At 40.1% G+C, this 124,012-nt stretch overlaps 5 protein-coding genes and 1 pseudogene across 8 annotated transcripts; 5 read left to right on the top strand and 1 right to left on the bottom strand.

Annotated features, from left to right (window-relative positions):
* Positions 1-22,109: 22,109 nt before the first annotated feature.
* LOC119503515 (chitin synthase chs-2-like) lies at positions 22,110-34,749 on the top strand. Its single transcript, XM_037795344.1, has 17 exons — positions 22,110-22,162; positions 23,139-23,294; positions 23,403-23,577; positions 23,733-23,834; positions 23,949-24,090; positions 24,718-24,918; positions 25,050-25,165; positions 28,023-28,191; positions 28,386-28,565; positions 28,653-28,931; positions 30,164-30,341; positions 30,701-30,735; positions 30,851-30,915; positions 31,605-31,715; positions 31,841-32,055; positions 32,175-32,274; positions 33,764-34,749. The coding sequence occupies exons 1-17, from the start codon at positions 22,110-22,112 to the stop codon at positions 33,884-33,886; spliced, it is 2,400 nt and encodes a 799-aa protein (XP_037651272.1). The 3' UTR covers positions 33,887-34,749.
* Positions 34,750-38,898: 4,149 nt separating this feature from the next.
* Positions 38,899-55,739, bottom strand: LOC119502667 (formyl peptide receptor 2-like). Its single transcript, XM_037793736.1, has 3 exons — positions 55,515-55,739; positions 41,903-42,084; positions 38,899-40,962 (listed from the first exon to the last, which is right to left on the bottom strand). The coding sequence occupies exons 2-3, from the start codon at positions 42,074-42,076 to the stop codon at positions 40,084-40,086; spliced, it is 1,053 nt and encodes a 350-aa protein (XP_037649664.1). The 5' UTR covers positions 42,077-42,084; positions 55,515-55,739; the 3' UTR covers positions 38,899-40,083.
* A 3,065-nt stretch (positions 55,740-58,804) lies between these two features.
* Positions 58,805-76,599, top strand: si:ch211-171h4.5 (myelin-associated glycoprotein). 3 transcript variants are annotated; one of them, XM_037793729.1, is made up of 13 exons: positions 58,805-58,870; positions 59,355-59,442; positions 59,657-59,865; positions 60,786-60,939; positions 61,748-61,905; positions 62,112-62,268; positions 65,724-65,860; positions 66,652-66,790; positions 68,672-68,771; positions 69,077-69,095; positions 74,291-74,368; positions 75,154-75,357; positions 75,389-76,599. In XM_037793729.1, the coding sequence occupies exons 2-12, from the start codon at positions 59,394-59,396 to the stop codon at positions 75,247-75,249; spliced, it is 1,296 nt and encodes a 431-aa protein (XP_037649657.1). In that variant the 5' UTR covers positions 58,805-58,870; positions 59,355-59,393; the 3' UTR covers positions 75,250-75,357; positions 75,389-76,599. The 3 variants fall into 3 exon arrangements, with proteins under 3 accessions (XP_037649657.1, XP_037649658.1, XP_037649655.1); XM_037793730.1 differs by having other exon boundaries at positions 58,807-58,870; positions 59,352-59,442; positions 62,115-62,268; XM_037793727.1 differs by having other exon boundaries at positions 58,807-58,870; positions 59,352-59,442.
* A 9,054-nt stretch (positions 76,600-85,653) lies between these two features.
* Positions 85,654-99,778, top strand: LOC119502663. Its single transcript, XM_037793731.1, has 5 exons — positions 85,654-86,072; positions 95,466-95,632; positions 96,636-96,731; positions 96,853-97,020; positions 99,574-99,778. The coding sequence occupies exons 1-5, from the start codon at positions 86,066-86,068 to the stop codon at positions 99,739-99,741; spliced, it is 606 nt and encodes a 201-aa protein (XP_037649659.1). The 5' UTR covers positions 85,654-86,065; the 3' UTR covers positions 99,742-99,778.
* A 4,140-nt stretch (positions 99,779-103,918) lies between these two features.
* Positions 103,919-112,280, top strand: si:ch211-171h4.3 (serine/threonine-protein kinase SBK2). 2 transcript variants are annotated; one of them, XM_037795235.1, is made up of 6 exons: positions 103,919-104,208; positions 106,965-107,077; positions 108,161-108,305; positions 108,392-108,594; positions 108,718-108,879; positions 110,526-112,280. In XM_037795235.1, exons 3-6 carry the CDS (start codon positions 108,185-108,187, stop codon positions 111,162-111,164), a joined length of 1,125 nt encoding a protein of 374 aa, XP_037651163.1. In that variant the 5' UTR covers positions 103,919-104,208; positions 106,965-107,077; positions 108,161-108,184; the 3' UTR covers positions 111,165-112,280. The 2 variants fall into 2 exon arrangements, with proteins under 2 accessions (XP_037651163.1, XP_037651162.1); XM_037795234.1 differs by lacking the exon at positions 106,965-107,077.
* A 1,994-nt stretch (positions 112,281-114,274) lies between these two features.
* On the top strand, positions 114,275-117,860 carry LOC119503513 (annotated as a pseudogene).
* The last annotated feature ends 6,152 nt before the right edge of the window (positions 117,861-124,012 follow it).

The raw sequence follows: 124,012 nt of genomic DNA, 5'->3' as shown, positions 1-124,012 counted from the left end.
GGAGGCACCGCTGGGATGATTAACGCCGTGCTCAGTGTGACAAGATGGACGGGGATTGCCTTTCACTGACGACGTCGGGAGCGCGCATCGTCGGGGGCGTGGCTACATCACACACAATGGAGCTGGCAGAGACCGTGTCTCAGAGACTATGGCTTTTGCAGCTGGATCAGCTCAAAGAGGTGTGTGATGCAGCTAAAATCCCAAGAGGAAATGTCACAACAAGGCGAGCATTAATCAGACAAATAACAGAATCCATGGACGATGTGATTAATGATGAAGAGGAGGATGTTGCAAGGCATCATCTGAGAAAATTACTGAAATTAATTGAGCAAATTGTGGCGGTACTGAGTCAGAAGACTGAAAAACAGTTCCCATCCACATAATAATATAAAATAAAATGCCTTCTTAATAATAATAATGAACAAATGCCTCTTCAATAATGAACAAATGCCTCTATATTAACAAACAATTAAGGAAACTGAAATATTGGTTTGTGTTTTTCCTTTTACCCTCCTTTAAAGTTTTCCCAAATAAAATACACTAAAAGAAATGGGTATAAAGGGTTTCATTGAAAATCAACAAATGAATAGAATACAAAAATACAGCCTGCAGGCGTTAGGCTATTGTAAGGCAAACCAGATCGTTGCACAAATAGTACCTAAACGTCCCAGTGCAGGTAACCCAATTGGTTGGCACTTAACTTGTTTCCCCAACTAGGAGAGTCAACACTCTCAACAAACAAAACACAAAGATCACAGGATCCCAAAAGGGCCCAAAACAGACCAGAGTTTCTGGTAAAGCTGATAACACATGTTGCATTGAGTGAAGGAGAGATCAGAATGACCCTGGGTGTGCAGTTTCCCTCCTCTTTTAAGCCCTACAGAAAGGGCGTCGTTACACCCTGATTGGCCAAGAGGGGAATGCACCAAGCTGCTCTCAACTATCATTTAAGAGCCAGTCCCCACACCCTGCGCAACAGGTGAACTGAATAACCCTCTAATCACTCAGCAACTCAACCAAAAAAACACCAGGGAAAAGGGAAACAACAGCAAGCACCAGAGAATTGGCAGCTGCCACACTCCCTCCCCCATATAATAAACACCGCCTCCAAGGTGTTTTACACACATCCTTTAGACAGTTATTTACCTTTAATACAATGTCACAAAAAACCCATAAATTCATCCTCATCATTAGTGTCACTGTCCAGAAAAATGCGCATGACCGCCTCTCTCCTGAGCCTCCACTTCAACAGAGGTTGGGCGACACTCCTTCAAATCACACACATTAACCACCCTTAGATCCTTTCCGGTGTCCTCACGCACAATCCTGTAATTCACAGGGCCTACCTGCTCAACAATGCGGTACGGACCAATCCATCGTGGGGCCAGTTTAGCTGTGTAATTTTTGGAAGCCTTGGAGACAGGATGGGCTTTCATCCAGACCCTATCCTTCATTTCATATGTGACATGTCGCCTGTTTTTGTTGTAGGTATGAGCCTGTTTCCTTTTTTGCCTGTGCCAGATTGGACTCTACCAGAGCTTGGACATTTTTCAGCGCACGTGGGACCTGAGAAGAGGGCTCAAAAGCTCTGGCAAAAGGTCCCTTCAAAGATCCTCTAAGCAGCAACTCAGCTGGGGAAAAGCCGGTGGCTTCATTGACTGCGGAGTTCAGGGCAAAACGCAACTCCGGTATGAAACAATCCCAACTCTTATGCTTCTCTCCAACATACGAAGCTATCATGCTTTTTAGTGAGCGGTTAATACGTTCAGTCATGTTAGTCTGTGGATGATAGGCAGTTGTGAGTTTATGGACAACCCCCCAGCTATCACACAACTCTTTGAAAACCTCTGATGTGAACTGAGGTCCCCGATCTGATAAGACATGTTTTGGGACACCCCAACGTGTAAAGATGTCCTTCCGAAGACATTTGCTGATTGTGGAAGCAGTAGCATTACGTAAAGGAAACAACTCAACCCAACGACTATAATAATCTACCACAACAAGTAATTGGGTGTTTCCCAGGGAACTACGAGGCAGAGGGCCTATGAGGTCCAAACCAAGCATTTCCCATGGCTCCGTTACCTTTGTCTGCTGGAGCAAGCCAGCAGGCTTCCTGGACTCAGGTTTATATTTCTGACAAATAGTACAAGATCTTACATATTCTGCGACATCTGTCCATATTTTCGGCCAGTATGCAACTTCACGAATCCTTTGCTGGGTCTTATATCGTCCAAAATGACCACTCAAAGGGTTATCGTGGTATGCATGCAAGACGACTGGACGAAGTGACTGTGGAACATATACCTGGTATAGGTCACCACGGTCAAGATGTTTGGTTTTCCTGTAAACCGTATCCTCCAAAATGACAAAACCGGAGTCTGCTTCACCGCCAGGTTTGTCATCAGTGAGCAGTGCCTGAAATATTTTCTGGATGTCTGGATCACTCCTCTGGGCTTTCCAGACATCCTCATCAGTCAGAGGAAAAGGTACAAACTTTTCATCCCGTGTCAGGGAACGAGTGTACAATGCAAGGGAGGCCGGACCAGTGGCCCGCGACAGAGCATCCGGTGCGTTGTTCAACTTACCCTTACGATATTCAATCGTAAAAGAAAATTCCTGCAGACGCAGTGCCCAGCGTATAAGCCTGGAGCTAGCTTTATTGGTGTTAAAGAAACACAACAACGAAGAGTGGTCAGTGACAACAACGAAAGGTTTCCCTTCCAGATAGTGTCTCCATTTCTCCAGACTCCACACCACAGCCAGACATTCCCGTTCTGTCGTGGAGTAATTTTGCTCTGACCTTGTTAGAGAGCGGCTGCCATAAGCGATAACCTCTTCTCTAGAGGAAGTGTTCGATCTCTGAGCCAAAACTGCCCCTAGACCCGTAGAACTTGCATCGGTGTAGACGACAAATGTGTTACACATATCAGGGTGACCAAGGACAGGAGGAGAGGTCAGATGGTCTTTAAGACATTGAAATGCCTTCTGACACTCCTCTGACCACTTAAACACGATTCCTTTCTTTTTCAGTGCATTCAGGGGCTCCGCAGTCATTGAAAAGTTAGGGACATAACGGTGGTACCATCCAGCCAGACCCAAAAACCTTTGAACTTCCTTGAGGTTTCTAGGCACAGGGTAGTCACAAAGTGCTTCTGTCTTTGCTGGATCTGCCTGCACTCCCTCCTTGCTCACTACATGACCCAGGAATTTAAGCTCGGGACAACAGAAGTGGCATTTCTTAATATTGAGTGTAAGGCCAGCCTGCTGGAGGCAATCAAACACTCGCTGGACGTCATGAAAGTGATTCTGGACGTCTTTGGAATAGATTATGATGTCATCCAAGTACACCATACAGCACTCTCCTAGGCAGCTCCTCAGCACTTGAGTCATTAGCCTTTGGAAGGTAGCTGGAGCTCCCTTCAAGCCGAAAGGCATAACCCGAAAATGGAATAATCCAAAACATGTGACGAATGCCGTGAGGTGCTGGCTTTCCGGGTCCATTTCTACCTGCCAATAACCACTGTTGAGATCTAAGGTGGTGAACACAGCTGAACTTGCCAGAGATTCAAGTATCTCAGAAATCGTTGGTAGAGGATAGGCATCTCCCTCGCTACGTTCATTAACACGGCGGAGATCAACACAAAATCGGGGTGTTCCACCATCTTTTCTAGGCACCACTACAATCGGGGATGCCCATGGTGAATGGGAAGGTACAATGATACCCTGTTGAAGCATCTCTTCGATCTGCTCCTTAACCATCTTCCGCTTTTGTAGGGGTAATCGATAGGGGCGCTGGGTAACCACAACATCACTGTTTAATTTGATTTTATGTTTCAGCACAGAGGTATGGCCTAAAGTGGTGGTGCAGACCCGCGGGTTGTTTAGCAAGAGTTGGTACAATTTCTCAGCCTCCCTCCCTGTTAAACCACTGTCTGCAACAGCAGTATGGAGCAGACTGGGTAAGTCATCACCTTTAGGAATACAAGCTAGGTTACACCAGTCATCACTAACGGCAGGCAAGAGCGGTAATGTAGGTGGTAAGGTAGTATACAAAGCAACACTGCTCACACTCAGAACACCACAACCATCGCTAGGGCACAGGGCAGGCTGGAAAGGGAAAACCCTGGTGGTGTCATCACCAGCAAAAGAGTATACCTTGTCCCGGACGTTGATCTGGAGCCCACTCATGCTCATAAAATCTAAACCAAGAACTAATGGATACACCAACACATCTGCATCCAGTACTGCGGTAGGTACGAACCAACTGTTACCATGCATGCTGAACTCCAGCACTTTACATCCAATAGGATTTGCTTGCTGGCCATTCGCAAGATACATTGGTCCACCCTGCCATGATACAAGGGACTCATTGGGGCCTTTGATCTTATTCCACAGACTCACATGCAATAAAGTGTAAGTAGCACCTGTGTCCACAAGCGCTTTCCCATGACGCTGACGTACCGTGATGGGCACAACCAACTGTTTTAGACTAGTGGGCGGGTGAGATGGAGATCCCACCACACTAGTAGACTTTTGCTTCTGGCAGTTCTTGGCTGCAGGCTGACTAGCAACAGTAGCCATGGAACCTTTTTTACTGGACGCTGAAGTCTGTTTTGACTCTGACTTTTGCTGTCTACTGTATTTTGAGCTACCTGGGAAGACATGAAACTGAGGGCAGAACCCTGGTGCATGCTCACCATGGCAACGCCAACACAAAACCATTTCAGGTCTCTTTATAACCTTCTTTTCAGTTGTACCATTAGCTTTGTGAGATTCGTTCAGAGTTCTCCTGTACCTTTTCTGGTTTTCATAATCTACTTCTATTTGACTCCCAATGCGGATCATCTCATCTATGGAGGTAACCCGACCACGGAGCTGACATGCCAGAAAGGGATTCATAGCCTTCAATATTCTTTTTAAAATCTCATCATCTGTGGCCGAAGAGTGCCAACGTTTGATAAGTGCTTGAAAGGAGAAAACAAAGTCTCGTAGTGACTCATTTCTTCCTTGCACCCTGGTTCGAATCTGTTCTTCCAGAACATCAACATAGTCCTCGGGAAGAAAAGATGATAGGAAAGCTCTCTGAAATTCCTCCCATGAATGGATTTTCTCCCTAACAGTCTCCCACCAATCACGTGCAGAACCATGCAATACACTTCTCATGGTCGCTAGGATCTCACCATGGGTAAGTGGTTTCAGAGACAGGAAGTCACTGCATCTTTGCAAATACACCAAAGGATCTTTCTCATCCTGAGGCCCGCCATAGCAAGGGAAAAACATCTTAATTGGAAGTTTGCCATCAGTCACTCTACAACCATCATCCTGGAAAATTTCACCCTTAGGAGCAGCAGCTCCTGAGCAATCTGAAGGAACTCCCACAGGTGCGGAGGTAGGCAACAAAACCACATTTTTAACAACTGGAGAAACAGGATATGTGTGTGCTTGAGACGAAACTGCAACAGGTGTGACTGCTTCTTTAAGGACCCATTCCTCTCGCTTATGTATTGAATTGACCTGAGAATTGAGTGCACACTGTTGACGCACAAGAGACTCAAGGGTAGTCTGCACTGAACCCATCTGCTGTTGCAATGTATGCACCTCGGTCACCAGAAGTTGTACATCTTTGTTTTCAGTGACCGCGGATGTAATGGAGGTCATCAAGTTTTGACGGTCAGTAATCAGGGACTCTTGGAACTCAGACTGTGTTTGTTGTGCATTCCACTGAATGGCATTTATGCACTTTGAACCAAAATCCCTTACTTCTGCGAGCAAATGGTTACTTGCTTTCTCCACCACATTTGTTATGAGAGTAGTACACATTTTTAGAGCTTTATCGATGGGTATGCCCTTTGAAATGTTTGACAGCCACTCACGCTGCCAATCCACTGTATTTTTAAACACAAGTTTCATCGACTCTACAGCATTAGCAAAAATGACTAAATCCGAATCTGAGTGTTCCTGGGTGGGAGGAGCTACAAGAACTGGGGATGAAGGCGGAAGTAATAAGCCCTCTAAAGCCAAAAGAGGATGAGTGTCCACAGACAATTGTGGTTCTACTGGGGCATCTACCCATCCCTCTTCATCATCATCATCATCATCATCATCCCGTAAGTGCACCTCCTGCCCAACTACAGGCATATCCAAGCTAACATTTAGAGAAAGCTCGGATTCCAATTCCGCAAGCGACGGTTCAAATGCGGTCATTGTAATGTCTGGATCTTCCCAAGACATGATGGATAGTCACTAGTAATTATTTGGACTAATAGTCAAGCTACACTCCAAATACACATTTCAGAAATATACACTCAAATACACTTGCTAAATAGATATCAGAAGATGGGACACAAAACTAAATCTCTTTATTGAAAGATTATGCTTTGTGTTACGTCCCTTCGTGGTTGCCAATTATGTGGCGGTACTGAGTCAGAAGACTGAAAAACAGTTCCCATCCACATAATAATATAAAATAAAATGCCTTCTTAATAATAATAATGAACAAATGCCTCTTCAATAATGAACAAATGCCTCTATATTAACAAACAATTAAGGAAACTGAAATATTGGTTTGTGTTTTTCCTTTTACCCTCCTTTAAAGTTTTCCCAAATAAAATACACTAAAAGAAATGGGTATAAAGGGTTTCATTGAAAATCAACAAATGAATAGAATACAAAAATACAGCCTGCAGGCGTTAGGCTATTGTAAGGCAAGCCAGATCGTTGCACAAATAGTACCTAAATGTCCCAGTGCAGGTAACCCAATTGGTTGGCACTTAACTTGTTTCCCCAACTAGGAGAGTCAACACTCTCAACAAACAAAACACAAAGATCACAGAATCCCAAAAGGGCCCAAAACAGACCAGAGTTTCTGGTAAAGCTGATAACACATGTTGCATTGAGTGAAGGAGAGATCAGAATGACCCTGGGTGTGCAGTTTCCCTCCTCTTTTAAGCCCTACAGAAAGGGCGTCGTTACACCCTGATTGGCCAAGAGGGGAATGCACCAAGCTGCTCTCAACTATCATTTAAGAGCCAGTCCCCACACCCTGCGCAACAGGTGAACTGAATAACCCTCTAATCACTCAGCAACTCAACCAAAAAAACACCAGGGAAAAGGGAAACAACAGCAAGCACCAGAGAATTGGCAGCTGCCACAAAATAATAGAAAAGACTGGAAAAGCTCATAGTGAAGAAAACACAGAGAGCACAGCACAAGATAGCCAGAAAACGGCTGAAGAAATGAGTTTAGAGGAGAAATACTCACAGCTCCAGCTAAACAGTCAAGCTCTGCAGGATGAAGTTAGGAGGCTGAGTGAAAGAATGAACAGTGCATCTCCAAGCCAAGTTTCAGTTCCACAAAGTGTGATGCCTACAGCTGTGAACAGGCTTTCGGAAGTGACAATAAGGAGAAAATTCAAGATCTGTGGTCAGATAGGGGAAAAGGGACAGAAGGACAGACTGTCATACACGAACCTGATGCATCAGATGGACAAAGGACTGAGTAAAGGACACGGTGAAGCTGAAGTCATGGAAGCTGTGGTCAAGTCAATCAGTCCAGGTTTGAGTCTTCGTGATATGCTTGAGATAAAAAGTGACCTTACCCTCACCCAGTTAAAGGCCATATTAAAGGGGCACTTCAAAGAAGACAGTTCTACAGATCTATATCACAGACTAGTAAATATAACACAAGACACTCGTGAGTCTCCTCAAAACTTCCTCTTTAGAGCAATTGAGTTAAAGGAAAGGCTGTTACTTGCTTCAAGAGAAGTAGAGCCAGATGAACAGTACAGCTCCGAGCTCATCCAGAAGAAATTCTTGAGATCAGTTAGTACTGGGCTGTTAAGTGACCATATCAAGTTTCAACTTAAACCTTATCTCAATGATCAGAGGGTGACAGATGAAATACTCATCGACAGGATGAATGAAGCTGCTAGTGTTGAATCAGAAAGACAATCCAAGCAAAGGAAGAACACGAGCAGCAAAGTCACTAAGGTAAATGAACTACAGACAGAAAGGCAGATCAGTCAGCAGAGTCAGTGTGCAGCTGAAGCCAGAGCGGGGGTTCAAGAGCAGGAAGCTGAAGTTGTGAAGTCCAAGAGCCGAAAAACACCTGTTAGTCCCAGTTCAAGAGATTCAGAGCTTTATGAAACAGTCAGGCTGCTGAGAGAAGAAATGACCGAAATAAGGAAAAGCCTAGCTAACCCCCAAGTGCCCACACGCCAAATAAAAATGGGTGTTAGGAGAGGATGTAAAGCATGTCAGGGGCAGGGAACAGGTGACCAGTGTGAACACTTACATACAACACATTAGGTCAACCATCAGTCACACACGGACATAAGTGATGTTTACAGCTAAAAGTAGACATAAGTTCATAGTCACATGTTGAGTTCATTGTTGTGACAGTTAAACAAGAAAGAGTTCATAATTACACATTAGTCTTAAGTAAAAATTGAAAATTCATGCAGTATTGTACATCGATTCATATTAAGTAGAGTACCAGAATCCAGACCACTGACACATTGTAGAAAACTGGACATATGTGAGGCATACAGTAGTACATGTGAGTCTGTGTAATGGGTTATGGGGTAGAAATTGGGTCAAAACCTTTCAGTATGAGATACATAGCCCGCAAGAGTAGCGGAGTAGCACTTCAGATATCACCTGGCCAGTGGTGTCTGTGGCTGTCACGTGACATAAAGAGGGAGATAGATGTCATGTCAAAGACTGTTGTGTACAGAGAGTATCCCAAAGACTGACTTCCGTTTTACCTACCGCTATAACTCACCAGTTGAAGACACAAGTTTTCTGGGAAATCTTTAATGTCGAGACGACATTCATTTTGGAGGGGAGAGTGTGGGACCCACAGTAATGTTAGACATAGTGATGGACACTGGACACCCCCCATTCTCATTCTCATGTATATATTATGTATTGTTTTATTCTCATTCTCATGAATATGTTATGTATTGTTTTATTTGTAATCTGATATGTGTATGTGCACTAGCAACTAATATTCTGGTAGGATTATCTGTGGTTATAAAGAGTAAAAGTCATACAGGCACTTCGGGCAGCTAAGGGGTCCTTGGGTGAGATGCAGGAGCGCGAAAGCGTCATTCAGCAGACGTATCAGCAGAATGTAGCCGCGCAATGCTAATGTGCTGTGTTTCTGTGTTTCCAGGTGAGCTAAAGTAGTTAAAAGATGTATAAAAGTAGTGACACAGATGTATAAAGAATGTGTATGAATAAGGGACCAGCGGTAATGCAAACATGAGGTTTATAACGGAGTGTTGCAAGCTGTGAGAAGTATGTTGTGTGTAATAGTGTTAGCCGTTTGCTAATGAGGACATTTATAGTGTAACCAACAGGGGCCTGCTAGGATATGGGTTGTGAGTGTACAGAACATGGTCAGTGTGAATGTGTTTTGAAGATTATACAGGAAGCAGACATGTTATGTTTATTGTGTGTTCATAGCTAATGTGAATGTTTATGGTATGCGTCATTCAGCAGACGTATCGGCAGAATGTAGCCGCGCAATGCTAATGTGCTGTGTTTCTGTTTCCAGAGAAGAAGTAAAGATTTATTTTAAACTCATGCACGCTTGGAAGTCACTTTGTGTCCATGTGTGCAACATGAGCATGAGCTATACTCTCCCTCAAAGCCATGAACCAGAGAAGTAAGTCTCAAACTTGTGATGTCAGACATGTAGTTGTGAAACAGAAAATGTTCCCATATACTCAGAACATTCCCGTGGGTGCTCTCAGTGTCATCTAGAACATGTTTCCCCAGTCATTGTCTATGGAGCAGCTCCACATTTTATACCCTATGACATCACAAGTTTGAGTTTTAGCACTCTCGTTTTTTTGATTTGGAAGAGAGTTATTCATGTTTATTAATATTTTTGTCTTCGACCACAACAGGAATAACATGCATGAATTGTGTCTAATGGGCGTAGTTCCTCCCTCTTAACGTGCACAATGCTACAAAACAAGTTTGGTTACAAAATGCTTTGGCCACATGCTGAATGCCAATTTCTTTGGTAAGTCTTTTCTTCCAACAACCACATTAACTGCACGTTAATTTGATTTACAGACGTAGGCAAAATTGTTGGTACTCTTCCGTTAAAGAAAGAAAAACCCACAAAGGTCACTGAAATAACTTAAAACTGAGAAAAGTAATAATAAATAAAAATGTATTGAAAATTAACTAATGAAAATGAGACATTGCTTTTGAATTTTGGTTCAACAGAATCATTTTAAAAAACAAACTAATGAAACTGGCCTAGACAAAAATGATGGTACTCTTAACTTAATATTTAGTTGCACAACCTTTTGAGGCAATCACTGCAAACAAGCGATTTCTGTAACTCTCAATGAGACTTCTGCACCTGTCGACAGGTATTTTGGCCCACTCCTTGTGAGCAAACTGCTCCAGCTGTCTCAGGTTTGAAGGGTGCCTTCTCCAGACTGCATGTTTCAGCTCCTTCCACAGATGTTCAATAGGATTTAGATCAGGGTTCATAGAAGGCCACTTCAGAATAGTCCAATGTTTTGTTCTTAGTCATTCTTGGGTGTTTTTAGCTGTGTTTTGGGTCATTATCCTGTTTGAGGACCCATGACCTGCAACTGAGACCAAGCTTTCTGACACTGGGCAGCACATTTCGCTCCAGAATGCCTTGATAGTCTTGAGATTTCATTGCACCCTGCACAGATTCAAGACACCCTGTGCCAGATGCAACAAAGCAGCCCCATAACATAACCGAGCCTCCTCCATGTTTCACATTAGGTACAGTGTTCTTTTCTTTGGATGCTTCATTTTTGCGTCTGTGAACATAGAGCTGATGTGACTTGCCAAAAAGCTCCAGTTTTGTCTCATCTGTCCAAAGGACATTCTCCCAGAAGCTTTGTGGCTTGTCAATATGCATTTTGGAAAATTCCAGTCTCGCTTTTTTATGATTTGGTGTCCTCCTCAGTTGTCTTCCATTAAGTCCACTTTGGCTTAAACAGTGACGGATGGTGCGATCTGACACTGATGTACCTTGACCTTGGAGTTCACCTCTAATCTCTTTGGAAGTTGTTCTGGGCTCTTTGGTTACCATTCGTATTATCCGTCTCTTCAATTTGTCATCAATTTTCCTCTTGCAGCCACGTCCAGGGAGGTTGGCTACAGTCCCGTGGACCTTAAACTTCTGAATAATATGTGCAGCTGTAGTCACAGGAACATCAAGCTGCTTGGAGATGGTCCTATAGCCTTTACCTTTAACATGAAGGTCTATAATGTTCTTTCTGATCTCCTGAGACAACTCTCTCCTTAGCTTTCTGTGGTCCATGTTCAGTGTGGTACACACCATGATGCCAAACAGTACAGTGACTACTTTTCACCCTTTAAATAGGCAGACTGACTGATTACAAGTTTGAAGACACCTGTGATGCTAATTACAGGACACACCTTAGTTTAATATGTCCCTATGGTCAAATTATTTTCAATCTTTTCTAGGGCTACCATCATTTTTGTCTAGGCCAGTTTCATCAGTTCGTTTTTTAAAATGATTCTGTTGAACCACAATTCAAAAGCAACAGCTGATTTTCATTAGTTAATTTTCAGTAAATTTTTATTTATTATTACTTTTGTCAGTTTCAAGTTATTTCAGTGACCATTGTGGGGTTTTCTTTCTTTAACGGAAGAGTACCAACAATTTTGCCTACGTCTGTACATACAATTGATTTAAATATTTAATTGCGATTAAGTGCATAGTTGTCCATGATTAATCATGAATAATTGCAAATTAATTTGCAAACTGCAGCCCAACAGGCAACAACAGCTGTCAGTGTGTCAGTGTGCTGACTTGACTATGTCTTGCCCCAAACTCCATGTGATTATTATAAAGTGGGCATGTCTGTAAAGGGGAGACTCGTGGGTACCCATAGAACCCATTTACATTCACATATCTGGAGGTCAGAGGTCAAAGGACCCCTTTGAAAATGGCCATGACAATTTTTTCCTCGCTGAAATTTAGCGCAAGTTTGGAGCGTTATTTAGCCTCCTTCACGGCAAACTAGTATGACATGGTTGGTACCGATGGATTCTTTGGGTTTTTCTAGTTTCATATGATACCAGTATGTTCACTCTTAAAACTGACCCTCTACAATCTCTGAAAGAACGTTAACATTGACAGCCCTTCAAATTTATAAGGGAATTTGCGTAATTCTTACATTATAAGATAATGTTGAAGGGGCCTTGTGTCAAAATCTAGTTTTAAGAGTATTATTATTTGAATTTAGTCTGTGTTCATATGATGCATATGTTTAAATAAATATTGTTTGCCTTTAATCACATCACCAAAAACTAACTGGCAAAGAAATTAAGGTCCCAGGTTGTGTTCACTTTTTGTCTAACTGCTAATTCAATCCTGTCTCACGGTAAGGTGTATAAATAGCATGACATTACACGGACATTCTGTATGTAATGAGGGCGCATTTTAGGTGTGTCATTTGTACGCCATGCAACAAAACTATAGCAAAGCCCGCAGGAAGGAAAACTCACCACAAACGTCACGAACGTAAAAAAAACAAAACACCGGTCTCCTGGATGAAAGTCTGGTGTTTGTTCGACCCAACCACCTCCTCACCCGCCCGACTTAAGCAGTCTCTCACGTTTTATTTTTTACGTCGCTCTGAGCAAAGTATATTTATGTAGAGCGTTTACATTGCAGTCAGTACAGACTACATGGCGTACACAATAATAATAATAATAATAATAATAATAATAAATTGGACTTATATAGCGCCTTTCAAGAAACCCAAGGATGCTTTACAAAGAGGGCACACAAAATCATACTGATAAATAAAACAGAGGTAATTAAAAGAGTGATGTGTAGGAAGAGTTAGAGGTCAGAGGCCTTGCTGAACAGGTGGTGCTTGAGGTGTTTTTTGAAAGTGTCCAGGGATGAAGCATTTCTGATCTCAGGAGGGAGAGAGTTCCAGAGGGCGGGAGACGCGACGCTGAAGGCTATGTCGCCGAAGGCTATGTCGCCAAATGTTCTCAGCCGCATTTTGTGACGGATTTTATGTGTGAATGTACACAAAGACACACCAAAATCAAAAAAGGTGTTCTTTTTGCACGCTAAATGCCTTGCGCATTATCGTGGCATTCATACGGGTTGGCAAATTCCAGGGTCAATAATGAACCTTCAAGCATTTTATTTGTCGCTTACAAAGAGCACATTTTTTTTTAAGTCTTGTACATGTATAATACTTGAAAACCACATGTACCCTCCTGCATTTATCACATTAAATACGATGTTCAACATGTGGTGAATAATGTGGCTGCTTTGTGACCTCGTCTCTTTACTTATCAAGAGTTGTCTCCAGCAGTGGAAAGCCATGCCAATATTTCATCTTTTGTTCTTTGCCGCAGAATGTGGTTTCTTGCCAGGAGCAGGTAGGTTGGGCTCGTGATATAAGGTCACTTGTCAAGAGCTTCAGCCATCTTTGTGTTTACTGTTGCCACTAACCAGACTCTACTTCTTCATCCTCTCATGTTGGACTGAGTGGACGCTACAGTGACTCACTATCGCCTCTTGAGCTAGCTGGTTAGCATGCTCTTTTCAGTAGATATCTCTGCAACACAATACATAACGTCAACACTGAAACCTCTTCACGTTCTGTTGATCATTTTAGTTCATTTTTTTAAACATTTTAAACCAAACTTCTGGCCAGATCTTACACATTGGACCTTTAACCCTTTGAGGCCAGGGTATTGTATAATCAGTTTCATAGTACAAAAAGATGAAAGGTTGCTGTTAGTAAAAGAAACACTTGTTATTTGCATTTTAATTAACATGTCATTTTGTTTGTTTCCCATGAAAACAATGAGAGTCAGTCTTTCAGGTTAAACCGCATAACAGCCCTCAGGTATCAAGTCAAGGCTGATTTCCTTCTACCCTATTTGGCTTTTCAACTTCAGCAACACACATATTTTGGGTGTTGCCACTTAATGATATACTAAACATGATTGAGCTACATGCCGCTGTCATGTTGATGGCATCTGGATTGGGATTATAAAACATCAGGTTCAGTAGATTGTTACCTAGATAGGAACTGTCAAGCGAAGTGTTCACATTACTCAGAAGCATGGACGAAGAAGGAAAGAACTTACCCAAGTGAGTAGAGACGATACATCTCTATTATTTTATACAGCTGTTATTACTAATATAAATGACTTATCAGTTAATACTCAAAGATAAATCAACTATTTATTGACATATTAGTGAATATTTGAATCTCCTTAATTAATAACATTTTACTTCAAGTTGAAAATATTTTTGAAGACATTATTTTTAAAAAATGGGTGAATGCATCTGCAAAAAAGAGCTTATTTTTATAAACTGATTGCTTCGAACTGGTTATGGAAGAAAAGCTTTCTTGAAATAATATATTATTTATATTTTTTATTTTTTATTCAGTTGTTTGTATTTATCTTTTAAAGCGCGCTAATCAATTAAATGAGATTGTGAAATGACTAATCATACCTTAGCTATTTTAAAAATTCCAAACTCAAAACTTGCAACTTGCAAAGGGGGTGGATAACGAAATAAATGAATAGAATAAGTACATTTTACCTGAAGAATTTCTGTCTTTTAAACATATTTGAATCCAGCGAGTCTTACCGTTGTGATGCTCATAATGTTCTGCTTTTGTTGACGCTAGATGTTGATTGAGAGCTGTTGATTCAAGTTGTTTATGTTGATTCAACCAGTCATTTTTGAGGCTTTAGTTTGGTTTTGTTGCATTGGAACGTATTTGCTAAAAGTTTATATGTAGATATTGATATGTACATTATAGAAACAGTTGCAGTTATAGGTATCCTTTTCAAGACCGATTGTGATTCAATGTTGAGGTCATTTTTCAAGCTTCGGTTTGTGGTTTTGTTTGTTCTCTTCTTCGCTGAGGAACTATTTGCTGAAAGTTTTCAGACTGATTTATTCATACTCACATTTATTTTCAATGTTTTTTGACTGAGATGTTAATGTTTAAACTTTATACTTGGGGCAAGTCATAGTCAAGTCAGCACACTGACACACTGACAGCTGTTGTTGCCTGTTGGGCTGCAGTTTGCCATGTTATGATTTGAGCATATTTGTTATGCTAAATGCAGTATACCTTTGAGGGTTGGTAATTGATTTTCAAAAATAATATTTGCCCATTCCCATGTTGATAAGAGTATTAAATACTTGAAAAATCTCCCTTTGAGGTACATTTTGACTAGATAAATAATTTGCGATTATTATTTTGCGATTAAATATTTATATATGTTTATATATTTTAATCGATTGACAGCCAAATTATACATGTATGTACCATATTTACATTTTGTAAATTTTATAGATTTGTGCATACACTTCTTTAAATTAAAATGAGAGATTATAGATGTAATTTTAGCTTTTTAAAGCTGAGAAACAGTGTTCACTCACGAGTGAACGTTTTTAATAGTATCGTTTTGGTTTGTAACATAAGTAAATATATTGATTAAGGTATAATTACAAATTATAGTTTGTACTGAATCAGAAATTTTACTTGAGAGTAAGTTAATAAAATTGCCTGTAACAAAATTAGAGTGTTTTAATTAGTTTATTCCAAAGTAAAAACTCTACTTGGATGTAATAGTAAATATTAGTTTTTTCCAAAATGAAAAAGTAAGGTTTAACAAAGTAAAAAAAATAGTGTATGGTCTTCATAATAAATAATCTTTTTACTTTGTGTCAATGTAAATTTTTGACTTTGGCCAAACAAATATTTTGATTGATATTAAATCACAATTTACAGTTTCAACCAAATCATAATTACAACTTGAGAAAAACTAATACATTTAGCTGTAACAAATTAGTGTAATTTTTTTTTTAAGTTGATCCAAAGTACAATTTTTTTCAGTGTATTTGTCAGCTTGGGATTGATTGTCGGGGTGGCTGTAGCTCAGTGGGTAGAGCGGGTCATCCTTTAACCGCTATGTCGGTGGTTTGATCCCCGGCTCCTACCATCCACATGTCGAAGTGTCCCTAAGCGAGACACTTAACCCCAAGTTGCTCCCCCGGGTGCTTTACAGCAGCTCCTTAGGATGGGTTAAATGCAGAGGTCAAATTTCATTTATGTGACGAATCAAATAAAGGTTACATTTTTAACACATGATTATCATCACGATTTTTTGAAAATGTACATGAGTCATGACAGAAAGAAAGGTTACGATGAAAACTCAACCTGCGTACCAAGCAGAGGGAGAGTGCATCATAACTTGTGTTAAATGGTATTTTTCTATAAATTTGGAAGATTTTTTTATTCCAGTATACCCAGTTTTAATCCTAGTTTTAAACTAAACGGAACCAGAAACCTACATCAACTAATCGTACCTTACCCATAAGTCCACAGTCAAAACATGCAACTTGCAAGGGGGGTGGATAAAGAAATAAATGTTAAGAATAAGTAGATTTTAGCTGAAGAATTTCTGTCTTTTAAACATATTTGAATCCAGCGAGTTTTACCGTTGTGATGCTCATAATGTTCAGTTTTTGTTGACGCAAGATGTCGGTTGAGAGATGTTGATTCAACCAGTAATTTTTGACGCTTTAGTTTGGTTGTGTTTGTATTGGACTGTATTTGTTGAAAGTTAAGATATATGTATATATTGGCATGTACATTGAGCAGTTGCAGTTATAGTTGTCCTTTTCAAGACCGATTGTGATTCAATGTTAAGGTAATTTTTTACTTGTGGTTTTGTTTTTTCTTGGCTTCGCTGAGGAAGTATGTGCTGAAAGTTTGCGTGCAAAGCAGAGAGATATAGTGCATCACAACAGAGGATTTTTTTCATTACAGTCATCTTTACTCCAATTTAATCCCAACTAGCCCGAACCAGAAACCTACAAAAAACTAATTGTACCAAACCTATTTTAAAAACTTGCAACTTGCAAAGTGATAGGTAAAGAAATAAATGTGCAGACTAAGCCGAATCTATTTACCCAATACATTTTGTACATTTTATAGATTTATGTATGCACTTCTTTGTTCATTGTCTACCTCTTCTGTAATAATGACCTCATTAATGTAGCTAGTTATTATCTCTACACCTACCTGTGGAAATTTCTGTCTTTGTAACTTTCTTCCACACCAGCATATTGTATTACCAAACCTGCTTCCTACCGTGCTACTTACTGCACTTACCAAACAAGTTATCTTCCCACAAACATGCGGAACATAACTTCTGAGTAGACTAACTTTCTAATCTCCAGTCACCTGCAGACTTTGACATTTTGTTGTCTTTATCTAGGAGGCCCTGGGATGCCTGCCAAGAGGTTCCCACCATTGAAGATGAACAGACCCCGTGGAAGATGCTCAAACTGCTTAAGACCATTTCTCTCTTGGTGGTCGGTGTGAGCGTGTTTGGGTTGGCTCTGTCTAGCAAGGTTTGTTCTATATCATTTATTTACCTACTGTGCAGTGTGCATAAAAACATTTTCACTTACAAATTATGAATGTGCATGGGGGATTATGATCAGAATTTAATCTATAGGTTTTTAGTGGGATTATGGTGTGCACATTCATATTAGACAACTTCGTCCAGAAGCTTTTACAGGGGCAGTTGTTATCTGTACTTCACTTACAAATCAGCCTTTTTTTTTTTTTTTTTTTTTTTTTTACAGATACACAGTTATTTTGATGGAATTCAATATTTGTGTAAATTCAAATGACATTTCATGATTCCCAAAACTATTCATCTACTAATTTCATGAATTCTCAGGTTGAAAGTAGTGGTAAAAGTGAACCGAATATTCTAAATAAATGTAAGTTATTTCTAAGGCTGCCCCCTCTTAGTCGATTAGTCGACTAATCGGTCATTTTGGTCTTAACTGACAAAAATTTCTTCAGTAGATTAGTAATTTTTTTATGCTTTTTTCATGCCTTATTTTTAACAAACTCATGAGCACATATCTGGTAAACACGAGATTTAAAAGATTTAAAGTGGTGCTCTTGTGTGTTTCTTTGTGGAGAAACTTTACAGATCTGTCGATTAAATCAACTAATGGATTAGTCGACTAAGAATTTCTTTGCTCAAGGACAGCCCAAGTTATTTAACTTTAGGAATATTTGGGAAAAAAGTTCATCTGTTTTGACTTCCTTTATCATTCGATTAAATATATCTTTCGGTCTTGCCTCCACTTTCTTCTCTGCTCCAGGTGTCTTTCCTCCTCCTCATCATCTTGTCCAACGAAGACACCAAGACCCTCCCAGCCGAGCAGAAACCCGTCGCTCTGCTGTGCATCGGCTGCGCTCTCATCGCCTCCAGTGTGCTTCTCTTACAAAAGAGCCTCTGGAAGACGTGTCACAAATCCTCAAAGACGCCGGCCAAAAGAACTGTGGCTTTGGTGAGAAAAATGTCCTAACTCTTTGGCTAAACTTCCAACCTGACACACTACATAGTTTAAATGTCTTCATCCTCATTGTTTCCTCTACTGCACAGTGAGCACGATATGGTACCTTTAATAAGATCTTGTTATGGACTTTGACTGAGTTACTGGGAGAATCCCTTTTAACCCTTTGACCGTGAAGCTAAACTGATGATTAAATAGAAAATGTGCGCCGAGAAAATCTCTGACAAGATGTAAATATATATTTATATATATATATAAAAGTTCTCAAAGTTATACAAAGTTATACAACGTTCTTCATAGATATAGCCTCTTGATTTTGCTCTCAAAGTGCACCAGATTGATGCATTGAATTTTAAAATGTGCGTTAAATGACTACAAATATTTTTCTCTAAATGCGTGATGTTTACAAAGTCAATGAGCAATCGTGTTGTTAAATAATCGTGATCTCAATATTGACCAAAATAATCGGGATTATGATTTTTGCCATAATCGAGCATGCTTCTGCTTCTTCTTCTTCTTCTTCTTCTTCAGGTTCTGTTCTTTGAGTTCATAGTGGCTCTGGGTGCAGCGATTCTCACCATTGTGGCGATGCCGCACTTGGACATTGTGACCAACGTGACGATACTGAACGGTGTAGCCGTCATCTCTACGCTCCTCCAGGTGATCACTCAGTGCACCGCCAAGGAGAGGAACCGCTTCCTGCTGCCGTCCATCACCGCCTTCTTCCTCGTTTTGCTCGGTTTCGGCCTGTTCCTCTACTTGTACATCATGAAGGATCTTACTGATATCAAGATGATCGTTTGGGTTGGTCTGGCTGTTGGCGGGTGCTTCTTGGTGTCTTTCAACTGGTGGGAGGGCTACTTGAGGCTGATCAGCGAGAACAGCACCTCAGTCTCCCTCAGAGAACTGTTAAAAGACACGAGAAGGTGCCAGAACATGCTTAACATCCTCTCCAGCCTGCTAAGGATCGTGGTGACAGCCGGTGTGCTCGGAATCTACGTCCCTCTGGCCAAAATGGACTGGGCCGCCGTGACCTCCATCCCAAGGCGTGAGACAAAAATTATAGCCATCATCATCGGGGTCCAGCTGATCTCCTCTGTACTCTGCCACTGGTTGTCATTGGCAGCCTGCAAGATGCATGCCCTGCGACGCTGCTTCATGCTGCCTCTGTACCTGGCCTCTCTGGCCGTCATGGTTCTGTTCATCGTCCCCGTTATCGTTTACTACCAAGACTACAGAATAAGTCTGAACGGGACTGCAGTCAACTTCACAAGCTACTGCTATGACATTGTAGATACAAGAAACATAACAAGCGTAAACGGCAGTGTGTTCCCAGACCTGGTTTATGATGTTACGCACACCCTGTGCTTCCTGGACATGTCCAGTATATTTGACATCGGCATGTTGACAGGTAAGAAAACCGGAGCTACAGTGTGTTACCAAACATTAAGAGACAACTCAGGAACATTTTTATCAAGTGTAAAAGTTGTACAATTCATTCACTTAAAGGTGCTAAAGGTATACATTCAGCCTTCCCTCATTCCATTGCATTCACTTCACAACAAGAGGTTGCCAGTTCGTTGCACAACCATCATATTTTATGGTTGAGTGGAGTGAGACTCAGACAGACAGTCATGTAAAGTGATGAATTGCAACATCAGCTATAGTTTTTTCCACACTAACTTGCAAACTTGATCGCTGACGACACAGAGATACTATGTGATATCAACGTGCTTATACTATTGTCTCACAAGCCTTGTTAGAAGTGGGAACCAAATGTCAGATATCTTCCACAGAGATAAACAAAACATTCATTTTGGACTCGTCAAAATTATTAAAATGATTCATTCACAATCATAATTTTTTTGAGGAAAAAACATTCGGCAACCTTCTAAAAGCTCTGTGGATATATATATATATATATATATATATATATATATATATATATATATATATATATATATATTTTAAATGATTCGTCTACGTAAAAATGTTATCAATAAACCTTTAAATTCAGTATGATACATTTTGTGGGGTTCTGATGCAAGTTATTTAAGGACCTTTTTTGGCATAAAAAATGTTAAGACAATTGGAAGTCCTACTTTTTAAAGAAACAATGCCGACCTTAAACATGAACCTCTTTTTTGGTGCACCTATTCTTTTGTGGCATTATAGGGAATGCATGGAATGAGAAACAGAAGCTGGTGTAGTTAGTTCAAGGGGAGATGAAAAATGTCAGCACTTATTCAGATTAGTGATTGCAGTATACGGTTAAGGAGGATTTAAGGGTGGGTTTTTTCCTTAAATCCTTTCATTCATCTCTCCTCAGGCTCAGCAGTGTCCTGGTGGCTCGGTTTTCTGTTGGCCACTCTCCACCTCTGGTTCCTCAGTCTGTATCGCATCCAGAGGACTCAGGACCTGTTTGTCAGGAGGCTGTACGAGGGAGGATTTTTAGAGCAGTCACTGCTTCTAAACACTCGATTTGACATCCAGACGACTAAAAAGAGGACACAGTAAGTGTGGATGCTGTGTTTGTGTGTTTGTGTGTGTTGGGAGGATCAGGAATACCCTACAAAATGAGGTTCGTGGGTGCTAGTTTTGAGTTTGGAAATAGTTAAGGTACGATTAATATAGGTTTCTGGTTCTGACTAGTTTAAAACTAGGATTCAAATTTGGGTAAGATGACAAATATGTGGAAAGATACCATTAAATTACCAGTGAAACACAAGTTAGAGCGTCTTTAGCTTATGTATTGTGACGTATCTCACAGTGAAACAGAATATTTGAGCCGTGTATAGTTACAAGAGGGATTAAAATCAAATCCTGCGCATTTAATTGGACCGCTAAAAAGTTGGCGAGCCTAGAATGTGGCATGATATGGAGCTAAAGCACACACACCTTCCTAAAAGTTTCAGATTGATTGACGGATGGATGTCATGATATTATTGGTTGGGACTGGTTGGTACTACCTTAAGTAAGTGCAAGTCATATTTTGTTTTACAAGAGGAAAAGATGATTTAAATTTTGACATAAAATTACGAACAAATAGTTTTTAGTTTTTTTTGCATATATTGTTAAATAGGTGCACAATATGACCGGGGATGTCATTTAAAAGGGTTAATGAAAATAATCATAAATTAAAACAATCCCAAGCTTACAAATACAGTCGCGTTCACTTTATAGGTGAGTGACATTTTTAATTAAATTAATTGCACTCTTGGGTAGCTCTGTGGTCACCCTGACACGTTGCATACCAATCATTGGCAACCACTAATTTCATATAAATATAGCCTTTGCCTTTAGACAAAGGCTTCAAAATGAAAGACGCTCCATAATTACCAGAGATTTCAAGGCCTCCTGCCAACAAAACAAGACAGTGGCGGTGGTTATTAAAACCTGCTCGGCATCAACAACAACAATATCTACAAATGGAATGAGTCAGCAGAAATTCAATGGTTGTGCAAAACACAGAAACAGGTTCACAGACATTGTGTCCAAAACAATCCCTCAAAATATATTTGATTCCCTTCATTATAATATAAGTGTAAGGCTTAGGATCAGCTATGTGCTATGTGTAGTGTAGAGGTTTGGGATTATTGTCAGTTTTTCAATGTAAAAACCCATTTCTCAAAATTGCAAATCTCATCTTTTCCAGATTCAGTCCACTAGAACCGGTGAAAGTGTTCCTCTGTGCGACCATGTGGCATGAAACCTACGACGAGATGATGAAGACAATTATTTCAATATTCCGGTAAGTTTCACAGAGGTTGTCTATGAGAAATCAATCTCATGGGAAAATGTATAAATAGCATGACATTTCCGAGTGTCATGATTTAAGGCTTTCACAATGCCATTTATACGCCATAGGGTTAATGTTGTAAAGCGGCTTTCCGCGTATAATTTAATGCCATAAAACGGTTTGAGAAAAACATCATGGTCGGGCTTAAAATAAGTAAGTAAACTAAGTAAAATACGTATGTAAACAATGTAACATAAGTTCAGAAAACAAGTCACATACGCCACTAATGTAACTTAAAAATTACTCAACAACACTTTTGGACTAAGCTCCCAAGAAGTGCGCCGAGCTTTGAATCAAAATTTACATATAGTGGCCAAACGGTGGTACTACAACTTCCATGTCCGTGATGTGATGCCATTGGATCCAAAAAGACTTTATCCCATAGACTTACATTGGGAAAGAGACATCTGTAAATCAGCAGATCAACTTAAATCATTAGGTCCTAAAAATGTAGTGAAAGCCAAATCCAGAGTTATTTCCCTCCCTCTGTTCATGTGAATGAGACCAGTGGCCGAGCAGTTGGGAGGCAAGGTTAAAGGAAACACTACTCTATGGGCCCCATGGATGCGCAAGATCGCCAGAAGATTGCCAGAAGATCCGGGTACTCGGCAGTCGAGCCATTTTGGCTTCATGCGCCACTGAGCAACTTTCATAGGAATGAACGGGAGCCCGCCTCCAACGCTGCATCCAGTTCTCTTCATATCCGTGTTTGGGACTCAAACACCAGTCTCCTGGTTGAAAGTCCTATGTTTGTTAGATTCAAAATCCTGAAAATTCATGGCAAACACCTTGAGGAATTTTAGCAAAAATGTTTCTGATGCAGCTGGAACAACCACCAATTTTATTGTGGTAGAATTCCCTTTTGATTTTTTTCAATCTCAATTTAACATCATCACAGTAACTTTATGTGATTCTTTCAACTCCCCAGACTGGACAAGTACAGGCCACAGAAGGAAACAAGTGATGTGAACATGGAAGCCCATATCTACTTCGACGACGCCTTCAGAGATGTTCCCGGTAGTCGGGGGCGCCACGTCAACGAATACGCAGAGATGCTTGTGGAAATTGTCAAAGAAGTTTACAGGTAAAAAACTGTGAAACTCAAGCTTGATTTATAGAAAAATAAAGGAACGAGATGTCATAGTTCGATTGCCAAGTTGAGCTTAAGTATCTTTTCATGCTCTGTCATCAGTATCTTCGTGAACTACAAAGAAGGCATCTTCACGAAGCGGCAGCAGGTCCCTGATCAGAAGATCGTAACGACGCCGTACGGAGGGCGTCTGGTAGTCATCATGCCTTGTGGAAACAGTATGGTGGTTCACTTCAAGGACAAGACACTCATCCGCCACAAGAAGAGATGGTCTCAGGTGAGAAAAAATGATGCAGAAGAGTTTGAAACAAGTTCGCGTTTCCATTACTGCCAGTCAGATTTAGTAGTAATGTAATGTTTTAGCAGACAGGGTTGCTAAAAGATGTGTCTCTGTCAGAGTGTGTTTGCTGAATAGAATTTGATATTTTACAGGTCATGTACTTGTACTATCTCCTGGGATGGAAAGTCGCGACCAAGTATTTCAAAAGGTGGGGGAAAGGAGATGACGAATTTGAGCTGAAAAAACAGTTTGAGGTGAGATGAGAGAAAACGCATGCATGCGCACACATATGTGACACATTAAGCAGCGCATATTCCAATATTTGTAGCTAAATGTAACACAGAGCAAAATTGTGTCTGTTCCTCCAGAAAGAGAAGCACAACACCTACATCCTGGCTTTAGATGGAGACACAGACTTCCAGCCGGCTGCTGTGATGCTGCTCATCGATCGTCTGAAATTGTATCCGCTCGTCGGGGCAGCGTGCGGCAGGGTTCACCCCACTGGATCAGGTTGGTCAAAAACTAGAAATGGACAGGGACAGGAGGACAACTGGACAAAATGAGACTGATTGATGATTATCAATAAAGCCAAGACCAGTACCAGACCAATCAGCAAACATTTAGCGAAATTGGCAACAGAGGACCAAAAATATATTCAAAAGTGTATTTCAGGAAAGCTGTCATGCATTCTGTTTCCAGATTGAAACTCAGAAGGAGCAACTATGGCAACCCTGTCTCCCATAAAATGGCCTTCCCATACAACTAAACTGCATAACCAAAATGCATTTTGAGGGGAAAAGTATTTTCTCCCGGATTACGGTCGCAGTTTTAAATAGTTTAAAACAGTTTTAAACATGTGGTTAATGTAAATTTAAACAAAACACAACAAAAATGCATCAAAAGTTCTGGGTTAGGTTTTGTAAAAAAAACACCGGTCTCCTGAGGGAAAGTCCTGGGTTTGTTGCACCCATCCACCACCCTTCTCACCCAACAGTAGTGAACTTTCTCGCTTGTTATACCCATTATTAAACACATTGTGTAGAAAGTTGCCTCGAGACAATCAACAGTTTGTTTTGGTTTATGACAGTTTCAGATTGTTGCAGATTGATGTAGTAACAGTTGTGTATTTCCTGGCAGGTCCCATAGTGTGGTACCAGAAGTTTGAATACGCGGTGGGCCACTGGCTTCACAAGACGGCAGAGCACGTGTTCGGCTGCGTGCTTTGCAGCCCGGGCTGCTTCAGCCTGTTCAGAGCGTCGGCGCTGATGGACGACAACGTGATGAAAAGATACACCATCAAGAGCTCAAAGGCTCAACACTACATCCAGTACGACCAAGGTAGCTCATCATAGAACTGACCAAAACCAGAGTTTACCTGATAAAAACTGCAGTAATATCGATTTACAAGGCAAACCATAAATAAAAGTTAAGGAAGATTTGATGCTGACAATCTGTAATGTTCCCTGCAGGTGAGGACCGCTGGTTGTGTACTCTGCTGTTGAAGCAGGGATGGAGAGTGGAGTACAACGCGGCCTCTGACGCCTACACCAATGCCCCGGAGGAGTTTAAAGAGTTTTACAACCAGGTGATTACAGGAGCTACTCAAAACCATGTGTAGCCTATAATTGAGATTTGTTGACCCCATGCTGTGCTAACTCAGCGCGTGCTACTGTAAATGTATTGCTCCTCAGGAGAACTGACTGTTCAGGACATGTTGCCTACACGTGAAAGATGTCATCGTTCATTCATGCAACACTCTTTGGATAAACCTGTCCACTACCAAATTACATTCCCATACAACTAAACTGCATTCTCAATTAGGTCAGGGCGTGTTACTGTAAATGTATAGCTCATCAGGAGAATTGACTGTTCAGGACATGTTGCCTACACGTGAAAGATGTCATCGTTCATTCATGCAACACTCTTTGGATAAACCTGTCTACTACCAAAATACATTCCCATACAACTAAACTGCATTCTCAATTAGGTCAGGGCGTGCTACTGTAAATGTATAGCTCCTCAGGAGAACTGACTGTTCAGGACATGTTGCCTACACGTGAAAGATGTCATCGTTCATTCATGCAACACTCTTTGGATAAACCTGTCTACTACCAAAATACATTCCCATACAACTAAACTGCATTCTCAATTAGGTCAGGGCGTGCTACTGTAAATGTATAGCTCCTCAGGAGAACTGACTGTTCAGGACATGTTGCCTACACGTGAAAGATGTCATCGTTCATTCATGCAACACTCTTTGGATAAACCTGTCTACTACCAAAATACATTCCCATACAACTAAACTGCATTCTCAATTAGGTCAGGGCGTGCTACTGTAAATGTATAGCTCCTCAGGAGAACTGACTGTTCAGGACATGTTGCCTACACGTGAAAGATGTCATCGTTCATTCATGCAACACTCTTTGGATAAACCTGTCTACTACCAAAATACATTCCCATACAACTAAACTGCATTCTCAATTAGGTCAGGGCGTGCTACTGTAAATGTATAGCTCCTCAGGAGAACTGACTGTTCAGGACATGTTGCCTACACGTGAAAGATGTCATCGTTCATTCATGCAACACTCTTTGGATAAACCTGTCTACTACCAAAATACATTCCCATACAACTAAACTGCATTCTCAATTAGGTCAGGGCGTGCTACTGTAAATGTATAGCTCCTCAGGAGAACTGACTGTTCAGGACATGTTGCCTACACGTGAAAGATGTCATCGTTCATTCATGCAACACTCTTTGGATAAACCTGTCTACTACCAAATTATATTCCCATACAACTAAACTGCAATTACTTTTCAAGGGAAATGTATTTTCTCCAGGATTACGGTCACAGTTTTAAACACGTGGTTAACGTTGTAAATTGAAACAAAACAAAACAAAAACAAATGCAACAAAACTACTTGGTTAGGTTTAGTAAAAAACATCAGGGTTTGGCTTAAAATGACTATATATATGGCGTTATAAAGGTATGGACGTAAATTAAAATAAGTGAACGTTGACTTTTAGTTTCACGCGTAACAAGAAGAGCGGTTTCTTTAGTGAAAGTCCGGTGTTTGTTGACCTCCATCCCAACCTCCTCCCTATGCAGACTTTCTTGGACCATCCAGTGGGCAACCTCCAGGTCTGAAAAGTGACGCCAATGTGGAAGTGCCTTAAAAAACTTGCATTCTTTCTAATAGCCAGCAGGCTCAGTAAACATTGTAAACATGAGTTTATGGACTCAATCACTAGTTTCAAGTCTTCTTCAATACAGCATGATGTTCATTTAGTAAATTATGGTCCGATTTAGAGTCAGATAGACTATAAAGCAGGATAGGATTTAGGGCGTGGCTCCCTTGTGATTGACAGGTTGCTACCACGGCGTTATCCGGTCTGGGAGTTGTCCTTGTTTTCGTGGTAGAACTTTAACCCTTTCACAGTGTGTTTTCAGTTCATGAAAGTTAATTTTAACCTTTTTGGTTGCTTAAAAATGTCTTATTCAGCGTTCGGTTGTACTTAGCTCCACCCTTTCGTGTCAATTCTGGTTGCAAAAAACCCCAAGATGGCGAAGGCCAAAAGCCAAGATGGCGATGGCCAAAATGCCGAACTCAAATGGCAGCCCACAAACCAATGAGTGACGCCATGGTGACTATGTCTACTTGTTATATACAGTCCATCAAAGACTATCATTACGAACGTATTTGTGACACGTCAGAAACAAACCATGACGAAATACGTTTCCCTTGAAACACAATTCACAATGCAGTTTCGTTGTATGGGAGCGTAAGGGCTGCTTTGGACCAGAAGCTCTGATCTGCACATGTTGCCTGACATGTGAAAGATGTTTTTATAATACATGTCTGCACATGTTGCAGACATGTGAAAGTCTTATGCAATCATCTCGTGCAATACCCTTTGGACCAGATCCATTGCCTAACGAGTTCTGGTTCCTGAGAATAACTTAGCTCTATTGTATACAGTCATAATCACTAAGGAAATAACTACCAGGTACTATGAAAGAGGTTAATTATCTTAGCAAGAAATTTTTAATATAGTCTTGATAATTAAGCATTTGTGAAATAAGATGTAGGTCAATCTGAAATTAATTACAAGTCATTACTTTGAAAATATGTTCTTCTTTGTCTCCTCCAACAAAACACTGCTTTTTAAATGTGCGTCCATTTCACATGGCATTAAGTGTCATGTGTTTGCTGTCAGTTCATGTGAAAATGGCAGTAATATGGAGATATATAGCCAACTTAGATACATTTTGTAGAAGAGAAAGAGCAAGGTTAGATCAGAAACTTAATTTTGCTCAACCATAAACACGCTGGATCTTCAACTGAATCTACAGCAAGCTGCAAAAACTCAATAAATAATCTGACAATGTGGCCATGATGTCTATCGTTTTACAGTATAATTCATGCTAACTTGACATTTTCAGCGTCGACGATGGGGACCGTCCACCATGGCCAACATTGTGGACTTGCTGGGCTCTGCCACCCTAATTTCCAAGAGGAATCCGTCCATGTCCAAAGCCTACATGCTCTACCAGCTCTTGAACTTGTCCGCGGCCATCCTGGCACCTTCCACCGTCATCCTTATGATTACAGGTCAGGCTTGCTTTTGGGATAAGTTTGTTATATTTCTACAAAATAAAAAAAGCTTAGCAGGACCACGCTGTCACTTTCATTGCTGATTAAAGGCTGATGAATGAGCATGTGGTTTAGTAATTAAGTCATTGGTTTCTTACTTACTACATAGTTGTGAAACCAGTTCTTTTGTTTTCTTCCTGTCAATGATTCAGGTAGTTTGACTGTGCTGCTTGAAATACACCCGAGCGCTGCTCTGTTCCTGGCTATGATACCTCCTGCTGTCTTCCTCGGCGTCAGCTTTAAGCTCAAGGCAGACACTCAGATTTACATTGCATCAATCATGAGCGTCATGTATGGCTTCCACATGATGATTACAGCGATTACCATAATAGGTACATAAACATGACAATCAACTAAGCCTGTTCAATATTAAAAAGGTTTTCTGGCTTCTCATCTTCCATCTGTTTCTCCTCCATCAGGCAACATGGTGAAGGACCAAACCATCCTGACTCCCAGCAGCATCTTCCTCATTTTCCTTGCCGTCTTTTACATCATTACTGCAATTATGCATCCTCAAGAGATGGGCCTGGTGGGCTTTGGCTTTATTTACATCGTCTCCATCCCCAGCGCCTATTTGCTGCTCACTATTTACTCCATGGTCAACATGAACAACGTGTCCTGGGGCACTAGGGAGACAGCCCCTACTGCCGGGGCTGCCACGCTGGCAGCCGCCAATCCACAATCCAAAGCCCAGAAAGGTAGATAGTAGTTGAAACCATAGAAAGAGTGAAAGAGTTAAAGTTGTAAGACTTAAACACGGACGTAATCACAACGTAACCACGTCCTAAAGCATTCCCTGCTTTATGGTCTATTTGATTCTAGTTGGGACCATAATTTACTGAATGAACATTATGCTGTATTGAAGAAGACTTGAAACTAGCGATTGAGACCATAAACTCAAAGCCCGGTCGCACTAAACAGCACATTATTGACACAGTAATTCGCAAGTCATTTCTGATGAAATAACAACGGGGACTACCCATTATTCCGAAAGACCATTGCTCCGAAAATACAAATACAAATACCCGTCTCGTTGCCTTGAAAGCCTTCGTTGATTGGATTGGTTGGTTAGGTTTAGGCATGAGCAGCAAGATTAGTTTTAGGGTAAGAATATCAGGGTAAGCCGACCAGAGGCAGAGTAGAGTGGGTCATGCCTTCGCCATGGTAGGAAGAAAGACTATTGGACTATTATTTTTGTAATAGTGGGCCATCAGAACAATGGCATGGCACCACAAGAACACTGTTCTTGCTTTTGGTGTGTCATTTGTATGCCATGTAGTCTGTATTGACTGCAATTTAAACACGTTCACGTAAATATGCTACACTCAGAGCTAGTGATGTAGAATAAAAAGTGAGAGACACTGCTTATGGTGGGTGGTAGGGGAGGTGGATGGGTCTAACAAACACAGGATTTTTAACCAGGAGACTGGTTGTATAAACCTAACAAAGTGGTTTTGTTGCCTAAACCTAACTGCAGCTGTTACAGTAGTTTTGCTGCTGGTGTAAAAATGACATGGAAAAAAGGCTAAAATGCATTCTTGCATCTTTGTAATGTTGTGCTATTTATATGCCTTCCCATGAGATCGGGTTGGTTGAGCCATACTGGACCGATTATTGAGGATCCGGCAACTTTTTTAATTTTTACGTAAACTTCCATACATCCAATACAATGAATCATGTCATCAAATTTATTCACCCCGATTTTAGCAATAACATAAAAATAGAGTCTACGGAGAGAGTTCCAAAATGCCAAAAAATGACCACGCAGTTGCAGTGTCAATCCTAAAGGTCTTCACTAAGGCCATTTGACGAAAACATTGGACCCCTTCTTATTTCCTTATTTAAACTAGTACTCACACTATTAATCAGTTACACAATGCTGCTCCATTGTATGTTTGAGTTGAGCTGAAACTGTTTATTACTCTTGCAGCCAAAAGCCCCTACGCATGGTTCTCCTCGCGGGCCAAATGCTGTAGAAAACTCTGTCGGAGAGGCGGTGCAGAAGAGCTCATACCCAGACAGGACAGCCAGATTGAGGAGGACTCAGAGTCTGAACCTCAACCCCAAAACACTATTGTGGAGGATGTGAGGATTCCTGAGGAGCAGAGGTAAGATCTGATGGTGGAACATTGATTTGAGGGTTGAATGGATGGTTATTTGTTTGCAAAATTAAAACATATTGTATGGTAAAAGACATACTCTAATAGAGCATCAAAGAATATCAATCAAGCAAACAAAAATGCCAAAAGCAACGTAAAAGAGGGAACTTTAAATAAAAAAGAAAAGAAAATGATAAAAAAAGAAGAAATGATCAATAATTGAATTAAATTAATTACTTAATTAGATAATTTGCAGTGCAAAATATTTATTTGAGAATTAACATTAACATCAAATATATTGTTGGCTAATATATTATCAGTTATTTGTACTAGTTTGTTTCCAACTGTTATTTCTTATTTTGTTTCAGGCCAGAGGAGCCCGCTTTCACCTGCCCTAACCAGAGTAAGTCCTTATATGAGGAAATTTAGCCAAAAATAAGCTCAACATCAGTTGCAAAATTGATGACTCACATGAGTTCATGTTGTGTAATATTTTCCTGTCTTGCTCTTTTCTGCAGGTTGGGTCTCACAACTGCAGAATTTGTCTGACGACATGTGTCTGGAGGAGGATACGCTTGACGAGGTTTGAATTTCTTTTTTCATCACTGGACGTAATTCTCTACTTGTCCTGTGTCTCTTTATTACCACTGCTAAACGTCATGCGTGATCACGTATATCTGTCCCTTTGAGTGTGATGGAAATTTGTCATAGACTTCAGCCATATTGCACTCGTGCAAAAGTAAGACACCTTTAAATTTCAGGCCAAATTTAATGTATTTAATATAGTGATGTTTAATCCAGTGCTGGGAACAGGCCAAATGCTGCATAATCTTATATAATGATTATGTCAAATGAAAATATAATATAATTAGGTATATTTCTTTCCCCAAAAGTGTAAAGTTTTGTTAACATTTGTGCAGTTATTGTCCTTATTTTATGTGTTTTAATATGCAATGATAATCAATCAAACTGCCTCATAATTGGTGATTTTTTGGCTTACACCTTTAAATATTATGGAAGCCCTAAATGGACACATTTTGAATGGATTCAAATATTTTTTAATGTTATCTTGAGAAAACAAGCTTTGTAATCTCGACATAATTCATTTGTGATCTCAAGATAATGGCATCAAAAATAATGTTTGAATCGTGTCCATTTAGGGCTTCCGTAAAATGGGTATACAATACAATAATTTTTTTCCAACCCTACTCAGACTTTTAAGCAGCATGATAAACACGTGAAGTATAACATTTTATTGAAATGTCTCTGCAGGAGGAGGAGCAGTTCTTCAGAGAGCTGATGGCCAAATACCTGGAGCCTCTTCCCGAGAACAAAAAGAAACAGGAAAAAATGGCTGATAAACTCAAGGAGTTGAGAAACAAGGTAACTTGAGTGTGACATGTTGGTGAAACGCTACGATCACACTGTTTGTGCATGATGCATTTTCATGTTACAATTTAAAATAATAATCAAATTAATCCTATTTTTTATTTTTTTTTTTTTTACAGATTACCTTCATCTTCTTCATTCTCAACGCCTTCTGGCTCTTGGCAACCTTCACTCTCCAGCTTGTCCAGTCGACCATCTTCATCCAGGTGCCAAAAGTTGACCTCAACCTGGAGTTCACCGGAGACTACATCTTCATCGATCCTGTGGGATTCATGTTCATCCTGTCCTTCGCTTTCCTGGTTATAATCCAGTTCACCGCCATGCTGTACCACAGGTAACCAATCACCTGCTGTCAGCTCACACCAAAGGAGGAACTTTGGTGTTTGATGTTCATGATGTGGACGAATCAGTTATTCCTTTTCTAACTTTCTTGTTCTGTTGTTTTCTTTTCAGAATATACACTCTGATCCATTATGTGGCCTACCTGGATACGGAGCGCGTGTCCGAAAAACAACAACAACAACAACAACAACAACAACAGACACTCAAAGAGGTACATACAACTGCTATATTGTTACTACTATTATTTCTACTACTACCACAGTTACTAGCGCTTCTACTGCTATCATTACTAGTGCTGGTACTACTACTTATTTTATGAAGGGTGGACATCAACGACAGCATCCCACTCAAGATCAACCCAATATAATGGGAAGGTGAATAAATAGCACGACATTTCCGCGTGTCACGATAACTTATTTTATGACACGTTTCCACCAAGCAGTCCAGTTCAGTTCAGTTCGTTACACATTGGAACTGTTATTACGTGTCTCCATTTGCAAAAGTTAGTGATGGTACCAATTGAAGCTTGCAAAGCTACACTGCTACACCGACACATTATGTACACTACGCCTTACAATATACAAGGTGCAGATCCTCTGTTTGGTTGCCAAGTGTTGCATTGAAGATGTTGACATGGCAGTTTCACGCATTGTCGCCACGGCGATCTGCTAAGAATCACGCCTATACCCTGAGGGGGCACTATCTGCAGTGGAAAACACGGCATGGTGAAAAGGACCGTACCAAATGGGAGTCGAGTCGAGCAGACCCGTACCACACAGGGGAAACACTGCCTTATACGCCACAGGCTTAAAGTTGTGAAACGTTTTTTTCATGCGGTTCTGTTTAGGCAACAAAACCACTTAGTTAGGTTTCGGTTGGGCTTAAAATAACTGAGTAATATACATAGATAAACAACGTAACATAAGTACGGAAAACACGTCACAAACGCCACTAACGTAACTAACATTAACATTTTCGGACACAAACACCGATCTCATGGTTGACAGTCCTGTGTTTGTTGGACCCACCCACCGTAAGCAGTCTTTCTGCCTTTTTTACTCTACATCACTAGCTCTGAGCGTGATGTGCTTCCATTGTAATCTGTACAGACTATATGGTGTACTCATGACATGCCAAAAGCAACAAAGGCTTTGTTATTGTGCGCTAAATAACTTCCAATTATCGTGTCATTCATACGCCACTTGGTGAGACCGGGCTGCTCAACACCCAGCAGCCTTCTGTTATTTAAACATATAAAGTAATGACCAAAAGATTTGACACATATTTGACAACATTCTCAACAGTAGATGAAACAGCAGCAACGAGGGTACTTGAAGTTCATTTACACGCCTCACTACTGCTTATTATATATCTATGATTCAAATTATACATACAAGCTCTCAGGTTTCAATGTTCTGAACACGCTGTACAACCTCCCCCTCTATTTTCCACAGTGACACACTTATCACGTCAAGTTATCGTTTGCAGATTTTTGTCAAGCTTTTGTTGGGCCAATTAGTGTCACAGAAAAAGAATCAGATCAACCAGAAAAGTAGCAAACACTAAATTCAAGGTAACAGCGTTGTTCCCCACCCTTCTGAAAGCCGATACCACACTCACACTGGAAAAATTCTAGGCGAGGTCAGTTGGTAGTAGGTGTGGTAGCGTTGGTGTAAACTCATTATCTGAATTCCCTGCAGATCAAATATGACAAAGGCGACGACATGGAGGAAGAAGAGGACAGCGATGAAGACGATTACAGCGATGACTTTATGTATCCAAGTTCTCTCAACAGAAGCTTCGGCGACGGAACTATGGTGTAAACAATGATGAACGGCGACCCAGCCGAAACCTGTTTTTTAGCACTTTGAAACGACCCCTTACTGTATGAACTGTATGTACGGTATGATCTGTATGTACGGTATGAACTGTATGTATGGTATGTAATGTGTGTAATGTATGTATCTTACTGACCTCTTTTAGTGAAGTTTATGATATTCATAAAACCATTTTAGTGACACAAAGTGCTCTTAAAACTGATGACATAGACTCCACTGAAACTGTAAAATAGGCACAACACAACTCCAGTTTTTGTGTGTGCGTGGGTGAATGATATCAGCTGAGGGGTTAATGATTTGAATATAAAAAGTAGATCAAATGTAGATGAATAAAAGGAGAATTTTTTTAAATATAAACTTTCAGAGAGCAGAAGGAAAACGAGTGTTTGACACATAAAGTCAAACACTGAACCTGAACGAGCCGTATCGGTAACACAGCGTATTACTGTCACTTGAAGGATCTGATCTGTTTTACTTGAATATCTTTTACTGTGATGCTTCTGCATTAATATTTAACTGTCGATTCAACACAAGATTGAACTACAAGATATGAAGGTCGACATGGACGAGGAGAAGAGAAAGAAACTGAAGACGTTTTTTATTATTAACTTGACTTTGTGCCTATTTTCAGCTTTAATCACTTTAATCTTGATTTTTGTAATTTACTGTTATTGTGAGTTTATTATACGGGTACCTTTAAAAAAAAAAAAAATGTATATAAATATATAAAGAAGGAAAATTGTGCTGGTCAGTGAGATGAACAGCAAACAAATGTTTTAACTCTGCTTCAATTAAGTGTTATTTAGAGGACTGTCCCTGTTTCTCATTAAAGCACTTTATGATGAACATCTCTGGTCTAATTTGGTCTTTAATATTTAGAAAATCCCTTTAGTGGTGTATTTTAAATTTTGACATGAACATTAAGCTGTAATTGCATTACTCTAAAAATTTAAATATAATATATAATCTAAATAAAAAACCAAATAGTTAATGTTCATTAATGGAGACAAAATAAATAATCCTTTTTTGATATTTAATGTGTGTTTCCATTTGCCCAAAAAATAAATAAATACATTTCTACGAATATCAATGTAGTCTGGTGCTACTGTAAATATTAGAAAAATAAGCACCAACCCTGTCTGGTAACTTGGCAAGTTTTGTTGTGTGTTGACACCTTTGCACAATTAAAACAAATTTCCTACAACGACATGAAAAGCTTTTATTTTCATATTACAGTTTCTCTATAATCTTATTTACAAAGTCATTTAATTACGTGTTACAGAAATTTACAACAATAAAGTAGAACTGAGCTAATTATTCCTCATTGTAGTGGAATTTAAATCAAAGTTTAACTTCATAACATTCAACATTAAACTGCTGCTACAGTACACAGCAGAACAGAAATACCATAAAACATGAAGAGCATAGAGAGACAAAGTCCCGCCCCTTCTGGTGGACCACCATGGGACCTTATTTAGAAAAAATATGAACGGAAGTCAAATCATTTTTTGATCCCGTTTGAATTGCACACATGATTGTCGATTTAAAACACAATTTTACAAGTCAAGAAGGTCACAGTTTGTTGTAAAACTGTTGAAGTATCAGACTGTGAAAATACTTAATTAGAAAGAGTACACACCCAAAAGCGGCGAAGTGACGTCCTTCACTCTGGACCTATTATTGTGTGTTTCGTACTGGGATTTACTCACACCAGCAACGGGTCTGATAGTTCTTTCTCTTCCCGGCAGACCCAGGCTGTGTCCGAAATCATTCACTCATTCACTACTCCCTACTCACTATCCAGGGAGTTCGAAGTAGAGGAATAAAGAGAACTGTATAATGAGCTCAACAGCAAAATGAATAAAAAAAAACACTTTTTGACACTACTCGAAGTCATTTTATCTGTGCCGTTAATTACGCCATTGCGGTCGCATAATTAAAATGTGCCAGATCAACGTCGGCTGGTAGACCATCCTTTCTAAATAACGTCATGTAATTGTAGTTAGTTGCCTCTTAACAAAATGCTCTGAGTGAATTTAAGTTCCCCCTGGCAAGCATTGATGCAGCGTATATCACTATAGCTTTTATTGTGAAAGGTAAGAACGGAAGGAGTAAAGCGGTGATGAGCTGCCGTTGTTAATGTGGGGGCAATAAGCATATTTTCTAGTACTTTTTGGCTGTTTGTGTTGTGATGCTGCTCTGCTCACATTAAATACATTATTTGTATGGATTTGTCTCAATTGTGCTGCTCTCTTTCCTCTTGTCCATCTGCCACTTTTTCTTTCAGCACAATGCATTATGATATACAGTATAGTGCTCAGACTAGGGGGACCATATTTTCAAACCCCCAAACCAGGACACTTAAGTGTACCACACGTTCATGCGCGCACGGGCCCGCGGCAATATGCACGCACCATAGGCGTTTTCATCAGGATGGCTAACTTGGCACACCTGTGGCACATTCGAGCACGGAGTGGGATCAAAAAGAAGGTTTTATTATAGGGCGGTGCACAAGAGGCTATGACATCATGACTTAACACATTCACTTCCTTCCCCCCACTTTAATCACAAAGCCATCCCCGTCATGATGCACTGACAGTTTGGGAGTCCTGTAAAGAGTTTCCCTCAGAGGAAACTTATTGTTGTCTGGGCCTATGTACATTATTTTTCAACTTGTTTTGTCTTAGGCTATTATAATTAAAATTGTGGAGCTCAGACCGACATTTTGTCCAGGATGGAGACACCGTCCGGGTGATAGAATGAAGGGAACAGACGGTCAGGAGGGAGTTATAAGCGGAGCGAAATGCCGGTTGATGCGCAGAAGGAACTGTGTAGAATAATTAATCAAAACAACACGTTTCATGTGCACATAAGCACGGAGGGTTCTGTGGATCAAAACTACACTAAATGTAACCAGCGGATATCTGTTGTGTCCGTACGCGCACGCAACATCACTCTCTATAGAGACTGCAACGGTGCGCTGTGCTGACTCTCTCATGCGCACAAATTAATTATTGAGTGGAACATGATAAACGTCTATATAAGTATAATATTATTATTTTAATTGTGGTGAAAACCGGGACAATTTGTTAGTGACGGTTGAAAGCCGGGACATTTGAGTGTTTTACAGGTATGTGTCGGAACTAGGGACACATCAGCTAGAAACCGGGACAGTCCCGGATAAACCGGGACGTCTGGTCACCGTAGCTCAGACAGCACTACAAAATGGGGAACTCACTATAGTCCACTATATAGTGAGTGAGTGATTTCGGACACAGACCAGGAGACGCTGGATAAATCACATCAGGTAAGATAACGTTACATCTGTGTGTGGAACATAGCTAAGTTAGCTAGCTAGCTAGTGTTGGTGGCGTATATTGTGCGAGACAAGAGATGTAGTTCACTGAGTGGTTTCACACAAAACTAAATGAGAGACCTTCACTTTCAAAATTCAGTTTTAAATTGACTAACATATGTGTGATTCATACCACAATTCCAACGTGATCAAAAAATCTCTCTCCGTACGTTTTTTTTCTTCCAAATTAAGGTCCCATGGGGGGGACAACTGAAGAGGAGGGACATTGTCTCTCTAACAGTCTGATTGCACAGACGTGTATCTCAGGGATGTGTAAGTAATCTACAGAGCAAATACAGCTGCGTTTTATGAACCGGTTGCTAAGGACTGACGTTCATTGTGCTGATGGACCAGCTTCTAGTCTTGATAAGTGTCCCATAAAAGCCACAGATGCTCTGTCCACTTCTGTACTGAGCTAACATTTACACTCGTGAAACCATTTTGAGCATCTCTGATGGTAGAAAATGAAAATATGCATAGAAACCAAGTGACAGATTATTTGAAATGGATTTACAGGACAGTTTCAGTTCACCTAATCTTCAGTGTGACCCCTGAACACAAGACAGCGTCAAGTTATTACTGGCTTTCCTTTTAATAGTCTCACTTCCCTCCCGCCATCTTTCCTCCAGACTCACCACAGTTCCACTTTCCATCTGTGACTTTAATCACATGCATCAAAACACAACGTTACAGGAAAATGTGAATCCGACCTCAGTATATCAACGTCTATCCAATCAGTCTCTTCACCATAAAATCAGCAGTTTGGACATAAATTCAGAAAAAAAGTTTGGAAACTTGTGTTTGGTGGATTATTTCTCTGTTGTTACAATGCTAATTGGTCATTGTATTTTACATCGTTGGAAAGCCCGTTTATTTACCTTCACAATGATGTCCAACTTGTAAGGATCATGCATTTGTGGGATGAGCAGCACAGCTGATTACGTGGGTAGCGCCCAAGAAAAATTTGCCAAAATGCTCTGCCAATGGTAAACAGTGTATTCTCCTGTTGGTATTGACTCTTGTTTTAAGTTGTTTGGTGGATTGGATGATCGAACTCTCTATCAGTAACAAGGAACAAACAAGACATATTGGCTATTTTACACTTTATTCATTTAATACACCGTCAGGAGCCTCAGTAGCGGTGGAAGATCCATATGCAGCCACAACAGCCTGGCACCTCCTCCTCATGCTGGTCACCAACCTGGTCACACGTTGCTGTGGGATGGCGTTCCATTCCTCAACCAGGATTCAACTTGGTTTTGCGGAACACCAGCTTAAACTTGCCCTACCGTGCGGGCCTTATTCAGATTAGACAAACGTGGCATGCCGATACTTGGAGCAGGCGCCATATGATCACTTTAGTAGGGCGCAGCACCCAGGAGGCCCCATGCACATCAGGCACCTGATTGGCAGCACCTGGAGCTCAAAACAAGAGTCAATACCAGCAGGAGAATGCACAGAGAACTTTGGCAAATTTTACTTGGGCGCTACCCACATAATTAGCTGTGCTGCTCATCCCACAAATGCATGATCCTTACAAGTTGGACATCATTGTGAAGGTAAATAAACAGGCTTTCCAACGATGTCAAATACAATGACCATTAGCATTGTAACAACAGAGAAATAATCCACCAAACACAAGTTTCCAAACTTTGTTTTCCGAGTTTATTTCCAAAAGCCTCTTAGCACTTTTGGACAGGTGCAATTTTTTCAAATGCACACACAAGAATTTAATGCAGTTTGAGAAGGAAATAATACATATGTTGGTTTAAACTACAACAGGAAGAAGGATAGTTACAATGGTTGTTTTCGTGTCTTTACCCAATATGTACAAATGTCTGAGATAGAAAGGCACATTTTTACTTGCAGCAATCCAGCAGTGAGCAGAAGCTTCTTCTCTCAAACCCTTCAAGGTTACCTGCAGAAAACTATTAATTTGATGAGCTAAATTATATGGAGAAAAATCCAGAAGACACTGACACCATGAAAAGGATCGCCTTTGAGCGCAGCAACAAGACGTTTTGAACAGTCACAGCTCGCGACGCCATTACCATGTGATCAAAACTCAACTGATAACAAAAATAAAGACTGCATATTGATATTTGTGATGGATTATGCAATTAAAGCAAGTTTCAATCTCTACAACTTTCATACCTTACTGAAATAAACTGAAATCAATGAATGCCTGAAGGGAAGGTTCGGTTTAACCTTTTACTATTATTTCAACCTGGGAAGGCTTATAAATAGCACGGCATTACAAGAACATTCCACGTGTCATGAGGATGCGTTTTAGCCTTTTTGCGTGTCATTTTTACGCCGCTTTTTGTGTGTCATCTGTACATCAATAAAACTACTTAGTTAGGTTTAGGAAAAACATCATGGTTGGGTATAAAATAACTATGTAAGCTAACTAAAATACATACGGAAACAACGTAACAGAAGTACGGAAAAGACGTAACTTACAAAACAAAACAGTGGTCTCCTGGTTTAAGGTCCTGTGTTTGTCAAGGTCAGCGTAGGGACGAGGTTGGGGCGGATAGATGGGTCAGATAAACACAACTTTCTCCCAGGAGATGTCAATGTTGACTTGTTTTAAGTTACGTAGTGTAAGTATGTTCCGTAAAGTATTTAACTCACGTCACGCCAGGTTACGTAACATATGCAACTACCCAGCGTGATGAATCCTTATATTAACCCAAACCTTGATCTTTTACTAAACCTAACCAAGTAGTTTTGTTGCCTAAACATAAGTGACGCCAAGTGCGTTAAAAAGTGATGCCAAAGAGCCCTGACTGAGCGTCCGTATGTGATGTGTTGGGAATGAGATTCAAACTTTGGCTACATCCACTGTTGTCTGACTCCTTCCTGCCACCACAACAGTACTGTGTTTGGAGCCGCTGCTCTCATCCAGAGAGCGATCGTTGGACTGGGACGTCTGTCCGTCCGCGTCTGCCAGAACTCTCCTGTACACCCCCGCCAGACTCTGCCTGAACCGCCCCCTCACCTCCAGCCCCATGCAGAAGTACAACAGCGGGTTCACACAGCTGTTGAAGTAGGCGACGCACTTCGCCACAGTGTGCCAGATCTTCACCACGGAGTTCTTACTGTCCACCATCTTCACCAGCAGGAGGCAGTGGTACGGCGCCCAGCACAGGAAGAAGGCGACGACTAATGACGCTAATATGCGCAAGGGGCGGGACTTCCCTGACAGGCGGGTGCGTCGGATGCCAATTGCAGCCAGGATGTAACAGATGAGGATGACCATGAAAGGCAACATGAAGCCACACAGGAAGCGGATGGAGTAGAGGGCCAGTTTGGTGTTATTGTTGGTCTCCTTCACCTCCAGAGAGCACTTGCTCAGGTTGTTCTTCTGGTAGACTTGGCGGTAGACGAAGTACGGCGTGCTGAAGATAATCGCAGCGCCCCAGACGCAGACGGCCACCACCCTCGCGGCCCACAGGGTGCGCCGTCGCTTGGCGAAGATGGGCTGCCAGACGCAGAGCGCTCGGTCCATACTGATCACAGCCAGCAGGAAGACGGAGCAGAACATGTTGGCGTATTTGAAGAAGCCGTTGAACTTACAGAGGAAGACGCCGAAGGGCCAGTAGTCGAAGAAGAGCTTCTTAACGAGGGAGAGGACTCGCGTGAAGCAGAAGATCAGGTCCGCTATCGCCAGATTCACCAGCCACACGTTGGTGACCTTTGGCTGAGAAGGAAGAACAGAAGAAAATAAAAGAAGAACAAAGGAAAGGGAATAGAGAGGGAAAGTTTAGTATCTTATTTTCATTCATACATGAAGATAGAAATAATAAAAGCTAGCCCAAAAAAGTCCTCAATGTGCAGCCACAGCACTGACAGTCAAAAAAACAACACTGTCTCCTACAAAATTACATTCCCATAAAACTAGGTTTAGTAATAAAATATAATGGTTTGGCTTAAAATGATATGTAATGTTATTAAGCTATAGACTTTGGTTTCATATGGGACATGAACAGCCGTCTCCTGGGTGAAAGTCCTGTGTTTGTTTGACTCATCCATCCACCCCGACCGCCTACATTCATGGACTTCCAGGGAATATCAACATATGTGCGATACGTAAAAAAACGGGTAATCCGGGACAAAATACGTTTCCCTTGAAACGTAATTCACAACGCTGTTTCATTTTATGGCAACATAATTGGGCTGCAGGCTGCAAAAACAGGTGTGCTGCTATATTTTATCTTTTAAATCATGAATTGACCATTAGCTAAAATATACAGAGTTTGACAGACATACAGTAGCAACAGTGATTAAAATAGTAGTGCTAGTATTTAGTAATGTCATACACTAAGTATTGAGCTGGTGTTTAGAATGCAGAAATGAGCTCAGGATGTTTTACACTCCTAATTTTAAAAATCACAGTTTTTTTGTTCTTCTTTTCTTTGAAACTGAGCTATTTTAAAAGCAGCAAACTTCCTTCTTCGTGTATTAGACATGACTTGGCTAACCAGAGAGAGAATTGTGGAGCAGAATAAACAAATAGGCTTCAGTGGTCTTTTCTAAATGTTGTTAATATCTGTTTATGGAGATTAACAACACAATCAACTTCAGGAAAACATTTATTTTTTACTATTTTGTAACTCATTATACACGCAAGGTAAATCCACCTTGAGCTTGAATCCGGCCACCCAGATCACCACAGAGTTCCCAGTGATGCCTAGCACGACGGTCAGACTGTAGAGGATGATGGCGAAGTTGTCCATGATGGCATCGACGTCCACAGTTGTCGCCTGGTCGTTCTTGGAAGGCTTGAGGATGGAAAGGGAGGCATTGAGAGACATTGTGGTGGCTGGAAAACAGAAAATACAAGGAAATCAAAATGTTACCCATAATATAACTCCTGTTTCTAACGGACAACGAGGAAGAAAACGCAACAAGATGACCTGAGATATGGGGGTTAAAGGCTATAACAATATACAATTTGTAAACAGTTTTATTTATTTATGAAGAACCTGAAAAGGGATAAAACTTTTGATTAATTGTGTGCACAGTTTAGTCATTTTTACCCTTGAATAACCTTATTTTTCCAAAGATGCTAAAGGTAAAGATAGCATTGTGTTTAACAGCCAATAAACCAAAGTATATCAACAGACTCTATCTCTGTCCAAAGGCCAAATAAACCTGTTTCAAACCCAAGCAGCACATTTAGATTTTCCATGTCAGACAAATTTCATTTTGTTAAAATATGTAAGCTAACGCTACTAATTTGAAGCAACAAATTAAGTGGTTCATTACAAAAACTTTCCAAGTATATTTGTCTAATTATTAGTCAAAATATGTCATTAAAGGTCCCATATCGTGCTCATTTTCAGGTTCATACTTGTATTTTGTGTTTCTACTGGAACATGTTTACATGCTGCAATGTTAAAAAAAACTTCATTTTCCTCGTACTGTCTGCCTGAATGTACCTGTATTCACCCTCTGTCTGAAACGCCCCGTTTTATTGCATTTCAACAGAATTGCTTGGGTCCATGTTTACTTCCTGTCAGCTGATGTCATTAACATACACTGCAACAGGAAATAAACAGGGACACATTTAGAATGTTTACGTTTAAAACCATGTAATGGTCTAAATATTGTATATTTGTGACATCACAAATGGACAGAAATCCTAACGGCTTGTTTCAAACACACAATTTTTGAGCGTTTTGATAGTTTAACAGTATTTATATAGCACTTAAACCTGCTTTATAATATAAAAGACATGGAAATCTCATTTTTTTAAATATGGGACCTTTAACACTTAATATAAGACACAATCACCAAACTAGTAGTATGTCAGTGAGATGTAGGGACTTGTTTTACACTTCTGAGCATTACAGGCTTAATACACACTTGACACACAACGCTTCCTAATACTAGTGAAATATAGCTCAATATGAGTTTAGTTCCCTTTTTATCTTGAAAGGCCTAAATATTACATCTTATTTCAAAACATTTTACCAAGATAATTTTTCTCTTGTTCTATTGACAGTTTCTTTTTTACATATTACAAGCAAAGTCACCTTGTATTCATTGTTTTTTTCCGATGTTATTTTTGAGTGGAGAAGCTACTAATTTGTGCACACAAGTTATTCATTTGCTTGACACCATCTTGTTTTCTGTATGTGTTGTGGGAGGAGAGATTTGAAGATTAGAGTTGGAACAAGTTAATTACAGTGTTACCTTTAAAATGCAAAGCCGTGACGGCCCAACCTGTGAGCCAGTCGTGGCTCTTTGCAGTTCACTCAGAACGCGGTAATTATTGTTTGGTGTTCAGATAAATCAACAACTGAGCAGGACGTTTTTACAACTTCACATCTCAAACCCGCAAAACTTGTTTGTCCAAGTTTGTCCCTGAGTTACATTTGTTATAATCTATGCAGTCTTATTTCATCTTAGGTGAAGTTATTTTAACGCCAGCTAGCAGGAGAAAGCTGGTCAGCTTGTCCATATACAGAATATATTTGTGTGGTAAAATATTCAACTTCTTCATTACAAAGAAAACTCTACGTGTTTCCTTCCTGTTTTCTCTAATCGTGCAGCCGAGTGAGGACACTAAATGCAGTTTCATGGTCAACCAAAGATGACTTTAAAAGTTCTTGACAACAGCATGGGTTCGGGTTACTTCCTCTTTTACTGTCATGCTAAAAGAAACTTTTCATAAACCTTATTCTGCTTGCTATGAAAACAAACATTATTGTTAGGCGGTATGAATGAACATGGGTTTGTGAATAAACTGTGTTTGTGCGTGACGAGTCAGAGATACCAGCTGAGTCATTGTGCTTCAGTGTCTGAGTATGTGCCAAGCTGTCTGTATATGTATTGCATGTGTCAGTATGCGTGTGGGCTTAAAATACAATAGTGGTGTGTGAGAGAGATCTGTCTTGTCATCTTGTATAATGTATTGTTCCCTTTTACGGCAACTGAGGAATCCTTAATTGTTGACTAGCAGCTAAACAAGGTTGGCAATCAAAATAACCTCCACAACAGCTTATATAACGCATCTATGTAACATCACAGGCATTTAATTAGCTAATTAGCTGTCTTACTAAAAAGATAAATATCAGTTTTGTCTTTGTGTCTAATAGACACTACTTTAATTTACCAGCAGCGACAGCAACACAGGTATTGTTTTCACCTTCAGAGTCTGTGTGTGTGCCATCATGGCAAAATGTGGTCCTGGAGACACCTGCTGTAGCAGGAACTACCACAGAGGAGGTTTTTGGTGTTTACATTTCTGTCTGTGGACAGATTTTGTCACCGCGATAGCATCATAACCGTGTAAGATGCTGTCACGAAATTTTACAGGTGTGTAGTTGAGATCAAAATGTATGCTGAGTGTGACGATGGTTGTGATCCGAGCAAGGCAGCCCGTTCTCATTAACCAGGGTGTGAAATACCGAGGCTTTGTCACGGCCGTCGGCGTTCGATACCGCCGCACAAGGCACCCCTTTAGCGTTGGTATAAGATGCACTGGGCTTTCCATTAACTACAATCCGAAAAAGTGCTCCGGGAGTGAGCTGACGTAGTTTAAAGAGCGAAAAGACACACTAAGGTGCAGGTGGGACTGATGGCGGATGGGCCCAAGCACAAACCCTGGAAAGCCAGAAATGAAGGTGCATTCTAACAACTCAAAGCTGTCTTCATTATGAAAGCATGTATTTAAGCCGCAGGTTGCTGACCCCTGATCTGAAGGTTCAGAGATGAAACAGAGGATCTTACAGTGGCAGCTGGTGGAAATTTTTCTAGGTAGGGCTGTGCCCTCTATTGGCCGGCCGCCACTGAGATCTTATATTTACTGAGATAAGAGGATCCTCTCATTTTCCTTCTTTTAAAAAGGTGAATAAAAAAATGTGTGACCTACAAACATCCACGTGGCCACAGATTGTGTCAGATGTGTCACAAGTTTCCAAAGACCTCAAACTGTTGTGGCCAAAACCAGAAAGATCCCACAGAGAGGTGGTGCAGAGAAGAAAGATGGCAGAAAAAGACAAGTGAGATTTTCTGTTCAAGGAGATTCTTTGTGAAGTATACCTCAATTGGAGTATATTTTCCCCAAGTATATTTTATGTAGTAAGTATACTAATATCAATGTACTAGTAATATACTTGTAAGGGTACTACTTCAATACTTTTTAATTTATAAAAGTATACTTTTAGGTTTACTTTTAGTATAGTATACTTTGAGTACACAACTAGTTTACGACTAAGTTTTATTTTGTTCTGCAATTATACTATAGGTATACTGATAGTTTATTAGTTTAATACTTGTTGCTCACTATTTAGTTCATTAAAGTACACTTTAAAGTATACTCTCAGTAAACTTGTACTTTAATAGTTTAATAGGTTTTATACTGCAAGTATACTTGTATATACTTATAGCCCACTTTTTAGTTAATGAAAGTATACTTTATATACTTTAACTTATAGTACTTAGTCAATAATTTAATTATTACATAAATAGACTTGCTCCTTTAGATATTTGACTTGATGATTTGTGATGATAAAAATAATAATAATAATAATAATAATAATAATACAATTTCTCATATGCTTCCCCGGTGAAGGGGAAAATCCCAAAACATAGAAAATTCTTGATGAATTGAAGTAAATTCATATCGAAACACCTGTTTTCAAACTCTCACAATAGGCTTCTCTATCAAAAAGTACAAACTACAAGCCAAGTACACCTTTCTGTTGGCCTATAAGGCAAGAATACTTAATTGTATGTCTCTATCAAAATATTAAGAACGTAGTATTAAGTATAAGGCAAGTATACTTAAGTATACTGTTGTTAAGTATATCTCTGCTAAGTACATAAAAAGTAAACTGAAAGTACTCTCTTATTTTAAGTTTAAAAGAAGTATACTAATGCAGTATCTCGCTTGGATACACTTATTTTTGGCAGGCGATATTTCATGAATTAAACGTGACCTCAGTGGGAGCAAAAGCAGTTGAGCTTCAAAGTAAAAGAAAACAGTCCAGCTGACCAGCACAGAGGATGTTTCTGCAGTTTACAGAAGAAAGCTGTTGACCTCAAAGAGGAAACGAAAAAGAAAATGCAACAACTGTACAGCTTCCTTGAACCTCAGAAAAGGACAAAAAATAACGGAGAAGCATCCTCTGCATGTATTTTAGGGCATCGATGTCACCACCTGTCGCCTAATCTGATGAAGCCAAGAAATCGCAAAAAAAGAAAGAAAGAAAGAAAGAAAGAAAGAAAGAAAGAAAGAAAGAAAGCATAACACCACATTTGAGCAATGTTCAAAGTAAAAAGGTATAGAATAGAATAGAAAGCTTTATTTTCATTGTACATGGTACAACGGTATTTGGAGGGCTTCTCCTGATCAGTGCAGTTAAAGAATAAATAAAAACAAACAGACAGCTACAATACGCATTCATTCCTCCATTTCACACATAACACTCACAACATTCACAGTACCCATTCGTTCCCCACATGATACACATATATTCTGAGTGCTTCTCCAGGTCAGTGCAATTAAAAAACTGTGTATAAATAGTGTAGCTATTTCACAAAAAAAAAAATGATTGCACAAGTATGAGGTGTTAACTGTTTGACAGAGTTTAGAGTTCTTATGGCCCAGGGAAAGAAACTGTTTGTGAGTCTGGTGGTGTGAGCTCTGATGGACCTGTAGCGTCTGCCGGAGGGCAACAGGTCAAATAGGTGATGTGCTGGATGGGAGGAGTCCTTGATTATGTTTTTGGCTCTGTTGAGGCAGTGGGAACTGGAAATGTCCTCCAGGGAGGGCAGAGGGCAGCCAGCGATCTTTTGAGCTGAGTTTATGACCCTCTGAAGAGCTCTCTTGTCCGCAGCTGAGCAACCAGCGTACCACACTGTGATGCCATACGCCAGTATGCTCTCGATGGCAGAGCGTTAGAAGGCCACCAGCAGCTTTGAAAAGTCAACAAAACAGTGGCTTTTGAAATGCTTTAAAAAGGAAACAAATTTGAGAGACCTAAAATATCTGGTCTTTTGGTGAGAAAACACTGAATGTTAAAGAGAAAGTTGTTTGTTTGCTGCACAAGAAAACTCCCTAGGCTACCTTTAGCAATGACATGCTATATAATTATTCCATTACAAGTAAAATTCATGAGTTCAACATTTTACTTAAGTAAAAGTAAAGAAGAATTAGCATCACAATGTACTGAAAGTATAAAAAGTTAAAGTGCTCTTTTATCCCGATTGGCTGTCTGTGTTATATTATATAATTTAATCATTATTATTGATGCATTAATACGTACGCTGTGCTTTAATGTTGTAGTTTGTCAGGTTGTTTAATCTATTATAATGCATCATATTTTAAGCGCGTTCGCTCGACAAGGTGTACAAATTCCACGATAATGTGTAAAGCGTTTTTGCGTGCAATAAGTACGCCTTTCTTGACTGACTGCAATGTAAACACATCCGCATGTAAATGCTACGGTAAGAGTCAGTGACGTAATATAAAAAGCAGGAAAGATTGTTTATGGTGGGAAGGTGGGGAGGTGGATGGGTCCAACAAACACAGAACTTTTAATCAGGAGACTGGTGTTCGAGACGGATGTTGACCGGTGTTTTTTTTTGTTTTTCCGTAGTTGTTTCCATATATGTTTTACTTAGTTTACGTACTTATTTTAAAGCCCAACCGTGATGTTTTCCCTTACCCTAACTAAGTGGTTTTCTTGCCTAAACCTGCGGATGTTTGCGTGACATACAAATGATACGTAAAAACATTAAAATGCGAAATATCGTGGTATTTATACGCCCTTCTGTGAGACCGGGTTGATATTTTATAAACTGATCATTTATGTAAAACCTAATCTGAAAAGTAGCCAGCAACTATATAGAGTTCAATAAATGAGTATCACTGAAATAGTGTAGTACAAATGCAAAGTAGTATAAAATGGAAATACTGGAACAGGTACAAGTACTTCAGAATTGTCCTTAAGCACATGTACTTCACTTCCACTGGTTTCCAGAAATTCCAAAACTTTGAAGCTACTTAAGAGGGGAAATAGGGGAGGTAAAGAAAAAAACTGAATTGAATTATGACTTAACCGTATTAGACAAAATAGTTCTGATGCAAAATAAAGTAAGATAAAACGTAAAATATACGACACATTGTGGTTTATGTGAAAAGAATATAATTCATAGAATTCAAGATAACAGTGTTAACTATGATATGACACACGTCTTCTGTTTATTATTTGCGGGTGCATTTTTCTTCACGTATCTTTCTTCAAGGAACCATCTTTGAGTGTGTAATGTTCATGAAAAATTATTTCTCATGCTAATCTGATAAAACTGCAAACATGGTGCCGAGTTCCCAATGCAGATCCAACATTTAAGAACCTTGCTTTTTTTTAAATCTATATTTCTAACTGTGGAGCATGGAAGCGGGACTTCACATTGATAATTTTAATGTAATACATTTGTGGGAATTTAGCATCGTCTGACTTTGAAAAAAAAAATATGTGACACATGCAGACACTAAAAATAAAAGTTTAATTTATTTTAATCAAACCCTTTCCTTTAACACATCATGTACATGTGATGGGAAAGTAAACACTCAACCACAAGCTCGACTTCTCAAGACAATGAGATGAAAATAAACTCTGTGACCTCTCCTCCACCTTTGATTAGATTAGTCACGGCAGCAGGTGTTTCCACACAAGCATCTTTTCATAGTTTTGGCCATCCCCACCCATATTCTTCCTGAGACAGGTTGTAAACAAAACAACCTGTATGATGAGACATACATCGTACTGTCAATGAAACAAGGAAACAAGATGTTAATTATAATAATCCACTGCGTAAAAATAAAGCAGGTCTATAAAATCTAATGAGCACTTACAGAAAGATTGCATAATAAAAGTGTCTTTGTTTGCCCTTTAAAAGAAGGTCATCTCTGACTCGGTGCTTGAATGGGAACAAAGAAGGTGCCAGCACTCTGAATCAGCAGCTGCAGCTCAGACATGGAATTTGTAACATTGCTGTCGTCATCTATTTGTTAAAATGATGACTGTTTGTCATTCAGACAAAGAGGATTTTGTTTTATTATAATCCTACACATTTTGATTCAGACATAACAGGAAATTTACAGAAAAAATCATTATGCTAGCACAATATTTGCGACTGTGATAAGTTAGAAATGTTATGATAATAAGGAAGAAGGCTTTTTTGTTCAAGTGCCAAGTCTTTATTTTTCACATGCACAATTGCATAACCTCATACAATGGTTCGTATCATTTGCGTTTCCCTACAAATGTGGAGCAACGCGTGGAAATTTCCACTCATTACATGCATAAAGTCTTTTCAAAATAAACTTCTATCAACTTGGTTATAGGTTTAGGCAACCAACAAAACTGCTTGGTCAGGTTTAGGAAAAGATTGTGTTTTGAGTTAATATAACTGCAGAAGTGGCGTTATTTAAGTACAGAAGTTATGTGACATATTTATCAATGTTGACCTCTGGTTTCACACAAGATATGACCACTAATCTCCTCGGCAAAAGTCCGGTGTTTTTTCACCCACCCCAACTGCCCAACACAATCTTACTCCATCCATTTATCCATCCTCAGATTATTTATAAGCTCTTTTGTGGTCACACCATCATTTTTATATACTGATTTAATATGATATGATCTGATATAGAACTTGAAACAACTGTTGGCTCTTTCACAGTGTTCCATGGTTTATTAAATGTATTTTAATATATTTGTAAGCAGAGGTGAGGATCTTAGAGAGCAAAACAAGATGCGCATTTCTCTCTCTGCATGTTTTCCTTTGTGCTACTGTGGTCTTAACATTTATCTGACAACAGACCTTTTCTTCAAAGAAGATCTTTTGACTCGTCAAAGCAGGAAAATCACAGGTGTAAATAATCAAGTGTCCCAGTAAGCCCTGACAGTGAACCCTGGAACTGGCTCTTCTACATGGAAAGCAGCCATTATTAATGTTATTAATTCCACCTGTTTTCCTTCCTCCTCTGAGAAGTCAAAATATCTGCTGTGCGCAATCTATTAAGATCTATTCAAACATGTTGAACGTTTTACAGAAATATTACTCGGTCTGACCTCCTGAGATTGCAGTCGTGATTTTTACGTAAAAGTGAGCAGGTTGCTTATTCAGACATGAGATTAGCAAGTTAAATCAAATAAATAAATGTTGACTGAATTCCATTTAGCTGCTTCACTTTCAGGGACCTGCTACTGTTCATACTGGCTCACCTTCATGGCTTAGTGGGACACTATAGAGCAGAGCCATCGTTAATGTTATCAGTAAAACCTGTGCTTTCACTACAATGACAACTCAAGAAGTTTGCTGTGAAAACAGCACAATTGCACATAACGCAAGTATTTATTTTAAAAATTTTCACAACAATGGATGGTATGATTACGTATAATGTGAACCCACAGAGAATAAATCTGCTCTTACCCAAGTGTGCAGAATGATGAATCCCACTTGATCGAAAATTGGAGATGTGTGGCCGATTGTTTATTATTAGCGTTGCCCCCTAAACACTATAAGAGCAGGTAGTATTATTGTTAACACCCCCTAAACAATAAGGGCCGGTATTAGCATAGGTAACGGCCCCTAAATACTATAAGAGCAGGTATTATTATTGGTGACATCCCCTAAACACTAAGCGCTGGTATTAGCATAGGCAAGGCCCCTAAAACACTGTAAGGGCCGGTATTAGCGTAGGTGATGTCCCCTAAACACAATATAAGGGCAGGTATTAGCAAAGGTAATACCCCCTAAGCACTATAAGGACAGGGATTAGCATAAGTAACGCCTCCTAAATACCATAATGACATCAAGTTACGGTACCGCCGTTTGGCCACTACGAAAGTCGGGATTGTCGACCGGCGCACTTCCTGGGGGGTTGATCACACCAGCCGCAACACTGAAATGGGCCAGTTGCGTACACTACACAGGGCCTTAGCATTAGCATAAGTAACGCCCACTAAACACAATAAGGACAGGTATTAGCGTAAGTAACGCCCCCTAAACACTATAAGGGAAAGTATTAGAGCAGGTAACACCCCCTTAACACTATAAGATTAGGTCTTAGCATAGGTAACGCCCAACCATGATGCGTTTCCTAAACCTAACCGCGTGGTTTTGTTGTCTAAATCTAACTGCGTCCGACATGCGAAAAGGCTAAAATGTGTTCTCAAGACACGCAGGATGTCTTTGTTGTTGTTGTGCAATTCATACGCCTTTCCATGAGATCAGATTGGTTAAATCAGTGTTCACTTCCTGTCAACCAGTGGATTCGCAGGAAGAACCACACCACAGAGATTTTATCCCAGCAAATGTAAACGTTTCTATGAACTGGATAGAAGAATTAGAGTCACTGTTGTTGTTGTTGTTGTTGTTGGCATTAGAGTGTGACAAAGTGGACGTTAGTTAATACAAAGCAGATGTTTGAAAATGACACGAATCAGAAAACAAAAAAATGTGAAGCTCAAGGCACATTCAGAGGAAGTGCAACAAAATACCATAGAACAAAAACATTTATGAGCCTGCTGCTCACCATTAAACAGCAGTTCACCACAAACACCGTTTCAATTCTGAGTACTGCTGCTTCTCCAACAACCAACCTCCAACCGCTGTGTGAGCTACATCAGTACAACCCCTTCATATCTAACTGCACTGTGGTGAGAACTAATCTGATTAAACGTAACAATAACTATCATGCTGTTAGTCTGCAAGGCTATTATGTAAACAAATTAAGAGTAAAATGTACCACAAGTGAAAAAAAAAATATTCGTGTCAAACAATTATCGAATAACAAAATGTCATTATTTCCAGACACACTCTCCCAAACAGTCCAACACAACACAGCAGACAGCAGCTCCAGTCTCTGTTGTGGTAAAGAAAAAAAACAAGAAATGACCTGACCCCAAAACAGACTTCCTGTTCTGACCCATTTAAACTTTTTCACAGCCAAAAAAGCCACAGATTGCTCACAGCTTGGGCAAAAGAAAAAGTCCCTCTCTTCCGATGTTTGAACACGGAAACCAGCTGTTTCTTGTAATTAGTGACTTTAACTGTTTTCGGTTTCATAGTAAGCACCAAATGATCGTGATTTGCAGGAAAGAAAACAGTAAGGTGTCTTATAAGTTAAAACTGGGCGAGATTTGGTTGAAAAGTGAACGTTTTTTTAGAGGTCTAGGTTACATAACTTATTATAAAGCAGCTCCTGACATGTCAAAAATATATTCATCTAAACACTTTTGAAACAGTTACATGTAACCAACAACTATGACTTTTGACATCCAATTCACTAGATTAGTGCTTATTGGGTCATGAAGTGATGCCGACTCGACCCATAAACTCAAAATCTAACTGATGCTTTCTGTTTCCCATAATCTGGTTCCCAACCTGAGGGTCAGGACCCCCCAAAGGGCTCACAAGATAAATCAGAGATAGATAATAACGGAAAAAAGAAGAGCAAAAACACAAAGTTAGGTTTATTTTGTCCGACTTTTTTCTTTGATTTTTTTTTTTTCTTTTCTGAAAGGCAGAAAGAGTTTGACCGTTTCAGGCCACTGAAAACGACTAAAATCGAATAATCTGAGAAGGGAACAACTTTCTATTTTCTCAGCCATGTTCTAATAAAGAAAAACACATTAAGCGTGTATATCACAAATACTTTGACATTCACTAAGTATTTTCTCCAGCATCTACTTGAGGCTTTCATGAGACCACCGTTCATGTCCCGTGCATCACATTACAATCAGCTGTTTGTTTGTGTCCCGTGTTCACAATGTTCAGTGTCATTTTCACTGTACAAACGCAGTAGTTTTAAGCCCAACCATGTTGTTCTTTCCTAAACCTAACTATAGTGGTTTTGTTGCGTTATTACGACATTACGTTGGTATGTTGTTATATTATTATTTGAACACAAACCTTGATCTTTTTTCTAACCATAACCAAGTAGTTTTGTTGCCTAAACCTAACCGATCTTTTCACAATGTTAACCACTTGGCACTGCGTTTCTGCAAGAATGATAAGAGGCTGATATGAAGCGTATTTATGAAACGTAATTTTGGTTCGGGATAAGTCGCCATTCAACATATACGCGGTTTGCAGAAACGCCCCAATCACAAAAAAATTTCTGGCGATTGGGTTGGCCAGAGAGTACCCACAACCAATCAGTAAACAGATCCTGTGACTCCTGTGACAAGTTGATCTATGTTACAAAGAATTTCTTCCCATCTGAAACACATGAACACGCCAGCCGGCTGTGGAAAAATGTAATTATGGTGGTGAGCCGCACTTCCTCCGCTGCCTGGTGTGAACTCGGCGTAAAAAGTGGTGGATACTGTCATCACAAATACACAAACAGGCTCAGTCTGAATACACGCTAAACTGCGCATACACTGTACAATTTTCAAAATGTTGTTGTGTAATTCTTTCTCCTGTACAAGTAGATCGTTTGCGATGTAAAGCCAAAGTTCACGATTTATGTGCTCACACTGTACGGTCCGATCGTCAGCCAGGACCTGAGTGCTCACACTGTACGTGTGAAATAGAACAAAAAAAAACACACGGCCCGTCGGCCGCTGCAGGCCGTTCTGGCTGTTGACGGTTGTCAATAAAGATTTGTTTGAAAGCTCCAAGGCTGGTAAAGTTTGTTTGCTAGCAAAGGTCTGTATGGGTAGAAGGCAGAAACGTGCTACCTTGATCATCTGCGCAATCATGTCTGATGAAACTTAAAAAAAAAAAAGAGGCGCCGGCGTATATGGACTCGCAGGTAACGAGGAAGACGTGGACAGTATGACTCGTCCATTTTGCAGAGAGAATTGGAGGTAAGCTAGCTACATTTTACTATATCTATTGTATATTGTTTTCTGGATGGCTACGCTCTCATTACTGTAAATAAAAAAAAGCAGAAAACAAGCACTGACGTTGTGTGAATGACATGTCAGAAATTCATTCAACTGTCCGACGGCCAGTTGGGAGGAGTTAATCGGTCCTCGGTCCTCCCCGTACACTGCACGCCAAACGACGCCCGACGAAGCTGAAATTCGGTCCCACTCGAAAATGAGTTGTGCGGCTAAAAATACGGGCAAGAAACTGGCTAAAATCATACAATGTATGCCCAGCTTTAGCTGCACATACTAGTCAAAACTAGAGACCATCTTGCGATGGGATCACACCCATGGATGTATTAAAAGAACTGTATATAGCGTTGGCGGCGGGGCCCCGTTCATTCCTATAAGAGTTGCTCATTGGCGCATAAAGCCTAAATGGCTCGACTTCAGTCTGGAAAAGTACCCGGATCTTGGCGGAGTAGCATCCGCTCGGTCACATGACTCGGTCACGGGGTCCTAACGTCACGCTGTCGTCAAGGCTTGCGCTCCAGCCTCGGTCTGGGTCTTAACTCTGGGAAATAACTCTGGATTCGGCTATTAGTGCGTTTTACAACTGAAAAAAATTTTTTTTTCAAATAAGGACTATTAGAGTGTTCGTACTGGGGAGTTGATTCACATCAAAAAAATGTATCCGCTGAGTTAGAGACGTCTCTTTCCCAATGTAAGTCTATGGGGAAAAGTCTTTTAGGGCCCAATGGCATCACGTGACTGACACGGAAGTTACGGTAACGCCGTTTGGCCACTACGAAAGTCGGGATCGTCGACCGGCGCACTTCCTGGGGGCTTGATCACACCAGCCGCAACACCAAAATGGGCCAGGGTTGTACACTACACAGGGCCTACCCCCCCTACTTCCAGTCTGTCTTGGACCATACCCATCTTTCGAACTCGACCTTCATTTTGATCTCAACTACACACCTGTAAAGTTATGTGACTTATGACTGTGACATACAGAAATAGAAAACACCTGGCAAAGTCTTCCAAACCTCTTCTGTGGTAGTTCCTGCTGGCGTGGGTGTCTGCAGGACCACATTATACCAAGATGACTCAGACATAAAGACTCACAAGGTGAAAACAATGCCAGCATCGCTGTAATTGAACCAATCCTCTGCCACACGATATTGTATAACTTACTTATTGTTTCCGGGATGCATCATCATCATTAACAGGATGGAAAGTCAACAATGTTCCCAGCTGAGGAGTCAAGCATGACTTGCCGGATTCGTACAGGGCAAAAACATGAACCCTGTCTCCCTCAGATTGTGTTTACTATCAATTTTTTATCAGCATAAGAAGGAAATGTTGTCGTGAGATGAATATGAAGCTCATCTGTAACCTGATTTCTTACCTGCAGATGGTTAACTGATATCGCAGCGATGAGGTCAGCTGCTTCAGTCTCAGTGGTCAGCTGTGTTTGTGAGTGAAGTTCCCCTGTATCGCTGTTACTTCAAGTGGTTTTATTGCCCAAAGCTGGACATGTTTGTGTGGGTGTCCTCTCTCTCTGTCTCTCTCTCTCTAACACACACTCACGTATATACCCTTCCTCATTCTCTCTCTGTCTAGTTTTATGTCATGTGTGTCTGGTTGCGTCTTCCTGTCTGAAAGCTTCTCTTTTTCTCACATACTTTGCCTCCCTGTCCTTGTATTTAACACACACACACACACACACACACACACACACACACACATGCATAAACGGACAGAGTATGACCGTCTTGTGTTAATCTGATAGTCATTAAATTCCCCTCGAGTCTCCTCGGCCAATCAGAATCATCTAAACCGGGCCGATGACCCTTGTGTTATTACAACAGATAACTTTAGATAATCTTCACTATTCCACAAGGAAAACAAAACAATCCATCGTGGTGCATGTTGGTCTTTTTTTTACAAGATTCATTCTCACTGTTTTAGGTTTTTTTTACGATTTCCACAAACAAAGAAACCCCTTCCAAAAAGTAGAAGTGATTGTAACCTCAATTTAGGTTCCCAAACATCATAAACTGCTCATTGCTGTTGACGGTAAACAAGGTCACAGGTGGTTTCCAGTAATAGAAAGTTAAAGAAGAAGAAAAAAGAAGAAAGAAACCGCAAAAGAGGGTCTGAGCTGCCGATGCAACGCTGAACTAATAATGACAATAATAAAACTATACAAATAAATGGTAAAAGTGAAAGTGTATAGAGCTCTAAATAGTATTTTCAAACTGGATTTTTGTATTATTCTACATAAATGCAGATAAATTCAAGGATTTTCCTTTTGATGAATAACAAAATCATTAAATAAATAAGCCTGCACTGTACAATGGTGAAGTGCAGACAGTTTCTATATTTAGCTCCAGGAAACAAAAACAAAAGTTACTGCATCTTTAAGTAGGTCATTAACCCGCCCGCGGGTGATCTTGACCGATTTTACTGTCTTTTAGAGGCGGGTTCAGTGTTAGAGTTGGAGTGAAGGTAGAGATGGGGAAGGAGGCTACATAACGTTCCAAAGTTAGGCTAAATTTTGGCGAGGAAAAACTGTCATGGCCATTTTCAAATGGGTCCCTTGACCTCTGACCTCCAGATATGTGAATTAAAATGGGTTCTATGGGTACCCACGAGTTTCCCCTTTACGGACACTTTATGATAATCACATGCAGTTTCTTGCATGCATTAAACATGTTATTTTTGCCTATGTGTGCTCTTACTATCTTTGTAAGGACCAATTAGAGTTAGAGTGAGGACATTTTGTCATTTCTTCAGTAGGCTGTTGGTTGTTTTTTAGGATTAAGGTTAGATTACAGTTTAGATTAAGATTATAGTAAAGGTTGGTGTGAGGTTTAATGTTTGGGACAAAGGAATGCATTATGTCGTTGATAGCCCTCACAAGTATTTAAGTGCAGACATTTGGTTATTGTTGGATATGTGCACACAAAAACTATAGATTTCCAACTGCAGTCAATAATATTTCTCCTAATGCTGCACCCTGGCGGCTCAAACACTAGTGTGCAAACATCTGATTTTCCTGCTCGTGCTGCCCTCTGATGTCAGAAAGGGAAGTTGTTTTTATTGTGATTCACATGCAGATTTTGAAGCCTTGCTGAATATTTCCTAGTGTGCAAAAAAACAGTGTGCTTCTCTACATCAGGTTCAGGGCCTGCCTAAGGCATTAGCTCAGGGGTCAGCAACCTTTACTATCAAAAGAGCCATTTTAGGCAAAAAAAAAAGAATAAAAATCTGTCTGGAGCCGCAAAACATATGAGCATTGTGATGAAGGTAACACAGTTTATAGTCTAAGTATATAGTATATAAGTCTAATGCAGTGAGGGCCAAAGTGCAAATGTACTATGGAGTATTAGGGCCACATTGAGGGAAAAAACATCTGAGATTTCCAGAATAAAGTCATAATATTACGAGAATAAAGTCATAACTTTACGAGAAAAAAAGTCGTAAAATTACGAGAATAAAGTCATAACTTACTACTTTATAATATAATGACTTTATAATATAATGACTTTATTTTCGTAATACTACGACTTTTTATTCTCGTAATATTACAATTGTTTTTTCTCGTAATATTACGACTTTATTCTCGAAATCTCAGATTTATTTATTTTTCCTCAATGTGGCACTAATACTCCGTCGTACCGTAGACCTACAACAATGATAAAAAAAAAAATTAATATGTAAACACAAAACAGTTATTCATTTCCATTTTAAAAAATCCGCGGGGAGCCACTGGAGAGGAGCTAAAGAGCCACATGTGACTCCGGAGCCACAGGTTGCTGACCCTTGGCATGGGTCATATAGGCGGTTTCCTATAGGGCTGCACCTTGCGTTGGGCGCCCCTCCTCATTTTCTGAATTGAGGTAACAAATGAACAAATAAATAAATAAAGACATACACTTTTCACCCCTGTACCTGTCTGTCTCACACTTTTGTTTATTTGTTAATAAAAGTGTAAATTGTAGTAAAAACTGAATAAAAACTTTTAAATCACAATATCAGTGACCAATTGTTCATTTGTATTGTGATAAATACAGTTATTTTATTTATGAAAATAAAAATCTTAATTTTTGTCTTAAAACCATTGTGATTTCTGATGTGTGGTACGGTTTAGGGTTCTGGGGGGTTGAACCCTAGAACGCTATAGCTAGAGCAAGGGATGGGGGCTCCAAATCTAAATTTTCGTCCATGGCACCAGAAGGGCTAGAGCCGGCCCTGATCAGGTTTGATTAAATGTAAGGGATCAGATGCCCCAATCTATTAAAAACCTAATTGTTAAGATACTCACTTTAAGTGGTATCTAGTCTTGTAGAGAGATTTGATTCTGTCTCCAAGATTTCAGCATCCAGCCCAAAACAATGGAGGTAAATGAGATTCAGCTTTTGGTCAATTTTGCCCACCAAAATGATCTGACATTCACATTATCCTCCGTTATACTATGTGTTTAGTTGGCAAATATTAGGAAGCTAACCTGCTAAATGAACACACGGTGGTGAGCACGGTAAACATTAAACATGCCAGCATTGTCATTGTGGTGTTAGCATGCAGCTCAAAGCACTGCTTTGGTAAAGTCGACTCTTAGTCTTGATTTCAAAGCGTGTTTTGAAACATCCTCAGTAAAGTTCCTAACTTCCTTTTTTTAAAAGCTCATTCGTCTTTCACTTCACAAAGACAAACACACTGAACTCTGCTCTGGATGAACTGCTCATCATCTTTTGACAGGTAAACATGAAGGATATGAATATGTGGGAAAGTTATGCTTTTCCTAAATGACTTGTTGTTTAGCTTTAATAATTCCTTACTACTAAACTTTAATGTCTGTTGATTAACTCAAATATTGTGCATTGAAAACAACAGCAAAAGGACATTTCTGGGGGGAAATTAGTGGCAATTTATCTCTGTATAAGTTTTATTTTTAACATCTTGAAGTTTGCATTGACTGAATGTATAAGGCAGAGTTAAAGGTTCAATTATTTATTTTAAGTGTTCTTTTAAGAAGTTACATTAAATAACAGCATCCACAAAATGTAATATGTTCAATTCGATGTTCATCTCAGAATTAATTTCTCTTTCAACCATTTTCGGACTAAATTAATTGTGATTTCTTTTTTTGCATCATTGCAGAAATCATTTTCTTTCAGTACATAATGATGCAATTTGTTCCTTTTTTTCTCCCTTTTCTTTGGTTTTGTTTAATGATCAGTAGTTCATCTTGGATTTAAACTCTTCTTCTCATCCAGCTGAGATGGGTGTTGGTCTAGCGGTTGTCACTTTGCTCATCGCTCTGATGCAAGGTCAGTATTTCCCTGATTGCACACGTAAAGGATATTTCAAAAGGTGGAAGTTTAGATTTTATTTGTTTTGGGGGTTTTTTTCAGTCAAATCAAAATTTATTTTTTAGTCTGGGAGAGTGAATTATTAATGAAGTTGAATGGAAGCACAGAGATTGAGTATGTGCCGTTGCTTCGTCACCTCTGCATTTTAAAGACTTGTATTTTGCCTCTCCAGGTGTCTTTTGTAAAACCTGGGGTGTGACGCAGCCCCAAAGCATCATGGGCATGAGTGACTCCTGTGTCACAGTCCCATGTCGTTTTGAGCTCCCCGACAATGAGGAAGCAAACATCGTCAACTGCTCAGATGGTGGTGTCTGGAGGAAAGGAAAAATGTCCGGTCCTGTCGTCTTCACTGCACGGAGTCCTAACTCTAACACCGTACAAGTAGGTCTCTCCCCTCTGAAGCAACACTCGAGCTACTTGATCGTATACGTTAAAGCCGTTCTTGCTTTTGGCGTGTCATTTCACACCATGTAGTCTGTACGGACTGCAATGTAAACGCATCAGCGTGAATACGCTATGCTCAGAGCTAGTGACGTAGAATAAAAAGTGTGAAAGACTGCTTGGTGTGCGGGAGGCAAGGTGGACGTGTCCGACAAACACAGGTCTTTCGGAGTTCGTGGACTAAAGTGTTGTTGAGTTATTTTAAAGTTACTTTAGTGATGTTTGTGATGTGTTTTCCGTACTTCTTTTACGTTGCTTATGTAAGTATTTAATTTAATTTACATACTTATTTTAAGCCGGACCATGATGTTTTTCCTAATCCTAACTAAGTGGTTTTATTGCCTCGGAATAACTGCGACTGTTTCATGGTAACAGCACGTGGAAAGCCTAGAATGCGTTATCATGACAAACGGAATGTCCTTAAAATGTCTTGCTATTTATACACTTAACCCTTGAGATCAGGTCGGTTAATTAGTGAGCTTTAGAGGTGTTGTTCGGTGTATTTTAGCCAGGCTAGCTGTTTCCCCCTGCTCCCAGTCTTTATGCTAAGCTAGGCTAACCACGTCCTGACTCTGTACTTCACATGAATGGTATCAATCTTCTCATCTAACTCTGGGTAAGAAAAAATGCTCACCTATTCCTTTAAAGTATAGCTATGTGTATAGAATAACCACATATACATTTTGTAAGATAACGGTGAGTTTGACAAGCAGTTACACTCACATTTTGACAATTTAGTGTAATTGTCTGCAAACTGTTAACTGTTTAAAAAACAGGAAACGAGCATCCTGATCAACCACGTCAACTTTACAATTGAGCCTGACATATTTGGTAACTAAACTTCTGATTTGTACTTTTAGGGGAAAATAGTCGGCGACCTAACAAAGAAAAACTGCACTACAATGTTCACCAGCTTCCCAAAGAACTACAGCGACGTGTACTTCTTCAGGCTCGAATGTTCAAACCACGTCAAGTTCACTTTCCCTGAAGGAGTCGACATTGACATCCGACCAGGTATGAACCGAGGAAGTCATCCGAGGCGGTTGGAAATGGTGACTTGTGGTCCTTCTGTCTCAAATTCAAGTGTACAAATATTTGACCATAAGTTATGAATCACTAAATCTTGGACTTACTGTGTGGTGACAGGAAGGTCTGTTGAAAACGAAAATTGATGAAGAGAAAAAAGATGAGACTGGAGGGGAAAAAAAAACTCTAAATGAATCATGTTTGAATCATCTGCTCTGACAAAGTGACAAAATGAGGCAAACTTTAAAAAGTCAGAACGGAGTTTAAAATAGTGTAGATATTGTAGAGTGATAATGTTTTATTATGATGATGATTGAAACCAAGTTCGCTACTCGCAGCTCGCAAAAGCACAACTAGATGTCCGAGTTATTTTTCTGCCCTGTGTTAAACTATAAAGCGGTTATAATCAATATTTTCATGACAATGTGTAATGTGAAAGCAGACGGTCATAGTGACAAACACAAAAAGAGTTAGACTCCGCAGCTCCTCTCAGCTTCACAAGGCTTCTTTCAGCTCGTTGTTTTGGTTTTCTGGCCCGCAACTTTACTGTTCTGCTTCACTTTTCAGTGAAAAAGCTCTAAAAAAACAATCTGCACACTACCCTCAGCCTCACCTGGTGAACATAATGGAGTATTTAGCAGCTAAAGAGACAGATATTTCCCTCAGGAGTTGGTGGAGACCAAAAACAGAGCTAAAAGAAGAGTGAATTTTGGACTTCCATCCATCAGGTGGAACAGAAAAACATGAATCCAAATTGTATTTTTCTCTAACTGTAACTGCTCTAACTTCTCGACAGAGATGCCTCCTCCCCAGCTGACCTCTGAGAGTCCGGTGTCAGAGGGAACCCAGGTGAATCTGCAGTGTTCAGTCCCGGTGCCCTGCTCCATCCTGCCCCCCTCCATCACCTGGCTCCCCCAAAACAACGCCTGGCAGGAGCAGACGCAAATGCAGCAGGTGATGGAGCACTAATGTCCTTTTCCCACTGGACAAAAAAAAACACTAACACCCATTAATGTTTGTCCTCAGTGGGAAAGATTACAATCGGCATTCATTCCCAGAAAAATGACTCTGCAGTAGATTCAGTCAAAAAGTCTATACACCGTGTTTTATTTCATCAACACTTCAGTAATGTAGGTGTTTTCCTCTCTTTTTTGCAAAAGCAGAGTGAGAATCGACAGACAATCATGACCTCCACACTGACCTTCATCGCTTCAGCCGACCATCACAATCAGAGCGTCTCCTGCTCTGTCTCCTACCCGCTGACTAAAGGTGGCAGCAGCCAGCCGTCTGCTACGACTCAGAGACTCAACATCCTCTGTGAGACACTCAGTGTTTGTCTTTATTTATAGGAAACCATGTAGAGGTGGACAGAGTACCACAGTGAAATAGAAGTACATTATATTTTACTCTAGTGGAAATAAAAGCCCTGATATCTAAATCTGTTAAATCGACTGCAATAGCTTATTGAAAATGTCCTCAAGCGTGAATGTAAAAAAGAGGAGAGTTCAAAAATTTCTGAAAAGTTTCTCTCCATCACTGACAATTTATTTTATAATATGAGCTAACGATATCTGCATGTAGGTGATAAACAGTAACAACACAAGAACTGATTTTAATGATCCATCGGAGGAAATACAACTGTTACAGCAGCAGAACAGACGGACTGAAGAGGTAGAAAAAAGATAAAAGAAAGACAAAGTAAATGAAAATCAAAGAAATTAAAATTCAGAAGCTGTGTACATTATGATGCTAGTAATTTCTAACCCAGAGCAGAGGAACCAAAGTGGTCGCAAGAGAAATCTCTGGTGGAAAGCAACTAATTTACTCAAGTACTGTATTTATAGGTCCCTTATCGTAAAAAGTGAGATTTTCATGTCTTTTATATTATAAAGCAGGTTTAAGTGCTTTATAAATACTATTAAACTATCAAAACGCTCAATATACGGAGAAATACACACAGCCCGTATTCAGAAATTGTGCGTTTGAAACAAGCCGTTAGGATTTCTGTCCATTTGTGATGTCACAAATATACAATATTTAGACCATTACATGGTTTTAAACGTAAACATTCTAAATGTGTACCAGTTCATTTCCTGTGTATCAGAGTGTTTCAGACAGAGGGTAAATAGAGGCATATTCAGGCCGACAGTATGAGGAAAATAAAGGTTTTTTTTAACATTAAAGCATCTAAACATGTTCTAGTAGAAACACAAAATACAAGTATGAACCTGAAAATGAGCACGATATGGGACCTTTAAGTTTAAATAGCAATTCCAATGTGTAGAAATACCCCATTACAAGTAAAATTCCAAGAATAATTATATTAATGGATCATTATTATCACTTTAATGTTACAGCTGATATAGGTGGGGCTAATCTCAACTACTTTATATACTGCTGTGTAGCTTAATCAATAACAATATATCATATTTTGTGTTAAATATTCGGAAGTTATCAAATAAATGTAGTGGACTAAAAAGTACAATATTTCCCTCTGAATTGTAGTGATGTATAAGTATAAATATGACAAGGGGGCAAAAATAGACGTTGCTTTGATTTAACACACAACTCCAAAAGGTTTTGGAAGCATTTCCTGAGAATTTGGTTGTTTTCTATACTAATACCTAGATATTGATGATTGATTGCTTCCTTCACAGACACATTTGACAAGTCCGTCTTCCCTTCCTTCCTTCCTGCTTCCTTCATTATGAAGAAGGCACTGACACTTATTGCCCATTAAGTTGATGAATGTGTTAGACAGTATACAACGTTGTTTGGGAATACGGTTGACTTGTTTAGACATGACTTCTTGTCTCTTGTGACCTGAAGGGGATTTTTTTTGGCACAGACGGAAGTTTTCCTCTAACCAGTCAGTGTTTGAAGAGCTGAACTTGTCTTAACTTGGCGTTGACGGATGTAACCAACCGCTGAAGTCCAACGTATGGCTGCAAGCACGACACAAGGTGCCTTTGTTACTGTACTGCAGACAGTAGGACTGTGTTTGTGATAGTGCAAGAAGAGGTACTCAGATCTTTTACTCGTAGAAATACTCTGTTACAAGTAAAAGTCATGCATTCATTTCAGTACTAAAGTACTACCATCAAAATATACATAAAGTAAAAGTACTCATTATGCAGAATGATCCATTTGAGAACAATGTATATTATATCCCAGCAAAAGTGACGTCAGGAAGACGTTTAGATCATGTCTGTATAACGTCCGTCAGTCCAGACCCGCTTTTGTACGTCTGGTGGACGTGCAAAATGGGTTCAATATCTAGACGTCTGACTAGGACCCCTTTTGGACATCTGTAGATGTGCAACTCAAGTTGACATCAATAGTTGAACTTTAAAAAGACGTTTAAAAAAGACATCACAAAAAACTTTCATTCTGGCTCCTCAGTGGACGTCTTCGGACATCCACTGAGACGTTAAATTGATGCCTTTTGGGCGTGTCTTTGTTCAGTGGGATAATTGGATCAAAATTATTGAAGTATTAATTTGTTCATCACTTTAGTGCTGCAGCTGGTAAAAGAGGAGCTAATTTGAATTACTTTATACATCCAAATCTCACCAAATGGCGTATGATTGAAACGTTTTGTAAGTAATGCTTACAATCACAACGCCATTCTTGCTTGTGGCATGTCATTTCATGGCAAGCTGTCCGTACTGACTGCAATGTAAATGCATCCGCGTGAACATGGTACGCTCTGAGCTAGTGACGTAGAATAAAAACTGAGAAAGACTGCTTATGGTGGGAGGGGGGGAGGGGAGGTGGACGGGTCAGCCCAGTCGCACAGCAGTTCGTGAAATAGTCACAAAATTGAATGTGTTGATTCGTGCACATAGACATTTTTTTTGTGATGGTCAGAACGAAATCAATCCGTATGTGAGTGGTTTTGTTGCTTAATCATGACCGCGATCATCTCATGGTATAGAAGTGGTGTTAAATGACACGGGAAAAGTGAAAAAATGTGTTATCATGACATGTGGAATGTCCTTAAAGGTCCCATATTGTAAAAAGTAAGATTTGTATGTCTTTTATATTATAAAGCAGGTTTAAGTGCTATAAAAATACTGTTTAACTATCAAAACGCTCAATATACGGAGAAATACACATAGCCCGTATTCAGAAACAAGTCGTGAGGATTTCTGTCCATTTGTGATGTCACAAATATACAATATTTAGACCATTACACGGTTTTAAACGTAAACATTCTAAATGTGTCCCAGTTTATTTCCTGTTGCAGTGTATGTAAATAACATCAGCTGACAGGAAGTAAACATGGACCCAAACTGTTGCCTAGCAACAGAGGAGCGGAGCGTTTCAGACGGAGTGTAAATACAGGTATATTCAGGCAGATAATATGAGAAATGAATGTGTTTTTTGAACAACATCTTCTAGTAGAAACACAAAATACAAGTATGAACCTGAAAATAAGAATGATATGGGACCTTTAAAATGTTGTGCTATTTATATGCCTTCCCATGAGATCAGGTTGATAATTCATAATGTATTTGTTGCTTGCATTTTTTTATTGTTGATCTGAATCTGCACATTATCAAATAAATGTAGTGCAGTAAAAAGTACAATATTTCCCTCTCAAATGTAGTGGCGTAGTAATAAAGTAACAGAAAATGTAAAATATTCAAGTAAAATACAGTTTACCTCAAAGTAGAGTACTTGAGTAAATGTACTTTCCATGACTGGATTTAGCAGCAAAAGCTTGCCTATCATTTTAACACCAGATATCACTGTGTGTTTCCCAACAGATGCTCCCAGAGTCACCGTGGCAACACTCAGCACTTCTGCTCCTGTTTCTGAGGGCCGCTCTGTGATGTTTACGTGTCGGAGTGATGCTAACCCCCCTGTGAGCCGCTACACCTGGTACAGAGCTGACAGTGGAACGGTAACAGATAATCTATTCATTTTTTATTATGTGTATGATCTTTCAGGAACATATTTATCTCACCTACTGTATGTAGCCAAAAGTATGTGGACAATGCTCTTCAGATACTTTTGTGTATTTTTAGCGTAGCTGTTTGTCAAAGGGGGGTCTTAATGCTGCAGCATTCAATGATAAATAAAAATTATATTTTAGACAATAGTCCCCCGTACATGAGGCCAGGGCCATAGATAAACCATTCTCCCAGTTTGGTGTTGAAGAACTTTACTGGTCTGCACAGTGCCCTGACCTCAAACCCATCCGATATCTTGGAGAAGAACTGGAACGCAAACTTCTAGCCAGACCTTATTGCCAAATATTCAGCAATGTTCAAAAATAAGCATTAGCAGCTGATTAATGTTAATGTCTTTGGAATTACATGTTCAACAATCACACATTAGTGTAATGTTGAAGTGTCCACATGCATTTGGCCATACGGTGTTTTGTAAGGACCCCAAGTTAGATTTCTTATTGGAAACTGGCTAAACACTATAAGAGTACTCTTATACTCTGATCAAATTTAAGCACATCCTACTCAGTGTGCAGTAAACCAGATTCTCACAAAAATGTGAAAACGGCACTTTAATTCCCATCAATCATGTCATTGGTAAACATCACACTTCTTCTCCTGTTGGACAAACTCATGTACAGTATGTATCAAACCATCACAGAGACTTTTTGTGTTTTTTTACCCTAAAAATTGGTCTCATTTTAGCTTTTAACTGGAACATTTATCACCTCTCTCTTCATAACAGTGGACTAAGAAGGGTGAAGGAGAAGTGCTGGTCCTGCAGGTCAGTCACAATGACAGAGGGGTGTATCTGTGTGAAGCTGAAGCCCAGATGGGCACCCAGACATCCAGGCCTGTGTCTCTGGAGGTCAACAACGCTACAGGTAAACTTAGAGTAACGTAAACCAATATTAAAGCTGCAAGCAGCGATCAACGGGCCCTCGCACCTTCCTGCACGTCGGTGCCGGACACGAGGCGCCGGTCGACGCAGCCGTACATTTCTATGAGCATCAGACACTGCACGCATGAGTTACACATTATTTCCTGCGTGTAATGCATGCCGCAGGAACTGACCTATTGCAAATTGTGTAACCACTTCCTGTGTCCACCATGCGGTGCTAGAGAACACACTAAATATGCATTAAATTCCTGTATATCATGTGCAGACCACACAACATAAATTCGCGAAGGCTCGTTCATCACTGCTTGCAGCTTTGATTAGTCAACGTTGATCCGAGGACCATTTGATCTTCTAATGATTATTATTATTGTTATTATTATTATTATTATTGTATTTTCTTGCGCAAATATGTATCTAGTATGGCTAGGAAGAGTTTGTTAAAGTACAGAGCCTGGAAATGGCCAAAATCCTCATAAAATTACACAGTTAAGTCAAAATGTCTGACTTCCTGTTGGGTTTACGGCATACCCCCAAGAGGCTTTTTTGTACTTCTCAGCATGTTAAATACACCTACATACACCTGAGGCCTGTTCTACGAAGCCAGTTCAACATACCCAGGGTATCTTCTCGTTATCTGGCTGAACTAGCCCTAACAACCGCAGTCTCGCTAAACGGTCCTAAATCAACCCAGGGTTTCTCAGTTTGGTTATGAGCGCGTTCACATGAACGGGGCGTTGTTTTCAGCATCTGACCAATCACAGACATGGACAAGTCTACTGACTTGCAGACAGACAGGCAGAGAGACACATTTTACAAAGGAAGAGTAAACTATATTAGACAAATACGAAGAAGTTAAACTCTTAATCCAGACTAAAAGTAACACAGTTGAAGCTGCCAAATGCAGGAAGGACAGCTGGTGAAAGAAAAAACTTAACAGACTTATTAATTTAACGGAACACTCAAAAGTCGGACATAGTCGTATAGATTTAAATAGCTATAAGAAATATTATATATGAATGGGTTATACCTCATGATGAACAATAACATATGTGGGGCGTGTATGACCATTTGAACCTTCTTTCAGGTGCGTCCGCGTGTCTAGCGGTATGAAACGGACTAAAGACCAAGTAAAAAAAATAAGTATAAAAATATAATTCAAAGCGGTAAACACCCACAACATAAATCCATTGGTCCTTCCTGCATTTGTCAGTTTAAACTGTGTTGCTTTCAGCCTGGATTATGACTTAAACTTCTTCGTATTTGTGTAATATTACCATACGATCACTGCATTGAGCTCTGATTGGTCAGTAAGTGGTGCTTTTATACCAGTTGATCTCTTATCTGGAACATAACCTGCTCCGGAGCAGGTCAGCTGTTCAGCATCAGTTACCATGGCGATCTACCCCGGTAAGAAGTGATCCACCTTCGTAGGACGGAAATCCCTGAAGGGTTAACCCTGAAGTTACCCCGATAACCCCAAAACCTTGCTTCGTAGAACAGGCCTCTGGTGAAACCACAATGAGGGGCTCAATTTTAGAAATTTTGTAGGGGACGCTTTCAAGCCATTTTGTCACATTCGACAAATTCACACATTCATTCAGTTTTCGAGCACCTAAAGCCTCTAAAAACAGCAATTAATTCGCCTGAATAATAAGAACAAGAATAAGAATAAGAATAAGAATAATAAACATTACAAAATGAATTTGTGTTATCAAGTTTATGTACAAATTCTTTGAACCTTTAGCGAGCCACTCAGAAACGGGCCCAAAAAAAGGACAGCCCTACTGATAAGAGTTTTCTTATTAATTTTCTGACTCTTAATTTGTTGTCTGTTGTTCTGTTGTGTTTTGATCCTGTTTGTCAGGCAGCAGCGAGTGTGTTGTGGTGATTCCCTACATTATATGTGGACTGGTGATGGTCCTTTACGTCATGACCGTTGCTGTGGATGTGTACAAGTTTCAAAGGTAAGAATGTAGTTTTTGCCATTTTGACCTTCTCATTTCCCTCCTCCACATCTCCCCTTACATGCCTAAAGGATTGTTTTGGCTGTATCACTTTCTGTTCCTGGGAAACCAAAGTTTCCTTAAATGTGATATTCCATCAAGATATTGTAGTTTACTGTAATTATTAGACACTCCCAGTTGTTGAAAACAACTTTGGTTGGTGTTGAACAGAACTTGATCTGCATCTCGGTGCTCTGCCAACACAAATCTTTCCTTGTAATTTTGGCTAACATTCCTTCTCTGTTTGTGTTTCTCCTCATCCCAAGTATTTCCAGATGTCTGAAGGTAAGCGGAAATTTTTCACCACAAACAGAGAAAGTGACAGGCTGCCAGACAGAGAGATAAAAGAACCCCCGCACAGCGCTAATAGATCTGATAAGGAGTTTTGACATCCTCTGCACGTCACGGTCTAGTCACTGTCTCGTCTCGCTGACATCCTTCATCCTTTCTGTTTGACTGAAAAAGGAAGTCACGGTGACTAACAGTGAAACATGCGATACGTCGTTTTTCCTTTTAAAAAGTGAGTCTCTTCCCTGCAGCGCTCACTAAATAAACAATCCTGGTCTAATTGGTTTTGAAAATACACAAGCACAGGCAAATATAAATACACAACATGTGTTTTGTGCATGATAAGTGAGATAAACAGTTTTCCTAATAAGAAAGGACCACGTGCAGGAAACATGATTAAGAAAAGACACAATGCTTACATTTTCTGTCAAAGTATTCTGGGGGCAGCAATAGCTCAGTCTATAGCAGGGGTGTCAAACTCATTTTAGCTCAGGGGCCACATGAAGAAAAATGTATTCTCAAGTGGGCCGGACCGGTAAAATCATGGCATAATAACTTAAAAATAACGACAACTTCAGATTGTTTTCTTTGTTTTACTTTGGTCCAAAATAGTACAAGCACATTCTGAAAATGTACACATCACAAATAATCCTCTTGACAAAACACTTCAAGTTAGTTGAAAATTCTGAGGAAAGAATTGGTGCAATTTCAAGAACACAATGCCTCAGTGATTGGAACTTAAACTTCGTCTCAGTGTATCTACAAAGCCATTAAACTTTAAGTCACAGCCTATCTGGGATTGAACAAAATACGAAATAGATAATAAATAAATAAAACAACTCTTCTAGGTATCAAATACCTCATTTGTCATTTCCACATATTAACCCTGTGCTAACTCAACAAACCATACAAACTGAGGTAGAAACTATTCAAGAGGGTTGAGTTACTCCCTGCCTTGTAGGCTAAACTATTTATTGATAGAAAAATAAAAGCTGTGCAATGCATGAACAATTTCAACAAACCAAACTTATGAATTGAAGTGACTGACATTATTACAGTAAATCACACACTGTTCACTTTCTTTAAATTTCCACAGAAGACAATCATTTTCACAGAACTATATCAGGGTGCAGTGTCTCATGCAGCATTTTAAGTGGGATTACCCATTGTTTATTTCACTCCTGAAACCTGGCATCTTTTAGCTTTCACAAGTGCATCAATATCAAGCGTCACATCCTGAGTGGCAGCCAATTTCAGGATGTTATTCAAGTGCTTGTTCGTGAGCCTTGAGCGCAGATTTGTTTTATTGATGCTCATTACAGAGAAAACTTGCTCACAAAGATATGTGGTTCCAAACATGCACAACACTTTTGCAGCAAGGGCTGTCAAGTTGGGGTAACGTGGCAAGAGATACTGATAAAATGTGTCCAAGCCAGCTGCGGCAAATTTGCCCTTCAAATCTGAGTCACACTGCAAGTCTATTATTTCAAGTTGGATGTTGACGGGCAGATCAGAGGCATTCGCGGTGAATGGCGAGCAAAAAACTTTGAAGTCTTTCTCCAGTTCACCAAAAATCTGAAAACGTTGCTCAAACTCCCGCAATAGTCCCGTTATTTTATCTTTGAACCGCTTCATGTCTGCGGCATGTTGGGTCGCGCACATATCTTTCAGACAAGGAAAGTGAGCTGCATCACCACCTGCGAGTTGCGTCTCCCACAATGACAGCTTCAACTTGAACGCACATATGCTGTCATAATACTGCGTGACAACTTTGTTGCGCCCTTGCAGCATTTTGTTCAAGTTATTCAAGTGCTCTGTAACATCCACCATAAATGCAAGGTCCTGCATCCATTCTGTGGACTGAAATTCTAACACTGGTTTGCCCTTTTTTTCCATGAACTGTTCAATTTCCTCTCGTAATTCAAAGAAACGCCTCAGCACAGCACCTCGGCTTAACCATCTTACCTCGGTGTGGTATGGCAGCCCATAGTTGTGGTCTTTCTCTCTGAGAAGGCTGTCAAACTGACGGTGATTCAGGCCTCTGGATCGGATGAAATTAACAGTTTGGACGACCACCTTCATGACGTTATCCATCTTTAATGACTTGCAACACAAAGCCTCCTGATGCAAAATACAGTGAAAAGTCCAAAAATCACGTTCTCCATTTGCAGTCTGCACTTTCTCTCTGAACTTTGTCACAACACCTGCTTTTTTCCCGATCATTGAGGGCGCACCATCTGTAGCCAGGCTGACAGCGCGGGACCAGTCCACTCCGACCCTGTCTAGGGCGCCGACGAGTGCGGTGAAAATATCAGCTGCTGTTGTGGTATCCGTCATTGGCACCAACTCCACGAACTCCTCAGTGACGGTCAAAGTGTCATCAACTCCGCGGATGAATATGGCCAGTTGCGCAACATCTGTAAAGTCAGTGCTTTCGTCAATTGCAACTGAAAACGCAATAAATGACTTTACTTTGCACTTCAATTGGCTGTCCAAATCCGCCGAAAGATCAGAAATCCTGTCTGCAACTGTGTTTCTTGTCAGGCTGATATTTGAAAAAGCCTGGCGCTTTTCAGGGCACACAATCTCCGCAGCCTTCAGCATGCATGTTTTCACAAATTCCCCCTCACTAAATGGCTTTGAAGCCACTGCAATTTCATTAGCAATAAGGTAGCTGGCTTTCACTGCAGCGTCACTGATTTCTCGGCTATGAGTAAACACAGACTGCTGTTTCTTCAGACCCGCCAACAATTCATTCACCTTCTCTCTTCTCTGTTGTCCTTGAAAGTTGTTGTATTTGTCAGCATGAAGAGTCTCATAGTGGCGACGAACGTTATATTCTTTCAGCACTGAAACTTGCTGTAAACACAACAAACACACAGCTTTCCCATTCACTTCCGTGAATAAATAGGAGGATGACCATTTTTCTTGGAACAGTCTGCACTCTGCGTCCACTTTTCTCTTTTTTGACAGAGACATTTTGGGGCAATGAGGGTGCCAAAGCATGTAATGTTCAAATCGGGCAGGCAGAATGACAAGCTAGCTCCGGACTGGCTGTAGCCTACTTGCTTAGCCCCGGTATAAACAGTTTGCTTGCTTAACAGAATTGGGATAAAATTGGTTATTTGTCCCCCATAAAGAATTAACAAAAATCAAAATTAAAAGCTGTATTTATTCTTAATCAACTGAATTAAATCATAAAATGCATTTTTTGAACTCTTTTTGAAATTAAATTCATCAATATATTCATCAACAAAATCGCTTATATTGGTTCCTCTGCGCTTGATCCATTTTTCAAGACATTCCATGTGCTTTCAATACTTTGTGTATGTACTTCTGGGTTGTTTGGATCTACAAAGTTTTTAGAGTGATTTATTGTCCTGTGTATGTACCCCATTTTCTTAATATTGAAGTAAGATTTCCAGCAATCAGAAATGATTATTGAACCAGGAGCAATATGTTTCTCAATTAAATCCAACAAAGTTTGTTCTTTTCTGTCAGGTACATGGACTAAAAATCTCTTTTTTGTTTCCCTGCAAACCCCACCAAACATCCACTCCGTTTTTAGTATTTATCCTCTGTTATACTTTCTACGCGATATAACAGTTTCATCGATCTCAACAATTTTTGCGGGCACCCCAATTCTGATTATTTTTTGATATAAATTTTGGGCAACTATTTCTCAACAAAAACGCGACCAGTTCGTTATTTTCCCATCAGAAAACCCCATTAACTTTTTTATTGTCTCATTATTGTGATTTTGGGCCCAACAAAACAGAAAAACAAATGCATTCTTCAGGGTCAACTTAGATTGCTCGAAAAATGATCCCTTTCGAATGGAAATTGATGGTTTATTGCATTTTATTTTGAAACAACGCCAAGAAACACCATCACTGCATTTTCTCTTGCCCAAAGACATTGTTTCTTTACAAGATTGGCAGGATCGAAAAGATGGTAAAAGCCCAGTTTCCATTAACCACGGATGAAAAGAAGGATGGTTCTGAACAAATTGAATAATTTCAAGAAAAGTAATAGAGTTTTTTAATTCATTTAGATTCATTTTATGGGGGACAACAAACAACATTTCCCCCAGAATTGCTATTGCGACATCCAGTGGACACATTTAGAACAGCAGTTTCTTTCATTGAAAAATTGCAGCTCCTTGTTATGCTTTGTAAAATCATCCCGCGGGCTGGATTAAACCCGTTCGCGGGCCTGATCCGGCCCGCGGGCCATACGTTTGACACCCCTGGTCTATAGGGACTTGGAAACCAGAGGGTCGCCGGTTCAAATCCCCGCATGGACCAAGTTCTGATTGTGAACTTGTCGCTGGAGAGATGCCAGTTTGCCTCTTGGTGCCTTGAGCAAGGCACCAAACCCCCCAACTGCTCGGGGCGCCTGTCAGGGACTCTGACATCTCTCCATTAATGTATGTAGGTCCTGTTTGTGCATGTGTGTGTATTTCGGGCCTGTGTGTACTATGTAATATGTAAAATATAACATAGTGAAAAAAATGAAAAGTGCTTTCTTCTTCTTCTTCTTTTTCTTTTTCTTCTTCTTCTTCTTCTGCTTCTTCTTCTGCTTCTTCTTCTGCTTCTTCTTCATATAACTGTCTAAAATTCAACAATTACTGAAGATGCTTTAGATGCCTGATCTTTTCTCAACATATGTGCAAAAAGAAATGCTGTTTTGAGCACAGACGTTCATTCGTGACCTCTGGAAACGGTTTATCTAACCTCAAGGTCAGATTTAAGATAAGATAAGATAAAATCAGATATTCCTTTATTAGTCCCGCAGTGGGGAAATTTGCAATACCCATCAAGATTTACTCATTTCATCACAACAACTGTAAATCAATCATATGGTACAACATAAACACAGTTTACTTTCCTTTTACTTCCTCTTTTTTTCTAACAGAGTAAGCAACTCTTTCGACATTAGATAGAGTAGTGAAATTCAGTCGTGGTGTCTAATATTGCTCTCACATCCGGAAATACTGAATTCATGCTCAATATACACATCCAATACCGCAGTTAGAGTTGTTTATAGCTCCTTTAACCTCAACTTTCCCAAAGTTATAGTCAACAAGTATAACTTTGAATACGGTTAATTTGCGTCTGTAGCTGGGTTGTCGATAATGATAATGTCGTCAACTGGATTAATACAATTTCTTTCTTTTCTATTTTTTGCAGCAGATTGAGTTGAAGGGGCAACACACCTACGCAGATCTGATGACCTGCAGTGCAGCCTCTGACTATGACCGACTCCAGGTATCTACAAACCTTATACCGTATACATATTTAATAAAATGATAGATCCATATCTGAAAAGTGAAGCCAGTGCTGAATTGCCTTAAAGGTCCCATATTATGCTCATTTTCAGGATCATACTTGTATTTTGTGTTTCTACAAGAACATGTTTACATGCTATAATGTTAAAAAAAAAACTTTATTTTCCTCATACTGTCTGCCTGAATAAACCTGTATTTACCCTCTGTCTTAAACGCTCTGTTTTAGTGCATTTCGACAGAATTGCGACGAAATTGCAACATACACATATAAGGAAAAAACTGGGACACATTTAGAATGTTTACGTTTAAATCTGTGTCAAGGGTCTAAATATTGTATATTTGTGACATCACAAATGGACAGAAATCCTGACAGCTTGTTTCAAATGCAGAGTTTCTGAATACGGGCTGTGTGTATTTCCCTGTGGATTGAGCGCTTCGATACTTTCACAGTATTTATATAGGACTTAGGCCTGCTTTATAATAAAAACAACATGAAAATCTCACTTTTTTATAATATGGGACCTTTAACATGTTTTATTACATGTTTTATTAACATGGCATAAAGATCTAAAAATAAATCCCATTGAGTGTCAACAAATATCTAAAACTGATTTTTTTTTTAATTTCTTGTTTCGTTTTGGAGGGTTTTTTGGTCAATATAAATACATTTAAATCATGCAACAGTATGAAGTTTTATATAACTATCTGTGTGTTCCTGTCTTCTAATGTGTGTGGGGTTTTTTTTATTTTTTTTATCCCAACAAGCCTCGACAGCGTAAACCGATGCCCTCTCCTGACTATGAGAACCCCATCGCCCTGCAAGCCACATTCAAAAATCAACCGTCGCCAAAGAGGACCTGAAGGAATGGGTTAAAGTTCTCATTCAAATATGCATGTTAAAGCTTCAAATTTAAATATTATATAGATTTTGTGTCCGGAAATGTCTTCTCCATATTCTTTATCCACTTGTTTCAAGCATTCTTTGAAGCCTTGTCATGCTTATATCTAGTTTTTGGTAAACTTCTACTGTAGATGTCTCACACATACTTCATCACATGTCCTGTTATTCATCATTATATCTTTGGAAAATATTTTATCTGGAAACTGGAATTTACATGTGAATAAGGGGTCCCTGTTAGGCCAGTGAGATTAAGATGGACCTCTAAGGGAAAAATAAATACTTTTAAGAGGTTAAGACTCCTTTATTTTTTATAATTCCTTCTCTACTCTTAACAAAATATCCTTTCGGCTCATTTGTGATGATCTGAAGCTTAAAGTTTTAGGACATTTTCAGACTTTTGGGTTAAGAGGTTATGCTGACGTTAATACGCAGCGTCATTTTCCGCACACAACTTCAGTCAGACTGCTTCAAAGGGTCTTCTGTACGACACACTAAAATGGTGATGTCACTTCTGCCTCATTAATTTCCACTTTGAGCTCTTTGATCTGCGAAGTGACACATAATCTTTGGTAATTTACTGGTGCACATGAAAACAGCTTATGTTGTGAAATAGAATTGTCAACCAATCAGCAGACAATGTGTTGATGGTTCACTGAGATGCTTGCCAGATGCACGGGTGTTAACTTAATATTTACTTTTCCCCCACTTAAATATTATTAACAGACATTTTTATCCAAACAAAACGTGGACACTAACATAATGAATTTTTACTCAGTTGTGATTTTGATGTTGTGTATTGCAAAAATTATTTGTAATATAATTTTCTGTATTTAATTATGTATTTCAATATATATTGCTTGAAGTTTATTTTCAAGCTTTCAGTTTTTTGACCAGTTTATATTTATTTATTTATTTATTTATTTATTTTTGTGATGTCACCCATTGGTTTGTGGACTGTCGTTTTGAAGCTTCGAGTTTGACATTTCGGCCGTCGCCATCTTGGTTTTTTTTGCAACCAGAAGGGACACAAGAGGGTGAAGCTAAGTACCACCGAATGCTATAAATAAGACACTTTTTAGGCGACCAAAATGATAGGGGACATTCACATTTTCGCGATGGTCACCGTAGTTCTCCTGCACGCTTGGCACACGGGAGAAGTTTCAATTGGTTGCAATCTGCAACTTCACCGCTAGATGTCGCCAAATCCTACACACTGCACCTTTAAGCCAAAATTTGTTTGTATCCGTGGCAACAGGTGACTGTCAGTTGTGATAAAAACACCTGATGTGCTTTGTAGCAGCAGCCATCTCCTGCCACATGTTGCTCCTGGCGTCCTGGACAGAACGTTTTTGGCTATTTCTGACATCCATCACCAGATGTGTGTGTCCAAGACCATAAAAACCCTCCAACAACAGGGGAAAGAGACGACAGATGAGCCAAATCTGAAACCTTTTTTTAGCTAACGTGGTAACAAGCAAACACAGACGGGGCTGAAAACATGAACTTCTGTCTTGGTTGGAAAAAGTAACAGCTGCATAACATAACTGTCCTTCTATATGATGATCTAAACTCCCTGGAACAGAATGAGCTCAGAGTCATGGCGAGGTTTTTCAGACAGAACGCCAAGCTCCCACATCCTCCAGAAATTCCACAGGAAGCACCGGCACGTCGGTTACTTCAATCTATGCTTTGATTTCATGCTTGGGTTATTGTCTATGGTGCTGTTGTCTGGCTGCCACGCTGAATTCCTGCCTAATGTGATTAAATTGGTGGCCGTTTAGTCTGTGTCAGTGTTTGATCCCTAAAAATTAGACAAAAGCGTCCATGGGCCAAATGCCAAACTGTGTCTTTTCATGCCTTTTACTGAAAGTTTTAACACAGGTGCTGGCTTGCATCATTTCATGTTTGGACTCTTTTTTCTGAGTGTGCTCTGCTGTTGCCAGTAATTATTGTAATAATAAACACCTTCGGCAAATTTTTTTTCAAACTTTCTGCGAGCACACGTCAGATTCACCGAGCAAAAAAAACCTGCATCCGTCAGTCATTTACATGCTGCCTCCCCCACTCGCCCATTCACTGATGCATTCCTCACATTCCTTCCTTCAACAGAGGTCAGGAAACAGAGAGAGAGAGAGAGAGAAAAAAGATAGAAAAGTAGAAGATATCCGGAGCGTGGGTGGCTGGGGAAATGATTAGAGGGCCTGTGAAAACCACTATTGAGGACAAGCCCCCCCTTAACCCCTCCTAACACACACATCGAAACACACGGCCTCTCCATTACCCCATATGGCTTTATCTTTGATGACAAAAGGAGGGCGAGCGAGTCAGCCCTGCAACCGTTATGACGTATGTTTCCGTGCATCACTTTCACTGGCACAAAGTTCAGCAGTTCAGCATTTGCACCATCTGTGATCTGATGACACTAACATTTAGAGTAAAGTAGGCTGGGTTTGGTGAGGATTTCAGGATCTCATGTTTCAAGTATTTTGTATGGGTGGAGATTTTAACTATCGCAAACATTTCATAAGAAGCAGGAAGCTTAGTAGCTTCTTGGAAACTCTGCAACGTCATCCCTCAGATGCAATTTGAGCCCACTGACAACGCAGCTTTGACACAGAACCACCGATTAATGAATTACGTGAGTAACATAATGATGCTGCAATTTTATCTTTTTAGCAGACACTTTCATCCAGAGTCACTTAAACTGAGTGAGTAAGTCGTGACTTATTAAACAGATATTGAACCTGCTCATGCTTTTGTCTCCAAAAAAATTTCCATTCATACAACTAATTTGGAAGTAATAGTAGGAAAAGTACCAAGTGGATTATGGGTTTTTATCAACATATCATTGACTGCCACTACAAAATGTACTGATGGACTGAGTGATGAAGTTAGTTGAGTGTTGTGTTCCCTCATTGGCCGTTGCTCTTTCAAAATAAAAAGGCAGGAATAGTCCTTTATGCAAATGAGCCCGTCCAGTGCAACGCGTCCGGCTCATGAAACTTGGACCAAGCTGTGAAACTAGGCGACCAACAGTTCTAAAATGAAACAAGACTCAGCAGTGGCACCGCCTATTTCTCACTTAATCTGTTTTCAGAAGTAGATTTTGGTGGATTGTTTTGGGAGGTGGAGCGTGAGGATCCGAAAGATGGTGACAAGAGGTTAACGTCACTCTGCTGTAAAGTGGTATCGGTGCCGTTGTATCAGAGCCGTTTTGCGAGTACGAGTACATGAGCACAGTATCGGACCCGATACCCGATACTGGTAACGGTATCGGTGCATCCCTAACAGGAACCAATCAGGTGCATTCCACGAGAGGGTACGTCACCGCTTGAACGGCCAGTTGAGTGGAGCAGTGCGTCCTCTAACGTCCTCACAAGACCTGGTGGACATGTACTGCTGGATTTAACATTATAGACATGACCACTGACTATTTCTGTAACAATTTAGCCACAAATTCACAGACTGACCATACACGGTCCAGACATATACTCGGTTTGGACCGAGTCTTGTTTGTAGTTTTGCCCTATATCTACTCCTGGTAACTTAACCATGTTAAACATTTCATGGTTATGATTAAGGAATTCAAACCATGTGGTTACAGTTATGGTGTACGGTCTAAGACCTGCTCTATATATAAAGCGTCTTGAGATAACATCTGTTGTGATTTGACGCTATACAAAAATAAATTGAATTGAATTGAATTCAGTTAGGGAAAAATTGTTGTCGTGGTTAATTATTGAAAAAGTCGACAATGACTTGAAGGATGAGACTTTTCAATATTTAACCAAAACCACGATCTGTCTTTGTTTTAGTGGCCTAAAACTTTAAAAAAAAACATCGTACCATCCACTACAACCTCATTGTTTTTTCAATTTTCTCATAAAGTGGAAATGCTGAGGTGGAAAAATAGGTGTATCGATAAAAGCAAAATGTTACATAGTGCAATGGCAACAGACTTAGAGAATAAATCTCAACATACATGAAGCGTGTGACTTAAACATTCTTCGAGCTTCCAAAAGAAGATGAAGACATCAGATCTGTGTGGAGCGATGAGGAGACTTCCTCAGATGATTCAGGCTGGTCTCATACACCGTTTGTAGCTATACTTACAAAAAACAATGAACTGTAATTCATGTATATACCACAAACTCAGTGCATATTTAATCCACATAATTGTGAACCAGGAAGTATAAAGAGTGACAAACGCTGCGTAGGAAGGAGGTCGAATGGATGGAATGGTGAAAGAAACACAACTTTAAGAGACCGGTAGTCCAGAAGTCAACATTGATTTATTTGTCACGTAACTTCCAGATCTAAGTTCCACCACTTCCGTAGTTATTTTAACCCAAACCACAACCTTTTCATAAACCTAACTAAGTTGTTTCCTGTGAAGAAAGAAGTTAATTTTGAAAAGACTGTATGCATGAGACGTGTTGTTGGACATTCGTAGGAGGAATGCATGAAAAATGAGGAATAACTTTTCGTAAGATATCATACGAATCATACGAATGAGGATATGTTGCATTATTACATGATCAAATAGAAACGTCATATTTGCATCACGTTGCAGTAGTAGGCCTATAGAGCGACAAAGTCCGCGTAGGGAGGAGGTCGGGGTGGATGGATGGGTCAAACAAACTTTCAGCAGTAGACGGCTGTTTGTGTCCCACGTGAAACTAGAAGTCAACATTGACTTATTTGTTACGCCACTTCTGTAGTTATTTTAACCCAAACCACAATCTTTTCCTAAACCTAACCAAGTAGTTTTGTTGCCTAAACACTGCAGGGGCTCATGCAGGCGCACTGATCGCTCGTATTGCTGGACATTCATAAAAAAAAACGCGCAAAAAATAACTAAATACATTTTCGTAACATATCATACAAACTGTTGTACTTGATTCAACTGTAGCATCATTTTAGAGGATGTAGTTTGTAGTATTTAGTCTACCCTCATTGATATAAATGGGATGGACAAACTTGTGTCAGTGTAACATAATGCAACTCAACACCAGGTGTATAAAATGGCTACTGAGTGTAGGAGAAAGCGTTACTCTCTGCTGAACTGCAGTTGGGACAAAAAACAAAGTTACTCTTCCACCTCTGGAACTAACTTTTATAGCTTTTAAGACAGAAATATAAAGGGATATCCATCCTGTAACACCTTTTAAAGGAAACAGATCAGACAACCATCGTTTATCCAGGTATCCACAAAAATGGGCCACATCATCTCAACAGTTGTATCTGTCTGAGTCTGCAAAGCATGTGTGTAAAAGCAAGTCAATTTTGCCTTTTGAGAATTGATATTCCCCAAATGTTGGCTTAACCCTCTGAGACCCACAGTAGACCCCTTTTTGTCTTTTTTAGGGGGCTACAGGGAGATGCAGTTCAGCACTGTGTGTCAAGTTGTTCGAGTCATAAATCAGACATAAACATGAATTCATTCATTCATTCATTATTTAAAATGAATGGTAAAAGTGTATAAGGGCTTAGAACATTATGATAGAAGTATATGATGGCCATCCCCATGCTCTGTTATGTCTCATAAGTTGTTGCAGCAATTTTCGGGTTGATACATGTGTTACACAGATTTGGTGCTAAATTGAACCATTTTTTACCACTGGAGTATTGATAAAAAAAAGATCAATAAACCCTTCAAAATACCACATTAAGACACCAAGACCTTGAGGAACACCATAGAAGAAGCCATGCTGTGATTTGGTATCAAACACTTTTGACATTTGGAGATTTCTGCAGTAATTGCATTTTTCGGCGATTGGATGGCGAGCACTTCTGTTCCCTGGAAACTGCTCAGAAACCCCCTTATTGTCAATCAAGCTAGGAAAGCCATCCATAGTTTGTGACTGAAAGTTTAATGAGGCTGTGATTATCCTAGAGGTCACCACAGGTCATTTTATACAGGGAGGTCAAGTTTAAAAAAAATGGTCTCACTACACTGAAATGTCTCCTATGGGGACTAACATAATCACACATGAATACAGTCGGGCTCATTGGATCCACAAGAGTCTCAACTTTACAGTGATACCTAATTTATGTCATTCCAAGACTGTTTCAGGACCCCAGTATGCAGAAATATTCAGATACACCATTTTAGAATAGGAGAAAATAACATTTATACTGCATGAAAAAAACTGCATGTGATTATCATAAAGTGGGCATGTCTATAAAGGGGAGTACCCATAGATTAGACATTTTTATCCACATATCTTGAGGTCAGAGGTCAAGGGACCCCTTTGAAAATGGCCATGACAGTTTTTCCTTGTTCAAATTTTAGCCCAACTTTGGAGCGTTATTTAGCCTCCTTCCCCATGGTTGGTACCAGTGGATTCATTTAGGCTTTCTAGTTTTATGTTATATCTGTAGCTTCACTCTAGCCATACAACTGAACCTGCTAGAGCCTCTGGAAGACAATCAAGTCAGCCGGGGTCACCTGCAGGCCGGTGGTCTCTTGGCAAATGATCACTACTTCATTGGAAAATGACTAAATGTGTGACTTCTTGCGAAGCTTCTGAGCAATGGATAGTAACAGGTTGGTCAACAGTTGATCAGCAGTCAGAAGTTGATTATAATGACAAACTTTTCTGAACCACCTTGCGAAACTACATGATGAACAGAAAATCAAAAAAAAAAAAGAAAGCTGTGAGAAGCAGAGAGACGTGTAAGCTTCAAATGTAGGTCAGGTCAGGTCTAACTGAGGAGTCACTACTGCTTACATTTGAATATTCTTCATAGTATCATTGTATTGTAGTTGTTCTGAACTGTATATAGTATTCAGCTCATTCTTTACATACATTTCATACAATCTTAATGCAGATGTTGAGTTTAAACTATGCTCAGTTTCACTTGTTCCTTGTGGGATAGTTGCATTCCAGGAAACATAGGGAAGTAAAAGCAGACAAGGAAATTTGCTGGCAAATTGTCGCGGTCCCTCCTCCGAAACACCTGCCTGCCAGGTGTGAGTGTGTTTTTTATTTTTCTGCCTTTTAGTATGAGTAACGTGTGCTTGGTTTGGTTTTCTTTTCTGTCTGTTTGCTTGTTTCCCCCCCTCTTGTCCTCTTTCTCTTTCTCACAACTCATCATAATCTACAATCCACACTCTTGTCAGTCTCCTACAATTACCACACCTCCCCTTCACTTCTTAAACCCTGCTCCGATGGCCAGTCTCCACCGGATCGTTGCCATTCACGATCTGTCAATGTGCCACGCTTCCATTGATCTTGCTAGTTTGTTTCCTGTTTATCTATTGGCCTGCCTGCTCGTCTCGACTAACTGCTACCCTCCACTCTCCAAGAAAAACCTGCCAGCCACTTCAGCTCATCCAGCCAGCTCACATCCCCGGAACCCCTCCTCTCCCCTCACCACCACTGCCAACGCCAGCCAGCATAATCAAAAACTCCTGCAATAACATACTTACCTTTGCACCTACCTGTTTGTCCAGCATCAGTGGGTCCAGCCACAGAAACCCTGAGAACAACATTGCAACGTTCCATCTTTAAGATCACTTTTGAAATGCTTCAAACATTAAGACTGATGACCTGAGAGTGTCGGAGGACTTTGCTGACCTTGAAACAAGTCGTGAACACAACATTGATTAATTTACTACACGGCTTTGTTGAATACTCGATTCTGATTGGTCAATCACGGCGTTCTACAGTCTGTTGTTTCTTTATAGCAGACCGTTGTTATGTAAAACAGACCATTGCTATGGGTGCATGCAGCTCTGATGTCGGACTCTGGATGACCGTTTTTGTGTCAAATTATCGATTTCTTAAGTAAGTAGCCGTGTAATAAGCGGGATAATATACAGCTAGCAAAACAATGAATGCTGTACATTATCCCTTACATAACAAACGCATCCAGCAGTTACGGATCAACACTATCATTCATTTGGAGTTGTGTTTGCGGCCAAAATTCACTCTTCTTTTAGCTCTGTTTTTGGTCTCCACCAACTTGAGACTTGAGGGAAATAATTGTCCCTTTAGATGTTTAATGCTCCACCATGATCACCAACTAGTCTCTAAAAACATGTTCTCATCTCAACTCGTTACATACCGTTGCTTTGTCACGCCCCTTGCCGTCACTTTAGGTTTAGGCAAAAAAAACACTATTGTTAGATTTAGGAAAAAAATACATGATTGGGCTTAAAACTACTACGTTTTTACAGTGAAAATGACACTACGCGTTGTGGATACGGGAACTGAACAAACAGCTGATTGTAACGTGACGCACAGGACATGAACAGCGGTCTCCTGGATCAAAGCCTTGTGTCTGTTGGATCCATCCACTTCCCCTCCAGCCCACTTTCCCTCGGGCCCACCCGGAGTGTGTCTTTTCGCTTTTTAAACTATACGTCACCACACTCCCGGCACACTTTCTCAGAGTATATACTGTTGCCACAGATGGGTTTACATTGTAGTTGTGCGTTTCATACCGGTGCTAAAGGGTGCCGTATGCGACGGCCTTGACAAAGCATCGGTATTTAACGCCCTTGGATGAAAATGGGCTGTCTATAACTGTGTATGTCTGCTATTTGGTGCTGAACAGGTAGTATATACAGTGGCTTTTTACAGCTGTTTCTTTAAAAACAGCTGCATGTTGCTGCTGAAAAAGACTCTCTGAGAGCAGTGAGAGTGAACCAAGACAGTAAAGTTGTGAGCCGGACTGCTGAACAATGAGAGGAAACTCTCTATAAAGCTCCGTAAAGCTGAGAGGAGCTGAAGATTCAGCTGAGCAGTGTCTTTTATATTGTCATTTGATACATTATTAGTATAAAAATATTGATTATAGCCGCTTCAATCTGGCTTCAACCACAAATCCAACTCAAACAGATACTGTATGTGATTGAAACAGAAAGTAACTGACACAGAAATGACTTCACTGAGGGGAACTGACGTGATCACACAAAAAACCCTCTGACGATGGAACTCTCAACTCTGCAGAATTTCACAAACCTCAATTTCCAGAAAACAAGGATTAATAATTCATGATGCTTCTTGATTTTCAAGATGTATTGTCAAGCCAGGAAGTCATGAAATGTAAAAGCAGAAGAAATCTCCGCTCTTCGAAACTCTAGAAATTCCACAAGAGTAAAGTACGTAGTGAAGGTGTCAAAAAGGGAAGGATGTGGTGTTATTCTGGTTGAGTTTTAGTTCCTTTAGGTAGCCACACTGGGAGCTGCCCAGTATGACCACAGACTTGTAACTGGTGGAGCAGCTGGGGTTCAAGAGCACATTCATTGTGGTTGAGAGTATATTTCTCCTGACTGTGCCAGGAGGGAAAAGGGTCTTTGTTTACTTGAGTTTATCATCTTCCCTGCATTTATTATTAATGGACTGTGCTGCTGGGATGTCGTCACTTCATCTACACTCATCACCTTTTCCCTTTTTCCCTTTCAGTTTCATAATTTCCTGTTTTCTCTTCTTTAGATTAGCAGAAAAATACATGAGAAGATGATATGGAAATGAGATAAGAGAGGTGTCAGTGTCCAAAAGTCTATATATCATATAAATAAATTATCTTTTCTTCTTCTTGTCGCTTCCTGCCTTGTTAACCCTTACAAAAAAAGAAGTTTATTCAAGTGTGCTAATACAGTAGTATACTTCTTTAAACCTAAAATAAGAGTGTATGCTTTCAGTTTACTTTTTATGTACTTATCAGAGATACACTTAACAGAATTATACTTGGCTTATACCGACTAGTAAACAGAAAAGTCAAAGTGTACTTGACTTATACTGAAAATTTTAGGAAAAGTATAAGTATATCTTGCTATAGTATTATAAGTACTATAAGTTTACTTTAAGAAAACTTGCAAGTATACTCTCAGTATAAACTATTAAACTACTGTAGTAGTTTACTGAGAGTATACTTAACTAGGAGGAGAGGATACTGAAACGGTTACAGAAAAAAGCTTGGCTAACTATTATAAGTTCACTTTCAGAAAACGTACAAGTATACTTGCAGTAAAAACTATTAAACTAGTAGTTTACGGAGAGTATACTTTACTTTCATAAACTAAAAAGTGGGCTACAAGTATATAACTAGTAAACTAACAGTATACCTATGAATGAATGAATAGTTTTATTGAATGAATGAATAGTATTAAGTAGTAATAGTAGTTTAATAATACTTGAAAATATACTTTTATAAACTAAAATGTGGGCCAATTTAGTCCCAAGAAGTATTCAAGTAGTACACTTACAAGTCTGCTACTAGTACATTGATATTAGTATACTTATTACATAAAGTATACTTGAGATTACAATACTTTTTTTAAGGGAATATTTCATTTTATTCACTTTCTGGCATCTATACCTCAGTTTGATGTGTGAACAAGAGACAAAAGCAGAAAGTGAGGTGATGACCTCAGGCTACAGGAGGGAAAGGCCGGTGAAGAGAGAGAGAATTGCTCAATTTGGTATTTTCTGAATCTTCTATTTAATTGTATTGCTGACTAATTTAATTCAGAGTCACCGCAACAAACAAAGAAATTTGAAGCTTTTTATTTTTTTCAGATGAGAGGGGTTAGAGGAGGGAAGGGTGGGGGTGGGGGGGGGGGGGGTGGGGGGGGGGGTGGCTGGCCAGCGTGGGCGTTATAGCTTCAATGGCGAAGAGATGACTCAGGTGATGTGTCATGCTGCTATGCTATAAAAGGGAACTTTTACATTTTGTCCACACACACACAAACACACACGCGTACAGTACACACACACTGGACTGGAGAAAGGAGGTTTGTTTACTACAGCGGCAGCAGAAAAGATGAAATGTAAGTTTGTTTATGGTACTTTAAGAGAGTGTGACTGAAGATGTGTGTGTATGGAAGTGTGTTTGTGTGGAGGAGGGGGGCTTTACTCCACGTGGTCTTTACTCTAATTTTGAGCCTGAGTTAGTTTAAGAGAGAGTGAATGAGTGAATGAGTGAATGAGTGAATGAATGAATGAATGAATGAATGAATGAATGAATGAATGTGTGACATTTGTGGCTCAAACACAATGTTACCTGCAATTTAAGGGGTTTCAAATGTGATTGAGTTTCTTTTCATTTCACACACTGTTTGGTGGCAGGTTGGGCTGTGATTGGCTGGTCATGTGTGTGTGTGTGTGTGTGTGTGTGTGTGTGTGTGTGTGTGTGTGTGTGATGGGGGTTTCCCCTGAGTAGTTTGAACTTGAACAACATGCTTGTGTCCAGCAGCATCAGACAGTAAAAAAGATCTTTGCTTGAAGATTTAAAGTTATATTATTTCAGCTTTATTGATGCAAAATTCTCATATTAAAACATGTTTATTACACGGCTTTTGGTGAGTGCTCGATTCTGATTGGTCAATCACGGCGTTCTACGGTCTGTTATTTCTGCTATGGGCGCAGTTCTGATTCTGATCTGTTTTTTGTGTCAAATTATTGATTTCTTCAGTAAGTAGCCGTGTAATAAGCGGGATAATGTACAGGTATAGCTGTTTGCTACGGTGGTGCATTCGCTCAAAACGTGGCGTAAACACGGAACCGACGGCACTGAATCAACGAGCGAGGACCGGCTGAATCGGACTCGAGCAGAGTGTAACAGAGAAACTGACAATATATCTTGCAAAAAGTATCAAAACTCGATGAATTCGAAGGACCCGATTCTATCTGCATATCACGAGCCGGGATCAGACTACACAATATTTGTGATTGTCATTGTGTCAGATTAGAAGTTCTTAGAGACGCTGACCAATCAGAGCTTTAACGATTCATGGTGATTGGTCGGAGCTAATCAGGGAGCAACTTCCTTCCTCCACCTGACAGCACCAGTGAGGAAACACAGTTTTATGAATGAAAGTTGTGGTCATTTTCTTCTGTTTTTATGGGTCTGACTTTGACGTTACATAACAGGTCAGGTCAGGTCAACTAGTCGATTACTAACTAATTAGTTAAACCTGCTGACTCGTAAAAACATTAAACACTAAGGGGTGTGTGTGTTTGTCTGAGGGAGGTGAAATACATGAGTCAGCAGACGGTGATGTCATCATGCTCATCACTAACTGTAATGTAATTTGCACACTCACTGTATGAGGATGGATCATGGATGCATCAGGAGATGATGGAGTCAGTGGTGATGAAAGTTTAGTGGCCGACTGTGGTACTGCAGCTGGAAAAATAATCCCCCACTTCCGGGTTGATGTCAAACAGATTGCGTCAGGGTAGATGATGTATGAGGAAAGAGAACACTGCAACGTGTTAAAGTGCACACAGCAGTTTAAAGACGCACAGTTTGGAAAGTCATTGTTGCAAGTCCTTGCATTTCTGACATTAATATTTAAACAGGACAGATTTGTTTTTAGGTTCATTTCCTGTTGGTTTCAGTTAATTTTTCTAAAGGATGAAACTGAAATTGCAGATACTTGGAACTTGAAAGTCACTTTTCTTTCATAAGAGCGAACAGTTTTGGGGCTTTATTTTTTTGCTATGTTTAGCTGCCATAAAGCCCAGTATTAACACATTCTGTTGTCAGAAAATAACATTCAGAAACTAAACAATTAGCTGTGATAGATGTTGTAAAATGACAATTGTCCATCAAGTCATTATACAAGTTTCAGTTCTCTCTCTCAACACTTGGATTTAAAGCTTCACTGAACACATCAACAGGGAGTTTCTATGAAAGCCTACTGGATTTAATCTCATTTAAAAACTGGAGTTATATCAAATTATATATAATCACTGTACTTAATGCCAACATGCCAAAACATAATCATCTAATATGAGGTTCCACAGTTGTCTTCTCTCTTGCTGTTGCCAGCTGAAAAAAAAAACAGCTCCCAAAATAACATTTCAGGAACCAACTTTGGCTACTTGGGTGCAGCAGAAACAAGCTGTAAATGATTATCACCTCATAATGTTGTTGTGGTAAACATGTTAGACTTGGGAGTTGTGTTTGAGTCCAATACCCACTCTTCTTTTAGCTCTGTTTTTGGTCTCCACCAACTCTTGAAGTAAATATCTGGTTCTTTAGCTGCTAAATGCTCCACTGTGATCACTAGCTAGGTGCTAACTTGCTGCTGTTGCTGGGCAGTGTTTTTGTTGAGAGCAGTGAGAGTGAAACAAAACATTAAAGGGCCAGTGTGTCGCATTTCGGGGGATCTATTAGCAGAAATTAAATATAATATTCATAACTTTCATTAGTGTATAATCACCTGAAACTAAGAATCGTTGTGTTTCCGTTATCTTAGAATGAGCCCTTCGTATCTACATAGGGAGCGGGTACTTCTTCACGTCCGCCATGTTGCACCGCCATGTTTCTACAGTAACGTGAGCCACGCAGAGTGAAAAACCGTGGCACCACCAGCCGCCGCCTGACTTCCTTTTCTCCTAAAGTATTGTTATTATGGTATGGATGGCCTCTGAGCGAGGCGAACGGCGTTACCACAGTTTTACACCCGGTGGGTCACGTTACCACAGTCTTGGAAAGGGAGGAGTTAGCGGAGGGCTACTCAGTTGGTTGCAATCTGCAACCACACCACTAGATGCCACCAAATCCTACACACTGTCCCTTTAAAGTTGCAATCCGTTAAACCAAAAGCTAAAAGCCACTAAAAAGCTTCGTAGAGCTGAGGAGAACTGCAGAATTAAGTGACAAATTGTAGTGCGTTCGACACCTTTCACATTACACATAATTACTTGATCCGTTGTTAATATTTAGTTCAGCTTTAGTTCTGCTCAACTATCTTGTAATGATTCCCATATTTCAAGGTTTGTAGAGGTTTCTCAGCCCATAGGTTATATAAATAAATAAATAAGAGGTACAATTTTTATTAACATCTAAAAACACATTCAAAATATGTGTTCTCACCACCTGTTAAGAAGTCAAATATTACATCCTGTTCCTTGAAAGTGAACAGTTGGTTTGTTTACTGGTTTTGGGGCATGTGTGTGGCACTTCCTGCCAGACGCCGCTCACATCCGTTCAGAAGTTCATTGGAAGTTCTTGTGGTCCGGCCGAGGAAATGAGGCGTTCACTGTGTCAGGCACATGACTGACACGAAGTAGAACGGAAACTGTGGAACTGTGGAACTGTGTGCGTGCGTGTGTGTGAGACGCTGCACGACGCATGTGTTGATGTTTCGTGCGCTGACGAAATGACCTGCTAAATACATCAAAAGACGGCCGATTCACTCTGCTTCTCTAGCACTTCTGCTGTGAGCTGTAATGCTGTCACAGCTGTTTGCTCTGCCAGATGCATGACTGTACGCTACGCTGCCGGGGGATGTTTTCCTAGTGTGACAGAGGGTTTTTTGCTGATGTCTTCAGTAATTTTCCAATAGCCTTATGAAGCTATTCCAAATTTCTTGTTTATGCTGACAATGACCTGCCGTGACCTGTAATTGGAAGTAGAGGAATTGTGCAATAACAGATATTTAATGGGATAATTTGGCAGAAGGCTGTATGCGCTCTTATTCATTGAAGCTGAACATCTGTTTGCTGTCATTTAGGGGGCTGTAATGGGATTACACTGTATGTGTTTAAACATTGCTTCACTTTGAAGGCGTAAATCTTCCTATTGGTGCTGTTGTTTATGTCATTAGGCATAATTCAGGAGAAGTGAAACATCTCACCTCCAGGTCTTTGATCCAGTCACTTCACTTGAGATCAACACCACCGAGTGCCGTGGAAATCCTGTCAAACAGAAGAGATTGTGTCATTTTTAGCTGGAAGTCTCTGTTTAGGAGGCCAGACAGACAGTGCCACATTCCAGGTCTTGGAATAAGATCCACACGTGATTTTTAATTCATGAAAGATTATTTTGCAGCTGTTCGTGTTTCCTGTTTCTCTGCCCAATTAATGCCGGGAGAGGCTGCAGCTGCCATTTGAGGAATAAACAAGGGGAAAAAAAACATATGATTTGAGACAGAAAAAACTTCACAGTAACATATTTTTTTAAAAAGCAGCAAGTTTGATGAAAGAGTGTGATGACTCTTCTTCAGTATACAGGTTGTGTACACATGTTAAAGTCACCAATCCTTAAAGTTTTCATAAAATTGCACCATTTTTAATACTATTTACTATACTTTTTTTAAAGGTCCCATATCGTGCTCATTTTCATACTTGTATTTTGTGTTTCTACTAGAACATGTTTACATGCTTTAATGTTTAAAAAACACATTATTTTCCTCATTCTGTCTGCCTGAATATACCTGAACTTACCCTGCGTTTGAAACGTTCCGTTTTAGCTCATTTCAACGGAATTGCGTTGCTAGGCAACAGTTTGGGTCCATGTTTACTTCCTGTCAGCTGATGTTGTTTACATACACTGCAACAGGAAATAAACTGGGACACGTTTAGAATGTTTATGTTTAAAACCGTGTAATGGTCTAAATATTGTATATTTGTGACATCACAAATGGACAGAAATCCTGATGGCTTGTTTCAAACGCACAATTTCTGAATACGGGCTGCGTGAATCTCTCTGTAAATTGAGCGTTTTGATAGTTTAACAGTATTTATATAGCACTTAAACCTGCTTTATAATGTAAAAGACATGAACATTTCACTTTTAACAATATGGGACCTTTAAGCAAAATGTATCAATGTATCTACATACTCTCTATGTATTAGTTTTCATTGTTAGTGGCGGAGTCTGCCAATCCCATACTGGATTCAATTTCATTACTTTTACAAGAGCACGGAAACGATGCGTGTAGGTAATCTAGCGTTACTGTTTGTAATTGTATCTGAATGATAACAGCTTCACAGTTTACTGTTCACGCTCCATTAAACTGTGTTAGAGCTGCTGTTAAGCGCAGGCATAAAATCTGAGCTCAGTTTGGCAGATTGGCCACAATTCTACAGCTGAAGAGGGCCTTACTGACAATATTTAATCATTAAAGCATGTAATGAATTAGTGTCCTCTATCTTGATTGTTTTTAAGGGCGCTTTTCACAAGCCAACATTTAGTCTGTTTAAATCGAATACTGGTGTGGTACCAAAACAACCAAACAAACCCTAGTGTATTTTGATTGCAGTGATACCATAATCTGACCAATGTTGCAGGAAGTGAACCAAAACACAGGCTGCCTGTGCGGGTATTTGTTCAGATGGACATGGGTAAACGACAAGGCTAACATGAGTGGGAGAGGACTGACCTGGACTTCTGCAGAAGTCTGATGTTTGCTTGACATCTGGGCCGAAGACAGCACACAGAATAAAGTCCACAAAACTAGTGACGTTTATAAAGTCATTCAAGATAAACTGGAGGAGAAGGGATTTGCGTGCACAGTAGATCAGCGGCGAGTCAAAGTGAAAAAAAAACACAGCAAGTGGCAGCTCACTGGACGAAAAGATAAATTTGCTCCTATGTAAACGCCCCTTAGCAACTTATTTTTTTTATTTTATTTTGTCCGCTTTAATTTATGCAGTGTGAAACCGAACCAGACTAAATAGAAAACGAACCAAAAGAATCAATTTCACTCTAAAACGAACTGTTGCTTGTGAAAGACAAACCTGCATAACTGTGACACCAAAACAGAAATAAATCTGAATACTTGATTCTTTTACTAAACAGATAAAACTGCATGAAAACATCCAAAGTTGACTTTATCTTTTGCACCAGACACTAGTGTCTTTAGTACAAATGTAGACTGGATCTTCCCCCCAGTGACCTTTGACCTTAAAGTAACTGCAGTTAGTGTTTGAATGGTAGTAAAAGTGTTTAAAGTGCACCGTGTCAGACACCAATGACAGAGTGGATGTTTTCCCTCTAAAGAGTGCAGCCTGAAGCGTCTGCCTGGTGATGTCACCACATAGATTAACGTGAGTCACGCCGCTCCACCACCTCCCAGCCACCTCCCCCTCTCCTTTTCCACCAGGAGGCCCAGAGCAGGCTGCATACCTCTCATTCCTTCACCCTGATCTAACGCTAACGGACAGTTCACTTCTTTGTTGCTCTGAGTTATGGGATTTCTGAAGTTGCATCAACCAGCGGATAGATTTACAGACATGAGCTATCTTGATTAAAGTGTTATTTCCTTGAGATCATCACCGATCAAGACAGCTTAACAGACAAAGACACAACAAACCACAAAGGGATTATTCATTCTCAGATTGATTGAAAGAGATGACAGCTTCGTGATTTGTTTCCGTGCATTTATTCAACACGGGGAGGTATTAAAAAGTTGGAGGCCCATTCATTCCTGAGAGCTTAGACAGAAAACATTGCTGCTACCCACGTTCATGCATATAAATCATTTTAGTTTGTGGTTTCTGATTGAAACCAAAATGCAGTCCTCATAGGGAGCTGCAGGAATGAGTCCTAAAACCTGGAAATGAGTTAGCATTTTAGCACTTCTGGTTCCCTTGTCTGGAAGTCAATGGGTTTTTGGTTAGATGCCTGAAATCAGGTCTGTGGTTAACACAAGCTGAAGAGATTTTAACGTTTTGTTCTACGACATAAAATACATCAATAAATTCCCCACTCGTGAATTTTGCAACCTTTGTGCGTCTTAAAAAAGGCGGTTGCTAACAAGTAGCTGAATGAGAAGACAAAATATCATCACGCCGACTCGTCCGCCTTCACAGCCTCGTTGTGTATTCGTTTACAGCCTAACGTTAGCTTTTTACTTCTGGGGATTGCATTCAATCATATCTAATATCAAATCATAAATGTGGAGTTCATTTGTGAAGATTGTCTTGCTGAACAAAAACCTGTGTTTGTCACAGAGCTTATTTTCTGCAATAATCCAAAACCCAATGGGAAAATCTCGTTGGCTTTTTGTTGAGGGAACCAGAGGCCTGTACTACGAAGCAGGATTTGGCGTTAGAGAGGTAACTTCAGGGTTAACCCTTCAGTCCTACGGAGGTGGATCACTTCTTACCGTGTAGATTAGCAGGTTATGTTCCAGATAAAAGATCAACTAGTATTAAAGCACCACCTACTGACCAATCAGAGCTCTGTGCTGTGATTGTATGACAATATTACACACAAATGAAGAAGTTTAAGTCATATTCCAGGCTAAAAACAACACAGTTTAAACTGACAAATGCAGGAAGGACAGCTGGATTTATGCTCTGGGTGTTTACCGCTTTGAATTATGTTTTTATATATTTATTTTTTTTACTTGTTCATTTCAACCCGCACGAGAGGGGGGACGCAGCTGAAAAAAGGTTGAAATAGTCATACACGCCAAATAAGTGATAGGGTATAAATAAATGTAATCCTTTCATCCATCACACTTCCAAAAACTATATATATATTTAGGTGATAATATCTGACTTTTGAGTAATTAATAAGTCTGTTAATTTACGCATTCACACATCAGCATTTTTTTCTTTTGCCAGCTGTCCTTCCTGCAGTTGGTAGATTCACATGTGTTAATTTTAGCCTGGATTAAGTGTTTAATTTCTGTCAAATATAGTTTGCTCTCCCTTTGTAAAATGTGTCGCTCTGCCTGTCAGTCTGCAAGTCAGTAAACTTGTCCATGTTAGTGATTGATCAGATGCGGTCAACACCGCCCCGTCCATGTGAACACGCTCACAGCCAGATTGAGAAATCCTGGGTTGAGTTACCGAGTTGATAACCAGCATCGTAGGACCACTAAGCGTGATCTCGTTTGTTAGCGTTAGTTAAACCAGATAATGAGAAGATACCCTGGGTATGTTGAACTGGCTTCGTAGTACAGGCCTCGGGCCGATGCTAACTTCCTGGTTGGCCTACAAAAATACGTCATCCCTGCAGCACTCTATTGTCATGGTCCTAGAGGTTTTTGATATAGTTTGTTTCCTGTTTTAGTTTGAAAGACCTCTCCTGTTGTGTCTTGTCTTGTTTAATTTCCTGCCTTTCTTTGTTTCCCGTCTGTGTGATTATCCGCCCCGCCCTTATTAGTTTCACCTGTTCTTCGTCAGCCCTGCTGTCACCTGTCCCTCGTTATCTCCCTCCTTTCCTCATGTATTTAGTTTCTGTGCTGTCCCTTTGTCTTTTGTCAGTTCATCTCTGTTGTCTCCACCCAGACACCCAGCACGAAACTGGGTAAAACCAGGGTCATCTGGTCACCATACTTAAAAACCAAACAAACAGCAGACAGACACAGTCAGAATGTAGCTGTTTAGCATCTAAATTTAGCAGCTAAACAACCGGATATTTTATCAGAAGGTGGTGGAGACCAAAGACGGAGCTAAAACAGAATGAATATAGGACTTAGATTTATCAGGTGGTAAGAAACATGACCATATAGCCATCCATCCACCCTTGACCTCCTCAGTAGAGTTGATATAAGAATATTACTCCATAGATCATTTTGAGCTGTTTAAACAAGCGACTAATGCTGATGTTTTTTGGCTGAGACGATTATTCGCAGCTCCGCAAGACGTCATTTCCCAGAAATACAAATTATCAGTCTGCAGAAATCTGTCTGTTTCCTCCTCTCACACTCATTCAGCCACTGAATATGCATTAACAGTAAATCACCGTCTGACCTATTTCCTATTTTTGTCTCAGAAACTTTATTCACACCGCAGACCTTTAAATCTGAACTGCTGCTCTCGTCAGGTTTTTTTTAAATGACTGTAAAACAGGATGCAATTTATATCTGATGCTGAAATAAAACACATTTCATTTAGTGTTTATGAACCTTTGAATTTTGGATCAGCCTTTACCTCTATTCAAATCAAGTTTGTTGTTTTGGTTTGAACTTAATGTTTTGCTTAATCACTGCTCAGGCAGGTGCATAAAATTATAAAAAACAAAAGTTAAAGATTTCCCTACTGAATCATTCACAAAAGCAGAACACATGCCGCTTCCCGGATTAATCCCGTGTGCATGTTTTCTAGATTTAGGTTGGAAATAAAATGTGTTTCCGTTCAGCTTTGTGGTTGTGAGTTGCTACACTCTCCGCTGCAGCCCAGTAGCCACCTGTTGTTACCGAGTGCAGCTGTAAACACAGTGAGCAACTACTGCTGGATGTTATTTTGCTGTGTCAGCCTCTTTGTGGTGCTACAAGTTGAAGGGCTGGAAAACTTTACTTTTTTTTAATGTGACAGATTGCAGACTGTTTATGAATTATGCAAAAAAAAACTCAGAACTAAGGAGGCCAAAAGATGTCAACACACTGCAGCTGCAAGAAACACTACAGTTACAGAAAACACAAGCAAATGCAGAAACATGTCACTAACTTTAATCTTTTCTTGTCTTTTTTCAGTGATTCATGACTCCATCCCTTGTCTCCTCCACCTGCTGCTATTGGCTGAGCTGTTTGTCCATTCGTCGTCTCGTCCCGCACACAGTCCTCCACCCTGTGGCATGTTCAAATCAATGCTCCTTCAGGTGGAGAGCTTGAAGAACTTATCCACAAAACTCCATGACTTGGTAAGATTTCACTGTACTGCTTAGACGATCTGTATGATTAATATTTGAATCTATTCTTATCTTTAATCTCTGCCGTTTATAGATGTCTTAAAGGTTCTCTATACGACTTCTACAACTATTGTCTACCTGAGCAGAGAATGAAGTCACTCTCCCTCTGTATGTGTTGTAATCTGAACTTCTCCTCACTTTGTTGACATCGCTGGGCCGGCCGCACGTGCTTTTAGTGCATATTAGTGCATGTTAGTGCATGTGAGCATGCCTCACTGGCTTGCTTACGGCTGCCGCTCTGCACTGCTCTCATATGGCGGTTACAGCTAATAACATCGTCCCGACTAACGGCGCTCTTGGAGAAGCATAGCTCCCACCCTCCGGTTACCCCCCCAGTAACACTGTTAGATCGGTTGCTGTTGCTTAGCTGCAAGCCGCCGGCTCAGCAGTCACCATGTTGAGAGCCGTGCAGAGGCAATACTGTAGATATGCTCCTTATCTCGTATTTTGTACTTTTAAAGTTTCCAATCAGGGTTAAAAAGAATCATCATTTGTTTTAACTTTAACCGTCATTATGTCAGAATAAATTTAACCTTTTAATAGTAGATATATCAGGATGTAGCGTACAAAAAATATAGTAACTTGAAGTTTACGCTTAAAAAACTTTGACAATAAAACAAAGAAACAACAAACTAACTAACAAACAGATCAGTTGGTTGGTAGAAAATACAAATTAACATACAAAAATCATGAATTGTTGTGATGAATACATGTTTATTAATATATGAACATTTAAATATGCAATTGACTGTATGCCAATTTCATTTGACGTGAATATTCCTCAAAGCTGCGAAAAGGTCCCCATAAAAGGTCATAGTTTAGACTGACACATAAATAGAGGAAAAAAAGTTATCCAGTGTTTTTATTCATCTGAATTACGGATTTAAGCACAAATTTGTTCTCCCAATTTTCTTCTTTTTAAAGCAACTTTCTCTTCTCTTCATGTTCCCAACAGACAGACGATCAACTCATAAACTTTGAGGATGTGGAAAATAGACTGGACGGTCTTCTTCATATTAAACACACTGCAGCTCATATCAGCTCATTGAAGGTAAAGTTTCTGGAATCAAGGAATTCATTTTTCTACAACACTTTACTGTAGAAATACTGTTAATGTCAGGTGAGAATTTACGTTTATATTTCCTCTCTCTGTCTATTTAATGTCTCCACAGATGAACGAGTCCCTCTCCCAGCTGTTCGTGTACACTCAGTCCTTCCGGCTGCACGTCGACTGGTTGAAAACAGCCAAATTAAACGTCAGTTTGTCCTCCCAGTCAGCGGAGGGCGCCAGCTCCCACCTCCTGAAGTTGTCCAACCTCGTTAATACGTCTCTTCACCAGGTGAGAAGACCGACACGGTTTGATACATCTACATGGATTATTTGGACGATAATTATATTATATTATTATATAATATTTTAAAATGAAAAGAGAAATGGTAAATAAATTACTTTACTTACTTACTCAAGTTCAAGTTATAATCAGTGATTAAAAAAAAGCAGACTATACAATTTGATATTAAAATTACAGTAATTTATAAATAGAAAGTTAAACTAGAAAATTGCTTCATCAAACAGAAAAGAAAAACACGGAAAATGACACATGGAATAACTGAAACACAAATGCTCATCAGCAAAGCTTAACCCTTTAATGTCCCCTTTAAGAAAAAAACAATTTTATGTCCTGCGGACATACAAAAAATGTTACATACAGGGTTTTTTTTGTTGTTGTTTTTTTTAATAAAGGTCTCTACCAAACGGTTGAGATGATGCTTCATGGTAAAAGAAAAATACAAAACATGTGTTGTATTATGCAGTAATAGGTTAATATACCAAATTTGTTACTATGGAATTATTAGTATTAACAGTACTAGTATTATTATATGTATTTATTCTAGATATTTACCATATTTAAACAGGCTACTCTGAAAACCTCTCAGAAATGGTGAAAAATCCTACTGATATAATTTGTTTTATCAAATATATAATGGAATAACATTAAATAAATATATGGTTAACAAATTGTATAATTGTAAGTTTTTTTATTTCATAAAAAATGAAAATTTATTATCTTATAATCACTACTTTTATTCTTTTCATATCTTTGGTAGAGCATGTTTTTAGACAGTAACAAATCATACTTATTAAATTATTTCTGCATTTTTATAATGTAATAACATTAAATGCACCATATTAACAACTATGAATAATCAAAAGTTGTTTTACTTAGTAGTACATTTTAATTGCATCATTAGCTTTACTACCTTTACCATTAAAGGACAACTGAATTGTGGTAGCTAAAGTTTTTAGAAAATGATTTGCCCCTTAGTAGACTTTTATTTTAGTATCAAGTTACATAATTCTGTTTAGTACGGCCTCTGACACTATGATATGTCAAAAGAATATGCCCACCTTTGAAAATTAGACAAAAAACAGAGTCCTCATGTCTGGAGTGACTTTTTTGTTGCTGACTTCCTGTTAGGAGGCGGACTGGAATGGCATGCTATTTAAAGACACAGCGACATCTAGTGGATGTTTTTAACATAACATACCTGAACCAAGTGGTAGAGACGGCTCAATCAGGTTGAGTTAAGATATAGTGACTCAAAATGTGCTCTACCAAACGGTCGAGCAGAACATTAAAGGGATGAAAATTTAATGAAAAAGGATAAAATCATTACTCTTAGAGAACATTACTCAATTGGGAAAAAGCTGAACTATAAATGTAGACTCTTCCAAATAAGACCAGAACTTTAAAATTCATAAAGCACCATCATATTAATGTCTTCATTCAAAATGATCACATTTATAACATCACATCTAGTTTGGCTAGGCATCATTTGGTTCAGTTAAATATAAAGAATTAAATAGGAGAGTAATGAGAATATAAGGAAAGACATACAAGAGAATAAACAAGAACAACGGTGAGACAAATAAAAGAATATTAAAGGTCCCATATTGTAAAAAGTGAGATTTTCATGTATTTTATATTATAAAGCAGGTTTATAAGTTCTTTATAAATACTGTTTAACTATCAAAACGCTCAATATACGGAGAAATACACACAGCCCGTATTCAGAAATTGTGCGTTTGAAACAAGCCGTTTGGATTTCTGTCCATTTGTGATGTCACAAATATATAATATTTACACGGTTTTAAGCATAAACATTCTAAATGTGTCCCAGTTTATTTCCTGTTGCAGTGGATGTAAATAACATCAGCTGACAGGAAGTAAACATGGACCCAAGCTGTTGCCTAGCAACGCAATCCCGTTGCAATTCCGTTGCAATTCCGTTGAAATGCACTAAAACGGAGTGTTTCAGACAGAGGGTAAATACAGGCATATTTAGGCAGACTAGTTCTAGTAGGAACACAAAATACAAGTATGAACCTGAAAATGAGCAGGATATTGGACCTTTAACTGAATTCTGGAGTACTAATTCCTGTTGTCCAGCGGAGGATTTCCCATTAAACTCTTGTGGCGCTAAAAGGAAATTAATCAGATTTGCTTTGACTTCCAAGCTGCTGCCTAAAGGTCTTTTCAGACCAAACATGAATACTTAATTTGAATAAATCACACGTCAATTTAAAATTTGAACCATCCATCTCTATGAGCCTATCCAAACCGAATCCCAAATTTTTGTTTTTCGCAACACAGTATTTTTTTTCCGCAGCTGTTTTGATTTCTGGATGCCAATGTCATAATTCTGTTTATACCACCACACAACAATATAGATATTGATTTTGCGAGATAGTGTCCATTGATTGAGCTTTTTGAAGTTTTGAAATCTGGAGTCATATTTTATGACGACATCACCCTTCAATAATGGGGAAAATGTGAGTTTGTGTGATTGTTGTTATACCTCTAAACATTGATCATTGTTTCTGTCTTTAGATCAGTGAAGAGGTTCCTACGTCGTCGTCGCTCTCCCTCCCCGTCGTCTCCACAGCCTTCGATGTGCTCAAGTTCTCAGTTGAGATCTCTCAACAGCTACAAGTCTTTTGTAACTGGTCAAAAAGAGTGTTGGGGCATCTCCAGAGATCCCACTGCCGTAAAGGTTAAGCCTCTGCCTTCAGCACATAAGCAACTGGTAAAGTCTTCCCATGAAACCACTGTTAACTTATATATGTATACGCATTTTTATCCAGTGAAGAATTGTAGACATGGCAATGTCGGTTGGTCGGTCCACCACTTTGGTCCAGACTGAAATATCTCGACAATTATTGGATGTATTACCATAAAGTTTGGTACAAATTTTCATGGTGACCATTGGATGCATTTTTATGACTTTGGTGACCCCCCTGACTTTTCTTGTAACGCCACCCACAGGTCAAAGTGTTAATATAGGAAAATATTTCAATGTCTATTGAATGGATTGGCACAAAATTTGGTACAGACATTCAAGGTCCCCAGATGATGAATCGTACTGAGTGGTGATCCCTTGACTTTTCTTGTAGTGCCACCTTGAGGTTGACGTGTGGAGTGAAACAACTGTTGAATGGATTGCCATGACATTCACTTATCCAGTAAAATATCTCAATGTCTACTGGATGGATTGGCACAACATTTGGTGCAGACATTCATGTTCCCCTCAGGATGATTTGAAACCACTTTGGTGATCCCCTGACTTTACATCTAGCGACACCACCAGGTCAAAATGTCACTTAGTCTAATACTTATTCCTGCTAAGCTAAGGACATTCCCACCAGTTTTAGATTTGTGTTTAGTGCTACTTAGCAAATGTTAGCATGCTAACATGCTAAACTAACAGGGTGAACATCATAAATCATACTCATCAGTACGTTAGCATTGTCATTGCAAGCGATCTGCTGTTAGCATCATAAAATCGCAGAATTGAAACTGTTTCGACGCAATATTAGCGAGAGTTCTAGAACTGAGCAGTATTGCGTTTCGCAATTCAGCAGTAAAACAGAATGTAAGTTTATCGAATGTTCTTAAGAAAATATGTATTTGTCTCATTTTACATGTAGCCTTTTTAAAATGTGCTGTACTAATGCACTGTGCAGAGGCACTCCGACCTGTGACCTTTACTCCCTTTGAGACTGTTTACATTCACAGTGCCTGCTATAAGTGTCGATCTACTCAGTGAGCAGACAAGAAAATGTTGTGGAACAATTAATATTTTTGTACTGTTTGTTTTTTTTAACCTATTTAGGATGCTATTTATGAGCTTTTTATATATTATAGTGTGAGATGCAGGCATCTCACTTTTTTTCTATGGGTTATGTAATATTTAATAATATTAATAATAAGGTATTGTCATACTGTAGTGTCTTTTACAGTATTATTTATATATTTTGTATGTTTTGTTTTTGTACGTTGTACATGAAGTCATTAATAAAATGTTACACTTGAAATCTGACTGTTCCGTGGTGATGTACTGTACTGCTTAACATAATCACACTTTACACTGCACTGCATCAATGATCTTATCCAAATGTGCTGTACTAATGCACTGTGCAGAGGCACTCCCACCTGTGACCTTTACTCCCCTTGAGGCTGTTTACATTCACAGTGCCTGCTAAGTATTGATCCACTCAATAAGCTTTCAACATATAAATAATAAATAAATGATGAAATAATTTGTACTTGGGTTTAAAGGTCCCATATTGTAAAAAGTAAGATTTTCATGTCTTTTATATTATATTTATTTCTGTCCATTTGTGATGTAAAAAATATACAATATTTAGACCCTTACACGGTTTTAAACGTAAACATTCTAAATGTGTCCCAGTTTATTTCCTGTTGATGTGAATGACATCAGCTGACAGGAAGTAAACATGGACCTAAACTGTTGCCAGGCAACGCAATTCTGTTGCAATTCCGTTGAAATGCACTAAAACGGAGCGTTTCAGACAGAGGGTAAATACAGGTATATTCAAGCAGACAGTATGAGGAAAATAAAGGTTTTTTTTAACATTACAGCATGTAAACATGTTCTAGTAGAAACAAAAAATACAAGTATGAACCTGAAAATTAGTACGATATGGGACCTTTAAATAGAGCAGTTCTTTAAAGGAAAACCATCCAGAAATCAGCACACCCAGTTAACTTTTAGTACCAAATTACACGGTGCATTCAGGAGATAATTAGGAAACAACACACCCGTTAAATAAAGTGTTACTGACACTTTCTGCCTACACAGCAGCTCTGCCTCCTAACAAACATTACACATCTGCAGCTGCTGCAGCGCAAACACCGGTAAAGCACCCGAGGTTAAAAGCATCCACACAAGGCCGAGTGACACACACGGGGAATGCACAGACCGCTGCTGCTGTTCAGCTGCGAGCTGTGTGAGTGAGTGGCCTGAAGTAACACACAGTGACTTGCATAATGTCAGCGTGTTGACATGTGGACACAGACAGATGATCTCACACACACAGACAGACTTTCGCTGTAACCAACGCCGGCCTCCCTCCAGGGAGAGTCGGAGTGATCCGGCAGTTGTACGGACTGCGGTCACGGGTAGCAGCTGAGAGCTTGATCTACAACCAGCAGGCGCTCTGGGTGTTAGAGGGACATTCTTTGACTGGAAATAGAGAGAGAGAGGGAGGAAGAAAGACATGTTTGTAATGCAGAGAGAAAGAGAGAGTGACAGGTGATAATTTGTTGACTGACAAATCAGCAGGTTATATTGTCACGTGGATGTCGCAACAGGATGGAGGGAACGACACACAAATATTTCCCCCATGCTTTAAATAAAGGTATGTTGTTCTTCCTCCCGCTGCCAGAGGACACTGTTCACTGCAGTTTACAGTCAAAAGGCAGCGAAGTAGATGCATATATAAAATCCACATCCAGAGGAGGTCGGGGTGAATAGACGGGTCTGAAAACAACGGACTTTCACCCAACAGTCCGCTGTTTGTTTCCCGTGTGAAACCAGAAGTCCACGTTGACTCGTTTGTTATGTAACATCCGTACTTAAGAAACGCCACTTCTGTAGTTATTTTAAGCAAACCACAATCTTTTCTTGAACTTAACCAAGAAGTTTTGTTGCATATAGACATTGCAGGGGGCTTGTGCAGGCGCAATGATCGCTCATGTTGCTGGACATTCGTAGGAAAACGCACGAAAAAACTAACTAAGGATAGGTTGAGTAAATCCATGTCTGTTATATGCAATGAAACCACTTTTACTCATTAATCTCATGAACCATCCTTCACTTCTTTCAAGTGAGTAATTATGACGGGAGGAAAGAAGGAAGTCAGGCAACCTAGGAGGTCTGAGTCCGACTTTAACACGAGAGAAACGCTGTTTGTTACCTGTTTCCGACCGACTGGTTTCTTTTAACCAAGTTCTAATGATTGCGACAATGACAAGCTTTCCTGACCTTATAGCCATTTCAACCTAAACCACAATGTTTCCGTAACTTTGACACAGTACTTAGATTTAACCCAAAACATGATCCTTACAATAAACCTAATTTTTCAGCGGTGATTGGTTAAGCACGGATAAAATGATGTCATCCCGCCGTTAGGGGGCGTCAGATCAGAAATCACTCTTAAGCCGGAGATATACTTGCTGATAAATATGCGTTCGCATGCACATGACGCAGGACCTCACTTATCCTGCGTCCGCTTGGAGCGTTGGATGTACACGGAGTCAGAAATGAACGCGACGCCAGTGCGGAGTTAAAAAGCAGGCATATCTGAGGGCATGGACGAATGAAGTATTTTGACTTCCTTGGAACAAGGCCTCTTAAAATGACCATTATTTTGTCTTGAGACTATTGTGATCTGTTGTTGTTGTTTAACTAAATTTGGATCTTTGGTGGCAAGAGTTAAAATAAGATTTAAGGATTTTTATCACACTCGGGTATTTACCAAGATTATGTTGCATAGCTCTGGTGAATATAATCACACCGTGACATTTTAACATCAGCACAAGCCTGGCCTGCATACTGCATGATGCAACTGTTATCATCACCACACATCAGTCCCATATATACATGGTGATACTGTACAGTCCATGCAAACACACACACAAACACTCCCAACCCTTAAACCTTAACCTAAAAATGCCTTCGCACTCATGGTCTAAAACTCAAACCGCTCTTCACAAAGATAGAAGTACAAGAACGTGGACACACACACACACACACATACACACCTCGGACACTCTCCAGGATCCAGAGGGAGGACAGGGGGAGGACAGGGGGGGGGGGGGGGGGGGGGGGGGGGGGGGGGGGGGGGGAGTGGAGGTGAGGACAGATCACTGTGGGATAAAAGTTGCAGCGGCAGCAGACATGAAACCCTCCAACGGGCTCGTCACGAGCAGTTTGGATAGTTTCTCCACTGACTGCAACAACCAAAGTCTCTCTGCAGCAGACTGAGACTCCCACTGAACTTCTACTGAAATACTGAAGGTGGGCAGAAGTGCAGCAGATGAGGATCTGTGGAAGATTTCCTGACAGGTGCACTTGCTAAATGAAGATAATTTATGTTGGACAGATTTTTTTTACCGAAGATCAACGGCGCTGAACTGAACCACCACAGCTGCAAAATGACAGTAAGTCAAAGCCAGTGCAGGGATTCACTCACTACTCCGAAACCTACATGAGGAAAGTTTTCATAGTTCAAAGGGTCAGTTCACTCAATTTGTAGGAAAAAATATACATTTCATCATTTACCTCTTGTATAACCATGCTGATGGTTTTGGTGATTTAGATTCTGAGGTATCCGCCTTCTCCTGTCACCCGAATACACTGGAGGTGAATGGAATTTAATGGGAACTACTTTATAATAAAATAATATTTCCTATAATAAATGTTGGCAAAGCAGAAATCTCAGAGACAGATATGTTATAACCTGGACAAATAATAACCAAACGACTCGCATGCACACCACTATGGGTACATGAGAATAAAAGAATAAAATAAAATAATAAAAGAATGTAATTTGGCTGAACTGACTCTTTAAATTACAATTAATTATCAGATGTAGATTGTCATATGCAGGGAGAATAATTTGATTTCATGAGAGAGTATAATGCAAAATATGTATACATATTTATATATTATTAATTTGCAAATTTGAGAGGAATCATAATTAATGTCTGATGCGGTACATTGACTTAAAGTGCATTGTGAACATTGCCTATTTTTTTTGTTTATTTTATCACAATAATTATCTCTATCATGATTATCATCATTACAGTCCATGATGGGCTTTTTCTGCCTTATAATGTCACAATCTAAGAAAAGTTAAATGTTGTCAAAATGTATATTTATAACACTTTTAAAGAACATTTTTAGACTAACAGCTTGTAAAGTCATTCATCTAGAAACTGGAAAATTACTGCACTTATTGCAAGCTGCTGTAACTCGGTGTAAGTTGAATGATTCAAAATAAACGGGAACAGAGTAATTCCTCAAAAACAAAAAAATCGGAAGATGTTTTGATGTGTTTTATTATGCAGTAAGATGCTAAATCTGTGACCTGTTGAGGCTTTGATGTCTCATTTAACCCACTATGGACAGATATAAACTGGAGGTTTTACATATAATAATCTACATAAAATAATTCTTGTGCATAAATATTAGCTTAAATATTTGATTATAATTATAACATTTACATATATGGTGTTTAATAATCCTGAAACTGTTGAGAATTGATTGTTAAATATAGATTTTTAAATGCACGAGGAATGGAATGAAAAGCAGCCAGGTTCCTGTGAAGCTCAAATATTTGTTTAACATTTGTATGCTCGTGTCATTTTACATGCCATAGCTCTCGCTGTATATGCTGATGATCTTGTCATTTATCACTGGTGTTTGTGGTCCACACAGATCCATTTCCATCACACACACACACACAAACACACACACGCACACACACACACAGTCATTACATGTGTGTCTTATGTAACATGGCGTCCCACAGTGAAGCTGTCAGAGTTGTTCTGTGCTGGATCAGACCGGCATCACCTCCTCTGACACTCGCGTCAGCTATGCTGCTTGCTGGACGCCCTCCAAACTCCTGATCCTCCACGCTGTGTTTTATTCACAACATCAGCAAAATCTGAATTTGTCCACTTATCTGATGCAGGAATCTGAATGTACAAGTGAAGTCAAACTTCTGCTGCATCATAGTCACGGACCAGGCAAATACACAAATTTGGTGATTTCGAATTTTTTGAAGTATTAAATGAAAGTTCAGCTACTTCATCAGCTAAATAAACCATAAAAAAAAATATTGGATCAGAAATGTATTGTCATATAGCTGAAAACAGGGCTGTTTTTCTAAATGTGATGCAGGGTATACTGTACTGTATGTTGGTGGCTTAACGATTTAATCCAATCAGGTTTTGATTGAATTTCTATTCTTTCATACTACTTGAAGGAAAGTCATGAAATTGTTCTTCCTGTCCAATTTGATTAATTCAGATGAGATTCATTTTAATACTTCAGAAAAGTTATTATAAACTTTTAAAATCTTGCATCAAGTTTATTATGAAAATAGTTACTACACGTCATTCACAATGAACTAAATAAAAGACCTCCCAAACAACCTATAAACAAAATTTAAAGGCGTGTTAGCTAAATAATTTGATGTTGAAAGATATTGGCCTTGACTCAGACAGACCTGAATAGCTCAGTAATTAGAGCACAAACACTGAGACAGTCAGAGGTCGGCTTAATCAGAGACCACCCGCACTATTAATGTATTCACACATGGATTAGACATGGACCATCGGTCATAACACTGCTGTATATACTGTCACTGCGATGCAGAATATTTAGAAATATATTGCAAAAAAAACTTTGTTTGCAATTAGGATTTTTTTTTTGTATTGCATCTGCAGAATAAGGAAATCTCTGGCATGTGTTGCAATGTGATGCTTATTTTAGAAATCCTTGCTGATTCAATTTAAAATTGACGTATCAATCATACCTTTCATCTCAAACACCCCTACTTGTTCAAATTTTACATTTCTAGCCAGAATAATCGTCACATTTGATCATAAAAACGTGTCCAAAATGTTGCGAGTCCTTGTGCTTGTGTTTGTTAAGTGTGAATGGAGTCCCAGCGTGGGATTCACAGTATCTGTGTTCGGCACATTCACGGCTCTGACTTGCTCTCTAATGAGCTGTAATGAGCTGCCCCGTGTGTGGATCATGTACGGTGACACCAAATCCCAGCCCTGGGCCCAAGGGTGCCAGCTGTGGTGGAAACATGGACGTCCCAGCAGACAAAACAAAGATCAGTGTGTCTGTGTGTGAAAGGATTTCATGAAGCTATTAACAGACATGTTTATAACCGCAGATCAGTGTTGCCAGCATCGCCATGACGACAATCAACACGGCGACGGTTGTGTTACATTCCAAACGAGCTGCAAAGGACTCCACTCTGAAAAGAAGCATTTCATCCTCTAAAATGTTGTTTATTCATCTTAAACATTGGTTCAGTATTCTCTTTAATATAGCTTTTTACTGATTTATGCACGTTATGATGTTATGACAAGTGTCAGAGAGCAGTCAGAAGGCTTTTTGTCATGGTAGGATTTTGTCATGTCATACCAGGAAACGCACAGGTGTGAAAAATAACACTAATGATAGCTGCCTCCCATTTAGCAGGTTAGGGTGGATGAATGGGTCCAACCAACACATTACTTTCACCCAGGAGACCACTGTTCCTGTGCGTTGTGAAACCAAAAGTCAACCGTTATTTGCAACCGACTTACTTACGTTGACTACTCAACTTACGCACTTATCTTAATTTACGTAACAAACATACTTACTTTAACCCAAATCATGATCTTTTCCTAAACATAACCAAGTAGTGTTTGAATTCACGTTATCGCGAGTGTTGAAAACTGTGCCTGTGCGTCTGCATGTGATGATTTACACTGACTGAGTTACATACGTAACTTAAGTACAAAGTCCTTATTTTAACCCAAACCATGATGGTTTCCTAAACCTAACTAAGTAGTTGTGCGTCTGTATGTGACGAGTTGGCAATGGCGTTAAATGACAAGCGAAAAGCTTAAACTGCACAGGTATGACATAGGAAATGTCCTTAAAAGTGGCGTGCTATTCATACGCCTCCCCAAGAGACCACATTGGATATAGCACTGGTGTTCTGGTTATATGTATGCTGGCTCCATAAAGTGCCTTATGGTGCAGTCGGATCAAAATCCACCTAGCAAAATTTACTTAAGTAGTGTGGCCAAAAGCATCAGGTGACAGGACAGACAAGTTACCAGCAGCAGTCTGTAAAGTTGTAAATTATTGTATAGTTGGAGCGGTTCCAAGATGCATCATGAACTTGTCATCTAAGTTTTTGTTGGAGCCCAAACAAGATCTACTTGTAGTTAGAGCACCTTGGAGTTAGATCTGAGACAGGAGGTGAGCATTTTTCAGTGAAAAACCGTTGGCAGTTTCTGTGTATTTGTTGAATATCTTGCTCATTTACACCAGCCACAGATCTCTCCAACCAGAATAATCTTGTCTTGTGTCCAGGCTGCCACGAAGCTCCTGGATGAGATGTGCCATCTGACGGCTCAGTCTCTGACAGCAATGGACACATCGGAGCACTTCAAGATCCTGAAGATCCTGGGTGAAGGCTCGTATGGCAAAGTCATGCTGGCTGTTCACAGGAAGAGAGGTGAGGGGGGGGAACTAATGGAAACGTTATAGACTCGACACACCAAAAGAAGACCTACATCAATATCTTCCCCGTGTATCCTCCAGGTACTCCAATGGCTCTGAAGTTCTTCCCTCGTGAGTCAACGTCTCTCTTCTCTTTCCTGAGGGAGTACAACCTCTCCCTGTCGTTCTGCACCCACCCGTCCCTGACCAGAGCGCTGGGAATCGCCTACTCCACGCCGTCGCACTACGTCTTCGCTCAGCAAGCAAGCCTCTTCGGCGATCTCTACGATGTCATCTTACCCGAGGTACGCGGTTATTTCAACAGAGCTATTTCGTGTTTTGGATTTACCATGATTATGTTTTGATTTCAGTATAGCTCACACATCCATCTCCTACCAATCATCCCCCCCACCCCTCTTCCTCCCCAGGTCGGTATGGAGGAGGACTGTTGTCAGCGGGTGGTGTCCCAGCTGTGTGGCGCTCTGTCCCACCTGCACTCTCTTGGTTTTGTCCACAGAGACCTCAAACCGGAGAACGTCTTCCTGTGCGACTCCGCATGTCGCTGGGTCAAACTAGGAGACTTTGGCATGGTCAGTATAAAACATAGAAATAGAATAGGAGTAGAACGGACATTCCCATTCAACGTAACAGGATGATCAGAATGGCGGCCGTTTTTATGTGTACAGTTGCCACTGCGACCATTGTAGTGAGCTAACTTCAAACCCCCAAGGAAGAGCGCCAGGCTTTGATGCTAATTTTTGTAGTGGCCAAATGGCGGTACTACAACTTCCATGTCCGTCACGTGATGCCATTGGGCCCAAAAATACTTTTTACCATAGATTTACACTGAGAAAGAGACATCTGTAACTCAGCGGATCATTTTTTTTAGGTAAATCAACTTCCCAGTAGGAACACTTTAACAGCCCTTATTTAAACCATTAGGTCCTACAAGTTGTAAAATGCACTTATAGCTGAATCTAGAGTTATTTCCCTTCCTCCGTTCATGTGAATGAGAGCCAGACCGAGGCTGGAGCGAGTGCTGCGAGGCGGAGTTAAAGGAAACGCTACAGTGCCTGCTCTACGGGCCAAATGGATGCGGAAGATCGCCGGATAATCCATATACTTATCACTCGGCAGTCATTTTGGCTTCATGCACCACTGAGCAACTCTCATAGGAATGAACGGGAGCTCGCCTCCAACGTTGTATTCAGTTCTCTTTATACATCCATGGCTAACTTCCGTATAAACTAAACCAACTTACAGCAAATCGTGAACTCACCGAGGAGAGGTTTTGCAAGAACGACTAAAATGAGCTGTGGAGTAGTAACATTACAAAGCATAGAGAGCCAGAGTAAATTAGTCAAATTTAACAACTTAATGCTTCATCCACACACAACTTTGTTCGGCTAATTTTTTGTAGCCAGTGCAGCTTTAGCATGGTGGCTAGTTTGCTAATTCTGCCATGCTTTGCTGCTACACTGGTTACAGAAAATGAGCCGACGGTCCCTCCTCCTCACTCCCCACCACTCCGGAGAAGGACAAGATACCTAGCTAACCAGCCAGCGTCTCTGAAGCTGCTTCCGCTGCAACAACACTGTACTTCCCCACTGACGTGTGTTGTCACCATAACAACTAACAACAATCGCCATTTTCTTTTGTACTAGTCAAATGACCACAGAAAACCAACACATTCTCACACCCAACTCGTCAATCACTGCTGCTTGGTCAGTGCCCCTCAACAACGGAGACTGACGCATGGATGCGCCCTCTTACGTCACTTTTGGACATGTCAGGGACGGCATGTCAATATACGCTCATTACATGCATAGTGTCTTTTCAAAATAAACTTCCATTTCACAGGTAGTTTTGTGTAGGCAACACAACCACTTAGTCAACTTATTTGACTAATGACTCACGGGACTGGCGATATTAACGAGTCATGTGACTAACAACCGACGTGACAAAACAAGTCAACGTTACTTTTAGTTTCACACGGGCCACAAACACCGAATAACGCTACGGGCGGGTTTGCGTCGGGGTTGAAAGCCCGGTCCGTCACATAGTCGCTAAAGGGTGCCTCCATGAGTCGGTATCCGATGCCGAGGTACTTGATAAATTGGGACCGGGTTGGGAAAACAGTTTGTCTGTTCTACACCTATTTTTCTATGTATATATAGTACTCATACACTTAGCTGTCAAATGATGGCGTGACAAATGAATGAATATTCTCCACCAGGTGAAGGCCAGGGGCGCCAGGGTCCCGGAGGTCTGGTACAGCTCCCCTTACTGTACCCCTGAGTCCGAGATCGCTCGCGGCAACGAGGACAGCTGGAACAGCGTGAGTGATGGGAAGGACGGCGTTAAGGAGGATGAAGAGAAGAAAAAGAAGGCGAGAGTTTGGGTGTCTGTGGAGCCCAGCACAGACAGCTGGGCGCTGGGGATCCTGACCTACGCCATGCTCACCGGCAGTCATCCCTGGGCTGAAACAGCCAGCGACTGCCACTCATACCTGAAGTATCTGGAGTGGTTTGACCAAGCGGAAGGTCCCGATGATGAACTGGACGTGTGGGTCGAGCCGCAGGGCGAGAGCACGCGGGATGTCATCGATTTGATCGGGGCAGAACTTGGAAAGAAATGCCGCCCTCCCATAGCGCCCCAGTTTGCGTGTTTCACCCCGCTGGCCTGCTGCTTCTTCCAGTCGCTGCTCGACCCGAGGCCCCGGCTTCGCGGACGACCCGAGGTGGCGCTGAATTACCTCGGAGAGGACTGGGTGATGGAGAAGGAGAGGGTGAGGCTGGAGGATGAGAGGAAGAAGAGCCGAGGGAAAGGAGCCATCAGGAACATGAAAGAGATGGAGGGAAGAGGAGAGAGATGAGGAGTCCAAATAATGAGAACACTGAATGAAGCAACTCCTCACCTTTTTCATGACAACAAGGATATTTGATATTTAGGTTTAATTCATTAAATCTGACTACTGTTGTTTAGCAAACATATTTTATTGTCCCTAATAAGTAATAAGCTACGAATACTGTAGAGCATACAGTAGACAAACATCCTCTGGTTCAAGTTTCTCAAGTTTGAGAATTTGCAGCTTTTCTTTGTTTTTTTGTGACCGTAAATTGAATATCTTTGTTAACACAAGTCATTTTAAGCTCTCAGAATCTGTAAAGGCCCTGACACACCAAGACGGCTGTCGGCCTAGTTTTTGCGGTGTGTCCCGCACCGTCGGCTCTAGTCTGTCCATCTCGGAGGCTTTTCGGCTGATTCAGCATGTTGACTACCGCCCCCTGCTGGTGTGGAGAGTTATTTCCTCTCCTAACTGGCCGTCAGCTGTAGTCTTTGTGGTGTGTTCGGGTGAAACTTTTTGGCCGAGACAAAGCCGACAAGAGGCGACACAACAGTCAACTTTCATTGCCAATAGTTCTTTGATGACAGGCATGCCTTTACAGGCATGATTTCACTGGTTTGTTACATTTTGAAGTAGTTCATCAAAAAAAAAATAATAATCAACAGCAAAATGATTGTTGCAGCCCAGCTGAAAAGACAAAGATGTGGAAAAATACTTACAGCTACATGATGATGGCATTTGTTTTTGCAATCAATCAATTCATTTAACGATACATTTTACAAATATTTACTATAACTAACTATCTGAAATATGAGATTGAAATTGACATTGACTTGAAGAAACTAGAGTAACAGCTGCAGTTGTGGGGATTATCAGTGTTTAGTGGTGCTGTAATGCTATCATGTCCTTGTAAAAGACACCATCTTTAGTGCACTGCATCTATATTTGGGTTTAGACTTTTGTGCGTATTCATCATAGTAGGCTATGAACTGTATATATAGACTGCAGTAGTGCCCAGTTTTCATAGCCATGAACACGTCTGCCAGCAGACTGAGAGGTGCAGCGCGTGAACCACAACACTTTGACCCAGATTCAAAGAATAAAAAAAAAATGTTTCAAAGGGCAGAAATAGTGAATATCAACCGATTCAAATGCACTTTCTGGAAGTAAATATTTAATTTTATTTAGTTTTGTATTTTAGCTTGTTAGCACTTTAAACGTAACTGAAAACATGTATTCTTTTACTTTTTATGATACATTTATTGCAGTTAATGTATTAAATTAGGATTTCATGTATTAAATTCAATATAACCAGCAGGCGATTTTAGAGAAAAATTCGCGAATATAAATCTGTCTGCTACTTCAGCGCCACGGAAAGCGCCATGGATTTATTGCTACACAGCACAGTGAGAAACGCTTCTGGGATGCTTCTGGGACATACAGCGGCATGTGGCCCACAATCATCCACATCGCAGCAGGAACACAGCGCAGCTACTGCATACTGTATTTCAGAGCCATGGTTGGGGCCATAGAGTTTAACTTGCACAAACCTCAGTCAGATAAAGGATCAATGAGTCAGGCATAGGGATGTCCATAATTAACCGTTTCACCGTTAACCGGCATTATGCATTTTAACCAATTAACACTATCGGTTGAAGCAGTTAAAAGAAATGTTAATAATTAACTCAAAAGCTGAGCGGCTCAGAGGAGCGGTTCGTCTCTTTAAGGAGAAAAGCTGGTCCACCTTAACAGCCCACCTTAAGAGGCGGAGCCGGAGCTGCAGGATATAGGAAGTCGGCTCCGGTCTCCGGCTCGCTTGAGCGGAGTGGAGGAGTTGTAGTTTCATAGCATTTATTCACCGACAAATAAACTGTACACACACTGCTACACCTACGATCACAGCTAGAACGCCACCAACAACCTCACACTCACCGCCAACACACACACACACGGTCTGTTGGAAACTCGCTTAAGTTACGCAGACTACGTGTGTGGGGGCGGCGAGCACGAAGCCTCCGGCAATGCTAGAGCTGCTAACGTAGCACAAATACACACACTGTTGGACACTCACTAAAGTTATGCCGGGCAGACAAAGTATCGTTACGCCGGGCAGACACACAACTGATAACCTGCTAAACTAAGCTAAATGTGCGGTGGAGACTTTTACTGGGAAAGTGGCTGCATGTCCGCGACACTACACGCAGCATCGTAGCTGCTAAGTTAACGCTCCCAGACACAAATCTGTTGTGTTCCTGCAGCTGGTACGAGGCACAAATCTTGTCGGTTAACGGTTAATAATCGGTTAACGAGGGTCGGTTATCGGTTAAGAACATTTTTCAATATGAGCATCCTTAGTCAGGCAGACTAGACCAACTAGACCAGTAGTTTTCATCCTTTTCAAGACGCGACACATTTAGTTTTGTTTACTTTGAACAGCTAGTACCTAGGCGTTTTCCAATTTTCCAGTTTTCCAATCAAGCTTCGATTTTTAATGCGTTCAGTGGCGTTTTCTCTCTCCCTGACCCGCCGCAAATCCCCCGTCAGAAATTTATGTGCATGCACGTTTTGATTCTGACAAACTCACTCAATAAAACCTATTCTAAGGCAAATTATATCACTGGTACAGGCGTTATTATTCATTTATTATTAATATGTTATTTTATTTTTTCTCCACATCTGTCTGGCGACCCTCAGGTTGAGAACCACTGGACTGGTTTAACATATTCAACTACACAACCCCTCTGCCCCTGCTCTCTCTCTGCTTCTATAGGGGATCAAATTGCCTACTGAATATAACAATAATAATATTACAATACCAAGTGTTATTGACACAATGTATGTTTATTTATGTATGTGTACTATACTACAGACATTGCAGTCTATAAAATATCATTTGAATCCAATAAAAATGTTTGTTTTTGTAAAAGTCTTTTTTTGTGTGAACAGTTTGATAACACAACAAATCATCCCATGATTTCACTCTCCATCATAAAGACTCACATCTGCAAGTGTTCTGCAAACACGTTGATTTTAAAAGATGATGACGAGGTCAAGATAATGCAATAACTCAAATATCAAACAGTCTTGGTTCTCTGTCCAATTCAATAATTCATGAATATGTCCTATTCATTGCAGAAATGAATAGTCTGAACCTGTCAGTGACAGGTTCAGACCTGCTCTCATCATCTCAGTGTTACAGTCTAGCTCCGTGTCCAGATGCCCTCTGACTTTTTGTGGACCAGACTGAGTTGTTTTCTACACCGATCAGCCATAACATTATGACCACTGGCAGGGGATTATCTCGTTACAATGGCACCTGGCATTCTGTCTTGTACGGCCCCTCATAACAGACAAAGCTGATTTTTTTTTTATTGTGACCCAGCCTTATATTGAAACGTTTTTTGATTTTATGCTTTTGTCTTTTACTGCTTGTCATCCTTTGCCGCACCAGAAACTAAAAATGAATCAGTCGTGCATGTTTTGTCCTCTGAGAACTGTGACATTGACATTTTAGACAATGGATCAATGATTTCATAGACAATAAAAGAAAAGAGCTTGGTTCAGTCGTGAGTATCAGAGACATCGTGTCCCTAACTATGAATCTCTGTGTAATTGTGTGAAGGTAATGTGAGACAGTTGAGATTCTTGAGATTTTCAAAATAAACTTTGCTTTATTCATTCAGGACAATGAAGAGCCATTCACTATGTGGCAAATCTAGATAGTATATATGAAAGACACCTCAGGTGGCTTACTAACTTGCCTCGAGCCAAGCCTTTTCTATACAGTGAAGTGCAACAACTCAGCAGCAGTTTTGAGGATGATGAGTGCTCTGGACACAGGTTTCGACTGTGCTACCAAGGTAATGATGAAGTATTTCAATGATAATCTATAGCTCTCTGTTTTCTTTGTTGTGGTGAAAGGTTGTTTCCTCCTCAGTTTGCTCATTTGAAACATGTTTTGGTCTAACACAGAATGAGATCTAGCAGGTCCTGTCCCTCGGAGTAACACCTGACAGAATCATCTACGCACACACAACCAAACCGCTGTCGCACATCAAATATGCCTGTGCTCACAGAGTACATATGATGACTTTTGATAGTGAGGATGAACTCCAAAAAATGGCAAAGCCAAGTAAGTGAACAACTACTAATATTTTTTTTTCTAGAGTAAATTATTTTCTTAATGAATTGATTAATACTTTTGAATCACTTTCCAGACTGGTACTCCGCATCGCAGTGGACGACTCCAAATCGGTTTTAAGACTCAGTTCAAAGTTTGGAGCCAGACTGGTGTCAGTCGGTAAATTACTGGAACGTGCCGGAGAGCTGGGCTTAGAGGTCATTGGGGTCAGCTTTCATGTAGGCAGCAGGTGCGCTAGAAGTTCAGCATACAAGCAGGCCATTGAAGATGCCCAACGTGTCTTTGACATAGCGGTAAGTCATCAGCATAGCAATATGGATGTGGAGACTAAAGTGGCTGCATGTGTCCACAACAATGCACGCAACATCGTGGCTGCTAACTCTCGTTGCACAGATAGTGTGTATTTTCAGAGCAATAGGCCTTCTGAACAGTGAGTGTTTGTTTTCGGGACAATGGGCTATCAGACTAATGGGCTTTCAGTACAATGGGAGACATTTTTCAAACTATTGAGGGTTCGAAATAATGGGCCGTTGGAACAATTGGCAGTCCCCCAGACGGTGAGTCCAAATGTATAAACCCTTTATAAATGGTGCCTTATTAGACAGTGGTACTGATGTGTTTTTCAGAATTTGTTGGGCCTCCAGATGAGTCTCTTGGATATTGGTGGAGGGTTCTCTGGGAGAGAGGACTTTCATGTGACATTTGAAGAGGTAAAATAAACTAAATATACAGTAATAGATAGTGCTTGTTCATGGTTTTATAGCACCTCTGCCTTCTTTTTTCTTTTTTTTATAGCTTTTATGCCTTTAATGATAGTGAGAGAGTAGTATTGAAAGGGGGGAAGAGAGAGAGAGGGGATGACATGCAGCAAAGGGCCACAGGTCTGATTCGAACCCTGGGCCGCTGTGGTAAGGACTACTCTACCAGGTGAACTACAGCAGCTACAATCTCTGCATTCTAATGACAGAAATGAATACGTCAACTATTTTCTTATTAAGTGTCCTGTTTTCCCTTAAGCACAACTCAAGGACACCTATGTCCTTTTACTCTTTAGTGGTTGTGTGATATCTCTATTATCAAGGTCTCTCTACCCCAAGCAAGCATGACAACATTTAATGCAATGTTGGAGACATTTCATCAAACTTTGGCATTTGGTTTTCAACCAGGCTCTCGAATTACATGGCTCGTAATTCATAGAAACACATGCAGAAACCTTACCATAATTGCCTGAAACGTCAGCGATCCTGGTTACTGAAGGTCACTTTGTATTAAAGTGTCAGCGAAATGTCCTGAATATTAATAGAGGTGTAATACCTGTGAAAATATGCTATTAACCCATTGTGTTTTTCCCTCCAAGTTTTCAGAAGTCATTAATGAAGCACTGGATGACTGCTTCCCGTCTGACAGTGGGGTTCAGATTATTGCAGAACCAGGCCGATTTTTCGTTGAATCAGCCTTCACACTGGCAGCGAATGTCTTTGCCAAAAGAGTAATCTTAGATGATATGGATGAACATAGCGGTAATGTATAGATGTCTTTTGAAGCCACATTGATGTTGAGTATCCAGTATTAACACGTAACTATACAATGTGTGTATTTTTGCAAAAACAATGCATAGATTAGACATTTTAGTAACTTTCATTATTTTTCATTATTTTTTTTCCAGATGGTGAGGAAAACCACCCTGACACAACGATGATGTACTACATTAATTATGGAGTGTATGGCTCCCTGAATTGCCTTATCAATTATGCCAACAGCAAGGTTGAGCCATACCTTTACAGGGTAAATATCAAACCTATCACCACATAAGAACGTCAATAATGATTCAGCAAAACACCAGATAAAGGTTTTTTTTATGTCCAATGCCAACAATTTAACATTCACACTTTCCACAGTACCTAAGCATGGCAACTACTGATAGGTAAAAGTCTAAGATTGTGGTTATATAAATAATCTATGGGTGAGGTATGTTTAGGGTTAGTCATATAATAGGCAATTATAATTACATTTGGGTACTCGCCGATACCGAACTGGATTCCTGAGTTGCATGTGGGGGACTGGCTTCTCGTCGACAACATGGGTGCTTATTCTGTTTGTTTAGCCAGCGACTTCAATGGCTTTGGAAGAGCACACATTTACCCTGTTGTGACGGCTGAGACGTGGCACGCCTTAAACCTTTCTCACACCTACAATGATATCCAGTTATGAATAGTATAATAGTTCTGTAGAACAACGGCTCTATACAAACATGAACAAACCTGTCATCGATTGGTCAGTTTCACAAGTGTATTGTGAATACTCTGTAATGTAAATTAATTTCACTGCATCTGCAATCCACCACAGGATTCTTTTCTTCCAATTTAAAAGACTTTTATGTTATAGTCATACAGTTGATAGCATCAGGCGTAGATTTGGGTAATCAGGGTCAGGGTGCTCTTGAATTGTCGCTAACAGTATTTTAACGTTATACAGCGATCTTGTCATTTTAACTCCTCATCATCATCTGTACAAATTTGCCAGATTTGTGTGGGGGGGTTCTGTAAAAAGTGATCTACTTTAATGAGAATAAAAGAGTGAAATATGGCGGACTAAAAAATAATTGTATCAGTTGATATTACTCCATACATCCATTTTCTTCCTATTACCCGGGGCCGGGTAGCGGGGGCAGCAGGCTAAACAGGGAATTCCAGACATCCTTCTCCCCAGCAACGTTTTCCAGCTCTTCCTGGGGCGTTCCCGAGGCGTTCCCAGGCCAGACGAGATATATAATCCCTCCAGCGTGTTCTGGGTCTACCCCGGGGCATCTTATCAGTTGGATGTTCCCGGGAAAACCTCTAAAGTCCAGGAGGCATACTGATCAGATGCCCGAACCACCTCAGCTGGCCCCTTTCGACGTGAAGGAGCAGCGGCTCTACTCCGAGCTCCCTCCGGATGTCTGAGCTCCTCACCCTATCTCTAAGGCTGAGCCCAGCCACCCTACGGCGGAAGCTCATTTCGGCCGCATGTATCCGCGATCTCATTCTTTCGGTCACTACCCAAAGCTCATGACTATAGGTGAGGGTTGGAACTTAGATGGACTGGTAACTCGAGAGCTTTGCCTTTTGGCTCAGCTCTCTTTTCACCACAACGGTCCGGTACAGCGCCTGCATAACTGCAGACGCCGCACCAAACCGCCTGTCCATCTTCCGCTCCATTTTTCCCTCACTCGTGAACAAGACCCAGAGATACTTAAACTCCTTCGCTTGGGGCAGAGACTCACTCCTCACCCGGAGGGTGCAATCCAACGGTTTCCGGCAGAGGACCATGGCCTCAGACTTGGAGGTACTGACTCTCATCCCGACCGCTTCACACTCGGCTGCAACTGCCCCAGTGCGTGCTGCAGGTCACGGTTCGATGAAGCCAACAGAACCACATCATCTGCAAAGAGCAGAGACACAATTCTGAGGTCCCCGAAGCGGACACTCCCTCCCCACGGCTGCGCTTTGAGATCCTGTCCATGAAATTCACAAACAGGATCGGTGACAAGGCACAACATCGATGCACGTGGGGAGCGAAGGCTGGCCCGTGTTGTCCGATCCGATAGAAGAGCTACTGTAGCTCAAAATTGCTGAAAAAGTTAATGCTGGTTCCGATAGAAAGGAGTCAGAACACACAGTGAGGAGCAGTTTGTTGGGTATGGGGCTGCGTAGCCTCAGACCGGTCAGGGTGCCCGTGCTGTCCTAATGTTACAGCTGATCGGTGTATGTTGTGTATCGGTGTATCGGTGTTCCCGTACTGCCTTTCCCTCCTCTCCTTAAATCACTTTTAAAACCCTCACTTTGTTACAATTGCTTTTCTGTCATTTTTATTTATGTTATATGAAATTTTAGTTTGTTTTACTCTCTGTGTTTTTATGTGTTTAAGAATCGGCTTTTAGTTAATTTCATCCTCTTTGTGTTTTAAATGCGTTCTGTTTTCATTGTAAAGCACTTTGTGACTGTGTTTTGATGGGTGCTATATAAATAAAGTTTATTATATTTATTATTTAAGTATGTTGACCTTAAAAATCTCGACCTGGCGAGCTCATATCTCAATAATGTCCTCGTAAGATTATACACCAATGCAAATAGATCACATGCACACACACACACACATACATAGAAGCACACACACACAGTGAGGACCATCTGCAGAGCTTCCCCAGATGTTTTCAAAAATAGATCCACTGTCGTAAATTTGACACTACAACCTTTCAGCACCATGTATGTGCCGCGGCTCACGGCCCTGACCCCCTCAGCCTCACAGTGCAGCCAAGTCACACACTGTTTCTCCTGCAAATGCAATCCTCTGGACGCCCGCTGCAGCACACAGTGAAACACAGTGACCTCTGACACAGATCTAGAAACATTAACACATAAACAGGCGTTCAGACCAATCGTTGTGCTGCATTTAAATGCAATTTGGGGGCTTCAATGTGGGGAGTGCTTCTCCAGGTACAAGAGGACAAGATGATAGACTCCTGGTCTGCTACGAAGGCAGCTAAGGGAAGGCTACTGTATGATTTGTTTGCCAAAAAAACATTTGATCTGTGGAAAAAGGAGAGTCGGCAGCATTTGGACGGTGAGGTCAGACGGAGAGCAGCGCCAGACCGCAGAATGCTGAACTGCTGCCCGGTCTAATAAAAACCGAAGAGTCGTAAATAACAAGCCGAGGTGAAAACAAAACAACAACAAAAAAACTGCTGCAGGATCAATGTATACGGTCCTATACGGATGTAAATACTACCTTCACCCCCAGATCACTTTCAAAATAAAACACAGAATAATGGAAGAAGAACCCATTAGGTTTTTATTTCCAGTTAATTTTTAAGCTGAAAAATATAAAATTGTATTGTTTAAAGCTTCAGTAGGCAGTATATTTTTGGCATCATTGGGCAAAAATTCCATAATAACCTTTCAGCATATTGTAATTCAAGTGTTCTGAGAGAAAACTAGACTTCTGCTCCTCCTCATGGCTCTGTTTTCAGACTTTAGATAATCTAGCCCGTGACGGGAGACTTTGACCAATCACAGGTCATTTAAGAGATAGAGCGTTCCTATTGGCTGTACTCCGGTCATGTGACCGGTACTTGGCGTTCCTTCACCAGATTTCATAATGGCGGCTGCTTCACAATCTTTCTCATTTTACAGCTAAACCGTGCACTACAAGATGATTCTGAGAACATCTGAAGAGAGAAATAGGCATTAACGTAACATAATATTGATTCATATTTGATCAGCGCTGCCTAGTTTGACCGTTTGGTTGGAGTTCGCAAGTGATTGACGGCCGGCTGTCATAAACAGCAGATGGACAGCAGATCAGCTCTTACTGCTTGTTTTCCTCTGGTCTGTGAAATCTTGCAGATGCCGTTAGGAGCACCGGAGGACACAGAGGCACATGATTTTTTTCAGGTTACCTGTTTCATGTACTACTGTCTACTGATATATAGCGACTGTTTTATAAAAATAACTTTTTTTTAATCATATTTGCTCCAATCTCGCTTACTTAAGCTTTAATTATCTTGGCAGCGATAAAAATGTACTAAAAAAAAAGAGAACTGTGATCTGAGGCGTTATAGTGATTTGAAATACAGAAAATCTGAGGGCAGTTTACCTGATCCGCCTCACTGACAGCTCTACATATATCATCCGCATATCATGTTTTAATAAACGCAACCTCGTAAATCCATTTTTAGTCACCGTCATATCTTAAATTCCAATAAAAGTTTGCTTGAGGAACCCTTTCCACATCGGCTGTATTAACTCAAACATACACGGCCGTAAAGCTAAAAACAAGGCTGGTTTTATTTGGTTCCTGAAAAGCTGACCTTTTTCACCCACAAGCAATAAAAGAATATATATCTATGAACACATGCATATATAAAACCAGTTTAAAGACGCTGTCAAATATGTTTTTATAGCTTGGTTTAGTACAGAAGTATTCACACACACCTCCACCAAAATCACTCCAGCATCCGGTGCCAAATAAATATATCACTGCTGATTTGAGCCAACAATAAATTGTGGATGTTGAGATAAAGAGATCACCTGTCCTGTGAGAAAGGAATAACTCCAAGTTATCTCATCCTGAGCCCAAACTCATGAATTAGCGAGCTTGTTAAAGGGAGACAGTTTTATTAGGGTCTCACACTTGGGCAGCAGGTCCGAGGGGCCAAAGGAGGGAAGGGGGGTGGGGGACGCTGGCCGATGGCCTGGGAACTATTCCACTCCTGACATTTCACCTGATATGTTGCATTGACGCTATGTGTCTTGGACTGTGTGTGTGTTTGTCTTGCCAAAGTGTCAATGAGAAAGTGAGAAAATACAGGCTAGAAGCTGCAGATCATAAATATATAATTTTAACACCTTAATAAATGCAGACATCACAAAATGCCATTGAATAGAGTGATATTATTTGTCCACAGAGGAATTGACAAGTGTCTTCTAATAAAAGTGCATAATGTTATCACATACCTGTAGAGTGATTGTTATTCTAAATAGTGCCTTCAGGTGCTGCTGGAAAGATGAGAACTACAAGTTAAAGCTGAAGTAGGAGAGATTGGAGCTTTATATGATTTTAAAAAGTTATTTTTATATTAAACGGTCGTTATATCGTGACAGTAGAACATGAAACAGGTAACCTGAAAAAAATCATGTGCCTCTGTGTCCTCCAGTGCTCCTAACGGCATCTGAAAGATTTCACAGACCGGAGGAAAACAAGCAGTAAGAGCTGATCTGATGTCTGCTGTCCAGCTGCCGTCTATGAGAGCCGGCTGTCAATCACTCGCGAACTCCGACCAAACGGTCAAACTAGGCAGCGCTGATCAAATATGAATCAATATTCTGTTACGTTAATGCCTATTTCTCTCCTCAAATGTTTCCAGAATCATCTTGTAGTGCACGGTTTAGCTGTAAAATGAGAAAGTTTGTGACGCGGCAGCCATCGTGGAATCCGGTGAAGGAACGCCAAGTTCCGGTCACATGACCGGAGCACAGCCAATAGGAACGCTCTCTCTCAATGAAATGATCTGTGATTGATCGAAGTCTGCCGTCACGGGCTAGATTTTCTAAAGTCTGAAAACAGAGCCATGAGGAGGAGCAGAAGTCTAGTTTTCTCTCAGAACACTTGAATTACAATATGCTGAAAGGTTATTATGGGATTTTTGCCCAATGATGCCAAAAATATACTGCCTACTGCCGCTTTAAATGCACATACTATAAAAGGTTTCAATTATTATGAAAGTTCAGGTTTGTTTCTTGTCCTGGCAGAAGATTTTATAAAGAGGTCAAGACGATGAGTTTGGCAAACTCTAGTTTTATTGGACCCACAGGGCAAATCCCAAGAGTTCAGTATTATTATTATTAATATTTGGTTATTTTTTTACAGGTCCTGCTGCCAGGTATATTTAAAATGTAATGAGACTTGGAAAGCTGAAAGGGTGGTAGAGGAGGAGACCAGTATCCAGTGTCTTACAGTTCATTTTGGGGATTCATCCCAAGTCCCCAAGGGAGAGCGCCAGGCTTTGAAGCCAATTTGACGTAATGGCCAAACCATGGAATTAAAACTTCTGTATTCCTCACGTCCAAAAAGACTTTTTCCCATAGACTCACATTGGGAAAGAGATGTCTGCAAATCAGCGCATCATTACACCTATCACACTTCAGTGTCGTTTAGCACCTGTCTTGAAAGGAACTGCTGGCATCGTAGCTTCAGAGCAGGATGTGAACGATGCAGACCGGTACCTCATTTTGGATCTGCGGAGGCAAACGGATCTCCAGTAATGTTGTTTTCTGGCTGTGACACCATCTCTTCACACTTGCTCTGAATTCTTCTCATCGCAACCCTCAAGCCAAATAAAAATGTACTTGTCTATTTACTTTATGAAGTGCTGATGTCCGTAGCTTTGAAAGTGATGCTAAGCTAAGATTAGACAGAATGACCTCAGTTCTGCAGGAGCGTGTTGGCCATCTTCCTGTCTGTCTGTCTGTCTGTCTGTCTGTCTGACTGACCCCTACCAGACTAGACTGACTGACTGACCACATGTTATATTTGAGTATTGAACAGTTTTTAGGTTGAACCTTTAAATCTGATCCCCCATCACATCTATGATGCTGATAGATTGGAAAGTTCTCTGGAAAGGGAAACAAAATCTGCAGCAAGCATGCAGAGATATCAAGTGTTTTAAAAGTCCTGAATTTCTGTTTGGCTGTGACCAGGATCCAAATGGATCCATCAAGATGACATGCGTGATGGTGCTTTGGAGAGATGTGCTGCTCGGTGTGAGTTACAGAGACCCAGATCTAAAGACGAGTGGGACTCACACACACACACACACACACACACACATGCTGTGTAGTTCAAGTTCAAGCCTACAGACCTGTGATCAGACATGTTTAAAGGCTAAAATGGCCTCAGAGTTGAAGAGAGGCGACAGGAAGATAAATGGAGTTCCTGATGAAGCTCAGCGGAGGTCCCTGGTTTCCTCGTGTCGCCCTCCGTCCGTCCGTCCGTCCATCCGTCCAGCTGTCAGTCGCTCTCTTTTTTCTGTCTGTCAGCAGAGCTAAAAGCTACTGCTCAGTGAGGTCATGTTCTGACCTGACGCAATATTTCTCACTTCTGCTGTGACTGTCTCGGTTACTTACAGAGTGAATAATGGTGGGATCTCTGTGCCCTTAAAGGTCCCATATTATAAAAAAGTGAGATTTTCATGTTT

Source organism: Sebastes umbrosus, chromosome 15 (genome assembly GCF_015220745.1).
Source record: "Sebastes umbrosus isolate fSebUmb1 chromosome 15, fSebUmb1.pri, whole genome shotgun sequence".
In the NCBI taxonomy this organism is placed as follows: domain Eukaryota; kingdom Metazoa; phylum Chordata; class Actinopteri; order Perciformes; family Sebastidae; genus Sebastes; species Sebastes umbrosus.
The sequence above is the reverse complement of the archived record's forward strand: the minus strand, read 5'-3'. Positions and strand labels throughout refer to the sequence as shown.

Excerpts from the sequence above, each read along its gene's own strand:
- LOC119503515 (XM_037795344.1), top strand. The coding sequence starts at position 22,110 with ATGTGGCATGAAACCTACGACGAGATGATGAAGACAATTATTTCAATA. Across the intron at positions 23,578-23,732 it reads ACAAGAAGAGATGGTCTCAG|GTCATGTACTTGTACTATCT; the intron begins GTGAGAAAAAAT and ends GATATTTTACAG. Across the intron at positions 30,736-30,850 it reads TTTCACCTGCCCTAACCAGA|GTTGGGTCTCACAACTGCAG; the intron begins GTAAGTCCTTAT and ends TCTTTTCTGCAG.
- LOC119502667 (XM_037793736.1), bottom strand. The coding sequence starts at position 42,076 with ATGTCTCTCAATGCCTCCCTTTCCATCCTCAAGCCTTCCAAGAACGAC. Across the intron at positions 40,963-41,902 it reads TGGCCGGATTCAAGCTCAAG|CCAAAGGTCACCAACGTGTG; the intron begins GTGGATTTACCT and ends CTTCCTTCTCAG.
- si:ch211-171h4.5 (XM_037793729.1), top strand. The coding sequence starts at position 59,394 with ATGGGTGTTGGTCTAGCGGTTGTCACTTTGCTCATCGCTCTGATGCAA. Across the intron at positions 59,866-60,785 it reads CTAACTCTAACACCGTACAA|GGGAAAATAGTCGGCGACCT; the intron begins GTAGGTCTCTCC and ends TTGTACTTTTAG. Across the intron at positions 60,940-61,747 it reads CGACATTGACATCCGACCAG|AGATGCCTCCTCCCCAGCTG; the intron begins GTATGAACCGAG and ends ACTTCTCGACAG.
- LOC119502663 (XM_037793731.1), top strand. Across the intron at positions 95,633-96,635 it reads CCACAAAACTCCATGACTTG|ACAGACGATCAACTCATAAA; the intron begins GTAAGATTTCAC and ends TGTTCCCAACAG. Across the intron at positions 97,021-99,573 it reads TTAATACGTCTCTTCACCAG|ATCAGTGAAGAGGTTCCTAC; the intron begins GTGAGAAGACCG and ends TTCTGTCTTTAG.
- si:ch211-171h4.3 (XM_037795234.1), top strand. The coding sequence starts at position 104,140 with ATGTTGGACAGATTTTTTTTACCGAAGATCAACGGCGCTGAACTGAAC. Across the intron at positions 108,306-108,391 it reads GGCTGTTCACAGGAAGAGAG|GTACTCCAATGGCTCTGAAG; the intron begins GTGAGGGGGGGG and ends TGTATCCTCCAG. Across the intron at positions 108,880-110,525 it reads AACTAGGAGACTTTGGCATG|GTGAAGGCCAGGGGCGCCAG; the intron begins GTCAGTATAAAA and ends ATTCTCCACCAG.